This window comes from Convolutriloba macropyga, chromosome 6 (genome assembly GCF_964194025.1).
Source record: "Convolutriloba macropyga chromosome 6, txConMacr16.3, whole genome shotgun sequence".
Taxonomy (NCBI): domain Eukaryota; kingdom Metazoa; phylum Xenacoelomorpha; order Acoela; family Convolutidae; genus Convolutriloba; species Convolutriloba macropyga.
In genome coordinates, this window is record NC_134473.1 from 42260312 (window position 1) to 42404490 (window position 144179).

At 33.5% G+C, this 144179-nt stretch overlaps 3 protein-coding genes across 4 annotated transcripts in view; all 3 read right to left on the reverse strand.

Annotated features, from left to right (window-relative positions):
* Positions 1–10734, reverse strand: part of LOC142341325 (aromatic-L-amino-acid decarboxylase-like) — a 101394-nt gene extending 90660 nt beyond the window's left edge. Inside the window, exon 1 of the mRNA XM_075392249.1 lies at positions 10443–10734. Coding sequence (XP_075248364.1) covers positions 10443–10470 — 28 coding nt within the window. The 5' untranslated portion in view covers positions 10471–10734. The remainder of the gene's footprint in view (positions 1–10442) is intronic.
* A 20586-nt stretch (positions 10735–31320) lies between these two features.
* On the reverse strand, positions 31321–115047 carry LOC142340993 (hippocalcin-like protein 4). 2 transcript variants are annotated; one of them, XM_075391800.1, is made up of 5 exons: positions 114823–115047; positions 108305–108468; positions 82515–82675; positions 33252–33385; positions 31321–31706 (listed from the first exon to the last, which is right to left on the reverse strand). In XM_075391800.1, the coding sequence occupies exons 1-5, from the start codon at positions 114823–114825 to the stop codon at positions 31395–31397; spliced, it is 774 nt and encodes a 257-aa protein (XP_075247915.1). In that variant the 5' UTR covers positions 114826–115047; the 3' UTR covers positions 31321–31394. The 2 variants fall into 2 exon arrangements, with proteins under 2 accessions (XP_075247915.1, XP_075247916.1); XM_075391801.1 differs by lacking the exons at positions 108305–108468; positions 114823–115047 and adding an exon at positions 83322–83400.
* Positions 115048–144084: 29037 nt separating this feature from the next.
* Positions 144085–144179, reverse strand: part of LOC142340994 (uncharacterized) — a 20651-nt gene continuing 20556 nt past the window's right edge. The window contains exon 4 of the mRNA XM_075391802.1: positions 144085–144179. This exon is cut by the window's right edge and continues 918 nt beyond it. The gene's annotated coding sequence lies outside the window, so the exon portion shown is untranslated.

The following is a 144179-nucleotide window of genomic DNA, read 5'->3' on the forward strand; positions in this document are numbered from 1 at the left end:
AATTCCGAAATGTTCGCCAGGCTTCATAACCCAATATGTTATAGAGACTCTGTCGCTTTAAATTTCAAATTCCTTTGGATGTTACTCTTTCCGATGCTCTATCAAATATCGTTACGGTGATGTTATTTTAAAACGTCGACAGAACAATAAGTAATCCAAAATTTTAACACAGGGTTACTGAATGCACAGAAAATTTGATTCAAGAAAGAACAATAATGAACTCATTCGACTTTTATTGGCTTGAGGTGCTCTGATATTTTACTTCCAGTGTTTAATAGTTTAGTATATGTATATTCAGTATGCTAGAACCATTTACTGAAGAAGCGATTCGCTTTTGTTTAAGATTTCAGTCAAAGCACGCATTATCCGTTAGTGTTATTCCTAATACGCAAACAAGACTTATTCGCTATCAAAAACTTGTTGTCGTCTTCGTTTGTGACATTTTGCTTGCCAATGCTTAATGGGACAGAGTTTAGCTACGCTGAAGGTCAAAATCCGTGTGCAAGATATAATATTATTGGATCGTGGAGACAAATAACAACATTCTTCATGGCAATTAAATTGCCCTCCAGGAACTTATCTCCCCCCTCTCGCTATTTCTCTCCCTCTCTCTATCTCTCTCTCTCTCATCGGATTGAAAACATATAAATACATAAATACATAAACACATTCAGACATATATACATACATTTCACTGTATAGATATAGAAAAACATACACACATAAAACCAAGAACGTCTTGACACATACACACATTTACAATTTCTACCCACAGACATACACTTCAGCTTATACTCATAGAAACATATTACAAAACTTAAGCACAGTTATATTTACTTATAAACAGATATACACTTTCATATATACTTTCATTATACACATGAATACGCATAATTATATAAATAAAACTCCCATTCTTTCGTTTCTTTCAATTGTTCATTCCTACATAAACATTACAATTTTGAACACATGTAAGCAAATATACGTGCTTGTTTTGATAGAAATATACATAGTTACACATGTATATAAAAAAAATAAAGCCAAGCTTTCCACATCACACTGTACATTTGCAGAAGTATTGTCAACAAAAACTGCTTCTGACTGCTCTTTGACTTCTTTCAGACTACTTCAAAAACTGAATTTTTCATGTCCTATTTGGTTGAACAAAATGAAATCCACAAACATCATTTTTGAAAGCTCCTTCATTGCGAAAAATCCATTTCATGCCATTTTAGGGCTTCAAAAAACTTTTGAAATATTTTTTCAGAAAATAACGAAATTTTTGTATGTTTCGACCCCCCATACTTCATAGGTGAATAAAGTGAAGTCAACAAAAAATCACTTTTGAGTGCTCTTTTATAGCGCAAAATCCATTTCAGACCATTTTAGGACTTTGAAAAATTTTGAAAATTTTTTTCAAAAATTTCGAAATTTTGATATGTTTGACCCCTATACTACTTAAGTGAAAAAAGTGAAGTCAACAAAAAATCACTTTTGAGTGCTCTTTCATAGCGCAAAATCCATTTCAGACCATTTTAGGACTCCAAAAAATTTTGGAAATTTTTTTCAAAAAATTTGAAAATTTGAAATTTTTATATGTTTCGACCCCTATACTACTTAGGTGAAAAATGTGAAGTCAACAAAAAATCACTTTTGAGTGCTCTTTCATAGCGCAAAATCCATTTCAGACCATTTTAGGACTTTGAATTTTCAGACCATTTTAGGTTCTTTGAAAAAAACTTGATTTCACTGAGAGAAAATCAGTTTTTCGGTGGTTAAGTTCTTTGCAGGGGGGTCCGGACCCCCCCCCCCCCCTCCAGTCATATAGCAGATGAGCATACTACTGACAACAGACCACAAAAATGACCTGATCGGAACTGTTAAAATGAAATGTCTCGATTCATTAATAGAACTTCCCACGACTTTAAACAGGAACCTTGACTCTGTCAGTCAATAGAACCTAAGTCTTCCATAAGTTGAGCATTGACTGCGCACGTTTTTCTCATTTTCAGAGCTGAAAGAAGAAAGTTTTGTAAATTGCAGATATAAAATACCAATTAAGATGCAAATTCGCAAAAAAAACGAGAATTTCCATCTGTGGTAGAAAAAAGATGTCTGATCAACACTTGTCACTACCTAAATACACGCCTTCGGAAAAAAATTTTTGTTTTCTTGACAGAGTCAGTTAATCGCATAAGTTGAAATATCCAATCTCACTTTATCAAAAAATGATGCTGACAAAAAGGCTTGGTTCTATGGAAAGATTCGAAAGCTCATTATCCCTAAGTTAAACTGTGGCACTGTTTTCTTTATTTTGCTTGATTTTGCTCATTCTCGCTAATGTCTGGTAAATTTTTGCGTTTTTACAGATAATAAAAGCTGCCGACAAACTTTAATAAATACATACGCAAACGGGTGGATTATTTTTCACTATGTTCATCAGAAGTTATTATGAGACACAAACTATTTTGAAGATAACTCTGGAATTCTGGAACCAATATCAAAAATCGTAGTAGATTTTATCTGGAAAAGTGTCAATTTTGAATGGACCGAATAGAAGCAAGAAGAAACTGAAAGAATTTAAACTATATTTCAATGCATAAGCATTTGAATACAGTTGCAGATACCCCTCACTAGAGCCATTTTAACACTTTTGAATTCTCGTAAAATTTAACCGTAAAAAATGCTTATTGGTTCTATCGTATTTTAAAATACCAGGAAATTTTTTTAACGTGGGATGTGAATTACTATTTTGTGTCTTTTTGATATAAAATTTATTTGTCATCAATTGAAAACACTTTGTTACTGCCACCTAATAGTTAATACTCTCCTTTACTGGCTTTTCTGAGAAAGAAAAATAAAAAAAAATTGATTAACAAATATTACTGAAGTTTGAAAAAGTCTGAATCTTTAACAAGATAGCTATTTCTTCGAAATCGCCCAAATTTTGTGTACTGAAATTGGTCACTCAGAAGAAACAAGATAGTTATTTCATCGAAATCGCCCAAATGTTGTGTACCAAATTTGGTCACTCAGAAAAAAACCGGTAAGAGAAGAAAAAATTTTTTTGTGCCCCCCCCCAAGCTTAAAGGGTGCATGTTATTTGCAGCCCCGGTGCACGTGCATGCATAATAAATAACCATGTAATGACACGTGTTGTGTAATTGCGGGGTGCAAAACGTACGGGGGGCACAAATTGGAAAAGATCCGAGACGTCGTCTGCCATCTATGCTCGTTTCACCTTTTTGATTGTGTTCTTTGAAATTCTTGCACCAGTTTAACGGATGACGGAAGTAGAAAAAGATTAAGTTTTTCAATTTAAGTATTTGAGTTTTTTCAGACTATTATTTGAATTAAAAGGAGACAAACTTTGTTTGAAAGTAGACAATTGTCTACTTTCAAACAAAATTTGTCTCCTTTTAAACCAAAAAATAGTCTAAAAAACTCACCCAAAACATACTGGAGAATCTCAAAAAGTTGTTCGTTAGTTCAACTGTAGATTTTTTCCGACAGTATTTAACCTATTTCATACTTTTGCTCGTAATGATCAGAATTTAGCTCGTTAATGATCAGAATTTAGCTCGTTAATGATCAGAACTTAGCTCGTTAATGATCAGACTTTAGCTCGTTAATGATCAGACTTTAGCTCGTTATTGATCAGAATTTAACTCGTTAATGGTGAGAATTTAGCTCGTTTATGATCAGACTTCAGCTCGTTAATGATCAGAAATTAGCTCATTAATGGTCAGAATTTAGCTCGTTAATGACCAGACTTTAGCTCGTTAATGATCAGACTTTAGCTCGTTAATGATCAGAATTTAGCTCGTTAATGATCAGACTTTAGCTCGTTAATGATCAGAAATAAGCTCGTTAATGGTCAGAATTTAGCTCGTTAATGATCAGACTTTCGCTCGTTAAGGATCAGAAATTAGCCCGTTAATGGTCAGAATTTAGCTCGTTAATGGTCAGACTTTAGCTCGTTAATGGTCAGAATTTAGCTCGTTAGTGATTAGACATTAGCTCGTTAATGATCAGAGATTAGCTCGTTAATGATCAGAATTTAGCTCGTTAATGATCAGGCTTTAGCTCGTTAATGATCAGAAATTAGCTCGTTAATGGTCAGAATTTAGCTCGTTAATGATCAGACTTTAGCTCGTTAATGATCAGAAATTAGCTCGTTAATGGTCAGAATTTAGCTCGTTAATGGTCAGACTTTAGCTCGTTAATGATCAGAAGTTAGCTCGTTAATGGTCAGAATTTAGCTCGTTAATGATCAGACTTTAGCTCGTTAAAGATCAGAAATTACCTCGTTAATGGTCAGACATTAGCTCGTTAATGATCAGAAACTGTCTCGATAATGGTCAGTATTTAGCTCATTAATGATCAGACTTTCGCTTGTTAATGATCAAAAATTAGCTCGTTAATGGTCAGAATTTAGCTCGTTAATGGTCAGACTTTAGCTCGTTAATGGTCAGAATTTAGCTCGTTAGTGATTAGACATTAGCTCGTTAATGATCAGAGATTAGCTCGTTAATGATCAGAATTTAGCTCGTTAATGATCAGGCTTTAGCTCGTTAATGATCAGAAATTAGCTCGTTAATGGTCAGAATTTAGCTCGTTAATGATCAGACTTTAGCTCGTTAATGATCAGAAATTAGCTCGTTAATGGTCAGAATTTAGCTCGTTAATGGTCAGACTTTAGCTCGTTAATGATCAGAAGTTAGCTCGTTAATGGTCAGAATTTAGCTCGTTAATGATCAGACTTTAGCTCGTTAAAGATCAGAAATTACCTCGTTAATGGTCAGACATTAGCTCGTTAATGATCAGACTTTAGTTCGTTAATGATCAGACTTTAGCTCGTTAATGATCAAATGATCAGAATTGAGCTCGTTAATGATCAGACTTTAGCTCGTTAATGATCAGAAATTAGCTCGTTAATGGTCAGAATTTAGCTCGTTAATGATCAGACTTTCGCTCGTTAATGATCAGAAACTAGCTCGTTAATGGTCAGAAATTAGCTCGTTTATGATCAGAATTTAGCTCGTTAATAATCAGACTTTAGCTCGTTAATGATCAGAATTCAGCTCGTTAATGATCAGACTTTAGCTCGTTAATGATCAGACTTTAGCTCGTTAAAGATCAGAAATTACCTCGTTAATGGTCAGACTTTAGCTCGTTAATGGTCAGACTTTAGCTCGTTAATGATCAGACTTTAGCTCGTTAATGATCAAATGATCAGAATTGAGCTCGTTAATGATCAGACTTTAGCTCGTTAATGATCAGCAATTAGCTCGTTAATGGTCAGAATTTAGCTCGTTAATGATCAGACTTTCGCTCGTTAATGATCAGAAATTAGCTCGTTAATGGTCAGAATTTAGCTCGTTTATGATCAGAATTTAGCTCGTTAATAATCAGACTTTAGCTCGTTAATGATCAGAATTCAGCTCGTTAATGATCAGACTTTAGCTCGTTATTGGTCAAAATTTAGCTCGTTAATGATCAGACTTTAGCTCGCTAATGATCAGACTTTAGCTCGTTAATGATCAGGATTTAGCTCGTTAATGATCAGACTTTAGCTCGTTAATGATCAGAAACTATCTCGATAATGGTCAGAATTTAGCTCGTTAATGATCAGACTTTCGCTTGTTAATGATCAGAAATTAGCTCGTTAATGGTCAGAATTTAGCTCGTTAATGGTCAGACTTTAGCTCGTTAATGGTCAGAACTTAGCTCGTTAGTGATCAGACATTAGCTCGTTAATGATCAGACTTTAGCTCGTTAATGATCAGAATGTAGCTCGTTAATGATCAGACTTTAGCTCGTTAATGATCAGAATTCAGCTCGTTAATGATCAGACTTTAGCTCGTTATTGGTCAAAATTTAGCTCGTTAATGATCAGACTTTAGCTCGTTAATGATCAGACTTTAGCTCGTTAATGATCAGGATTTAGCTCGTTAATGATCAGACTTTAGCTCGTTAATGATCAGAAACTATCTCGATAATGGTCAGAATTTAGCTCGTTAATGATCAGACTTTCGCTTGTTAATGATCAGAAATTAGCTCGTTAATGGTCAGAATTTAGCTCGTTAATGGTCAGACTTTAGCTCGTTAATGGTCAGAACTTAGCTCGTTAGTGATCAGACATTAGCTCGTTAATGATCAGAATTTAGCTCGTTAATGATCAGGATTTAGCTCGTTAATGATCAGACTTTAGCTCGTTAATGATCAGAAACTATCTCGATAATGGTCAGAATTTAGCTCGTTAAAGATCAGACTTTCGCTTGTTAATAATCAGAAATTAGCTCGTTAATGGTCAGAATTTAGCTCGTTAATGGTCAGACTTTAGCTCGTTAATGGTCAGAACTTAGCTCGTTAGTGATCAGACATTAGCTCGTTAATGATCAGACTTTAGCTCGTTAATGATCAGAATTTAGCTCGTTAATGATCAGACTTTAGCTCGTTAATGATCAGAAATTAGCTCGTTAACGGTCAGAATTTAGCTCGTTAATGATCAGACTTTAGCTCGTTAATGATCAGAATTTAGCTCGTTATTGATCAGACTTTAGCTCGTTAATGATCAGACTTAAGCTTGTTAATGATCAGAATTTAGCTCATTAATGATCAGAATTTAGCTTGTTAATGATCAGAATTCAGCTCGATAATGATGAGAGTTTAGCTTGTTAATGATCAGACTTTTGCTTGTTAATGATCAGAATTTAGCTCGTTAATGATCAAATTTTAGCTCGTTAATGATCAGAAATTAGCTCGTTAATGGTCAGAATTTAGCTCGTTAATGATCAGACTTTAGCTCGTTAATGATCAGACTTTAGCTCGTTAATGATCAGAAATTAGCTCGCTAATGGTCAGAATTTAGCTCGTTAATGATCAGACTTTAGCTCGTTAATGATCAGACTTACGCTTGTTAATGATCAGAATTTAGCTCGTTAATGATCAGACTTTAGCTTGTTAATGATCAGAATTCAGCTCGATAATGATCAGACTTTAGCTTGTTAATGATCAGACTTTTGCTCGTTAATGATCAGAATTTAGCTCGTTAATGATCAAATTTTAGCTCGTTAATGATCAGAAATTAGCTCGTTAATGGTCAGAATTTAGCTCGTTAATGATCAGACTTTAGCTCGTTAATGATCAGACTTTAGCTCGTTAATGATCAGAAATTAGCTCGCTAATGGTCAGAATTTAGCTCGTTAATGATCAGACTTTAGCTCGTTAATGAACACACTTTAGCTCGTTAATGATCAGAATTTAGCTCGTTAATGATCAGACTTTAGATCGTTAATGATCAGAATTTAGCGCGTTAATGATCAGACTTTAGCTCGTTAATGATCAGACTTTAGCTCGTTAAAGATCAGAATTTAGCTCGTTAAGGATCAGACTTTAGCTCGTTAATGATCAGACATTAGCTCGTTAATGGTCAGAATTTAGCTCGTTGATGATCAGACGTTAGCTCGTTAATGATCAGAATTTAGCTCGTTAATGATCAGACTTTAGCTCGTTAATGATCAAAATTTAGCTTGTTAATGATCAGACTTTAGCTCGTTAATAATCAGACTTTAGCTCGTTAATGATCAGAATTTACCTCGTTAATGATCAGATTTTAGCTCGTTAATGATCAGAAATTAGCTCGTTAATGGTCAGAATTTAGCTCGTTAATGATCAGATTTTCGCTCGTTAATGATCAGAAATTAGTTCGTTAATGGTCAGAATTTAGCTCCTTAATGATCAGACTTTAGCTCGATAATGATCAGAAATTAGCTCGTTAATGGTCAGAATTTAGCTCGTTAATGATCAGACTTTAGCTCGATAATGATCAGAATTTAGCTCGTTAATGATCAGACTTAAGCTCGTTAATGATCAGAAATTAGCTCGTTAATGGTCAGAATTTAGCTCGTTAATGATCAGACTTAAGCTCGTTAATGATCAGAAATTAGCTCGTTAATGGTCAGAATTTAGCTCGTTAATGATCAGACTTCAGCTTGTTAATGATCAGAATTCAGCTCGATAATGATCAGACTTTAGCTTGTTAATGATCAGACTTTTGCTCGTTAATGATCAGAATTCAGCTCGTTAATGATCAAATTTTAGCTCGTTAATGATCAGAAATTAGCTCGTTAATGGTCAGAATTTAGCTCGTTAATGATCAGACTTTAGCTCGTTAATGATCAGACTTTAGCTCGTTAATGATCAGAAATTAGCTCGCTAATGGTCAGAATTTAGCTCGTTAATGATCAGACTTTAGCTCGTTAATGAACAGACTTTAGCTCGTTAATGATCAGAATTTAGCTCGTTAATGATCAGACTTTAGCTCGTTAATGATCAGAATTTAGCGCGTTAATGATCAGACTTTAGCTCGTTAATGATCAGACTTTAGCTCGTTAAAGATCAGAATTTAGCTCGTTAAGGATCAGACTTTAGCTCGTTAATGATCAGACATTAGCTCGTTAATGGTCAGAATTTAGCTCGTTGATGATCAGACGTTAGCTCGTTAATGATCAGAATTTAGCTCGTTAATGATCAGACTTTAGCTCGTTAATGATCAAAATTTAGCTTGTTAATGATCAGACTTTAGCTCGTTAATAATCAGACTTTAGCTCGTTAATGATCAGAATTTAGCTCGTTAATGATCACATTTTAGCTCGTTAATGATCAGAAATTAGCTCGTTAATGGTCAGAATTTAGCTCGTTAATGATCAGATTTTCGCTCGTTAATGATCAGAAATTAGTTCGTTAATGGTCAGAATTTAGCTCCTTAATGATCAGACTTTAGCTCGATAATGATCAGAATTTAGCTCGTTAATGATCAGACTTAAGCTCGTTAATGATCAGAAATTAGCTCGTTAATGGTCAGAATTTAGCTCGTTAATGATCAGACTTTAGCTCGTTAATGATCAGAAATTAGCTCGTTAATGGTCAGAATTTAGGTCGTTAATGATCAGACATTAGCTCGTTAATTATCAGAATTTAGCTCGTTAATGATCAGACTTTAGCTCGTTAATGATCAGACTTTAGCTGGTTAATGATTAGAATTTAGCTCGTTAATGATCAGACTTTAGCTCGTTATTGATCAGACTTTAGCTCGTTAATGATCAGAATTTAGCTCGTTAATGATCAGACTTTAGCTCGTTAATGATCAGAATTTAGCCCGTTAATGATCAGAATTTAGGCAGACTTTGACTAGGAAGCTCGTTCATGTAGGCAAACTTTTTTATGGCGCTCGTCCATGTAATCAAAAACGCACTTTACCCCCCCCCCCCCCTGTGCGTTTTTAATTGTCTGATCATTAACGCACACCTTGACCTGGGAAACAATATTAAATGCATAGAGCGGTAAACGTTAAATTTAAATTAACTATAAGAATGGATTCAATTTGTTGCGTTCAGTTGGTCAAAAAGCTCTTCTGCCATTTTAGAGAATAACAGGAGGATAATGTTTGGGTCTCTGTTTGCAAGATGAACAGTTTATTTTAAGCACATTTTATGAAGAAACAAACAGTTGAGCAAATCTTTGTATTACCTGATGCAGTACCCTTCTAAACTGAAACCTGCATACTGCGGCTGCAAGGCTTCATTTATTTTTTTATGAAGTCATCTTTGGCACTATCATTGAGTGTTTAGGTCATAGCATAATTCAACATAGCCCCTCATCAGAAAGTTTCATAGTAGGTGTGATCCCCCATTTTTTGGAAGGTTCTCAGAAATTAGACGCTTGATCATCTCTGCAGACACACTACTCAATAATTTTTTATGGCAGTTCCTTTTTTTGCTATCTTGATATACAACCCATAACAGTAACTTAGGCACAGACTCATGTCTGACGCTGCGATTTATTACATTATAATGCCTAAGTTCCACAATTTTGTTGTCTCCAATTGAACATTTTGAAGCTAAGATAAAATTTTGTTAGAAACAAATTTGACATAAATTTGGACAATTTGTGATTTTCTCTAAGCAGTGAATGTTTGATTCCTCTTGTCAGAATTTTTTTTGCAGCTTAAAACGAATGCAGCTATGATTCTTTATCTGCATGAATAGAAAATACTTTTTTCCAAAAACCTCCTGCTTTGTTGAAACTGAAAGATGTCGAGCAGGTCGGCTGCAATTTTTCATAACTGAAATGAAAAATTGAAAAACGGTTTTTTTCGCTATCAAATAGTTTTTCCTTGAAAAAAGCACGAAGCAAATTCTTTTCATAGCTCAACAATATGAAAAAAATAGGAGATTTTTTTGTTTGGCAACAAATCCGATTTTGTGCAAAAATATTGTTTCTAATGTTCCGTTAATCAGTTCTAGAAATGCAGTGATCAATTCTGAATGCCGCATATTCTAATATGGAAATAGCTTAAGCTGAGCAACATCAGATAGAAAACTGAAAATTGGTTGGAGGTGAAATTTTTCCCTGAATTTAACTGTGGCCCTACCTACCATGTTTCCTGTATTCGTCAGCGTCCATTTCTCACTCGGCAAATTTCAATTGTCTCTTTCGTTTCTTCTTCTTCTTCTTCTTCTTCTTCTTCTTCTCAGTTCCGCTGCTCAAATTGAAAGATAAAAAATATATGATTTGTTGTTGACAAACACAGAAAGGTTTGTTCAAACAATACCAAAAATAGTCCACTTTCAATACACTATACCACTATAGGTGTCATTTTATCCCGCTGCTCTGCCATCACCCGAGAGTGAACAAAACCCGGTTAGAATTGCTGGAAAAAAATCAATGCCATACTCTGATTGGTCAATATTTCTTTGATTACCCTCTCCCCTAATATTGATCTTTACTTCCAAGATGGCTAGCTCAACATTTGAGTATTGAACAATCTTTTCACCATTTATTGTTTGTTCACATCTGGGGAAAGTTTTCCGGGACGATAGGAAATGTTATAGGAAGTCTGTTGATAAACAAAGTGAAAATAGTAGATGTGGTTTATGAACACACTCAGTACCATCGTATAAAATGGTGCTTTATTTCAGTAGAGTTATTGAACCCTTTTGAGAAAAGAATTCGTAATAATTTGCTGCACAGTTAGTGAATTGGCCAAAATCAACATAGGTACAAAACTTATATTATGACTAATTACAACAATGTACAGCAATGTAACCCCTCACATCTCCAAGTCCACTCTTTCCTTCTAAACTTTTTTCCAAATGCTACTTTTGAGGAGAAATTCCAGTGAACAATGGAAAAAACAGATGGTTGCGCCCCAACTTAAGTGCTCAGGGAATTTCTGCACAGGTTGAGATCGCCCTAGTCGAAACCGAATGGTTATGTTGTGGAAATCTGGGAGAAACCGTCAGAAAAAAACTAATCCTCTATTTTCTGGCAGCAAAATGATTAACTTGCCTGATTCTGGGAGAAATTTTTTAGTCTTATCGGAATCAGCCACCCCTTCTAGATAATCATTTGATCTCGACTATGGTTTTGATCAGGCTGTCCAAAATTCAATGATGAAGGCGTGAAAAAGATGGCGATTAAAAAATCTATCACATAGACGATAGTACTAGTCACAACCGTTTTATCATTAAAAATTTAACATTTTATGTCAAACTATATTTTTCTTTTTTATTTCCAAGACTGTCATAAATTCTTCAAAAGTTGCTCATCTGTATAACTGGTTCACAGTAGCGCAACCAAAAATTAGCTATTCGCAATAATCGCAATTTCCGAATGAGAACCTAACCTTTTTCGTAGGCAAGCTATACCAAAAACAACTCTCAGAATTTGCTTGCACAGGTGTTGGATTTGTTTCAGATTCTTATGAATTGTGTTACTCAGTTCATTCTTTGCTCATTCACTAGAAAGAAAACCTTTTTGACTGGTTCTGAACACAACATTCCTAAATTCTAGAATACCTCAGGAATCAGATAACAAAGTAAGATCTCTTTTTTATTTTTGAGAACTTTTCCGATATCTAATTTATTTGGTAGATATTTAAGTCAAGCGGGATTGGTTCTTTGCGTTGGAACGCACAATACAGAGCCTCCTTATGTTTTCAGTATTCAAAATACATGTATAATTATGTATATGTGTGTATCTGTGTGTATTTGTGGGAGTCTGTAGGTGTGTGTGTAGGTAGGTGCGTAAAAGCATATGAGCTTGTGTGCTTGTGTGTGCGTGTGTTTGTGTGCGTGTGTGTTTGTGTGTGTGTGTGTGTGTGTGTGTTTGTGTGAGTGTTGGCTTATGTATAAGCAACCATTTTTGCGTTTGTGTGCGTGTATGTGTGTGTGTGGGGGGGGGGGGTAGCAGTGATTGTGTGTGTATTTGCAAATTGTAACGGTTGCCCTCCTGCATCATCAAAAACAACGAAAGCTTTACACCGCCCATTTCTTTTTAGCGGTTTCAAATCTGTCCGGATATTATATTTTGCAGTTAACTTTCGCGAACTGTATTATCTGCTATACTGTAGATTACCGCTAAGTTGCTTGATAGATCACTAAAATGACTTACAGATTCATTACTCAAGAATCGTGCCTCAATACCGACTGTATGTCAGCTTAATAGCACCATAATTTAGTAAGTTCAAACTGATTTTTAGTAGTTTTTCAAGCTCTATTTAAGCTGCTTTTTAAGTAAAAATTGCATCTTTGATTGGTTGTAGATAACTTTTTTTCTGAATACTCTGATTTCGGCGTTCGGGATACCGTATAAGGTGCACCGCACTCTCTGCAATGGTAGGAATATCGCCAAATTCACTGAAATTGGCATATCAAAATCGATACCTCTTCCTGTTTGGGAAAATTTTTGTGTGAATTTGAACCCAAGAATATCTGGCAAAAACAGCGTATTTTGAGTTCGAGTTTCAGTTTCACTTCATGTATGATGATTACTTACTAATATTAGTTACCGAAAATAAATGTTGAATAAGGTGAACAAACCAATGTGGCTACCATAGATTAAAACTCGCTTGTCAATTATATTACTTTTACTGCTTGATTTGACCTTTAACTAATGTGTGTGGTAGATAAGAACATAGAAACATTGCTGGTCTCGTTTTCGATCGCGACAGGATTGCTTCCTGGTAGTACGGGAGTGAGCTTTACTTCGGGAGTGAGCTGTACGGGAGTTTCGTTTAAACCCCGTCGTAATTTTGAATTTTTGCTGATCGAAAACATCGTCAGGCCCACCGATGGTCTCCGTAAATGAACACAGTGCGTAATAACCTCGCTTGTCACTTTCTTTGATCCACCAAACAAAATCGCCTTCCTTAAGGTTTTTGTTCACCATAGATTGCCTTTTTTGCCAGTTATTCAAAGTTGGCATGTACTCCTTACGAAGTCTGTCCCATATGAAAGTTGCATAGGCTTGTGGTTGTTGAAAGAGTTTTCTATGATTCGCAAACTCCTCCGCGCGTGTTAGATAGGGTAAGCAAACATTCTTTTCCCCCATCAAGAAATGATTGGGATTCAATGCCTATAGGTTATTGAGGTCTGAGCTGACTGGAGTCAACGGTCTTGGGTTTAATATCTGCTAAACAATACAATTTGTTGTTGAATGAACATCTTCGGTGACTAATCTGCTCCCCAACAAAACATGCCTTGCTTTCTTGCAATTTCTGGTCAACTGTTCCCACAGTCCTCCGGGCTTGCGGTCCTCCGGGAGTGAGGTTCCCACAGTCCTCCGGGAGTGAGGTCATGCGGGCGGGTTGAACGTCCAACTTACTACCTGCTGAATTATATGTTCTTCGATCCCTTCACTGTTCCATGCCACAATGTACTCTCCGAATTCTCTTTCAGCTCCAAAAAAAATTTCCCGTTGTCATTGATTAGTATGTTTGGTTTTTCTCTTGATGCAATAAATCTCATGACTGGGTTGAGACAATTATCTGTGTCTAAAGTGGATTCCATTTCTATATGAACAGTTCTCACTGTTAGTCATGTAAATAGACTACACCATCGCTTCTCGATCCTTCGCCCAAGTTTCACAGTGAAAGGACCAAAGTAGCCAACTCCAAAGTTTTTAAAGGCTGTTGAAGCTTCTAGCAGCTCTTGGGTTAAATCGGTCATTACTTGTGCTATTGATTGTGCTGGTAACACAATTTCTTGTGATTGATCGTAGCGGATTTTTTTTCGCAGGATCCACATTTTTGGCTAAACAATGTTTATTTGACGCTGAGTTCCTTCAAGCTGATTGTTCTTGTGCTCGTTTCGCAAGAATAGTTCAACCGCATGATGTTTCCAATGTAGCAATATCGGATGCCTTGCGTTGAAGTCTAATTTATGTTTGCCGATTCTGCTTTGGCCCAAACAAGTTTTTGTTTCATCGAGAAAAGACGAGAAATATGGAACTTTGCTGCGTTTTGGGATTTTCGTTTCAATTTCACAACACTCCATTTCTTCGCCGAACTGTTCTCGTTGTAGAAGCTTGAAGACGGTTGCTCTTGCCTCATTCTTTCTTCGACGCTTACTACAATTCTTGCTGAATTTTGTTCGCTCAATGCTTGCTGTACCCATGCAAACGAGATCACTAGTCTCTTTAAGTTATTGAATGGTTCCCACCGAATGACAGCTTTCATGTTTTTAACCTGTTTCATGAATTTTGACCGGGTATGTTCTCTTCTAATGAGGCAAAGACTAGGTTCACTTGCTCTGGCCATTCGCAGTTTAGTTGCTTCAACCAGGCCGGCCCATTGAGGGCCGTTGCTTCAACCTCACTTCTCTTGAGTTCTTCAATGTTGATTGCTCTCGTGCCAATGTCAGCTGGGTTGTTGACACCGCTCACATGCTTCCACTGTGAAACTTTAGACGTATCCAGTATATTAGAAGCACCATTGGCCACGAAAACGTGTTGCTTAGGATGGGAGTTGTGTATCCACTTCAATACTGTAGTTCCGTTGGACTATAAAACTGCAACAAAAAATCTATATTTAATGTTCCTTGACTATCTTTTCTCTCAAACTCAGTGCCATGAGTTCTGCCTACAATTCTAAACATTGTATTGAAGTATGGCTTATTGAGAAACACCGAAACTTCCAATTAAAAATGCTAAGTCAGCCGAGTATTCTATAGATTGAGCGTAGATAGGCCATCGCCCACATCATGTCATCAGATGAATCAGCAATCACATGAAGTTCAGTTTAGTCCCCCAGTTTTTTCGCTGAAGTACATTCTATGGAAGCTGGTTTCAGCTACAAATAGAAGTTGTTCTTTCCACTTCAAGAACTCTGCTGCTCCACCAGGCTCCACTTCGTTGACTCAAAGCTACCCATTCATAGTCCAAATTCATTTTAAGAGCCGTCTAATGTGAACACTGACCGAATCAAACAATCCGATTGGGTCAAATACTGAAGATACTAGTGAAAAGTTTTCCATTGAGTTAACAGTGACACAACTTCTTTTTTGTTCCTCTGCACACTGGAAGACTATCATCAGTGATCCTACAATGTAATCCAAGCACTGAAGATCCTTCCGTTTAGTATTTAACTTCGACTCGCTTACTGGTGCTGATTGAATTCAAGGCTTCTTGGATCGCTGCGGTAACTTCTTCGTTGTTGTTTATTCACTTTTTTTAGTTCAAATCCTTTATGTGAGAGAAAAAGGTGTAACTGATTGAACACTTTAACTGCTTCTTCTGAGGTTTCTACCTACTTAATGAAATCGTCCATGTAGAAGTTGCTTCGCACTGCTTTTGCAGCCGTTGGATACTTTTCGCCATTGTCGAGTCCGAATGGCTTGAGAGCATGATATGAGCAATTTGTGGAAATCTTCGCAGCAAATACATTGCGCTGATATTCGGATATTTGAACAGGCTCGTTGACCTTGGAAGATATATAAACCGCTCTTTTGTCTCGCTCGTGTACTTGCACTTGCAGAAACATTGATTCGATATCTGCTGTCAACGCAACTGGTCCTTTCTGAAAATTGAATATCGTTCCAATCAACCAATTCAGTGGATCAGTACCTGCTAGTCTGACGTCATGTATTTTGATGCGGGATTGCGAACATGCCTCACTTTGCCACACTCGTTTGGATTTAGCACGGGATGGTGTGGCAAAAACCATTCTTTCCCAAACGTGCTTTGCACTTCCGATCCGTTCAATATCTTTACGAATACCGTCACTTCTTCTGTAGCTGTTGATTGCTGATACAGCGCCTTCAAGTTCGTCTCCCTTTGGAATATTCGCTCCAACAAGTAAACTGACCCATGGTTGAGTTGTAGTTGTTTGGTAGGTTTGGCGCTGGTTCACATTTTTCGCAATTCGTACCACTGGCCTGTAATTTTCATCATTCTCTCTAGCATCTTTTGTGCCTGCATTTTCTTCTTTGACTGACTGGTGGCGTTGATTTTTTAAGCATACATTCCTATGTCCCACGAATTGGATAGTCTCGGCCACCTTCACATCTTCTGTGAAGAAAAAAAGACAAACATTTTGTCTTCTTTTGCCCGTCATTGGTCCACTGACTACCCATTCTATTTCTATTAAAACGGTGAAAGGTTCACTTCGTGTTCTTATTTTATAATCTAAAGGGCGTTGTAGGTTTGGACGAAGCCAACTTCCATCAAGTTGAATCTTTTGTTGGGCAGAACACTCAAAAAATTGAATTTTTGATTCAGGTTTTTGTAGTTGCAGATTGTGATACTCAATGAAATTGACAGCTGTGCAAATTCTTTAATTGGATGCACCCTTAAATCTTTAAGAAAACTACGAAAAAAAAGATTCTTTAAAATTTTGAATCTTCGTAGATATCGGACTCATTGACTTTACAATCTTTGATTGCACTTCCTTTACCTAGACATCCGTAGCATAATCGTTGCTTCCTCACTGCTGCGTACCGGTAATTGACACTCATTTTTCAGAATTATGGACAGTGCCAAATTTTATGAGTGCCATCAGCTAGCGGATAGTGCTCGTTTTGCATTTGAACCGTCTTTTTCACATTCGAACGAGCACAGAATTTCGATGTATTTGTGAACCATTTGTCTCTCACCGTCCTTTTTCGGTTCTCTTCTTTTCACTTTCACTTAAAGGCTGAAACTTTGCATTCACGAACGCCATCCTGGATATCCATTTTTCAAACATGATCAAATCAGGCCAGTTTTTATCTCCAAAACAGAACTACCAATTCTACATGAGAACTTGAGGTAGTTTATCTACTGCCATATACAAGGTTGACCCTGATTGCAGATCACCAATAGTCTTGTACTACTTGATCAGTTCACAAAGTTTGAATCAATAACTGAGAGACTGATCAGACCTGTGGAGTCAAGAGGTTTCATCTGACTAGCATTGCAAAGACTCTCCAGCTGTACATCAATGATCAACGTGAGTCCTTCCAAAATTTTTTCCCAGAATGTTTCAAGTAGCACCATATATTTGTCCAGAATACCCATTCCTGAGGTTGCTCACTTTGCCTGTAAGTAGCGTCTTCAGATTACTCTTGCTGTTGAGGTATGTAATCGAGTCACGAATGCTCTGTAGATTATTTGAATTGGATTCGAGGCGCGAATCCAATGTATTACTAAACTGTCGGAATAATTTTTAGTTTTATTCTGCTCTAGTGCTTCAAATGTAGTTCTAGTGAGGCGATGTGGAATTCCTTTTCGAATCCAGATAGGATTATTCTGACTGCAAAACTGAGAAGATTAAGAACATCTGAATTATGAGAAATAAGTTTATCGAATGAATAATAACAAAAGTGGGAAGTTTGAACAACTGAAAACCTGACTTATTAGTCGGCGGTAAAATAAGCTTAATTGAAATATGATTAGAGATGAATTTTACTGAGGCAAGGAAAAACTTAATATAATTTAGTACAAATCAACTGATTATGGTACAACCGAGTCACGAATGCTCGAGTCACAAATGCTCTGTAGATTATTTGAATTGAATTCGAGGCGCGAATCCAATGTATTTCTAAATTGTCGGAATACTACTTTTAGTTTTTTTCTGTACTAATGCTACAAATGTATCTCTAATGAGGCGACGTGGAATTCCTTCTCGAATCCAGATAGGATTATTCTGACCTCAAAACTGAGAAGATTAAAAACAACTGAATTATGAGAAGTAAGTTTAGCGAATGAATAATAACAAAAGTGGGAAGTGTGAACAACTGAAAACCCGACTTATTAGTCGGCGGTAAAATAATCTTAAGTGAAATATGATTAGAGATGACTTTTACTAAGGCCAGGACAAACTTAATATAATTTAGTACAAATCAACTGATTATGGTACAACCGAGTCACGAATGCTCTGTAGATTATTTGAATTGGATTCGAGGCGCGAATCCAATGTATTACTAAATTGTCGGAATACTACTATTAGTTTTTTCTGCTCTAATGCTACAAATGTAGTTCTAATGAGGCGACGTGGAATTCCTTCTCGAATCTATATATGATTATTCTGACCGCAAAATTGAAAAGATTAAGAACAACTGAATTTTGAGAAATAAGTTTAGCGAAAGAATAATAACAAAAGTGGGAAGTGTGAACAACTGAAAACCTGACTTATTAGTCGGCGGTAAAAAGAGCTTAAGTGAAATATGATTAGAGATGATTTTTACTAAGGCAAGGACAAACTTAATATAATTTAGTAGAAATCAACTCATTATGATACGACCGAGTCACGAATGCTCGAGTCACGAATGCTCTGTAGATTATTTGAATTGAATTCGAGGCGGGAATCCAATGTATTACTAAATTGTCGGAATACTACTTTTAGTTTTTTTCTGCACTAATGCTACAAATGTAGTTCTAATAAAGCGACGTGGAATTCCTTCTCAAACCCAGATAGGATTATTCTGACCTCAAAACTGAGAAGATTAAAAACAACTGAATTATGAGAAATAAGTTTAGCGAATGAATAATAACAAAAGTGGGAAGTGTGAACAACTGAAAATCTGACTTATTAGTCGGCGGTAAAATAATCTTAAGTGAAATATGATTAGAGATGACTTTTACTAAGGCAAGGACAAACTTAATATAATTTAGTACAAATCAACTGATTATGGTACAAACGAGTCACGAATGCTCTGTAGATTATTTGAATTGGATTCGAGGCGCGAATCCAATGTATTACTAAATTGTCGGAATACTACTTTTAGTTTTTTTCTGCACTAATGCTACAAATGTAGTTCTAATGATGGGACGTGGAATTCCTTCTCGAATCCAGATAGGATTATTCTGACAGCAAAACTGAGAAGATTAAGAACAACTGAATTATGAGAAATAAGTTTAGCGAATGAATAATAACAAAAGTGGGAAGTGTGAACAACTGAAAACCTGACTTATTAGTCGGCGGTAAAATATGCTTAAGTGAAATCTTATTAGAGATGACTTTTACTAAGGCAAGGACAAACTTAATATAATTTAGTACAAATCAACTGATTATGGTACAACCGAGTCACGAATGCTCTGTAGATTATTTGAATTGAATTCGAGGCGCGAATCCAATGTATTACTAAATTGTCGGAAAACTACTATTAGTTTTTTCTGCTCTAATGCTACAAATGTAGTTCTAATGAGGCGACGTGGAATTCCTTCTCGGATCCAGATAGGATTAATCTGACCGCTAAACTGAGAAGATTAGGAACAACTGAATTATGAGAAATAAGTTTAGCGAATGAATAATACCAAAAGTGGGAAGTGTGAACAACTGAAAACCTGACTAATTAGTTGGCGGTAAAATAAGCTTAAGTGAAATATGATTAGAGATGACTTTTACTAAGGCAAGGACAAACTTAATATAATTTAGTGCAAATCAACTGAATATGGTACAACCGCACCACATGTCCTCGCATTCAACAAATTTTAGTTTGCATAATCGTAAAATTTATGATAATAATAACATATGTACTGGTTATTATAAATAGTAGATAAGTTGGAACAATAACAATCCAACAGATTAAATGCACGGGAGGTGAGGCGATTAAACAAGAGAAAATTAAAATTAATGTAAATCCCTTGCGTTTACATTGAAAAGTACGCGTGAAACATAAAATATTGCGCAATTGAGGTGCGAATCCAACTAAAAGTTTTAGCAACTGTAAACCGATCACGTTTACAAATAAATAACGACCATAACAGAAAAGATCGTGCAATTATGGCACAATTCCAGTATTATATTAAATAAATGACAAGAGATGAACAATATAAATTAAATTAAATGATTGCAAGAAATTATTCAGTCAAAAGCGGCATAGTTTTTTGCATAGTTTAAATTTGATTCTCGGCATCAAAGAGGCTCATGCTGATCTCTCTTGCATAATCGTCGTATTCATACTCTTCCGGTGATCAAGTTCAGATCGGTGGAGTTGGGGGGAGGACTGAATACTGGCAGCTCAAAAAACGTATCGGGTGCAGGTGGTTGAAGCGCCACTTCTTGGATTACCGTCTCGATAACGGGATTGGTTGATTTGTGCCGCTTTGGCACAGGAGCAGAGTCGTCGCTAACCGAACATACCGAGCTTTCGAAGCCGAAATAATCTGGGGCCTTTCTGGTTCGTTTCTATTTAGACGTGGAAGCTGAGGCGGTTGACGAGGTGACTAATGATGCAGCAACTGATGAGGCAATAGAGGTGTTCAATGTAGTGGAAGATTGACGTGATCTAGTTCTCCCCGCTTGAGGTTTTTTAGGCTTGCGTGAGGACATTGCTTTTGATATGTGGCTGTTTGCTGACGAGACTCCCGAAGCAGCATCAGACTGAGTAGGTCGGTGTCTGATCTTGATTTCCCCCCGATATTTCTTCAGATCTCTTGTGTGCAGAGCGATCTTTTCCTCAGTTGTCTTATCGTAGGGGAGAGGACGTCGTTGGGCATACTGCCAAAGGTCAGTGTTGCGCTCGGAACGACTCCCGAACTTGGCAATGTCCTTGTTCCTGACTCTAACTTCAGGAACTCCGGGTTCCTTTATTACAGTTGTCTTGGGTGAAGTTCTGACTACAGTACTATCTAGGGCCAATGTCTCCCATAGTCCTCGGAGATCCCTCTTGGACCGTTTTCATACTTTCCGGGCCAATTTTACTTCTAAAGATCGCTCTGACCGCAGTATCGGGTTATTCAATTTGGGATGCATAATGAATCGGGATATAGATATATTTTTGTCCCCATTATACCTCCGCCCTGCGTCCTCTTGAGCTTTTTGCATCGCCTCCTCTATAAGAATATCACTGCGATCACCAGTCAGCCAGCCATTGTCATCTAGATAGTCCTCCACGGGAACTGTGTCTGCGTCTAAATAGTGGTGAAGGATGTTTTCATATGATAAATTTGACAACTTTGGTATTGTACTAATATTAATTAGTGGTGTGTCTTGATTTCTTCCAAAATGTGCTTGGAAAGGTGTTATATATGTAGTCTTTTGTTAACAATACAAATATACGTAATTGATATACTATTGACTTTATTGCTTATTTAATTGTGAATGTGTTATTTCTGTTGTCTAATTTCATGCAGCTTAGACGCCTTTTAATTGTTTGTATCAAACGCTCCACTAATCCAATTGCTCTGTGATCGTTAGCAGGAGCAGTGATAATGTTAATATTATGTTGCTTGCAGAAGTTCTTTGCTTTATATCCTATTAAACAACGTGCTTGATCTAACCTAATATATCGGGGAACACCATGTATTTGAATATATTCATCTAAAAATTTAATTACATGAGGCCCGTTAGCTTTATCAAAAACTTCTACTGTAGAGTATTTAGAAAAACGGTCAATACATGCAAGAAAATGTATATCTCGATCTTTTTCGTTTGTAACAGGACCGCCGAAGTCAATTTGTATTTTTTCATTAGGTTCTGAACAATTTAATAACGGCTTCCATTTCGACGCCGGAACGATGGGTTTGAGGATCTTACCAATATCAAGACAAGGCCTGCACTGGGCCGCCTTATTGAGGATCTCGCGTTGCATGTATGGCCAGAACGCATACTGCCCAAGGGTAATCATACCCCAGCTGCCGGGGTGAGTGAGGTGGAGGCTTTTGAGAACAGCGTCCTGAATTGAGTGTGGTATTGCCACACGTTCGTCTAGGCAGACGCAGCCTGTCCTCACATGTAGGTCCCTCCAGTAGGAGAAGAGATAACGGTTCACCTCTTTGCATCGTTGAGCGTCGTTTTGAAGGATACAGTCTCGCAGTTCTTTGAACACTGCATCCTTGCTCGTTAAAACAGCTAGGAACCCTTTTGTGAACAGTTGCGTGAGGTTGTTCTCGAAGACCTCTTCTTCGGAGAGTTCAACGTTCGGTGACGTTTGGCCGTCAGTAGATGAACGCGTTGAATTGACTGCCGAATTCGGCGTTGACTGGAAGGTTACCCTACTGTGGGTAGGAGGAGTTTGAGGGTTTGACTTCGGGCTACTAATTATTGCGTTAGAATTTGAGTGTATTTGTGTTGTATTTGTTGGCAAATTAGAATGAAGTTGGAATTGAGTTGTGTTTGTAAGCAGGTTAGAATTGAAGCGGTTTTATGCTGCGTTTAGAGAGTTATTAAGGAGCAACTGAGTTGTATTACGATCAATGGCAGAAAGCAAATTGGAATAGTTTGTTGAGTGAGAATGTGAGGCACGTGTGGAATGTGTGTGATTGACGCTGCTAAAGTGCTGTGATTGGCAGTTTTGCTGGGTTGTATTTACATAAATAGCTGCAATAGCGTCACGAATGCGGGTAATTGTTGCTACCGCAAGTTCCTCATCATATTTGTTTGTAACATTTGCTTCCTGATTTGGTTGGCGAGAAATTTAATCTACCAGCCCCATTTTTGCGCCTGGTATATGTTCAATATTGAAGTCAAAGCGTAAAAGGTCTACCCAACGGGTTACACGACTATTATATGATTTGTTAGATCGATGTTTTTTCATAATAGAAAGTAGTGCTTGATGGTCTGTGATGATTGTGAATGATTTGCCAAATAAATAATATTTAAAATATTCTATGGACCACACAACCCCTAATAATTCTAGTTCATTGATGCTGTAGCGTTCCTAATTTCAATTCAGGAAACGAGACGCGAATGCAACCGTATGCCAACCTGTCGGTGAACGTTGTTCTAATGCTGCTCCTAATCCAGCTCTAGATGCACCGCATTTGATCCAGGTTTCCAAGTGTGGATTATAATGTGTTTTCTGTTACATTTGCGTTTTTATTTTTATTTGCCTGGAAAAGAGTTTCAAGTTCATCATTCCAACCAATTTTTGCGTTCGTTTTAAGCAATGGTCGAAGTGTATGGCATAATTGAGACAATTTAGGGATGAATTTACCTAGGCAATGAACTGAACCTAAAAATGATAGTAATTGTTTTAAATTTTTAGGCACTGTTAAATTTAGAATTGCTGCTGTTTTAGTTTGAAGAGGTGCAATTCCTGATTGAGTAAATTTATGACCTAACCACTCTATTTCAGTTTTAGCGAAATGACATTTAGGTAAAATTATTCTCAAATTATCATCGTCGAAGTTTTTTCAACATTTGTAGACTAACTTTAAGTGATCTTCTTTTGAGCCGCGGCTGACTATTATAATATTATCTAAGAGAAAATGAGTATTATTTAGTCCGACTAGTGTATTATCCATTACTTTTTGGAATGCCGCTGGCATGTCAGTTAATCCGTAAAATCTTGAAATGAAGCGGCATGTACCAGTACCCTCACCACTAATAATATTGAATTTGCAATGCCTATCCGTTTCCGGGTCTAAATTAAGTTGACTGTATGCGTATATTCAAATCCAGTGTTGAAAAGTATGCTGTTTCATGTGACACGTTTGTGTTTAGATTTTGTTGGAATGTGTCAATTAAGTTGTCTATATTAGGCGTTTGATATTTATTTTTATGAATGGATTTATTCAAGATTTTTGAGTCTAAGGCTAGTTTAACTGTTTTATCTCTTTTTACCGTGATAACAATAGGTGAAATGAAATTTTTATCTGAACAACTGTTTAATTTTATAACTTGTTTTTCGGCAAGAAGTTTTTTAAGTTCGTCATTAACTAAGAGCTGTAGGTTAATTGGGACCCTACGGCCTTTTTGATGTGTAGGTGTAAAATTGTTATGAAAAATAGATTTAACTGAGTGTTTTAACGATTTACCGATTCTTGAGATTAAGCCTGGGAAAAAAATGCTATCTGTTTCTTGATTAAACACTGATTTTGATCAACATTTGGAACTTGTTTTGTTTGAGTAGGCGAAAGACCAAGTTCTGAGAAGAGATCTCGTCCGATTTTAGGTCTATGGCCATCTTCAACTACTGTCACATTAACACCCGTAGCTATCCAATCATTAAATTTGATTGAAGTCCTGATCACTCCGATATTTTTGATTAGATCCTTAGAGAAAGTTTTGAGTTCGTGCATCTCTGGTTGTTGTACCCATTAGCTATCTTTACAATCCGACACTACTGTTGTTGCGAGGCTTTTATTAATTATAGTGCAAACGCTTCCTGACTCCACTAAAGCTTTTGTTCTGGTATTCCCGACGGAATTTAAGTTCACGACGCTATTTAAGTTCACTGGTTCCACTTCTATAGTGTTGTTATTGATCGAGATTGTAGCAACACAAATGTCATCATAATCGTCGTATTCTGAATCTTAATTTGCATCGTAGATACTATGTTTTTGGAACAATCTATCGATATGGTTAACTTGCTCTCCGACCGTTGCTGAGGTACCCACCGTTGCTGCCTCGGAAATGGAATCATCAACATTGTTTACTCTAAGTTTCGGCTTGAATGGATGTTTAGGTTTTCTACACATTTTCGCAAAGTGATTGACCATTCCGCAGGTTTTTCAAGCCTTCCCACGGGCAGGACAGTTTTGTCGATGAGCGGCTTACCACACATAGCCACAGTTTGGACAAGTTGTAGGTTTCACCAAATGACTCGTTCAAGGTCGCGATCTGTTCCAAGAACCTTGTATGTAGTTTATAGATGTAGTCGTGATTTCATTTGTAGCCTGATGAATGGCTGTTCCAGATGTCTTCAGCTGGTTCTGTATACCCATCTCAACGTTCATGGCCACTTCTAATGCCTTTTTAGCCGTTCTCGCTTCTTTTTGCAGTTCTGCCTGAATCTCACCGTATTGCATGTTCGCTATGAAAACATCCCGAATGATGTTTTCTTCGTGACTTCTTAGATCGCAGTTCAAAGACAGTTCCTGGAGACAACCATATAAATTTTCCACAGGTTCTCCTTTTAATTGTTTCCTGGTTAGGAAGGTATAACGATCGAAAGTTATGTTTCGTTGCTTTGTAAATACCTGATCTAGGCTTTCCCAAAGATCCTCTGTAGAGACCCAATCAATCTGGATTTTTGGTTCCTGGGAACCAAATATTCGACGTCCTTCCATCCCGAGACTGAGATAAGTCAGAGAAACAGCTTTGTTGTCGCAAAATTTCCAGGGCTTGTCGCCGCACATTATCCCTGTGAGTTCTATTTTCTGTCATCTATTCAGCCATGCATTGTTGAGTTGCTCGTTCCTAGTTTTTCGATCCCTCTCACTCTGAGTTGTACTATTTTCTACATTATTTTCGTAGATGGATTCGGGAGGAAAAGTGACTTTGTCTGGAGGATCTTTGCGAAGAGTATCGATCGAAATAACCTCTTTTGCCAGGATAGCCAGTTTCAACATTATCTGCCAGCGATCCCATCTTAAGGGTGGTTCTAGAGTTGGTTTCTCCCAAAACGGTTCGATTCCAAGGAGTGCACGTTCTTTGACTGCTGACTGCGCAATGTGATTACTCTTGCTGTTGAGGTATGTAATCGAGTCACGAATGCTCTGTAGATTATTTGAATTGGATTCGAGGCGCGAATCCAATGTATTACTAAACTGTCGGAATAATTTTTAGTTTTATTCTGCTCTAGTGCTTCAAATGTAGTTCTAGTGAGGCGATGTGGAATTCCTTTTCGAATCCAGATGGGATTATTCTGACTGCAAAACTGAGAAGATTAAGAGCATCTGAATTATGAGAAATAAGTTTATCGAATGAATAATAACAAAAGTGGGAAGTGTGAACAACTGAAAACCTGACTTATTAGTCGGCGGTAAAATAAGCTTAAGTGAAATATGATTAGAGATGAATTTTACTGAGGCAAGGAAAAACTTAATATAATTTAGTACAAATCAACTGATTATGGTACAACCGAGTCACGAATGCTCGAGTCACAAATGCTCTGTAGATTATTTGAATTGAATTCGAGGCGCGAATCCAATGTATTTCTAAATTGTCGGAATACTACTTTTAGTTTTTTTCTGCACTAATGCTACAAATGTAGTTCTAATGATGCGACGTGGAATTCCTTCTCGAATCCAGATAGGATTATTCTGACAGCAAAACTGAGAAGATTAAGAACAACTGAATTATGAGAAATAAGTTTAGCGAATGAATAATAACAAAAGTGGGAAGTGTGAACAACTGAAAACCTGACTTATTAGTCTGCCGTAACGTAAGCATAAGTGAAATATGATTAGAAATGACTTTTACTAAGGCAAGGACAAACTTAATATAATTTAGTACAAATCAACTGAATATGGTACAACCGTACCACACAATGCATTTCTTTTCCCTTGGAGTCCAAATGAGGGGTGATTTATCTCGAGAATTAATTCATTGGGATCAAAAATCATCATTTTCTATTTCTGTTGTCTTCATTTCAAACGCTAGCTCACGCACTTCCTCCAGCAGTTGTTGCTTGATTTCGAGTTCCTTCATTTCATTTCCAGCAAAATCCTCCCTGTCAGGCCGGCTCTTATTTCATTTTCAAACGGTGCCTGCTGTAGTCGCAAGTTGGTTTGCATATTTTGATATCAATTTTTTCTATTCGTTCTGCACGCATTCGTTTTGTTGAAGATGTTTCCTGAAGACGTTTCCTTCCCTATCCTGAGAGCTTGGTGTGGTCATTTTGTACTGTTTGTTCAACCGATTTGTCAGTTGATTAATTGTGGCTACTCCGGCTTTCTTTTCGCTGCTTGAGTTGTGTTGTTTTGCTCTACATTCATTTCTTGTTGCGTGTCGTTTGCTTAAACAAGCAAGCCAATAAATCTCCTGATTTGCTTTGCACTCCTTTGCTTGGTTTATCTGTTCGTCGATAACGTTCGCTGAGTGCAAGCTTGTTACGACGCTGCAATTGCTTGGTGATTTATTCCTCTAGCAGACGAATAGTCTGTTGATATAGAGCCTGCATCCGTTTCTTGGGTCGATTTGAACCTTCAATTATTTTTTAGCCAAGAATTCTTTTAATGTTAAACTTCCTCATTAAATCTTCATACTTCTTGTCGTATTTGTGAGCTGTAGACTGAAGCTTTTCTATGTTGATTGTGCTTAAACTACTTTGCTGCTGTTCGGTTTGCTTTGTTTATTATTTTTAACCAGGGTTCGCACTTCAATAACGTTATTGAATTGCAACTTTCTTTTTGGCTCACTGGCTTTCAGCTGTTGATTCGTTTGATTTTCATTGGTTGGGCACCCTCTTTCCCTCTTTATCAGATTGGAAAGCAGTTTACCTTCCACTGTCCGTGTCCGCGGACCAACTGTAACGGCTGCTCTAGCATAAAAGACAGGGAAATCATTACATCGCCGAGTTCGTTTCAGCGGTTTCAAACTGTCCGGATTTGATGTTTTTGCAGTTATATGTTGTGAGCTGTATTATCGGCTTTACTGTAGGTTACCGTTGCATTACGTGATAGATCGCTAAGAAGCAAAACACGAAATTGGATAGTTTAGCGCTCAAGAATCGTGCTTCAATACGCAAGGTATGCCGGTTTAATAACACCAAAATTGTGAGTTTCAGCTGATTCTTAACTGTTTTTCAAGCTCCATTTATACTGTTTGACGTATCGAATTTGCAGCACTGATTGGTTTTAGATGATTGGGTTGTAACATTCTCTTTCTGAATACCTTAAAATCGGCGTTCGGTATACCGTATAAGGCGCCCCGCACTCTCTGAATTAGTAAGAATATCGCAAAATTCACTGAAGTTGGCATACCAAATTCGGTATCTCTTCCTCCGTTTGAGAACTATTCTGTGTGATTGTGGCTACGTAGATAAGTGGCAGTATTAAAGTAGTTTGAGTTGGAGTCTCACTTTGATTTCAGTTATAATGGTTACGTACTAAGAGTAGTTACTATATTTAATTGTTGAACGAAGTGAACAAACCTTTTTGGCTCCGATAGAATGTAGCTTTAAATTTCGCTTGTCATGCTATTCTAACTTCACTGCTTGATTTGACCTTCAATTATTATGCGTAATAGTTAAGTGCGGAAAGCAGTGGACGAAGCTTTTTATTGATAACAGACCTCAGTACTGCTTCTTTTTACTTTTTACTCAGTGAAAGTGCTCATGTTGTCGTATTCATGCCGACGATAGATTTATCAATTTATGATTGCTCTCTAAGATATAGAGCAAAGATAAAAACCCGCCCATGCTACACTCTCCCTTATTTTGTCAGGATCCCCTACCCCAATGACACCGCTTTTCGTGTCCCTGTGTCAAAATTATGGGTTGTTATGAAGCAACATTCGCGAAAAACAGCACGTGCTCGCGAAAAGAGTAGAATTTTTAAGTAAACTATGTTTCCAAATTAGGTCAACCATAAAATAAGTCGTTCGGATAGCAGATAGAACAAAAACATGCGTCGCTGGAATTTACTAAAACAAAGATTAGAATTGAGCAAAAATCGATTTGGTAGCCATATAGGAATGTTTTGCATTAAAGAATCTATTCTGCCCCCCCCCCACACATCTTAGTGAGCATATAACTTTCACGGCCTTCCATTTGCAGCTGCTTTTTTATATACAAATTGCTTACCTGGTGAAAAAGAAAATGTTTCCAAATGTCGAAACTGCTACAAGAGGAAGAATTCATTGTCAATAAGTGGATACAAAATAATTCAAAAGTTTTGCCGCATAATTGCATGCAATTGATATAATTGTCTAAAGCGTTCTGTCGAAATTCGATAATCATCTCCGCTTCATTTTTACAGATTAATTGATTCCAGGTTTTAGACTAACGGAGCACGTAACTAATTTACACAAAAAATGCTACAAAACAGAGAAATGTTACTCAAAACATTACAGTAGGCTGGTCTGCAGGCTTTTAAATGAACAAAAGGCTCAAGATATTTTTGAAATAGCAATATAAATATAAGATCTGTTACTTTCATCAAATATTTATATATTCTGACACAACACAGAGGCCTTTATCATACCAGAACATAGCCAGACATTTGACAAAAATCGACATTCCTAACAGCCTGCATCGATCTATGGAAGTCGCATCATAGATGAAATTAAAAGGATGGATTCATTTATCATCTCGAAACAAAATATGATGGTTATCTTGCAAGGTCTTGCAAGATTCTTTCAGAAATACTTCGTTCGCAGCTTAGCCTTTTAACATCGGGTTGCGATCTATCTGATTTGTCAAAACAAAAAACTATTTAACAAGAGAAATTGAAAAGCTCTTTGAACGCTAAAAGTTTTGAGTACCAATAGCAAAAAAACTGCCATTGTTTTCAAGCAACAAAACTACTCGAAATCAATCACTGTGATAATATGCATAAATTTGTACAGCTGTACTCAAAGAAACAAGATTCAGATTCGGGAAGCACCAAGATATGTTTACTAAACCATATCATAATAACGATGAACTCGGAAATTTGAGCTGAGTTAATTTACGTCATTTTTTCTGTATTTATTAAATTTTATTGATTAAGATTATTGATTAAGTTTCATGCATATTCTTTCAAAATAATTAATTTGGGAGTTTAATCGATGGTTTAAATGAACACACACACACACACACACACACACACACACACACACACACACACACACACACACACACACACACACACACACACACACACACACACACACACACAAACACACACACACACACGCACACACACACACAAACACACACACACACACGCACACACACACACACACACACACACACACGCACACATACACATAGACACTCACACTCACACACACACCCACCCACCCACCCACCCACACACACACACACACACACACACACACACACACACACACACGCACGCACGCACGCTCACACACACACATGTCATTTCACCCCAACTTTAATATTTAAATTCATGGCTCATAATTGAGAAAGGATATGAAAACCGTGTCATTTCAGGAACCGTGTCGGACCGGCATTTTGATATACACGATACGTTTATGTTCCCGAAGGTTCTAAGTTTCGGCTTGCGGACGGAACATTTAAATTATCTCCTAAAAGCTTCTACCACATTTACATATTTCATGTATATATTCTCGGTCTTGCTCTTGCTTGTCTTTGTGTCATCTTTCCCAACAAAACGCATAAACCGTACAGCCGATTACATGATGCCATTACTTGATTACTTAATGCTATAGGGTTGCTATTTCAACTTAACCCAAAATTTGACTAGGAATATTGGAGAACTTGGATTGAAAAAGCTGGTTTCAGAACACCAGGAAGTGGCCCTGGCACTTAAAATGATCCCTGCACTAGCTTTCGAAAGAACTGAGAAAATAGAAAAATCTTCTGAGTTATTTGTCGAAGAAGTAACTAAAGTGGCGGATCAACAGCATTTAGATAACTTCGTCATTGGAAAAATAGACGAATTTGGTTAATGTTCAACCGTTCTCCTTTAAGCCCCACACAAGTCTGGAGTCAAACACGGAGTTACGTTGAAGCGTCATTTCGTCACTCATTAGAGAATGTGACTCCTGGCGTTAACCCTATGATGGGACCCTCATTGGGAACAAAGTTTTGCAACATTTAGATATGAAGAAATAAAATTTGCACAGCATAGCTGCTATCAAAATTATCAATCTGGATTTCATTGAAAATTCTGTTAAACATACGGTTAAATTTTGTCCCATTTGCTGATTAATGTCTGCTTAGAAAGTAGGTTTTAAAAATTAGCTTACAATATTTCATTTGAAAAGTACCTGTTCTTCCGTCTTCTAGACTAGGATACGTTGTGAACTTTTTTGATTCAAAACAAAGTGCAACATGAAAGAGGTCAGATTTGTCAAGTGTTCTTTTTTGATCAAAGGCATTGCCCTGAAAAGCCGTCTTCTTTTTATTCTTCGATTTCAAACAAACGCAAAGTGTTCAATGTCGCACTCTTGAAGGTCATTAGTTTGAGTGTTATTTAAGTCCTTTGAACTTTAGCTTTGCTAATCGTTCTTTTGAACGCCAAAATAGATAAAAGATTTCGGCGTTGAACCGATTTCGGGCTGAATAAATTGCGGGGTTAAATGACTGAGGTGTGATTTTATACTGGGTTAAATTATAGGGGGTTGAATAAATCTTGGTGAAAAGAGGTAGAACCAAAATTATGAAACTTTGTTTATCTATTATGCTCCATTTGAAATCTGGTTAAAAATTTCAATTCAAATCTACTTAAGAAATCTAAGCAATTAAATACTAGTAACAGAGAGCTTGAATTCAGTTAACAAAATCGGAGCAAATCATCTCAGGACTTGCAAAGTTTGTAATCAAAACAGCCAGGTTTGGATTCCGTTCCACCCCTTCACAGAACTCTTCGAAGGTCACTTCGTTGTCATTGTCAAGGTCAAATTCTTTCATCATTTTCAGCGCGTGGTTCATAGGAGTGTCCTCTTCGACTACAGAGAATCGAGAAACTGTAACTCCCACTAGTTTATGCAGCGCATTCATCAATTCTGTCATTTCGTTCAAATCTATAGTGCCAGAGCTGTCCGTATCCGCCATGTTGAACGCCAATTTTAGTTTGTCTTCCTGCAAAATTGCATTCCATTCAAATATTCAACTGATATCCATTTATCCAGTTTATATTGAGTGCACGCGAGCTTAACCAAGATTCGCTGACCTTAGAGAAGTTAAGAATCTGGAAAACCCCAATATTCAGAGAAAGCAGTGTGCAATTTTTTTTAAATACACGCATCACTGGTTTCAGAATTGACCAAGCAGCGCAGTCAATATCCCTATAGGTACATGACTGCAACGTGAGTACAAAAGCTGAAGACTACACCCCTAGAAATCATGACTTCGAAAATAGTTACAACCATCTACCCAATGCGGCTCAACCACACCCAGGTTGACCAGACTTGGAAAACTTACTAAGGCCTTACTACGGCACCGTATAAGTCTTAGAAAAAAACTTACTAAGTCTTGTCAAGTTTCCTACGGCACCGTACTACGGCCGTACTAAGATTTATAAGGTGCCGTGCTAATGCCATATCAAGACTAATAAGGTGCCGTAGCAAGGCCGTAGCAAGATTAATAAGGTTTTTAAGGTAAAATAATAGCTGGAAAATTGTCGGAAGAGGCTCTAGTCAAGTTGAATAACCCGACTTTTGAGACTTTTCCAGTATGTTCTGGGTGTGCATTAATTCGCTTTGATTTTTTCGTATTTTGTACGGTATTTTGTACATATATTATAACGATACTTAAAGTCTCGTGCGTGTTTAATTGTAGTCTCCGATCAGAGGTCACTTCGGTCGGGAAAGTCTGATCAGAGGTCAGTTCGCTCTGAAAGGTCTGATCATAGTCTGTTTATAGTCTGGACAATGGTCTGAATTTGAGTCAGGACCATAGTCTGGGTACCGTCTGATCAGAAGTTATCTTGCTCTGGAAAGTCTGATCAGACATAATTATGGCCTGGAAAGCCTGATCAGAGGTCATTTCAGTCTAGATAGTCTGATCATAGCTCAATTTGGGTCTGGACCTCAACCTGGGAGGTACTTTTAACGTTTTCTTAAATAAGCTCGGAAGAATACCAATCAATTGCACGAGGAAAATTAGCCAAGTACGCCTATGTTTTTATAGCCGTCTCGTAATCAAAACTTGAAAAAATAACCCATTATCACATTTGTGCCGCGGAAATTCCAAATTTATAAATCAAAAGTATGAATACGTAACACAGAACTTGAAAGTTTGAAATAATTGCACATGAGGTTATTTAGACATTCATGTTCAACATTTTTCTGAATGCGTTCTAAAGTGCGTTCTTACAAAACCAGTGATAAAGTGAAAAGAGTGACGTTCGTGTGCTTGACTTTATTTGGAAACATTAAATCCATTGCAAACTTTAACTTTCGGAATCTCATGAGATCATACAGAAACAACATCTAAATTCTTTCATTTTTGTTTTCAAATAAAATAACATAAGTCAATTAATAGCCATCTTCAGAACCATAAATCAACTAAGCCTCAAATAACATCTAGGTGCACTTCTGATCGCATTACAAATACAAATCGACGCTATTAAGGTGAGCGGGGTGAGGGGTAAAAAGCTCCGTAATTTATAAATGAACAACTCACCCGCGATCCCTTTCGTGCAACTGAGAGAGCAGTCACGAGTTCGTAGAAGTCTAAGTAGCCATTGTGGTCCTGGTCAAAGATCTGCATAACACGAACAGCAGCCTGTTCGGGGTCACCGTCTGGAAATCTAGAAGCTGAAATAAACAGCAGAAGTTGATCAACAGAAATGAAATTTATTTCACTCAAGTTTAACACAATTATTCAGATTTTCGTGCGCTCTAAGTTTTTACATCGACGATGTCTATTGATTTTGAGATTTGTTGGGAGACTTTGCTTGGCGTTTCCTCCAAAAATTTGCATACAAACACACACGACGACAATATCTATTTGGTTCAAACTTTGTTCGAAAGCAATTAAACAATTTTGCAAGTCGAGCGAAATGTTGCAAGATGAGCTGTGATTGCCATAGTCAAAACCGAAAGGCTATCTAGCACGATTGTTGCATAAAGACATCTTGTAAACAGACATCTTGTAAAAAGAAATCTTGTAAAAAGACATCTTGTAAAAAGACATCTTGTAAAAAGACATCTTTTAAAAAGACATCTTGCAAAAAGACATCTTGTGAAAAGACATATTATAAAAATACATCTTGTGAAAAACATCTTGTTAAAGGATATCTTGTAAAAAGACATCTTGTGAAGAGACATCTTGTAAAAAGGCATCTTGTAAAAAGACATCTTGTAAAAAGTCATCGTGTAAAAAGACATCTTGTAACAAGACATATTGTAAAAAGACATCTTGTAAAAAGACATCTTTTAAAAAGACATTTTGTAAAAAGACATCTTGTAAAAAGACATCTTGTAAAAATACATCTTGAAAAAAGACATCTTTTAAAAAGACATTTTGTAAAAAGACATCTTGTGAAAAGACGTCTTGTAAAAAGACATCTTGTAAAAATACATCGTGTAAAAGGGTATCTTGTAAAAAGACATCTTGTAAAAAAACATCTTTTAAAAAGACATCTTGCAAAAAGACATCTTGTAAAAAGACATCTTGTAAAAAGACATCTTGTGAAAAACATCTTGTAAAAGGATATCTTGTAAAAAGACATCTTGTAAAAAGACATCTTGTAAAAAGACATCTTGTAAAAAGACATCTTGTAAAAAGACGTCTTGTAAAAGACGTCTTGTAAAAAGACATCTTGTAAAAAGACATCTTGTAAAAAGACATCTTGTAAAAAGACATCTTGTAAAAAGACATCTTTTGAAAAGACATTTTGTAAAAAGACATCTTTTAAAAATACATCTTGTAAAAGGATATCTTGTAAAAAGACATCTTGTAAAAAGACATCTTGTAAAAAGACATCTTGTAAAAAAGACGTCTTGTAAAAAGACGTCTTGTAAAAAGACATCTTGTAAAAAGACATCTTTGCAAAAAGACATCTTGTAAAAAGACATCTTGTTTAAAGACATCTTGTGAAAAACATCCTGAAAAAGGATATCTTGCAAAAAAGACACCTTGTAAAAAGACATCTTGTAAAAAGACATCTTGTGAAAAACATCTTGTAAAAGGATATCTTGTAAAAAGTCATCTTGTAAAAAGACATCTTGTAAAAAGACATCTTGTAAAAAGACATCTTGTAAAAAGACGTCTTGTAAAAAGACTTCTTGTAAAAAGATATCTTGTAAAAAGACATCTTGTAAAAAGACATCTTGTAAAAAGACATCTTGTAAAAAGACATCTTTTAAAAAGACATTTTGTAAAAAGACATCTTGTGAAAAACATCTTGTAAAAGGATATCTTGTAACAAGACATCTTGTGAAAAAGGCATCTTGTAAAAAGACATCTTGTAACAAGACATCTTGTAAAAAGACGTCTTGTAAAAAGAGGTCGTGTAAAAAGACATCTTGTAAAAATATATCTTGTAAAAGGATATCTTGTAAAAAGACATCTTGTAAAAATACATCTTGTAAAAGGATATCTTGTAAAAAGACATCTTGTAAAAAGACATCTTGTAAAAAGACATCTTGTAAAAAGACATCTTGTAAAAAAACGTCTTGTAAAAAGACGTCTTGTAAAAAGACATCTTGTAAAAAGACATCTTTGCAAAAAGACATCTTGTAAAAAGACATCTTGTTTAAAGACATCTTGTGAAAAACATCTTGAAAAAGGATATCTTGTAAAAAGACATCTTGTAAAAAGACATCTTTTAAAAAGACATCCTGTAAAAGGATATCTTGTAAAAAGACATCTTGTAAAAAGACATCTTGTAAAAAGACATCTTGTAAAAAGACATCTTGTAAAAAAACGTCTTGTAAAAAGACGTCTTGTAAAAAGACATCTTGTAAAAAGACATCTTTGCAAAAAGACATCTTGTAAAAAGACATCTTGTTTAAAGACATCTTGTGAAAAACATCTTGTAAAATGATATCTTGTAAAAAGACATCTTGTAAAAATACATCTTGTAAAAGGATATCTGGTAAAAAGACATCTTTTAAAAAGACATCTTGCAAAAAGACATCTTGTAAAAAGACATCTTATAAAAATACACCTTGTGAAAAACATCTTGTAAAAGGATATCTTGTAAAAAGACATCTTGTGAAAAGACATCTTGTAAAAAGGCATCTTGTAAAAAGACATCTTGTAAAAAGACATCTTGTAAAAAGACATCTTGTAAAAAGACATCTTTGCAAAAAGACATCTTGTAAAAAGACATCTTGTTTAAAGACATCTTGTGAAAAACATCCTGAAAAAGGATATCTTGCAAAAAGACACCTTGTAAAAAGACATCTTGTGAAAAACATCTTGTAAAAGGATATCTTGTAAAAAGTCATCTTGTAAAAAGACATCTTGTAAAAAGACATCTTGTAAAAAGACATCTTGTAAAAAGACGTCTTGTAAATAAAGGATATCTTGTAACAAGACATCTTGTGAAAAAGACATCTTGTAAAAAGACAGCTTGTAAAAAGACATCTTGTAAAAAGACGTCTTGTAAAAAGACATCTTGTAAAAAGACATCTTTGCAAAAAGACATCTTGTAAAAAGACATCTTGTTTAAAGACATCTTGTGAAAAACATCTTGAAAAAGGATATCTTGTAAAAAGACATCTTGTAAAAAGACATCTTTTAAAAAGACATCCTGTAAAAAGACATCTTGTAAAAAGTCATTGTGTAAAAAGACGTCTTGTAACAAGACATCTCGTAAAAAGGCATCTTGTAAAAAGACATCTTGTAAAAAGACATCTTGTAAAAAGACATCTCTTAAAAAGACATCTTGTAAAAAGACATCTTGCAAAAAGACATCTTGTAAAAAGACATCTAAAAAAACACCTTGTGAAAAACATCTTGTAAAAGGATATCTTGTAAAAAGACATCTTGTGAAAAGACATCTTGTAAAAAGGCATCTTGTAAAAAGACATCTTGTAAAAAGACATCTTTTAAAAAGACATCTTGTAAAAAGACATCTTTGCAAAAAGACATCTTGTAAAAAGACATCTTGTGAAAAACATCCTGAAAAAGGATATCTTGCAAAAAGACACCTTGTAAAAAGACATCTTGTAAAAAGACATCTTGTAAAAAGACATCTTGTAAAAAGACGTCTTGTAAATAAAGGATATCTTGTAACAAGACATCTTGTGAAAAAGGCATCTTGTAAAAAGACAGCTTGTAAAAAGACATCTTGTAAATAGACGTCTTGTAAAAAGACGTCGTGTAAAAAGACATCTTGTAAAAATACATCTTGGAAAAGGATATCTTGTAAAAAGAGATCTTGTAAAAATACATCTTGTAAAAGGATATCTTGTGAAAAGACATCTTGTGAAAAGGCATCTTGTAAAAAGACATCTTGTAAAAAGACATCTTGTAAAAAAACGTCTTGTAAAAAGACGTCTTGTAAAAAGACATCTTGTAAAAAGACATCTTTGCAAAAAGACATCTTGTAAAAAGACATCTTGTTTAAAGACATCTTGTGAAAAACATCGTGAAAAAGGATATCTTGCAAAAAGACACCTTGTAAAAAGACATCTTGTGAAAAACATCTTGTAAAAGGATATCTTGTAAAAAGTCATCTTGTAAAACGACATCTTGTAAAAAGACATCTTGTAAAAAGACATCTTGTAAAAAGACGTCTTGTAAAAAGACGTCTTGTAAAAGGACATCTTGTAAAAAGGCATCTTTTAAAAAGACATTTTGTAAAAAGACATCTTGTGAAAAACATCTTGTAAAAGGATATCTTGTAACAAGACATCTTGTGAAAAAGGCATCTTGTAAAAAGACAGCTTGTAAAAAGACATCTTGTAAAAAGACGTCTTGTAAAAAGACGTCGTGTAAAAAGACATCTTGTAAAAATACATCTTGGAAAAGGATATCTTGTAAAAAGACATCTTGTAAAAATACATCTTGTAAAAGGATATCTTGTAAAAAGACATCTTGTAAAAAGACATCTTGTAAAAAGACATCTTGTAAAAAGACATCTTGTAAAAAAAAGTCTTGTAAAAAGACGTCTTGTAAAAAGACATCTTGTAAAAAGACATCTTTGCAAAAAGACATCTTGTAAAAAGACATCTTGTTTAAAGACATCTTGTGAAAAACATCTTGAAAAAGGATATCTTGTAAAACGACATCCTGTAAAAAGACATCTTGTAAAAAGACATTTTGTAAAAAGACATCTTGTGAAAAACATCATGTAAAATGATATCTTGTAAAAAGACATCTTGTAAAAATACATCTTGTAAAAGGATATCTTGCAAAAAGACACCTTGTAAAAAGACATCTTGTGAAAAACATCTTGTAAAAGGATATCTTGTAAAAAGTCATCTTGTAAAAAGACATCTTGTAAAAAGACATCTTGTAAAAAGACATCTTGTAAAAAGACGTCTTGTAAAAAGACGTCTTGTAAAAGGACATCTTGTAAAAAGGCATCTTTTAAAAAGACATTTTGTAAAAAGACATCTTGTGAAAAACATCTTGTAAAAGGATATCTTGTAACAAGACATCTTGTGAAAAAGGCATCTTGTAAAAAGACAGCTTGTAAAAAGACATCTTGTAAAAAGACGTCTTGTAAAAAGACGTCGTGTAAAAAGACATCTTGTAAAAATACATCTTGGAAAAGGATATCTTGTAAAAAGACATCTTGTAAAAATACATCTTGTAGAAGGATATCTTGTAAAAAGACATCTTGTAAAAAGACATCTTGTAAAAAGACATCTTGTAAAAAAAAGTCTTGTAAAAAGACGTCTTGTAAAAAGACATCTTGTAAAAAGACATCTTTGCAAAAAGACATCTTGTAAAAAGACATCTTGTTTAAAGACATCTTGTGAAAAACATCTTGAAAAAGGATATCTTGTAAAAAGACATCCTGTAAAAAGACATCTTGTAAAAAGACATTTTGTAAAGAGACATCTTGTGAAAAACATCATGTAAAATGATATCTTGTAAAAAGACATCTTGTAAAAATACATCTTGTAAAAGGATATCTTGCAAAAAGACACCTTGTAAAAAGACATCTTGTGAAAAACATCTTGTAAAAGGATATCTTGTAAAAAGTCATCTTGTAAAAAGACATCTTGTAAAAAGACATCTTGTAAAAAGACATCTTGTAAAAAGACGTCTTGTAAAAAGACGTCTTGTAAAAGGACATCTTGTAAAAAGGCATCTTTTAAAAAGACATTTTGTAAAAAGACATCTTGTGAAAAACATCTTGTAAAAGGATATCTTGTAACAAGACATCTTGTGAAAAAGGCATCTTGTAAAAAGACAGCTTGTAAAAAGACATCTTGTAAAAAGACGTCTTGTAAAAAGACGTCGTGTAAAAAGACATCTTGTAAAAATACATCTTGGAAAAGGATATCTTGTAAAAAGACATCTTGTAAAAATACATCTTGTAAAAGGATATCTTGTAAAAAGACATCTTGTAAAAAGACATCTTGTAAAAAGACATCTTGTAAAAAGACATCTTGTAAAAAAAAGTCTTGTAAAAAGACGTCTTGTAAAAAGACATCTTGTAAAAAGACATCTTTGCAAAAAGACATCTTGTAAAAAGACATCTTGTTTAAAGACATCTTGTGAAAAACATCTTGAAAAAGGATATCTTGTAAAAAGACATCCTGTAAAAAGACATCTTGTAAAAAGACATTTTGTAAAAAGACATCTTGTGAAAAACATCATGTAAAATGATATCTTGTAAAAAGACATCTTGTAAAAATACATCTTGTAAAAGGATATCTTGTAAAAAGACTCTTTTAAAAGGATATCTTGTAAAAAGAAATCTTATAAAAATACAAATTGTGAAAAACATCTTGTAAAAGGATATCTTGTAAAAAGACATCTTGTGAAAAACATCTTGTAAAATGATATCTGTAAAAAGACATCTTGTAAAAATACATCTTGTAAAAAGACATCTTTTAAAAAGACATCTTATAAAAATACAAATTGTGAAAAACATCTTGTAAAAGGATATCTTGTAAAAAGACATCTTGTGAAAAGACATCTTGTAAAAAGGCATCTTGTAAAAAGACATCTTGTAAAAAGTCATCGTGTAAAAAGACATCTTGTAACAAGACATCTTGTAAAAAGGCATCTTGTAAAAAGACATCTTGTAAAAAGACATCTTGTAAAAAGACATCTTTTAAAAAGACATCTTGTAAACAGACATCTTGTAAAAAAAGACATCTTGTAAAAAGACATCTTATAAAAAACACCTTGTGAAAAACATCTTGTAAAAGGATATCTTGTAGAAAGACATCTTGTAAAAAGTCATCATGTAAAAAGACATCTTGTAACAAGACATCTTGTAAAAAGGCATCTTGTAACAAGACATCTTGTAAAAAGACATCTTGTAAAAAGACATCTTTTAAAAAGACATCTTGTAAAAAGACATCTTGTAAAAAGACATCTTGTAAAAAGACATCTCGTAAAAAGACATCTTTTAAAAAGACATCTTGCAAAAAGACATCTTGTAAAAAACATCTTGTAAAAAGATATCTTGTAAAAAGACATCTTGTAAAAAGACATCTTGAAAAAAGACATCTTGTAAAAAGACATCTTGTAAAAAGACATCTTGTGAAAAGATATCTTGTAAAAAGAAATCTTGTAAAAAGACATCTTTTAAAAAGACATCTTGTAAAAAGACATCTAGCAAAAAGACATCTTGTAAAAAGACGTCTTGTAAAAAGACATCTTGTAAAAATACATCTTGTAAAAAGACATCTTGTAATAAGACATCTTTTAAAAAGACATCTTGCAAAAAGACATCTTGTAAAAAGACATCTTGTAAAAAGACATCTTGTGAAAAACATCTTGTAAAAGGATATCTTGTAAAAAGACATTTGGCAAAAAGACATCTTGTAAAAGGATATCTTGTAAAAAGACATCTTTTAAAAAGACATCTTGCTAAAAGACATCTTGTAAAAAGACATCTTATTAAAATACACCTTGTGAAAAACATCTTGTAAAAGGATACCTTGTAAAAAGACATCTTGTGAAAAACATCTTGTAAAAGGATATCTTGTAAAAAGACATTTTGTAAAAAGACATCTTGTAATAAGACATCTTTTAAAAAGACATCTTGCAAAAAGACATCTTGTAAAAAGACATCTTGTAAAAAGACATCTTGTGAAAAACATCTTGTAAAATGATATCTTGTAAAAAGACATCTTGTAAAAATACATCTTGTAAAAGGATATCTTGTAAAAAGACATCTTTTAAAAAGACATCTTGCTAAAAGACATCTTGTAAAAAGACATCTTATTAAAATACACCTTGTGAAAAACATCTTGTAAAAGGATACCTTGTAAAAAGACATCTTGTGAAAAACATCTTGTAAAAGGATATCTTGTAAAAAGACATTTTGTAAAAAGACATCTTGTGAAAAACATCTTGTAAAATGATATCTTGTAAAAAGACATCTTGTAAAAATACATCTTGTAAAAGGACATCTTGTGAAAAGACATCTTGTAAAAAGGCATCTTGTAAAAAGACATCTTGTAAAAAGTCATCGTGTAAAAAGAAATCTTGTAGCAAGACATCTTGTAAAAAGGCATCTTGTAAAAAGACATCTTGTAAAAAGACATCTTTTAAAAAGACATCTTGTAAAAAGACATCTTGCAAAAAGACATCTTGTAAAAAGACGTCTTATAAAAATACACCTTGTGAAAAACATCTTGTAAAAGGATATCTTGTAAAAAGACATCTTGTGAAAAGACATCTTGTAAAAAGGCATCTTGTAAAAAGACATCTTGTAAAAAGTCATCGTGTAAAAAGACATCTTGTAACAAGACATCTTGTAAAAAGGCATCTTGTAAAAGGACATCTTGTAAAAAGACATCTTGTAAAAAGACATCTTGTAAAAAGACATCTTTTAAAAAGACATCTTGTAAAAAGACATCTTGCAAAAAGACATCTTGTAAAAAGACATCTTATAAAAATACACCTTGTGAAAAACATCTTGTAAAAGAATATCTTGTAAAAAGACATCTTGTGAAAAGACATCTTGTAAAAAGGCATCTTGTAAAAAGACATCTTGTAAAAAGTCATCGTGTAAAAAGACATCTTGTAACAAGACATCTTGTAAAAAGGCATCTTGTAAAAGGACATCTTGCAAAAAGACATCTTGTAAAAAGACATCTTATAAAAATACACCTTGTAAAAAGGCATTTTGTAAAAAGACATCTTGTAAAAAGACATCTTTTAAAAAGACATCTTGTAAAAAGACATCTTGCAAAAAGACATCTTGTAAAAAGACATCTTATAAAAATACACCTTGTGAAAAACATCTTGTAAAAGGATATCTTGTAAAAAGACATCTTGTGAAAAGACATCTTGTAAAAAGGCATCTTGTAAAAAGACATCATGTAAAAAGTCATCGTGTAAAAAGACATCTTGTAAAAAGACATCTTTTAAAAAGACATCTTGCAAAAAGACATCTTGTAAAAAACATCTTGTAAAAGGATATCTTGTAAAAAGACATCTTGTAAAAAGACATCTTGAAAAAAGACATTTTGTAAAAAGACATCTTGTAAAAAGACATCTTGTGAAAAGATATCTTATAAAAAGATATCTTGTAGAAAGACATCTTTTAAAAAGACATCTTGTAAAAAGACGTCTTGTAAAAAGACATCTTGTAAAAATACGTCTTGTAAAAAGACATCTTGTAATAAGACATCTTTTAAAAAGACATCTTGCAAAAAGACATCTTGTAAAAAGACATCTTGTGAAAAACATCTTGTAAAAAGACATCTTGTAAAAAGACATCTTGTGAAAAACATCTTTTAAAAAGACATCTTGTAAAAAGACATCTTGCAAAAAGACATCTTGTAAAAAGACATCTTATAAAAATACACCTTGTGAAAAACATCTTGTGAAAGAATATCTTGTAAAAAGACATCTTGTGAAAAGACATCTTGTAAAAAGGCATCTTGTAAAAAGACATCTTGTAAAAAGTCATCGTGTAAAAAGACATCTTGTAACAAGACATCTTGTAAAAAGGCATCTTGTAAAAGGACATCTTGTAAAAAGACATCTTGTAAAAAGACATCTTGTAAAAAGACATCTTTTAAAAAGACATCTTGTAAAAAGACATCTTGCAAAAAGACATCTTGTAAAAAGACATCTTATAAAAATACACCTCGTAAAAAGGCATTTTGTAAAAAGACATTTTGTAAAAAGACATCTTTTAAAAAGACATCTTGTAAAAAGACATCTTGCAAAAAGACATCTTGTAAAAAGACATCTTATAAAAATACACCTTGTGAAAAACATCTTGTAAAAGAATATCTTGTAAAAAGACATCTTGTGAAAAGACATCTTGTAAAAAGGCATCTTGTAAAAAGACATCTTGTAAAAAGTCATCGTGTAAAAAGACATCTTGTAACAAGACATCTTGTAAAAAGGCATCTTGTAAAAGGACATCTTGTAAAAAGACATCTTGTAAAAAGACATCTTGTAAAAAGACATCTTTTAAAAAGACATCTTGTAAAAAGACATCTTGCAAAAAGACATCTTGTAAAAAGACATCTTATAAAAATACACCTTGTAAAAAGGCATTTTGTAAAAAGACATTTTGTAAAAAGACATCTTTTAAAAAGACATCTTGTAAAAAGACATCTTGCAAAAAGACATCTTGTAAAAAGACATCTTATAAAAATACACCTTGTGAAAAACATCTTGTAAAAGGATATCTTGTAAAAAGACATCTTGTGAAAAGACATCTTGTAAAAAGGCATCTTGTAAAAAGACATCTTGTAAAAAGTCATCGTGTAAAAAGACATCTTGTAAAAAGACATCTTTTAAAAAGACATCTTGCAAAAAGACATCTTGTAAAAAACATCTTGTAAAAGGATATCTTGTAAAAAGACATCTTGTAAAAAGACATCTTGAAAAAAGACATTTTGTAAAAAGACATCTTGTAAAAAGACATCTTGTGAAAAGATATCTTATAAAAAGATATCTTGTAGAAAGACATCTTTTAAAAAGACATCTTGTAAAAAGACGTCTTGTAAAAAGACATCTTGTAAAAATACGTCTTGTAAAAAGACATCTTGTAATAAGACAACTTTTAAAAAGACATCTTGCAAAAAGACATCTTGTAAAAAGACATCTTGTAAAAAGACATCTTGTGAAAAACATCTTGTAAAAGGATATCTTGTAAAAAGACATCTTGTAAAAAGACATCTTTTAAAAAGACATCCTGAAAAAGACATCTTGTAAAAGGATATCTTGTAAAAAGACACGTGTAAAAATACATCTTGTAAAAGGATATCTTGTAAAAAGACATCTTGTAAAAATACATCTTGTAAAATACATCTTGTAAAAAGACATCTTGTAAAAAAACATCTTGTAAAAAGACATCTTAAAAAAAGACATCTTTTAAAAAGACTACTTGTAAAAAGACATCTTGTAAAAAGACATCTTTTAAAAAGACATCTTGCAAACAGACATCTTGTAAAAAGACATCTTGTAAAAAGAAATCTTGTAAAAAGACATCTTGTGAAAAGACATCTTGTAAAAAGACATCTTGTAAAAAGACATCTTGTGAAAAACATCTTGTAAAAGGATATCTTGTAAAAAGACATCTTGTAAAAATACGTCTTGTAAAAGGATATCTTGTAAAAAGACATCTTGTAAAAAGACATCTTTTAAAAGGACATCTTGCAAAAAGACATCTTGTAAAAAGACATCTTGTAAAAAGACATTTTGTGAAAAACATCTTGTAAAAGGATATCTTGTAAAAAGACATCTTTTAAAAAGACATCTTGTAAAACGACATCTTGTAATAAGACATCTTGTAAAAAGAAATCTTGCAAACAGACATCTTGTAAAAAGACATCTTGTACAAAGACATCTTGTGAAAAGACATCTTGTAAAAAGACATCTTGTAAAAAGACATCTTGTGAAAAACATCTTGTAAAAGGATATCTTGTAAAAAAACATCTTGTAAAAATACATCTTGTAAAAGCATATCTTGTAAAAAGACATCTTGTAAAAAGACATCTTTCAAAAAGACATCTTGCAAAAAGTCATCTTGTAAAAAGACATCTTGTAAAAAGACATTTTGTGAAAAACATCTTGTAAAAGGATATCTTGTAAAAAGACATTGTGTAAAAATAAATCTTGTAAAAGGATATCTTGTAAAAAGACATCTTATAAAAATACATCTTGTAAAATACATCTTGTAAAAAGACATCTTGTAATAAAACATCTTGTAAAAAGACATCTTGTAAAAAGACATCTTTTAAAAAGACAACTTGTAAAAAGACATCTTGTAAAAAGACATCTTGTAAAAAGACATCTTTTAAAAAGACATCTTGCAAAAAGACATCTTGTAAAAAGACATCTTGTAAAAAGACATCTTCTAAAAAGACATCTTGTAAAAAGACATCTTGTAAAAAGACATCTTGTAAAAAGACATCTTTTAAAAAGACATCTTGAAAAAGACATCTTGTAAAAAGACATCTTGTAAAAAGAGATTTTGTGAAAAACATCTTGTAAAAGGATATCTTGTAAAAAGACACGTGTAAAAATACATCTTGTAAAAGGATATCTTGTAAAAAGACATCTTGTAAAAATACATCTTGTAAAATACATCTTGTAAAAAGACATCTTGTAAAAAAACATCTTGTAAAAAGACATCTTAAAAAAAGACATCTTTTAAAAAGACTACTTGTAAAGATACATCTTGTAAAAGGATATCTTTTAAAAAGACATCTTGTAAAAAGACATCTTTTAAAAGGACATCTTGCAAAAAGACATCTTGTAAAAAGACATCTTGTGAAAAACATCTTGTAAAAGGATATCTTGTAAAAAAACATCTTGTAAAAATACATCTTGTAAAAGCATATCTTGTAAAAAGACATCTTGTAAAAAGACATCTTTTAAAAAGACATCTTGCAAAAAGTCATCTTGTAAAAAGACATCTTGTAAAAAGACATTTTGTGAAAAACATCTTGTAAAAGGATATCTTGTAAAAAGACATCTTTTAAAAAGACATCTTGTAAAACGACATCTTGTAAAAAGACATCTTGTAAAAAGAAATCTTGCAAACAGACATCTTTTAAAAAGACATCTTGTAAAAAGACATCTTGTAAAAAGACATCTTGTGAAAAACATCTTGTAAAAGGATATCTTGTAAAAAAACATCTTGTAAAAATACATCTTGTAAAAGCATATCTTGTAAAAAGACATCTTGTAAAAAGACATCTTTTAAAAAGACATCTTGCAAAAAGTCATCTTGTAAAAAGACATCTTGTAAAAAGACATTTTGTGAAAAACATCTTGTAAAAGGATATCTTGTAAAAAGACATTGTGTAAAAATAAATCTTGTAAAAGGATATCTTGTAAAAAGACATCTTATAAAAATACATCTTGTAAAATACATCTTGTAAAAAGACATCTTGTAATAAAACATCTTGTAAAAATACATCTTGTAAAAAGACATCTTTTAAAAAGACAACTTGTAAAAAGACATCTTGCAAAAAGACATCTTGTAAAAGGACATCTTTTAAAAAGACATCTTGCAAAAAGACATCTTGTAAAAAGACATCTTGTAAAAAGACATCTTCTAAAAAGACATCTTGTAAAAAGACATCTTGTAAAAAGACATCTTGTAAAAAGACATCTTTTAAAAAGACATCTTGAAAAAGACATCTTGTAAAAAGACATCTTGTAAAAAGAGATTTTGTGAAAAACATCTTGTAAAAGGATATCTTGTAAAAAGACACGTGTAAAAATACATCTTGTAAAAGGATATCTTGTAAAAAGACATCTTGTAAAAATACATCTTGTAAAATACATCTTGTAAAAAGACATCTTGTAAAAAAACATCTTGTAAGAAGACATCTTAAAAAAAGACATCTTTTAAAAAGACTACTTGTAAAAAGACATCTTGTAAAAAGACATCTTTTAAAAAGGCATCTTGCAAACAGACATCTTGTAAAAAGACATCTTGTAAAAAGACATCTTGTAAAAAGACATCTTGTGAAAAGACATCTTGTAAAAAGACATCTTGTAAAAAGACATCTTGTGAAAAACATCTTGTAAAAGGATATCTTGTAGAAAGACATCTTGTAAAAATACATCTTGTAAAAATACATCTTGTAAAAGCATATCTTGTAAAAAGACATCTTGTAAAAAGACATCTTTTAAAAAGACATCTTGCAAAAAGTCATCTTGTAAAAAGACATCGTGTAAAAAGACATTTTGTGAAAAACATCTTGTAAAAGGATATCTTGTAAAAAGACATTGTGTAAAAATAAATCTTGTAAAAGGATATCTTGTAAAAAGACATCTTATAAAAATACATCTTGTAAAATACATCTTGTAAAAAGACATCTTGTAATAAAACATCTTGTTAAAAGACATCTTGTAAAAAGACATCTTTTAAAAAGACAACTTGTAAAAAGACATCTTGTAAAAAGACATCTTGTAAAAAGACATCTTTTAAAAAGACATCTTGCAAAAAGACATCTTGTAAAAAGACATCTTGTAAAAAGACATCTTCTAAAAAGACATCTTGTGAAAAGACATCTTGTAAAAAGACATCTTGTAAAAAGACATCTTTTAAAAAGACATCTTGAAAAAGGCATCTTGTAAAAAGACATCTTGTAAAAAGAGATTTTGTGAAAAACATCTTGTAAAAGGATATCTTGTAAAAAGACACGTGTAAAAATACATCTTGTAAAAGGATATCTTGTAAAAAGACATCTTGTAAAAATACATCTTGTAAAATACATCTTGTAAAAAGACATCTTGTAAAAGCACATCTTGTAAAAAGACATCTTAAAAAAAGACATCTTTTAAAAAGACTACTTGTAAAAAGACATCTTGTAAAAAGACATCTTTTAAAAAGACATCTTGCAAACAGACATCTTGTAAAAAGACATCTTGTAAAAAGACATCTTGTAAAAAGACATCTTGTGAAAAGACATCTTGTAAAAAGACATCTTGTAAAAAGACATCTTGTGAAAAACATCTTGTAAAAGGATATCTTGTAGAAAGACATCTTGTAAAAATACATCTTGCAAAAGGATATCTTGTAAAAAGACATCTTGTAAAAAGACATCTTTTAAAAAGACATCTTGCAAAAAGACATCTTGTAAAAAGACATCTTGTAAAAAGACATTTTGTGAAAAACATCTTGTAAAAGGATATCTTGTAAAAAGACATCTTTTAAAAAGACATCTTGTAAAACGACATCTTGTAAAAAGACATCTTGTAAAAAGACATCCTGCAAACAGACATCTTGTAAAAAGACATCTTGTAAAAAGATATCTTGTGAAAAGACATCTTGTAAAAATACATCTTGTAAAAAGACATCTTGTGAAAAACATCTTGTAAAAGGATATCTTGTAAAAAAACATCTTGTAAAAATACATCTTGTAAAAGCATATCTTGTAAAAAGACATCTTGTAAAAAGACATCTTTTAAAAAGACATCTTGTAAAAAGACATCTTGTTTAAAGACATCTTGTGAAAAACATCCTGAAAAAAGATATCTTGCAAAAAGACACCTTGTAAAAAGACATCTTGTGAAAAACATCTTGTAAAAGGATATCTTGTAAAAAGTCATCTTGTAAAAAGACATCTTGTAAAAAGACATCTTGTAAAAAGACATCTTGTAAAAAGACGTCTTGTAAATAAAGGATATCTTGTAACAAGACATCTTGTGAAAAGACATCTTTTAAAAAGACATCTTGCAAACAGACATCTTGTAAAAAGACATCTTGTAAAAAGACATCTTGTAAAAAGACATCTTGTGAAAAGACATCTTGTAAAAAGACATCTTGTAAAAAGACATCTTGTGAAAAACATCTTGTAAAAGGATATCTTGTAGAAAGACATCTTGTAAAAATACATCTTGTAAAAGGATATCTTGTAAAAAGACATCTTGTAAAAAGACATCTTTTAAAAAGACATCTTGCAAAAAGACATCTTGTAAAAAGACATCTTGTAAATAGACATTTTGTGAAAAACATCTTGTAAAAGGATATCTTGTAAAAAGACATCTTTTAAAAAGACATCTTGTAAAACGACATCTTGTAAAAATACATCTTGTAAAAGGATATCTTGTAAAAAGACATCTTGTAAAAAGACATCTTTTAAAAAGACATCTTGCAAAAAGACATCTTGTAAAAAGACATCTTGTAAAAAGACATCTTGTGAAAAACATCTTGTAAAAGGATATCTTGTAGAAAGACATCTTGTAAAAATACATCTTGTAAAAGGATATCTTGTAAAAAGACATCTTGTAAAAAGACGTCTTTTAAAAAGACATCTTGCAAAAAGACATCTTGTAAAAAGACATCTTGTAAAAAGACATTTTGTGAAAAACATCTTGTAAAAGGATATCTTGTAAAAAGACATCTTTTAAAAAGACATCTTGTAAAACGACATCTTGTAAAAAGACATCTTGTAAAAAGACATCTTGCAAACAGACATCTTGTAAAAAGACATCTTGTAAAAAGACATCTTGTGAAAAGACATCTTGTAAAAAGACATCTTGTAAAAAGACATCTTGTGAAAAACATCTTGTAAAAGGATATCTTGTAAAAAAACTTCTTGTAAAAATACATCTTGTAAAAGCATATCTTGTAAAAAGACATCTTGTAAAAAGACATCTTTTAAAAAGACATCTTGCAAAAAGTCAACTTGTAAAAAGACATCTTGTAAAAAGACATTTTGTGAAAACATCTTGTAAAAGGATATCTTGTAAAAAGACATCGTGTAAAAATACATCTTGTAAAAGGATATCTTGTAAAAAGACATCTTATAAAAAAAAACATCTTGTAAAATACATCTTGTAAAAAGACATCTTGTAATAAATCATCTTGTAAAAAGACATCTTGTAAAAAGACATCTTTTAAAAAGACAACTTGTAAAAAGACATCTTGTAAAAAGACATCTTGTAAAAAGACATCTTTTAAAAAGACATCTTGCAAAAAGACATCTTGTAAAAGGACATCTTGTAAAAAGACATCTTGTAAAAAGACTTCTTGTAAAAAGACATCTTGTAAAAAGACATCTTGTAAAAAGACATCTTGTAAAAAGACATCTTGTAAAAAGACATCTTGTGAAAAACACCTTGTAAAAGGATATCTTGTAAAAAAAACATCTTGTAAAAAAACATCTTGTAAAAGCATATCTTGTAAAAAGACATCTTGTAAAAAGACATCTTGTAAAAAGACATCTTGTAAAAAGACATCTTGTGAAATACATCTTGTAAAAGGATATCTTGTAAAAAGACATCTTTTAAAAAGACATCTTGTAAAACGACATCTTGTAAAAAGACATCTTGTAAAAAGACATCTTGCAAACAGACATCTTGTAAAAAGACATCTTGTAAAAAGACATCTTGTGAAAAGACATCTTGTAAAAAGACATCTTGTAAAAAGACATCCTGTGAAAAACATCTTGTAAAAGGATATCTTGTAAAAAAACATCTTGTAAAAAGACATCTTGTAAAAAGACATCTTGTAAAAAGACATCTTGTGAAATACATCTTGTAAAAGGATATTTTGTAAAAAGACATCTTTTAAAAAGACATCTTGTAAAACGACATCTTGTAAAAAGACATCTTGTGAAAAGACATCTTGTAAAAAGACATCTTGTAAAAAGACATCTTGTAAAAAGACATCTTGTAAAAAGACATCTTGTAAAAAGACATCTTGTAAAAAGACATCTTGTGAAAAAGATCTTGTAAAAGGATATCTTGTAAAAAAACATCTTGTAAAAAAACATCTTGTAAAATCATATCTTGTAAAAAGACATCTTGTAAAAAGACATCTTGTAAAAAGACATCTTGTAAAAAGACATCTTGTAAAAAGACATCTTGTGAAATACATCTTGTAAAAGGATATCTTGTAAAAAGACATCTTTTAAAAAGACATCTTGTAAAACGACATCTTGTAAAAAGACATCTTGTAAAAAGACATCTTGCAAACAGACATCTTGTAAAAAGACATCTTGTAAAAAGACATCTTGTGAAAAGACATCTTTTAAAAAGACATCTTGTAAAAAGACATCTTGTGAAAAACATCTTGTAAAAGGATATCTTGTAAAAAAACATCTTGCAAACAGACATCTTGTAAAAAGACATCTTGTAAAAAGACATCTTGTGAAAAGACATCTTGTAAAAAGACATCTTGTAAAAAGACATCTTTTGAAAAACATCTTGTAAAAGGATATCTTGTAAAAAAAACATCTTGTAAAAAGACATCTTGTAAAAAGACATCTTGTGAAATACATCTTGTAAAAGGATATCTTGTAAAAAGACATCTTGCAAACAGACATCTTGTAAAAAGACATCTTGTAAAAAGACATCTTGTGAAAAGACATCTTTTAAAAAGACATCTTGTAAAAAAACATCTTGTAAAAAGACATCTTGTAAAAAGACATCTTGTGAAATACATCTTGTAAAAGGATATCTTGTAAAAAGACATCTTTTAAAAAGACATCTTGTAAAACGACATCTTGTAAAAAGACATCTTGTAAAAAGACATCTTGCAAACAGACATCTTGTAAAAAGACATCTTGTAAAAAGACATCTTGTGAAAAGACATCTTTTAAAAAGACATCTTGTAAAAAGACATCTTGTGAAAAACATCTTGTAAAAGGATATCTTGTAAAAAAACATCTTGCAAACAGACATCTTGTAAAAAGACATCTTGTAAAAAGACATCTTGTGAAAAGACATCTTGTAAAAAGACATCTTGTAAAAAGACATCTTGTGAAAAGACATCTTGTAAAAAGACATCTTGTAAAAAGACATCTTTTGAAAAACATCTTGTAAAAGGATATCTTGTAAAAAAACATCTTGTAAAAAGACATCTTGTAAAAAGACATCTTGTGAAATACATCTTGTAAAAGGATATCTTGTAAAAAGACATCTTGCAAACAGACATCTTGTAAAAAGACATCTTGTAAAAAGACATCTTTTGAAAAACATCTTGTAAAAGGATATCTTGTAAAAAAACATCTTGTAAAAAGACATCTTGTAAAAAGACATCTTGTGAAATACATCTTGTAAAAGGATATCTTGTAAAAAGACATCTTTTAAAAAGACATCTTGTAAAACGACATCTTGCTAAAAGACATCTTGTAAAAAGACATCTTGCAAACAGACATCTTGTAAAAAGACATCTTGTAAAAAGACATCTTGTGAAAAGACATCTTGTAAAAAGACATCTTGTGAAAAGACATCTTGTAAAAAGACATCTTGTAAAAAGACATCTTGTACAAAGACATCTTGTAAAAAGACATCTTGTAAAAAGACATCTTGTAAAAAGACATCTTGTGAAAAACATCTTGTAAAAGGATATCTTGTAAAAAAACATCTTGTAAAAAAACATCTTGTAAAAGCATATCTTGTAAAAAGACATCTTGTAAAAAGACATCTTGTAAAAAGACATCTTGTAAAAAGACATCTTGTGAAATACATCTTGTAAAAGGATATCTTGTAAAAAGACATCTTTTAAAAAGACATCTTGGAAAACGACATCTTGTAAAAAGACATCTTGTAAAAAGACATCTTGTGAAAAGACATCTTGTAAAAAGACATCTTGTAAAAAGACATCTTGTGAAAAACATCTTGTAAAAGGATATCTTGTAAAAAAAACATCTTGTAAAAAGACATCTTGTAAAAGGACATCTTGTAAAAAGACATCTTGTGAAATACATCTTGTAAAAGGATATCTTGTAAAAAGACATCTTTTAAAAAGACATCTTGTAAAACGACATCTTGTAAAAAGACATCTTGTAAAAAGACATCTTGCAAACAGACATCTTGTAAAAAGACATCTTGTAAAAAGACATCTTGTGAAAAGACATCTTGTAAAAAGACATCTTGTAAGAAGACATCTTGTAAAAAGACATCTTGTAAAAAGACATCTTGTAAAAAGACATCTTGTAAAAAGACATCTTGTGAAAAACATCTTGTAAAAGGATATCTTGTAAAAAAAACATCTTGTAAAAAAACATCTTGTAAAAGCATATCTTGTAAAAAGACATCTTGTAAAAAGACATCTTGTAAAGAGACATCTTGTAAAAAGACATCTTGTGAAATACATCTTGTAAAAGGATATCTTGTAAAAAGACATCTTTTAAAAAGACATCTTGTAAAACGACATCTTGTAAAAAGACATCTTGTAAAAAGACATCTTGCAAACAGACATCTTGTAAAAAGACATCTTGTAAAAAGACATCTTGTGAAAAGACATCTTGTAAAAAGACATCTTGTAAAAAGACATCTTGTGAAAAACATCTTGTAAAAGGATATCTTGTAAAAAAACATCTTGTGAAAAACATTTTGTAAAAGATATCTTGTAAAAAGACATCTTGTAAAAAGACATCTTGTAAAAAGACATCTTGTGAAAAACATCTTGTAAAAGGATATCTTGTAAAAAGACATCTTTTAAAAAGACATCTTGTAAAACGACATCTTGTTAAAAGACATCTTGTAAAAAGACATCTTGCAAACAGACATCTTGTAAAAAGACATCTTGTAAAAAGACATCTTGTGAAAAGACATCTTGTAAAAAGACATCTTGTAAAAAGACATCTTTTGAAAAACATCTTGTAAAAGGATATCTTGTAAAAAAACATCTTGCAAACAGACATCTTGTAAAAAGACATCTTGTAAAAAGACATCTTGTGAAAAGACATCTTGTAAAAAGACATCTTGTAAAAAGACATCTTTTGAAAAACATCTTGTAAAAGGATATCTTGTAAAAAAAACATCTTGTAAAAAGACATCTTGTAAAAAGACATCTTGTGAAATACATCTTGTAAAAGGATATCTTGTAAAAAGACATCTTTTAAAAAGACATCTTGTAAAACGACATCTTGTTAAAAGACATCTTGTAAAAAGACATCTTGCAAACAGACATCTTGTAAAAAGACATCTTGTAAAAAGACATCTTGTGAAAACACATCTTGTAAAAAGACATCTTGTGAAAAGACATCTTGTAAAAAGACATCTTGTAAAAAGATATCTTGTACAAAGACATCTTGTAAAAAGACATCTTGTAAAAAGACATCTTGTAAAAAGACATCTTGTGAAAAACATCTTGTAAAAGGATATCTTGTAAAAAAACATCTTGTAAAAAAACATCTTGTAAAAGCATATCTTGTAAAAAGACATCTTGTAAAAAGACATCTTGTAAAAAGACATCTTGTAAAAAGACATCTTGTGAAATACATCTTGTAAAAGGATATCTTGTAAAAAGACATCTTTTAAAAAGACATCTTGCAAAACGACATCTTGTAAAAAGACATCTTGTAAAAAGACATCTTGCAAACAGACATCTTGTAAAAAGACATCTTGTAAAAAGACATCTTGTGAAAAGACATCTTGTAAAAAGACATCTTGTAAAAAGACATCTTGTGAAAAACATCTTGTAAAAGGATATCTTGTAAAAAAACATCTTGCAAACAGACATCATGTAAAAAGACATCTTGTAAAAAGACATCTTGTGAAAAGACATCTTGTAAAAAGACATCTTGTAAAAAGACATCTTGTGAAAAACATCATGTAAAAGGATATCTTGTAAAAAAACATCTTGTAAAAAGACATCTTGTAAAAAGACATCTTGTAAAAAGACATCTTGTGAAATACATCTTGTAAAAGGATATCTTGTAAAAAGACATCTTTTAAAAAGACATCTTGTAAAACGACATCTTGTAAAAAGACATCTTGTAAAAAGACATCTTGCAAACAGACATCTTGCAAAAAGACATCTTGTAAAAAGACATCTTGTGAAAAGACATCTTGTAAAAAGACATCTTGTAAGAAGACATCTTGTAAAAAGACATCTTGTAAAAAGACATCTTGTAAAAAGACATCTTGTAAAAAGACATCTTGTGAAAAACATCTTGTAAAAGGATGTCTTGTAAAAAAAAACATCTTGTAAAAAAACATCTTGTAAAAGCATATCTTGTAAAGAGACATCTTGTAAAAAGACATCTTGTGAAATACATCTTGTAAAAGGATATCTTGTAAAAAGACATCTTTTAAAAAGACATCTTGTAAAACGACATCTTGTAAAAAGACATCTTGTAAAAAGACATCTTGCAAACAGACATCTTGTAAAAAGACATCTTGTAAAAAGACATCTTGTGAAAAGACATCTTGTAAAAAGACATCGTGTAAAAAGACATCTTGTGAAAAACATCTTGTAAAAGGATATCTTGTAAAAAAACATCTTGTGAAAAACATTTTGTAAAAGATATCTTGTAAAAAGACATCTTGTAAAAAGACATCTTGTAAAAAGACATCTTGTGAAAAACATCTTGTAAAAGGATATCTTGTAAAAAAAACATCTTGTAAAAAAACATCTTGTAAAAGCATATCTTGTAAAAAGACATCTTGTAAAAAGACATCTTGTAAAAAGACATCTTGTAAAAAGACATCTTGTGAAATACATCTTGTAAAAGGATATCTTGTAAAAAGACATCTTTTAAAAAGACATCTTGTAGAACGACATCTTGTAAAAAGACATCTTGTAAAAAAACATCTTGCAAACAGACATCTTGTAAAAAGACATCTTGTAAAAAGACATCTTGTGAAAAGACATCTTGTAAAAAGACATCTTGTAAAAAGACATCTTGTGAAAAATATCTTGTAAAAGGATATCTTGTAAAAAAAACATCGTGTAAAAAGACATCTTGTAAAAAGACATCTTGTAAAAAGACATCTTGTGAAATACATCTTGTAAAAGGATATCTTGTAAAAAGACATCTTTTAAAAAGACATCTTGTAAAACGACATCTTGTAAAAAGACATCTTGTAAAAAGACATCTTGCAAACAGACATCTTGTAAAAAGACATCTTGTAAAAAGACATCTTGTGAAAAGACATCTTGTAAAAAGACATCTTGTGAAAAACATCTTGTAAAAGGATATCTTGTAAAAAAACAAAAAACATCTTGTAAAAATACATCTTGTAAAAGCATATCTTGTAAAAAGACATCTTGTAAAAAGACATCTTTTAAAAAGACATCTTGCAAAAAGTCATCTTGTAAAAAAACATCTTGTAAAAAGACATTTTGTGAAAAACATCCTGTAAAAGGATATCTTGTAAAAAGACATCGTGTAAAAATACATCTTGTAAAAGGATATCTTGTAAAAAGACATCTTATAAAAATACATCTTGTAAAATACATCTTGTAAAAAGACATCTTTTAATAAAACATCTTGTAAAAAGACATCTTGTAAAAAGACATCATTTAAAAAGACAACTTGTAAAAAGACATCTTGTAAAAAGACATCTTTTAAAAAGACATCTTGCAAAAAGACATCTTGTAAAAAGACATCTTGTAAAAAGACATCTTGTAAAAAGACATCTTGTAAAAAGACATCTTGTAAAAAGACATCTTGTAAAAAGACATCTTGTAAAAAGACATCTTGTAAAGGGACATCTTGTGAAAAACATCTTGTAAAAGGATATCTTGTAAAAAAAACATCTTGTAAAAAAACATCTTGTAAAAGCATATCTTGTAAAAAGACATCTTGTAAAAAGACATCTTGTAAAAAGACATCTTTTAGAAAGACAACTTGTAAAAAGACATCTTGTAAAAAGACATCTTGCAAAAAGACATCTTTTAAAAAGACATCTTGCAAAAAGACATCTTGTAAAAAGACATCTTGTAAAAAGACATCTTGCAAACAGACATCTTGTAAAAAGACATCTTGTAAAAAGACATCTTGTGAAAAGACATCTTTTAAAAAGACATCTTGTAAGAAGACATCTTGTAAAAAGACATCTTGTAAAAAGACATCTTGTAAAAAGACATCTTGTAAAAAGACATCTTGTAAAAAGACATCTTGTAAAGGGACATCTTGTGAAAAACATCTTGTAAAAGGATATCTTGTAAAAAAAACATCTTGTAAAAAAACATCTTGTAAAAGCATATCTTGTAAAAAGACATCTTGTAAAAAGACATCTTGTAAAAAGACATCTTTTAGAAAGACAACTTGTAAAAAGACATCTTGTAAAAAGACATCTTGCAAAAAGACATCTTTTAAAAAGACATCTTGCAAAAAGACATCTTGTAAAAAGACATCTTGTAAAAAGACATCTTGTAAAAAGACATCTTGTAAAAAGACATCTTGTAAAAAGACGTCTTGTAAAAAGACATCTTGTATAAAGACATCTTGTGAAAAACATCTTGTAAAAGGATATCTTGTAAAAAAAACATCTTGTAAAAAAACATCTTGTAAAAGCATATCTTGTAAAAAGACATCTTGTAAAAAGACATCTTTTAAAAAGACATCTTGCAAAAAGACATCTTGTAAAAAGACATCCTGTAAAAAGACATTTTGTGAAAAACATCTTGTAAAACGATATCTTGTAAAAAAGACACCGTGTAAAAATACATCTTGTAAAAGGATATCTTGTAAAAAGACATCCTATAAAAATACATCTTGTAAAATACATCTTGTAAAAAGACATCTTGTAATAAAACATCTTGTAAAAAGACATCTTGTAAAAAGACATCTTTTAGAAAGACAACTTGTAAAAAGACATCTTGTAGAAAGACATCTTGCAAAAAGACATCTTTTAAAAAGACATCTTGCAAAAAGACATCTTGTAAAAAGACATCTTGTAAAAAGACATCTTGTAAAAAGACATCTTGTAAAAAGACATCTTGTAAAAAGACGTCTTGTAAAAAGACATCTTGTAAAAAGACATCTTGTGAAAAACATCTTGTAAAAGGATATCTTGTAAAAAAGACATCGTGTAAAAATACATCTTGTAAAAGGATATCTTGTAAAAAGACATCCTATAAAAATACATCTTGTAAAATACATCTTGTAAAAAGACATCTTGTAATAAAACATCTTGTAAAAAGACATCTTGTAAAAAGACATCTTGTAAAAAGACATCTTGTAAAAAGACATCTTGTAAAAAGACGTCTTGTAAAAAGACATCTTGTAAAAAGACATCTTGTGAAAAACATCTTGTAAAAGGATATCTTGTAAAAAAGACATCGTGTAAAAATACATCTTGTAAAAGGATATCTTGTAAAAAGACATCCTATAAAAATACATCTTGTAAAATACATCTTGTAAAAAGACATCTTGTAATAAAACATCTTGTAAAAAGACATCTTGTAAAAAGACATCTTTTAGAAAGACAACTTGTAAAAAGACATCTTGTAAAAAGACATCTTGCAAAAAGACATCTTTTAAAAAGACATCTTGCAAAAAGACATCTTGTAAAAAGACATCTTGTAAAAAGACATCTTGTAAAAAGACGTCTTGTAAAAAGACATCTTTTAAAAAGACAACTTGTAAAAACACATCTTGTAAAAAGACATCTTGTAAAAAGACATCTTTTAAAAAGACATCTTGCAAAAAGACATCTTGTAAAAAGACATCTTGTGAAAAGACATCTTGTAAAAAGACATCTTGTAAAAAGACGTCTTGTAGAAAGATATCTTGTAAAAAGACATCTTGTGAAAAACATCTTGTAAAAGATATCGGATATCTTGTAAAAAGACATCTTGTAAAAATACATCTTGTAAAAGGATATCTTGTAAAAATACATCTTGTAAAAATACATCTTGTAAAATACAATTTGTAAAAAGAGATCTTGTAAAAAAACATCTTGTAAAAAGACATCTTGTAAAAAGACATCTTTTAAAAAGACATCTTGCAAAAAGACATCTTGCAAAAAGACATCTTGTAAAAAGACATCTTGTAAACAGACATCTTGCAAAAAGACATCTTTTAAAAAGACATCTTGCAAAAAGACATCTTGTAAAAAGACATCTTGTAAAAAGACATCTTGTAAAAAGACGTCTTGTAAAAAGACATCTTTTAAAAAGACAACTTGTAAAAACACATCTTGTAAAAAGACATCTTGTAAAAAGACATCTTTTAAAAAGACATCTTGCAAAAAGACATCTTGTAAAAAGACATCTTGTGAAAAGACATCTTGTAAAAAGACATCTTGTAAAAAGACGTCTTGTAGAAAGACATCTTGTAAAAAGACATCTTGTGAAAAACATCTTGTAAAAGATATCGGATATCTTGTAAAAAGACATCTTGTAAAAATACATCTTGTAAAAGGATATCTTGTAAAAATACATCTTGTAAAAATACATCTTGTAAAATACAATTTGTAAAAAGACATCTTGTAAAAAAACATCTTGTAAAAAGACATCTTGTAAAAAGACATCTTTTAAAAAGACATCTTGCAAAAAGACATCTTGTAAAAAGACATCTTGTAAAAGGACATCTTGTACAAAGACATCTTTTAAAAAGACATCTTGCAAAAAGACATCTTGTAAAAAGACATCTTGTAAAAAGACATCTTGTAAAAAGACATCTTGTGCAAAACATCTTGTGAAAGGATATCTTGTAAAAAGACATCTTGTAAAAATACATCTTGTCAAAAGCATCTGGTAAAAGGATATCTTGTAAAAATACATCTTGTAAAAAGACATCTTTTAAAAAGACATCTTGCAAAAAGACATCTTGTAAAAAGACATCTTGTGAAAAACATCTTGTGAAAGGATATCTTGTAAAAAGACATCTTGTAAAAAGACATCTTGTAAAAAGACATCTTGTGCAAAACATCTTGTGAAAGGATATCTTGTTAAAAGACATCTTGTAAAAATACATCTTGTCAAAAGCATCTTGTAAAAGGATATCTTGTAAAAATACATCTTGTAAAAAGACATCTTTTAAAAAGACATCTTGCAAAAAGACATCTTGTAAAAAGACATCTTGTAAAAATACATCTTGTAAAAAGACATCTTGTGAAAAACGTCTTGTGAAAGGATATCTTGTAAAAAGACATCTTGTAAAAATACATCTTGTAAAAGGATATCTTGCAAAAAGACATCTTGTAAAAATACATCTTGTAAAAGGATATCTTGTAAAAAGACATCTTGTAAAAAAACATCTTGTAAAAAGACATCTTTTAAAAAGACATCTTGTAAAAAGACATCTTGTAAAAAGACATCTTGTAAAAAGACATCTTTTAAAAAGACATCTTGCAAAAAGACATCTTGTAAAAAGACATCTTGTAAAAAGACATCTTGTAAAAAGACATCTTTTAAAAAGACATCTTGCAAAAATACATCTTGTAAAAGGATGTCTTGTAAAAAGACATCTTGTAAAAGGACATCTTTTAAAAAGACATCTTGCAAAAAGACATCTTGTAAAAAGACATCTTGTAAAAAAATATTTTGTGAAAAACATCTTGTAAAAGGATATCTTGTAAAAAGACATCGTGTAAAAATACATCTTGTGATAGGATATCTTGTAAAAAGACATCTTATAAAAATACATCTTGTAAAATACATCTTGTAAAAAGACATCTTGTAATAAAACATCTTGTAAAAAGACATCTTGTAAATAGACATCTTTTGAAAAGACAACTTGTAAAAAGACTTCTTGTAAAAAGACATCTTGTAAAAAGACATCTTTTAAAAAGACATCTTGCAAAAAGACATCTTGTAAAAAGTCATCTCGTAAAAAGACATCTTGTAAAAATACATCTTGTAGAAAGACGTCCTGTAAAAAGACATCTTGTAAAAAGACATCTTGTAAAAATACATCTTGTAAAAGGATATCTTGTAAAAATACATCTTGTAAAAATACATCTTGTAAAATACATTTTGTAAAAAGACATCTTGTAAAAAAACATCTTGTAAAAAGACATCTTGTAAAAAGACATCTTTTAAAAGACATCTTGTAAAAAGACATCTTGTAAAAAGACATCTTGTAAAAAGACATCTTTTAAAAAGACATCTTGCAAAAAGACATCTTGTAAAAAGACATCTTGTAAAAGGACATCTTGTACAAAGACATCTTTTAAAAAGACATCTTGCAAAAAGACATCTTGTAAAAAGACATCTTGTAAAAAGACATCTTGTAAAAAGACATCTTGTGCAAAACATCTTGTGAAAGGATATCTTGTAAAAAGACATCTTGTAAAAATACATCTTGTCAAAAGCATCTGGTAAAAGGATATCTTGTAAAAATACATCTTGTAAAAAGACATCTTTTAAAAAGACATCTTGCAAAAAGACATCTTGTAAAAAGACATCTTGTGAAAAACATCTTGTGAAAGGATATCTTGTAAAAAGACATCTTGTAAAAAGACATCTTGTAAAAAGACATCTTGTGCAAAACATCTTGTGAAAGGATATCTTGTTAAAAGACATCTTGTAAAAATACATCTTGTCAAAAGCATCTTGTAAAAGGATATCTTGTAAAAATACATCTTGTAAAAAGACATCTTTTAAAAAGACATCTTGCAAAAAGACATCTTGTAAAAAGACATCTTGTAAAAATACATCTTGTAAAAAGACATCTTGTGAAAAACGTCTTGTGAAAGGATATCTTGTAAAAAGACATCTTGTAAAAATACATCTTGTAAAAGGATATCTTGCAAAAAGACATCTTGTAAAAATACATCTTGTAAAAGGATATCTTGTAAAAAGACATCTTGTAAAAAAACATCTTGTAAAAAGACATCTTTTAAAAAGACATCTTGTAAAAAGACATCTTGTAAAAAGACATCTTGTAAAAAGACATCTTTTAAAAAGACATCTTGCAAAAAGACATCTTGTAAAAAGACATCTTGTAAAAAGACATCTTGTAAAAAGACATCTTTTAAAAAGACATCTTGCAAAAATACATCTTGTAAAAGGATGTCTTGTAAAAAGACATCTTGTAAAAGGACATCTTTTAAAAAGACATCTTGCAAAAAGACATCTTGTAAAAAGACATCTTGAAAAAAAATATTTTGTGAAAAACATCTTGTAAAAGGATATCTTGTAAAAAGACATCGTGTAAAAATACATCTTGTGAAAGGATATCTTGTAAAAAGACATCTTATAAAAATACATCTTGTAAAATACATCTTGTAAAAAGACATCTTGTAATAAAACATCTTGTAAAAAGACATCTTGTAAATAGACATCTTTTGAAAAGACAACTTGTAAAAAGACTTCTTGTAAAAAGACATCTTGTAAAAAGACATCTTTTAAAAAGACATCTTGCAAAAAGACATCTTGTAAAAAGTCATCTCGTAAAAAGACATCTTGTAAAAATACATCTTGTAGAAAGACGTCCTGTAAAAAGACATCTTGTAAAAAGACATCTTGTAAAAATACATCTTGTAAAAGGATATCTTGTAAAAATACATCTTGTAAAAATACATCTTGTAAAATACATTTTGTAAAAAGACATCTTGTAAAAAAACATCTTGTAAAAAGACATCTTGTAAAAAGACATCTTTTAAAAGACATCTTGTAAAAAGACATCTTGTAAAAAGACATCTTGTAAAAAGACATCTTTTAAAAAGACATCTTGCAAAAAGACATCTTGTAAAAATGACATCTTGTAAAAGGACATCTTGTACAAAGACAGCTTTCAAAAAGACATCTTGCAAAAAGACATCTTGACATCTTGTAAAAAGACATCTTGTGAAAAACATCTTGTAAAAGGATATCTTGTAAAAATACATCTTGTAAAAAGACATCTTTTAAAAAGACATCTTGCAAAAAGACATCTTGCAAAAAGACATCTTGTAAAAAGACATCTTGTAAAAAGACATCTTGTAAAAACACATCTTGTGAAAAACATCTTGTGAAAGGATATCTTGTAAAAAGACATCTTGTAAAAATACATCTTTTAAAAGGATATCTTGTAAAAAGACATCTTGTAAAAATACATCTTGTAAAATACATCTTGTAAAATAAATCTTGTAAAAAGACATCTTGTAAAAAAACATCTTGTAAAAAGACATCTTTTAAAAAGACATCTTTTAAAAAGACATCTTGCAAAAAGACATCTTGTAAAAAGACATCTTGTAAAAAGAAATCTTGTGAAAAAGATCTTGTGAAAGGATAGCTTGTAAAAAGACATATGGTAAAAAGGCATCTTTTAAAAAGACATCTTGCAAAAAGACACCTTGTAAAAAGACATCTTGTAAAAAGACATCTTGTGAAAAATATCTTGTAAAAGGATATCTTGTAAAAAGACATCTTGTAAAAAGACATCTTGTAAAATAACATCTTGTAAAAAACATCTTGTAAAAAGACATCTTGTAAAAAAACATCTTGTAGAAAGACATCTTGTAACAAGTCATCTTGTAAAAGACATCTTGTAAAAAAACATCTTGTAAAAAGACATCTTGTAAAAAGACATCTTTTAAAAAGACATCTTGCAAAAAGACATCTTGTAAAAAGACATCTTGTAAACAGACATCTTGTGAAAAACATCTTGTAAAAGGATATCTTGTAAAAAGACATCTTGTAAAAAGAAATCTTGTAAAAAGACATCTTGTAAAAAGACTTCTTGTAAAAAGACATCTTGTAAAAAGACATCTTTTAAAAAGACATCTTTTAAAAAGACATCTTGCAGAAAGACATCTTGTAAAAAGACATCTTGTAAAAAGACATCTTGTGAAAAACATCTTGTGAAAGGATATCTTGTAAAAAGACATATGGTAAAAAGGCATCTTTTAAAAAGACATCTTGCAAAAAGACACCTTGTAAAAAGACATCTTGTAAAAAGACATCTTGTGAAAAACATCTTGCAAAAGGATATCTTGTAAAAAGACATCTTGTAAAAAGACATCTTGTAAAATAACATCTTGTAAAATACATCTTGTAAAAAGACATCTTGTAAAGAAACATCTTGTAAAAAGACATCTTGTAACAAGACATCTTGTAAAAGACATCTTGTAAAAAGACATCTTGTAAAAAGACATCTTGTAAAAAGACATCTTTTAAAAAGACATCTTGCAAAAAGACATCTTGTAAAAAGACATCTTGTAAACAGACATCTTGTGAAAAACATCTTGTAAAAGGATATCTTGTAAAAAGACATCTTGTAAAAAGACATCTTGTAAAATAACATCTTGTAAAAAACATCTTCTAAAAAGACATCTTGTAAAAAAACATCTTGTAAAAAGACATCTTGTAACAAGACATCTTGTAAAAGACATCTTGTAAAAAGACATCTTGTAAAAAGACATCTTGTAAAAAGACATCTTTTAAAAAGACATCTTGCAAAAAGACATCTTGTAAAAAGACATCTTGTAAACAGACATCTTGTGAAAAACATCTTGTAAAAGGATATCTTGTAAAAAGACATCTTGTAAAAAGACATCTCGTAAAAAGACATCTTGTAAAAAGACTTCTTGTAAAAAGACATCTTGTAAAAAGACATCTTGTAAACAGACATCTTGTGAAAAACATCTTGTAAAAGGATATCTTGTAAAAAGACATCTTGTAAAAAGACATCTCGTAAAAAGACATCTTGCAAAAAGACATCTTGTAAAAAGACATCTTGTAAATAGACATCTTGTGAAAAACATCTTGTGAAAGGATATCTTGTAAAAAGACATATGGTAAAAAGGCATCTTTTAAAAAGACATCTTGCAAAAAGACACCTTGTAAAAAGACATCTTGTAAAAAGACATCTTGTGAAAAACATCTTGTAAAAGGATATCTTGTAAAAAGACATCTTGTAAAAAGACATCTTGTAAAATAACATCTTGTAAAATACATCTTGTAAAAAGACATCTTGTAAAAAACATCTTGTAAAAAGACATCTTGTAACAAGACATCTTGTAAAAGACATCTTGTAAAAAGACATCTTGTAAAAAGACATCCTGTGAAAAACATCTTTTAAAAAGACATCTTGCAAAAAGACATCTTGTAAAAAGACATCTTGTAAACAGACATCTTGTGAAAAACATCTTGTAAAAGGATATCTTGTAAAAAGACATCTTGTAAAAAGACATCTTGTAAAAAGACATCTTGTAAAAAGACATCTTGTAAAAAGGCATCTTGTAAAAAGACGTCTTGTAAAAAGACATCTTGTAAAAAGACATCTTGTAAAAAGACATCTTGTAAAAAGACTTCTTGTAAAAAGACATCTTGTAAAAAGTCATCTTTTAAAAAGACAAATTTAAAGAGACATCTTGCAAAAAGACATCTTGTAAAAAGACATCTTGTAAAAAGACATCTTGTGAAAAACATCTTGTGAAAGGATATCTTGTAAAAAGACATATGGTAAAAAGGCATCTTTTAAAAAGACATCTTGCAAAAAGACACCTTGTAAAAAGACATCTATTAAAAAGACATCTTGTGAAAAACATCTTGTAAAAGGATATCTTGTAAAAAGACATCTTGTAAAAAGACATCTTGTAAAATAACATCTTGTAAAATACATCTTGTAAAAGGATATCTTGTAAAAAGACATCTTGTAAAAAGACATCTTGTAAAAAGACATCTTGTAAAAAGACTTCTTGTAAAAAGACATCTTGTAAAAAGACATCTTTTAAAAAGACATCCTTTAAAAAGACATCTTGCAAAAAGACATCTTGTAAAAAGACATCTTGTAAAAAGACATCTTGTGAAAAACATCTTGTGAAAGGATATCTTGTAAAAAGACATATGGTAAAAAGGCATCTTTTAAAAAGACATCTTGCAAAAAGACACCTTGTAAAAAGACATCTTGTAAAAAGACATCTTGTGAAAAACATCTTGTAAAAGGATATCTTGTAAAAAGACATCTTGTAAAAAGACATCTTGTAAAATAACATCTTGTAAAATACATCTTGTAAAAAGACATCTTGTAAAAAACATCTTGTAAAAAGACATCTTGTAACAAGACATCTTGTAAAAGACATCTTGTAAAAAGACATCTTTTAAAAAGACATCTTGCAAAAAGACATCTTGTAAAAAGACATCTTGTAAAAAGGCATCTTGTAAAAAGACGTCTTGTAAAAAGACATCTTGTAAAAAGACATCTTGTAAAAAGACATCTTGTAAAAAGACTTCTTGTAAAAAGACATCTTGTAAAAAGTCATCTTTTAAAAAGACAAATTTAAAAAGACATCTTGCAAAAAGACATCTTGTAAAAAGACATCTTGTAAAAAGACATCTTGTGAAAAACATCTTGTGAAAGGATATCTTGTAAAAAGACATATGGTAAAAAGGCATCTTTTAAAAAGACATCTTGCAAAAAGACACCTTGTAAAAAGACATCTATTAAAAAGACATCTTGTGAAAAACATCTTGTAAAAGGATATCTTGTAAAAAGACATCTTGTAAAAAGACATCTTGTAAAATAACATCTTGTAAAATACATCTTGTAAAAGGATATCTTGTAAAAAGACATCTTGTAAAAAGACATCTTGTAAAAAGACATCTTGTAAAAAGACTTCTTGTAAAAAAGACATCTTGTAAAAAGACATCTTTTAAAAAGACATCCTTTAAAAAGACATCTTGCAAAAAGACATCTTGTAAAAAGACATCTTGTAAAAAGACATCTTGTGAAAAACATCTTGTGAAAGGATATCTTGTAAAAAGACATATGGTAAAAAGGCATCTTTTAAAAAGACATCTTGCAAAAAGACACCTTGTAAAAAGACATCTTGTAAAAAGACATCTTGTGAAAAACATCTTGTAAAAGGATATCTTGTAAAAAGACATCTTGTAAAAAGACATCTTGTAAAATAACATCTTGTAAAATACATCTTGTAAAAAGACATCTTGTAAAAAACATCTTGTAAAAAGACATCTTGTAACAAGACATCTTGTAAAAGACATCTTGTAAAAAGACATCTTGTAAAAAGACATCTTGTAAAAAACATCTTTTAAAAAGACATCTTGCAAAAAGACATCTTGTAAAAAGACATCTTGTAAACAGACATCTTGTGAAAAACATCTTGTAAAAGGATATCTTGTAAAAAGACATCTTGTAAAAAGACATCTTGTAAAAAGACATCTTGTAAAAAGACATCTTGTAAAAAGGCATCTTGTAAAAAGACGTCTTGTAAAAAGACATCTTGTAAAAAGACATCTTGTAAAAAGACATCTTGTAAAAAGACTTCTTGTAAAAAGACATCTTGTAAAAAGTCATCTTTTAAAAAGACAAATTTAAAAAGACATCTTGCAAAAAGACATCTTGTAAAAAGACATCTTGTAAAAAGACATCTTGTGAAAAACATCTTGTGAAAGGATATCTTGTAAAAAGACATATGGTAAAAAGGCATCTTTTAAAAAGACATCTTGCAAAAAGACACCTTGTAAAAAGACATCTATTAAAAAGACATCTTGTGAAAAACATCTTGTAAAAGGATATCTTGTAAAAAGACATCTTGTAAAAAGACATCTTGTAAAATAACATCTTGTAAAATACATCTTGTAAAAAGACATCTTGTAAAAAAACGTCCTGTAAAAAGACATCTTGTAACAAGACATCTTGTAAAAGACATCTTGTAAAAAGACATCTTGTAAAAAGACATCTTGTAAAAAGACATCTTTTAAAAAGACATCTTGCAAAAAGACATCTTGTAAAAAGACATCTTGTAAAAAGACATCTTGTAAAAAGACATCTTGTAAAAAGGCATCTTGTAAAAAGACGTCTTGTAAAAAGACATCTTGTAAAAAGACATCTTGTAAAAAGACATCTTGTAAAAAGACTTCTTGTAAAAAGACATCTTTTAAAAAGACATCTTGCAAAAAGACATCTTGTAAAAAGACATCTTGTAAAAAGACATCTTGTGAAAAACATCTTGTGAAAGGATATCTTGTAAAAAGACATATGGTAAAAAGGCATCTTTTAAAAAGACATCTTGCAAAAAGACACCTTGTAAAAAGACATCTAGTAAAAAGACATCTTGTGAAAAACATCTTGTAAAAGGATATCTTGTAAAAAGACATCTTGTAAAAAGACATCTTGTAAAATAACATCTTGTAAAATACATCTTGTAAAAAGACATCTTGTAAAAAAACATCCTGTAAAAAGACATCTTGTAACAAGACATCTTGTAAAAGACATCTTGTAAAAAGACATCTTGTAAAAAGACATCTTGTAAAAAGACATCTTTTAAAAAGACATCTTGCAAAAAGACATCTTGTAAAAAGACATCTTGTAAAAAGACATCTTGTAAAAAGACATCTTGTAAAAAGACATCTTGTAACAAGACATCTTGTAAAAGACATCTTGTAAAAAGACATCTTGTAAAAAGACATCTTGTAAAAAACATCTTTTAAAAAGACATCTTGCAAAAAGACATCTTGTAAAAAGACATCTTGTAAACAGACATCTTGTGAAAAACATCTTGTAAAAGGATATCTTGTAAAAAGACATCTTGTAAAAAGACATCTTGTAAAAAGACATCTTGTAAAAAGACATCTTGTAAAAAGGCATCTTGTAAAAAGACGTCTTGTAAAAAGACATCTTGTAAAAAGACATCTTGTAAAAAGACATCTTGTAAAAAGACTTCTTGTAAAAAGACATCTTGTAAAAAGTCATCTTTTAAAAAGACAAATTTAAAAAGACATCTTGCAAAAAGACATCTTGTAAAAAGACATCTTGTAAAAAGACATCTTGTGAAAAACATCTTGTGAAAGGATATCTTGTAAAAAGACATATGGTAAAAAGGCATCTTTTAAAAAGACATCTTGCAAAAAGACACCTTGTAAAAAGACATCTATTAAAAAGACATCTTGTGAAAAACATCTTGTAAAAGGATATCTTGTAAAAAGACATCTTGTAAAAAGACATCTTGTAAAATAACATCTTGTAAAATACATCTTGTAAAAAGACATCTTGTAAAAAAACGTCCTGTAAAAAGACATCTTGTAACAAGACATCTTGTAAAAGACATCTTGTAAAAAGACATCTTGTAAAAAGACATCTTGTAAAAAGACATCTTTTAAAAAGACATCTTGCAAAAAGACATCTTGTAAAAAGACATCTTGTAAAAAGACATCTTGTAAAAAGACATCTTGTAAAAAGGCATCTTGTAAAAAGACGTCTTGTAAAAAGACATCTTGTAAAAAGACATCTTGTAAAAAGACATCTTGTAAAAAGACTTCTTGTAAAAAGACATCTTTTAAAAAGACATCTTGCAAAAAGACATCTTGTAAAAAGACATCTTGTAAAAAGACATCTTGTGAAAAACATCTTGTGAAAGGATATCTTGTAAAAAGACATATGGTAAAAAGGCATCTTTTAAAAAGACATCTTGCAAAAAGACACCTTGTAAAAAGACATCTAGTAAAAAGACATCTTGTGAAAAACATCTTGTAAAAGGATATCTTGTAAAAAGACATCTTGTAAAAAGACATCTTGTAAAATAACATCTTGTAAAATACATCTTGTAAAAAGACATCTTGTAAAAAAACATCCTGTAAAAAGACATCTTGTAACAAGACATCTTGTAAAAGACATCTTGTAAAAAGACATCTTGTAAAAAGACATCTTGTAAAAAGACATCTTTTAAAAAGACATCTTGCAAAAAGACATCTTGTAAAAAGACATCTTGTAAAAAGACATCTTGTAAAAAGACATCTTGTAAAAAGGCATCTTGTAAAAAGACGTCTTGTAAAAAGACATCTTGTAAAAAGACATCTTGTAAAAAGACATCTTGTAAAAAGACTTCTTGTAAAAAGACATCTTTTAAAAAGACATCTTGCAAAAAGACATCTTGTAAAAAGACATCTTGTAAAAAGACATCTTGTGAAAAACATTTTGTAAAAGATATCTTGTAAAAAGACATCTTGTAAAAAGACATCTTGTAAAAAGACATCTTGTAAAATAACATCTTGTAAAATACATCTTGTAAAAAGACATCTTGTAAAAAAACATCTTGTAAAAAGACATCTTGTAAAAAGACATCTTGTAAAAAGGCATCTTGTAAAAAGACGTCTTGTAAAAAGACATCTTGTAAAAAGACATCTTGTAAAAAGACATCTTGTAAAAAGACTTCTTGTAAAAAGACATCTTTTAAAAAGACATCTTGCAAAAAGACATCTTGTAAAAAGACATCTTGTAAAAAGACATCTTGTGAAAAACATCTTGTAAAAGGATATCTTGTAAAAAGACATCTTGTAAAAAGACATCTTGTAAAATAACATCTTGTAAAATACATCTTGTAAAAAGACATCTTGTAAAAAAACATCCTGTAAAAAGACATCTTGTAACAAGACATCTTGTAAAAGACATCTTGTAAAAAGACATCTTGTAAAAAGACATCTTGTAAAAAGACATCTTTTAAAAAGACATCTTGCAAAAAGACATCTTGTAAAAAGACATCTTGTAAACAGACATCTTGTGAAAAACATCTTGTAAAAGGATATCTTGTAAAAAGACATCTTGTAAAAAGACATCTTGTAAAAAGACATCTTGTAAAAAGACATCTTGTAAAAAGGCATCTTGTAAAAAGACGTCTTGTAAAAAGACATCTTGTAAAAAGACATCTTGTAAAAAGACATTTTGTAAAAAGACTTCTTGTAAAAAGACATCTCTTAAAAAGACATCTTGCAAAAAGACATCTTGTAAAAAGACATCTTGTAAAAAGACATCTTGTGAAAAACATTTTGTAAAAGATATCTTGTAAAAAGACATCTTGTAAAAAGACATCTTGCAAAAAAACATCTTGTAAAAAGACATCTTGTAAAAAGACATTTTGTAAAATAACATCTTGTAAAATACATCTTGTAAAAAGACATCTTGTAAAAAAACATCTTGTAAAAAGACATCTTGTAAAAAGACATCTTGTAACAGGACATCTTGTAAAAGACATCTTGTAAAAAGACATCTTGTAAAAAGACATCCTGTAAAAAGACTTCTTGTAAAAAGACGTCTTGTAAAAAGACATCTTGTAAAAAGACATCTTGTAAAAAGACATCTTGTAAAAAGACTTCTTGTAAAAAGACATCTTGTAACAAGACATCTTGTAAAAAGACATCTTGTAAAAAGACATCTTGTAAAAAGACATCTTGTAAAATAACATCTTGTAAAATACATCTTGTAAAAAGACATCTTGTAAAAAAACATCTTGTAAAAAGACATCTTGTAACAAGACATCTTGTAAAAGACATCTTGTAAAAAAACATCTTCTAAAAAGACATCTTGTAACAAGACATCTTGTAAAAGACATCTTGTAAAAAAACATCTTCTAAAAATACATCTTGTAAAAAGACATCTTGTAAAAAGACATCTTGTAAAAAGACTTCTTGTAAAAAGACATCTTTTAAAAAGACGTCTTGCAAAAAAGCATCTTGTAAAAAGACATCTTGTAAAAAGACATCTTGTGAAAAACATTTTGTAAAAGATATCATGTAAAAAGACATCTTGTACGACATCTTGCAAAAAGACATCTTGTAAAAAGACATCTTGTAAAAAGACATCTCGTAAAAAAACATTTTGTAAAATACATCTTGTAAAAAGACATCTTTTAAAAAAACATCCTGTAAAAAGACATCTTGTAACAAGACATATTGTAACAAGACATCTTGTAAAAGACATCTTGCAAAAAGACATCTTGTAAAAAGACATCTTGTAAACAGACATCTTGGGAAAAACATCATGTAAAAGGATATCTTGTAAAAAGACATATTGTAAAAAGAAATCTTGTAAAAAGACTTCTTGTAAAAAGACATCTTTTAAAAAGACATCTTGCAAAAAAACATCTTGTAAAAAGACATCTTGTAAAAAGACATCTTGTGAAAAACATTTTGTAAAAGATATCTTGTAAAAAGACATCTTGTACGACATCTTGCAAAAAGACATCTTGTAAAAAAGACATCTTGTAAAAAGACATCTCGTAAAAAAACATCTTGTAAAATACATCTTGTAAAAAGACATCTTTTAAAAAAACATCTTGTAAAAAGACATCTTTTAACAAGACATATTGTAACAAGACATCTTGTAAAAGACATCTTGTAAAAAGACTTCTTGTAAAAAGACATCTTGTAACAAGACATCTTGTAAAAAGACATCTTGTAAAAAGACATCTTGTAAAAAGACATCTTGTAAAATAACATCTTGTAAAATACATCTTGTAAAAAGACATCTTGTAAAAAAACATCTTGTAAAAAGACATCTTGTAACAAGACATCTTGTAAAAGACATCTTGTAAAAAAACATCTTGTAAAAAGACATCTTGTAACAAGACATCTTGTAAAAGACATCTTTTAAAATAACATCTTGTAAAATACATCTTGTAAAAAGACATCTTGTAAAAAGACATCTTGTAAAAAGACTTCTTGTAAAAAGACATCTTTTAAAAAGACATCTTGCAAAAAAACATCTTGTAAAAAGACATCTTGTAAAAAGACATCTTGTGAAAAACATTTTGTAAAAGATATCTTGTAAAAAGACATCTTGTACGACATCCTGCAAAAAGACATCTTGTAAAAAGACATCTTGTAAGAAGACATCTCGTAAAAAAACATCTTGTAAAATACATCTTATAAAAAGACATCTTTTAAAAAAACATCTTGTAAAAAGACATCTTGTAACAAGACATATTGTAACAAGACATCTTGTAAAAGACATCTTGTAAAAAGACATCTTGCAAAAAGACATCTTGTAAAAAGACATCTTGTAAACAGACATCTTGTGAAAAACATCATGTAAAAGGATATCTTGTAAAAAGACATATTGTAAAAAGAAATCTTGTAAAAAGACATCTTGTAAAAAGACATCTTGTAAAAAGACATCTTGTAAAAAGACGTCTTGTAAAAAGACATCTCGTAAAAAGACATCTTGTAAAAAGACATCTTGTAAAAAGAGATCTTGTAAAAAGACATCTTGTAAAAAGACTTCTTGTAAAAAGACATCTTTTAAAAAGACATCTTGTAAAAAGACATCTTGTAAAAAGACATCTTGTAAAAAGACTTCTTGTAAAAAGACATCCTTTAAAAAGACATCTTGTAAAAAGACATCTTGTGAAAAACATTTTGTAAAAGATATCTTGTAAAAAGACATCTTGTAAAAAGAGATCTTGTAAAAAGGCATCTTGTAAAAAGACTTCTTGTAAAAAGACATCTTTTAAAAAGACATCTTGTAAAAAGACATCTTGTAAAAAGACATCTTGTAAAAAGACATCTTGTAAAAAGACTTCTTGTAAAAAGACATCTTTTAAAAAGACATCTTGTAAAAAGACATCTTGTAAAAAGACATCTTGTAAAAAGACATCTTGCAAAAAGACATCTTGTAAAAAGACATCTTGTAAAAAGACATCTTGTGAAAAACATATCGTAAAAGGATATCTTCTAAAAAGACATCTTGTAAAAATACATCTTGTAAAATACTTCTTGTAAAAAGACATCTTGTAAAAAGACATCTTGTAAAAAGACTTCTTTTAAAAAGACATCTTGCAAAAAGACATCTTGTGAAAAACAATTTGTAAAAGATATCTTGTAAAAAGACATCTTGTAAAAAGACATCTTGCAAAAAGACATCTTGTGAAAAACATTTTGTAAAAGATATCTTGTAAAAAGACATCTTGTAAAAAGACATCTTGCAAGAAGACATCTTGTAAAAAGACATCTTGTAAAAAGACATCTTGTAAAAAGACATCTTGTAAAAAGACTTCTTGTAAAAAGACATCTTTTAAAAAGACATCTTGTAAAAAGACATCTTGTGAAAAACATTTTGTAAAAGATATCTTGTAAAAAGACATCTTGTAAAAAGACATCTTGCAAAAAGACATCTTGTAAAAAGACATCTTGTAAAAAGACATCTTGTGAAGAACATATCGTAAAAGGATATCTTCTAAAAAAGACATCTTGTAAAAATACATCTTGTAAAATACATCTGTAAAAAGACATCTTGTAAAAAGACATCTTGTAAAAAGACTTCTTTTAAAAAGACATCTTGCAAAAAGACATCTTGTAAAAAGACATCTTTTGAAAAACATCTTGTAAAAGGATATCTTGTAAAAAGAAATCTTGTAAAATACATCTTGTAAAAAGACATCTTGTAAAAAAACATCTTGTAAAAAGACATCTTGTAAAAAGACATCTTTTAAAAAGACATCTTGTAAAAAGACATTTTGTAAAAAGACATCTTGTAAAAAGACAACCCTTAAAAAGACATCTTGCAAAAAGACATCTTGTAAAAAGACATCTTATAAAAATACATTTTGTGAAAAACATCTTGTAAAAGGATATCTTGTAAAAAGACATCTTGTAAAAAGACATCTTGCAAAAAGACATCTTGTAAAAAGACATCTTGTAAAAAGACATCATGTAAAAAGACATCCTTTAAAAAGACATCTTTTAAAAAGACATCTTGCAAAAAGACATCTTGTGAAAAACATCTTGTAAAAGGATATCTTGTAAAAAGACATCTTGTAAAAAGGCATCTTTTAAAAAGACATCTTGCAAAAGGACATCTTGTAAACAGACATCTTGTAAAAAGACATCTTGTGAAAAACATCTTGTAAAAGGATATCTTGTAAAAAGACATCTTGTGAAAATACATCTTGTAAAAGGATGTCTTTTAAAAAGACATCTTGCAAAAAGACATCTTGTAAAAAGACATCTTGTAAAAAGACATCTTGTGAAAAACATCTTGTAAAGGGATATCTTGTAAAAAGACATCTTGTAAAAATACATCTTGTAAAAGGATATCTTGTAAAAAGACATCTTGTAAAAAAAATGTAAAAAGACATCTTGTAACAAGACATCTTGTAAAAGACACCTTGTAAAAAGACATCTTTCAAAAAGACATCTTGCAAAAAGACATCTTGTAAAAAGACATCTTGTAAACAGACATCTTGTGAAAAACATCTTGTAAAAGGATGTCTTGTAAAAAGACATCTTGTAAAAAGACATCTTGTAAAAAGACATCTTGTAAAAAGACATATTGTAAAAATACATCTTGTAAAAAGACATCTTGTAAAAAGACATCTTGTAAAAAGACATCTTGTGAAAAACATATTGTAAAAGGATATCTTGTAAAAAAGACATCTTGTAAAAATACATCTTGTAAAATACATCTTGTAAAAAGACATCTTGTAAAAAGACATCTTGTAAAAAGACTTCTTTTAAAAAGACATCTTGCAAAAAGACATCTTGTAAAAAGACATCTTGTAAAAAGACATCTTGTGAAAAACATTTTGTAAAAGATATCTTGTAAAAAGACATCTTGTAAAAAGACATATTGCAAAAAGACATCTTGTAAAAAGACATCTTGTAAAAAGACATCTTGTAAAAAGACATCTTGTAAAAAGACATCTTGTAAAAAGACATCTTGTAAAAAGACTTCTTGTAAAAAGACATCTTTTAAAAAGACATCTTGTAAAAAGACATCTTGTGAAAAACATTTTGTAAAAGATATCTTGTAAAAAGACATCTTGTAAAAAGACATCTTGCAAAAAGACATCTTGTAAAAAGACATCTTGTAAAAAGACATCTTGTGAAGAACATATCGTAAAAGGATATCTTCTAAAAAAGACATCTTGTAAAAATACATCTTGTAAAATACATCTGTAAAAAGACATCTTGTAAAAAGACATCTTGTAAAAAGACTTCTTTTAAAAAGACATCTTGCAAAAAGACATCTTGTAAAAAGACATCTTTTGAAAAACATCTTGTAAAAGGATATCTTGTAAAAAGAAATCTTGTAAAATACATCTTGTAAAAAGACATCTTGTAAAAAAACATCTTGTAAAAAGACATCTTGTAAAAAGACATCTTTTAAAAAGACATCTTGTAAAAAGACATTTTGTAAAAAGACATCTTGTAAAAAGACAACCCTTAAAAAGACATCTTGCAAAAAGACATCTTGTAAAAAGACATCTTATAAAAATACATCTTGTGAAAAACATCTTGTAAAAGGATATCTTGTAAAAAGACATCTTGTAAAAAGACATCTTGCAAAAAGACATCTTGTAAAAAGACATCTTGTAAAAAGACATCATGTAAAAAGACATCCTTTAAAACGACATCTTTTAAAAAGACATCTTGCAAAAAGACATCTTGTGAAAAACATCTTGTAAAAGGATATCTTGTAAAAAGACATCTTGTAAAAAGGCATCTTTTAAAAAGACATCTTGCAAAAGGACATCTTGTAAACAGACATCTTGTAAAAAGACATCTTGTGAAAAACATCTTGTAAAAGGATATCTTGTAAAAAGACATCTTGTGAAAATACATCTTGTAAAAGGATGTCTTTTAAAAAGACATCTTGCAAAAAGACATCTTGTAAAAAGACATCTTGTAAAAAGACATCTTGTGAAAAACATCTTGTAAAGGGATATCTTGTAAAAAGACATCTTGTAAAAATACATCTTGTAAAAGGATATCTTGTAAAAAGACATCTTGTAAAAAAAATGTAAAAAGACATCTTGTAACAAGACATCTTGTAAAAGACACCTTGTAAAAAGACATCTTTCAAAAAGACATCTTGCAAAAAGACATCTTGTAAAAAGACATCTTGTAAACAGACATCTTGTGAAAAACATCTTGTAAAGGGATGTCTTGTAAAAAGACATCTTGTAAAAAGACGTCTTGTAAAAAGACATCTTGTAAAAAGACATATTGTAAAAATACATCTTGTAAAAAGACATCTTGTAAAAAGACATCTTGTAAAAAGACATCTTGTGAAAAACATATTGTAAAAGGATATCTTGTAAAAAAGACATCTTGTAAAAATACATCTTGTAAAATACATCTTGTAAAAAGACATCTTGTAAAAAGACATCTTGTAAAAAGACTTCTTTTAAAAAGACATCTTGCAAAAAGACATCTTGTAAAAAGACATCTTGTAAAAAGACATCTTGTGAAAAACATTTTGTAAAAGATATCTTGTAAAAAGACATCTTGTAAAAAGACATATTGCAAAAAGACATCTTGTAAAAAGACATCTTGTAAAAAGACATCTTGTAAAAAGACATCTTGTAAAAATACATCTTGTAAAAGGATGTCTTTTAAAAAGACATCTTGCAAAAAGACATCTTGTAAAAAGACATTTTGTAAAAAGACATCTTGTGAAAAACATCTTGTAAAAGGATATCTTGTAAAAAGACATCTTGTAAAAATACATCTTGTAAAAGGATATCTTGTAAAAAGACATCTTGTAAAAAAACATCTTTTAAAAAGACATCTTGTAAAAAGACATCTTGTAAAAAGACATCATGTAAAAAGACATCCTTTAAAAAGACATCTTTTAAAAAGACATCTTGCAAAAAGACATCTTGTGAAAAACATCTTGTAAAAGGATATCTTGTAAAAAGACATCTTGTAAAAAGGCATCTTTTAAAAAGACATCTTGCAAAAAGACATCTTGTAAAAAGACATCTTGTAAAAAGACATCTTGTAAAAAGACATCTTGTGAAAAAACATCTTGTAAAAGGATATCCTGTAAAAAGACATCTTGTAAAAATACATCTTGTAAAAGGATGTCTTTTAAAAAGACATCTTGCAAAAAGACATCTTGTAAAAAGACATCTTGTAAAAAGACATCTTGTGAAAATTATCTTGTAAAAGGATATCTTGTAAAAAGACATCTTGTAAAAAAAATGTAAAAAGACATCTTGTAAAAGGATATCTTGTAAAAAGACATCTTGTAAAAAAAAATGTAAAAAGACATCTTGTAACAAGACATCTTGTAAAAGACATCTTGTAAAAAGACATCTTTCAAAAAGACATCTTGCAAAAAGACATCTTGTAAAAAGACATCTTGTAAACAGACATCTTGTGAAAAACATCTTGTAAAAGGATGTCTTGTAAAAAGACATCTTGTAAAAAGACATCTTGTAAAAAGACATCTTGTAAAAAGACATATTGTAAAAATACATCTTGTAAAAAGACATCTTGTAAAAAGACATCTTGTAAAAAGACATCTTGTGAAAAACATATTGTAAAAGGATATCTTGTAAAAAAGACATCTTGTAAAAATACATCTTGTAAAATACATCTTGTAAAAAGACATCTTGTAAAAAGACATCTTGTAAAAAGACTTCTTTTAAAAAGACATCTTGCAAAAAGATATCTTGTAAAAAGACATCTTGTAAAAAGACATCTTGTGAAAAACATTTTGTAAAAGATATCTTGTAAAAAGACATCTTGTAAAAAGACATCTTGCAAAAAGACATCTTGTAAAAAGACATCTTGTAAAAAGACATCTTGTAAAAAGACATCTTGTAAAAATACATCTTGTAAAAGGATGTCTTTTAAAAAGACATCTTGCAAAAAGCCATCTTGTAAAAAGACATCTTGTAAAAAGACATCTTGTGAAAAACATCTTGTAAAAGGATATCTTGTAAAAAGACATCTTTTAAAAATACATCTTGTAAAAGGATATCTTGTAAAAAGACATCTTGTAAAAAAACATCTTGTAAAAAGACATCTTGTAACAAGACATCTTGTAAAAGACATCTTGTAAAAAGACATCTTTTAAAAAGACATCTTGCAAAAAGACATCTTGTAAAAAGACATCTTGTAAACAGACATCTTGTGAAAAACATCTTGTAAAACGATGTCTTGTAAAAAGACATCTTGTAAAAAGAAATCTTGTAAAAACACATCTTGTAAAAAGACATATTGTAAAAAGACATCTTGTAAAAAGACATCTTGTAAAAAGACATCTTGTGAAAAACATATTGTAAAAGGATATCTTGTAAAAAGACATCTTGTAAAAATACATCTTGTAAAATAAATCTTGTAAAAAGACATCTTGTAAAAAGACATCTTGTAAAATGACTTCTTTTAAAAAGACATCTTGCAAAAAGACATCTTGTAAAAAGACATCTTGTAAAAAGAAATCTTGTGAAAAACATTTTGTAAAAGATATCTTGTAAAAAGACATCTTGTAAAAAGACATCTTGCAAAAAGACATCTTGTAAAAAGACATCTTGTAAAAAGACATCTTGTGAGAAACATATTGTAAAAGGATATCTTGTAAAAAGACATCTTGTAAAAATACATCTTGTAAAATACATCTTGTAAAAAGACATCTTGTACAAAGACATCTTGTAAAAAGACTTCTTTTAAAAAGACATCTTGCAAAAAGACATCTTGTAAAAAGACATCTTGTAAAAAGACATCTTGTGAAAAACATCTTGTAAAAGGATATCTTGTAAAAAGACATCTTGTAAAATACATCTTGTAAAAAGACATCTTGTAAAAAAACATCTTGTAAAAAGACATCTTGTAAAAAGACATCTTCTAAAAAGACATCTTGTAAAAAGACATCCTTTAAAAAGACATCTTGCAAAAAGACATCTTGTAAAAAGACATCTTATAAAAATACATCTTGTGAAAAACATCTTGTAAAAGGATATCTTGCAAAAAGACATCTTGTAAAAAGACATCTTTTAAAAAGACATCTTGTAAAAAGACATCTTGTAAAAAGACATCATGTAAAAAGAAATCCTTTTAAAAGACATCTTTTAAAAAGACATCTTGCAAAAAGACATCTTGTAAAAAGACATCTTGTAAAAAGACATCCTTTAAAAAGACATCTTGCAAAAAGACATCTTGTAAAAAGACATCTTATAAAAATACATCTTGTGAAAAACATCTTGTAAAAGGATATCTTGTAAAAAGACATCTTGTAAAAAGGCATCTTTTAAAAAGACATCTTGCAAAAAGACATCTTGTAAAAAGACATCTTGTAAAAAGACATCTTGTGGAAAACATCTTGTGAAAGGATATCTTGTAAAAAGACATCTTGTAAAAATACATCTTGTAAAAGTATATCTTTTAAAAAGACATCTTGCAAAAAGACATCTTGTAAAAAGACATCTTGTAAAAAGACATCTTGTGAAAAACATCTTGTAAAATGATATCTTGTAAAAAGACATCTTGTAAAAATACATCTTGTAAAAGGATATCTTGTAAAAAGACATCTTGTAAAAAAACATCTTGTAAAAAGACATCTTGTAACAAGACATCTTGTAAAAGACATCTTGTAAAAAGACATCTCGTAAAAAGACATCTCGTAAAAAGACATCTTTTAAAAAGACATCTTGCAAAAAGACATCTTGTAAAAAGACATCTTGTAAACAGACATCTTGTGAAAAACATCTTGTAAAAGGATGTCTTGTAAAAAGACATCTTGTAAAAAGACATCTTGTAAAAAGACATCTTGTAAAATGACATATTGTAAAAAGACATCTTTTAAAAAGACATCTTGCGAAAAGACGTCTTGTAAAAAGACATCTTGTAAAAAGACATCTTGTGAAAAACATTTTGTAAAAGATATATTGTAAAAAGACATCTTGTAAAAGACATCTTGTGAATAACATATTGTAGAAGGATATCTTGTAAAAAGACATCTTGTAAAAATACATCTTGTAAAATACATCTTGTAAAAAGACATCTTGTAAAAAGACTTCTTTTAAAAAGACATCTCACAAAAAGACATCTTGTAAAAAGACATCTTGTAAAAAGACATCTTGTGAAAAACATCTTGTAAAAGGATATCTTGCAAAAAGACATCTTGTAAAAAGAGGTCTTTTAAAATGACATCTTGCAAAAAGACATCTTGTAAAAAGACATCTTGTAAACAGACATCTTGTAAAAAACATCTTGTAAAAGGATGTCTTGTAAAAAGAAATCTTGTAAAAAGACATCTTGTAAAAAGACATCTTGTAAAAAGACATCTTGTAAAAAGACATCCTGTAAAAAGACATCTTGTAAAAAAAGACTTGTAAAAAGACATCTTGTAAAAAGACATCTTGTAAAACGACATCTTGTAAAAAGACATCTTGTAAAAAGACATCTTGTGAAAAACATTTTGTAAAAGATATCTTGTAAAAAGACATCTTGTAAAAAGACATCTTGTAAAAAAACATCTTGTAAAAAGACGTCTTGTAAAAAGACATCTTGTAAAAAAACATCTTGTAAAAAGACATCTTGTAAAAATACATCTTGTTAAAAGACATCTTGTAAAAAGACATCTTGTGAAAAACATTTTGTAAAAGATATCTTGTAAAAAGACATCTTGTAAAAAGACATCTTGCAAAAAGACATCTTGTAAAAAGACATCTTGTAAAAAGACATCTTGTGAATAACATAATTGTAGAAGGATATCTTGTAAAAAGACATCTTGTAAAAATACATCTTGTAAAATACATCTTGTAAAAAGACATCTTGTAAAAAGACTTCTTTTAAAAAGACATCTCGCAAAAAGACATCTTGTAAAAAGACATCTTGTAAAAAGACATCTTGTGAAAAACATCTTGTAAAAGGATATCTTGTAAAAAGACATCTTGTAAAAGGATGTCTTGTAAAAAGAAATCTTGTAAACAGACATCTTGTAAAAAGACATCTTGCAAAAAGACATCTTGCAAAATGACATCTTGTAAAAAGACATCTTGTAAACAGACATCTTGTAAAAAACATCTTGTAAAAGGATGTCTTGTAAAAAGAAATCTTGTAAACAGACATCTTGTAAAAAGACATCTTGCAAAAAGACATCTTGCAAAATGACATCTTGTAAAAAGACATCTTGTAAAAAGACATCTTGTGAAAAACAAATTGTAGAAGGATATCTTATAAAAAGACATCTTGTATAAATACATCTTGTAAAATACATCTTGTAAAAAGACATCTTGTAAAAAGACATCTTGTAAAAAGATTTCTTTTAAAAAGACATCTTGCAAAAAGACATCTTGCAAAAAGACATCTTGTAAAGAGACATCTTGTGAAAAACATCTTGTAAAAGGATATCTTGCAAAAAGACATCTTGTAAAATACATCTTGTAAAAAGACATCTAGTAAAAAAACATCTTGTAAGAAGACATCTTGTAAAAAGAAATCTTGTAAACAGACATCTTGTAAAAAGACATCTTGTAAAAAGACATCTTGTAAAAAGACATTTTGTAAAAAGACATCTTGTAAAAAGACGTCTTGTAAAAAGACATCTTGTAAAAAGACATCTTGTAAAAAGACATCTTGTAAAAAGACTTCTTGTAAAAAGACATCTTTTAAAAAGACATCTTGCAAAAAGACATCTTGTAAAAAGACATCTTGTAAAAAGACATCTTGTGAAAAACACTTTGTAAAAGATATCTTGTAAAAAGACATCTTGTAAAAAGACATCTTGCAAAAGGACATCTTGTAAAAAGACATCTTGTAAAAAGACATCTTGTGAAAAACAAATTGTAGAAGGATATCTTATAAAAAGACATCTTGTAAAAATACATCTTGTAAAATACATCTTGTAAAAAGACATCTTGTAAAAAGACATCTTGTAAAAAGATTTCTTTTAAAAAGACATCTTGCAAAAAGACATCTTGCAAAAAGACATCTTGTAAAGAGACATCTTGTGAAAAACATCTTGTAAAAGGATATCTTGTAAAAAGACATCTTGTAAAATACATCTTGTAAAAAGACATCTAGTAAAAAAACATCTTGTAAGAAGACATCTTGTAAAAAGACATCTTTTAAAAAGACATCTTGTAAAAAGACATCTTGTAAAAAGACATCTTGTAAAAAGACATCCTTTAAAAAGACATCTTGCAAAAAGACATCTTGTAAAAAGACATCTTATAAAAATACATCTTGTGAAAAACATCTTGTAAAAGGATATCTTGTAAAAAGACAACTTGTAAAAATACATCTTGTAAAAAGTCATCTTGTAAAAAGACATCTTGTAAAAAGACATCTGGTAAAAAGACATCTTTTAAAAAGACATCTTGTAGAAAGACGTATGCATATCTGGCAATGTTTTCAAAGATCTCACGAGACGCTCATAACATTCTGCCATAATCATGCACGATAAACCTTTAGCTTCAATGGAAGTGGCCGCAGAGATGAGGGTGAGTCATATAACTGATGTAAATATTAACATCAGTGGTCTCAACAGATCATGAAGTGAAAATAATTATCAGATCTTATAAGATAACAATTCAGCAAAATGGTATCATTATCTTAGAAGATGTGATAAGTATCTTATCAGATCTTACATGATTAAAGATCACGGAGGGCAAACTTTTTTTATCGTGTAAGATCGTTAAATAAGATCTTACACAATAAAGATTTTTGATCAGCATCTTATCAGATCTTACGCGATAAAAATTGCAGAATCACTGGGGTTTGGACAAACATACCTAATATTTCTTTGATCTCTTTACATGTAACTTTCCCAGACGGGTTCTCTCTCTTGAACTTCTTGTGCCATTTCTTCAGCTCTTCCAGGGAAAACTCCGTGTTCTGCAGCAGCTCTGAGATCTTCTCAGCCTTCGACGGCTTTCTCTCCCTCTCCTGACCTCTGAAGTAAACTGCCTTGGGTAAAGATAGCCTTCGCATTGGATTCAATAACAGAAACAATAAATAATGTTCAAGGTGAAATGCCGGCTGGATTTATTGAGTAATAAAAATTTTTAAGTATATAAAACTGGTCTGGTCTAGTGAACTGATGTAACTGTATTTGGGATTTTTCATTCACAAACCTTCAAAAAGCAGTCAAGCTTATCTTCAATATAATCACATGTAGACTCGCGGACGCACCACTGTGTTTCGCATCAATTCGCGTCACTGCAAATTGGCCGACTCTTCAAAATTTTCAAAAGATTTTTGCTACTTTGAAAAAAAAGTTTAACCTTATTCCACTCAAATAGATCACGATATGTCAAAATAGCTCTCAACAAACACCACAAAATTGCAACGGTATGAAAACAATCAAAATGATACTTTCATATATGTTTGAAAAGTTTTGTCTGAAAAACGAAGTGTTCTCAATTTACGGTGAAGAATAATTTTGAAGCTGGTTACGTCGATTCATAGCGAGAATTTGAAATGCCAGCAATCAGAAGACTGCGGGTCAATGTCCCCCTATTTTAAACTCTTTCACAGTGCCATATTCAACTGGATTCAAATGACGATATCAAGCGAGATATAGTTGAGCTCATACTTACTTGACATTCACTAGCGACGACATTAATTCAATTATAACAAACATAATGTGAAACTTTTCCTTTCTTATATCACTTCACAATGGTCTCTTCTCACATCGTTTTACAAACTAAACAAGGGCAGCGCAACTTTACATGAATAATAACATATGGCGGAGTTTAGATAAACAGTACATGTCATTAAAAACAGAAGTGTACCATGAACACCGAAAACGATCAGCAAACAGTAGTATCACCGTGTAACCTCTTTCGATCGGGGGGAGGGGGAAAAGTGCTCTTATCCTTGTAAACGACATTTAAAAAGGCCTTAAAAACTCATTTTTGCATATGTACAATCTTGCATGATAGCAGAGTCTTGTATGATCAGAATCTGACATGATCTTGCACGATATTCAAGCAGACTTTCACAAGTTTGAGCAAAATAGGCAATTCCTACAAAATAGGCAATCTTGCAATAATGATAGGCAGTTTAAAAATAAACTAGCGATCTGTCAAATTCTAGACAACAGCTTTCTAATATTTCTCAAATTTCCTTTGCCCATTCAATGTCGGATGGGCTCAATGCGTAGAGAACGCATTACTAGTAACAAAAAATGATATAAAGTGATACTGTCTCTTTTATTGGAGAATTACTGTTTTAACACGTCTTATATGGACACAGTCAAAATCCCACTCTTTTGTCGGTAACAGTTTCAATTTTAATAATATTGGCTTCGGTCCTCTTGAATGATTGCATCATCAACAGGCTCAGGGGAGAAGAAAACCATAAAATATAGCAAAGAGGGGTCGAATGATGCCACCATTAGACCGGAGGGTAGCTCGCGTTGACCTGCGTTCCATGAAAAAAAGTGATCGAAAAAGGAAAAATCGGCAAAAACACGTGCGAGACGGGTAACGTGGCGGACGTACATACCGTGAACCGTTTTTGCCTTGACAACGCTTACAGGTCCATCCTTTACAGGGAATTTTTGCACAATTCGTCAAAAAAGCCATATCCCACGCAGTGTGACGTCTTTAAGTATCCAAGCCAAGTTATAGACTTTCACAGCATCACTATGTTTGAAACACTTGCTTCGCTTTGTCAAAGTGGGAAGTAACTCTTTAACTAGACGTCTCCACATGTGGTACATAAGTTGCTGTACAATTTTCCACGACAAGAAAAGTTTGGGGTAATCGGTTCCTCTTGTCTGATACGTCAACCAAATTCGTAAGTGGCCGAGAGTTCATCTGATGTGAGTCTCTACTTCTCATAATGATCAAAATGCTGATTTGACTATTTTGGACCAACCGCTCCTCGTACCTCCGAAAATCGGTACGTATGGCGGGTTAGACCTCCAAAATATGTTCTTCGTCAGCAGTTCAGAGGAAATGCTTTAATTTTCGGGACTACAAATGTTTCGTTCCAAGTCCTCTTTTTCTCCAAAGAGGTTTTGGCGTTGTCACTCATGGTAAGTTTAGGTCGACATTTTTGTGATGAGAAACGTCGAAAGTCGTTGAGAAACGTGTCTGTTTAAATTAGGGCACGACACGAGATGAGCTGCACTTGTAACCATGCATGTAAAATGAGATCGTAGTATTTTCTGAGGAAGCTTTTTGTGTCTTCGATATAGAGTGTCCGAAAAAATTGCTTCCTATAACAGCAAATGACAATTGCGAGTGAGTTTCAGGTTATCCTAAGAATGATTACAACGCACCACTGTTGAACAAAAGCTTTGGCCGCTTTGGTACCTTGGTGTATGTAGATTTGACGCGCATGGTCAACATTTAGGCGAGTTTTTGCGTATTTGCCATGAAGAATTACTGTTAAATTAGCAAATTGCTACTCCTCAAGATAAAATTTCAGTCGACTTTGTGATCACAAGTTTCTTTTTTGTCTAAGATCAGGTTTAAAGATAGTATCTTGCATTTAGAATCTAACTTACGTCCCCTTCCTAGTGAATGAAAAATTAGAATTTTTCATGAAGGATGTGGTACATTATTCTGTTTGTTGTTCCGTTCCTTATTATTCCTGAAGATAAGGTCTTAAACAGTTGCTGGAAACAAGAACAGTTTTGTCCATGATCGGGAACGCGCTGGGTTAAGTATTGGTTCACTTGAATTTGATGGACGCGTCGTTGCGTGAACTGAAAATTGTTTAACATGATAGTTCTCATCAAATTTATGTTTCTGTATGTGCTCGAGAGAGTTCATTTGTGCAAGAGCCGAAAAAACTTATATTTTTTGAAGTGGTTTGTAAAAATTCTCGGGTAACGGTGTGAACTGTTGGAGACCCCATTGCCACCTACTACTCATGTGAAATATTTTGGGATAGCTAATGGGAAAGCTTTCTTTGTTGTTTCCTGCACATTGATTTAGGACAAAAGCAGCCATTTAGGGCGGGCAGGTTGTCCCAACAATCCAGCAAGTGAACTGATATTGGATGATGAAGTCGTTGTTTGACCAAAGAAAGCGAAGTGCTGATTTACATTCGTAAGTAACCGAGAGTTCAGTATGCTTTCACACTATGATGGTGTGAAAAACATCTGATGTGAGTCTCCTACTTCTCATTATGGTCAAAAAGCTGATTTGATCATTTTCGATCAACCGTTCCCCGTACCTCCAAAAAGCGGTCCGCATGGGGGTAAAACCTCCAAAATATGCTCTTCGTCAGCAGTTCAGAGGAAATGCATTAATTTTCGGGACTACAAATGTATCGTTCTAACTCCTCTTTTTCTCCAAAAGAGGTTTTGGGGTTGTCACTCATGGTAAGTTTAGGTCAACATTTTTGTGATGGGAAACGTCGAAAGTCGTTAAGAAACGTGTCTGTTTAAATTAGGGCATGAAACGAGATGAGCAGCACTTGTAACCATGCAACTGAAAATGAGGTCGCTGTAAATTCTGAGGGTCTTTTTTTGTCTTCGATATAGAAGTTCCAACAAAAATCGGTTTCTATAACAGCAAATGACAATTGCGGGTGAGATTCAGTTAATCTGCACAGTGCTACTTTGAAAACTTTGAACGCAAAAACCGACGGCAGAACAGCATTGATATCGGATGCTTGATATTGTTATCCTAAGAATGATTACAACGCACCGCTGTTGAACAAAAGCTTAGGCCTCTTCAGTACCTTGGTTAATGTAGATTTCTTTTCTTAAATCACTTCACAATGGTCTCTTGTCACATCGTTTTACAAACTAAACAAGGGCAGCGCAACTTTACATGAATAATAACATATGGCGGAGTTTAGATAAACAGTACATGTCATTAAAAACAGAACTTTACCATGAACACCGAAAACGATCAGCAAACAGTAGTATCACCGTGTAACCTCTTTCGATCGGGGGGAGGGGGAAAAGTGCTCTTATCCTTGTAAACGACATTTAAAAAGGCCTTAAAAACTCATTTTTGCATATGAACAATCTTGCATGATAGCAGAGTCTTGTATGATCAGAATCTGACATGATCTTGCACGATATTCAAGCAGACTTTCACAAGTTTGAGCAAAATAGGCAATTCCTACAAAATAGGCAATCTTGCAATAATGATAGGCAGTTTAAAAATAAACTAGCGATCTGTCAAATTCTAGACAACAGCTTTCTAATATTTCTCAAATTTTCTTTGCCCATTCAATGTCAGATGTGATCAATGCGTAGAGAACGCATTACTAGTAAAAAAAATCAATGATTTAAAGTGATACTGTCCCTTTTATTGGAGAATTAATGTTTTCACACGTTTTATATTGACACAGTCGAATTCCCACTCTTTTGTCGGAACAGTTTCAATTTAATAATATTGGCTTCGGTCCTGTTGAATGATTGCATCATCAACAACAGGCTCAGGGGAGAAGAAAAACATAAAAGGTAGCAAAAAGGGGTCGAATGATGCCAGCATTAGACCGGAGGGTAGCTCGCGTTGACCTGCGTTCCATGAAAAAAAGTGATCGAAAATGGCTAATCGACAAAAACACATGCGAGACGGGTAACGTGGCGGACGTACATACCGTGAGCCGTTTTTACCTTGACAACGCGTACAGGACCATCCTTTACAGTAACTTTTTGCACAATTTGTCAAAAAGACCATATCCCACGCAGTGTGACGTCTTTAAGTATCCACGCCAAGTTATAGACTTTCACAGCATCACTATGTTTGGAACACTTGCTTCGCTTTTTCAAAGTGGGAAGTAACTCTTTAACTAGGCGTCTCCACATGTGGTCCATAAGTTGCTGTACAATTTTCTACGACTTGCAGGATGCTGGCACGGTTGATGAAAAGTGTCAGGGTGTCAGTGAATCGCATGGTCTTTTTACAAAAGAAAAGTTTAGGGTAATCGGTTCTTCTTGTCTGATACGTCACCTACATTTGTAAGTGGCCATGAGTTCAGTATGCTGTCGGTCTCAACCATGATGATGTGAAAAACATCTGATGTGAGTCTCTACTTCTCGTATTTACTAAAATGCTGGTTTGAGCATTTTGGATCAACCGTTCCCCGTAACTCCAAAAAGCGGTTCGTATGGTGGGTTAGACCTCCAAAAATGTTCATCGCCAGCAGCTCAGAGGAAATGCATTAAATTTGGGCACTACAAACGTATCGTTCAAGCTCTCTTTTTCTATAAAAAAGGTTTTGTCGTTGTCACTCATGGTAAATTTAGGTCAACATTTTTGTGATGAGAAACGTCGGAAGTTGTTGAGAAACATGTTTGTTTAAATTAGCGCGTGACAGGAGATGAGCTGCACTTGTAGCCATGCGTGTGAAAATGAGGTCGTAGTATTTCCTGAGGGTGTTTTTGTGTCTTCGATAGTGTCCGGAAAAAACGGTTCCTATGGCGGCAAATGACAATTGCGAGTGAGTTTCAGGTTATCCTAAGAATGATTACAACGAGCCGCTGTTGAACAAAAGCTTTGTCCGCTTCGCTATCTTGGCGTTTGTAGATTTGACGCGCATGGTCAACATGTAGGCGGGTTTTTGCGTATTTGGCATGATTTTTCTTTTTTACGTCCCCTTCTTACCAGTCTAACTTACGTCCCCTTCCAAGTGCATGAAAAAGTGGAATTTTTCATGAAGGATGTGGTACTTTGTACTGTTTGTTGTTCCGTTCCTTATTATTCCTGAAGATAAGGTCTTAAACAGTTGCGGGCATCAACTGCAGTTTTTTCCATGATCGGAAACGCGCTGGGTTAAGTATTGGTTCACTTGAATTTGATGGACGCGTCGTTGCCTGAACTGAAAATTGTTTAACATTATAGTTCTCATCAAATTTATGTTTCTGTATGTGCTCGAGAGAGTTCATTTGTGCAAGAGCCAAAAAAAATTGTATTTTTCGAAGTGGTTTGTAAAAATTCTCGGGTAACGGTGTGAACTGTTGGAGACCCAGTTGCCACCTACTACTCAAGTGAAATATTTTGGGATAGCTAATGGGAAACCTTTCTTTGTTTTTTTTTCAGCACATTGATTTAGGACAAAAATGGCCATTGAGGGCGTGCAGGTTGCCCCAACAATCCAGCAAGTGAATTGATATTGAATGATGAAATCGTTGTTTGACCAAAGAAAGCGAAGGTGCTGATTGACATTCGTAAGTCGACGAGAGTTCAGTATGCTTTCGGTCTCAACCACGATGGTCTGAAAACATCTGATGTCAGTCTCCTACTTCTCATAAAGATCAAAATGCTGATTTGACTATTTTGGATCAACCGCTCCTCGTACCTCCAAAAATCGGTACGTTTGGCGGGTTAGACCTCCAAAATATGTTCTTCGTCAGCAGTTCAGAGGAAATGCTTTAATTTTCGGGACTACAAATGTTTCGTTCTAAGTCCTCTTTTTCTCCAAAGAGGTTTTGGCGTTGTCACTCATGGTAAGTTTAGGTCGACATTTTTGTGATGAGAAACGTCGAAAGTCGTTGAGAAACGTGTCTGTTTAAATTAGGGCACGACACGAGATGAGCTGCACTTGTAACCATGCATCTGAAAATGAGGTCATTGTAATTTCTGAGGGTCTTTTTTGTGTCTTGCGAGTGGGATTCAGGTAATCGGCACAGTGGCAAATTTAAAGATTTTGAACTTAAAACCGACGGCAGCAGGGCATTGATATCGGACGCCTGATATCGTTATCCTAGGAATGATTACAACGCATCGCTGTTGAACAAAAGCTTTGGCCGCTTCAGTACCCTGGTGTACGTAGATTCGACGCAAATGCTCAACATATAGGCGGGTTTTTGCGTATTTGGCATAAAGAATTACTGTTAAATTAGCTAACTGCTACTCCTCAAGATCAAATTTCAGTCAACTTTGTGATCACAGCTTTCGTTTTTGTCTAAGTTTAGGTTTAAAGATAGTATCTTGTATTTAGAGTCTAATTTTGGTCCTCTTCCTAGTGCATGAAAAGTGGTTTTTCAAGACGGATGTGGGCTATTGTACTGTCTGTTGTTCCATTCCTTCTTATTCCTAAAGATAAGGTTCTAAACAGTTGCGAGTATTAAGAGCAGTTTCGTCCATGATCAAAAATGGGCTGGGTCAGGTATTGGTTAGCTTGAATTTGATGGACCCGTCGTTGCATGAACTGAAAATTGTTTAACAAGAGCTCAGTTCTCATCAAATTTATGTTTCTGTAGGAGTTAGGGAGCCAATAACGATTTATAACATACTTCTGGCTCTATTGCGTAAGCGGGTTTTTGCCTATTTGGCATGGAGAATTACTATTAAATTAGCTAATTGCTACTCCTCAAAATCAAATTGCAGTTAACTTTGAGATCACAAGTTTCGCTTTTGTCTAAGTTTAGGTTTAAATATAGTATCTTGCATTTAGAGTCTAATTTAGGTCCTCTTCCTAGTGCATGAAAAGTGCAATTTTTTGACGGATATGGTCCATCGTATTGTTTATTGTTCCATTCTTTATTATTCCAGATTATAAGGTTTCAAGCAGTTGCGAGGATCAAGAGCAGTTTTGTCCATGATCAAAAACGTGGTGGGTCAAGTATTGGTTCGCTTGAATTTGATGGACTCGTCGTTGCATGAACTAAAAATTGTTTTCCAAAAGAGCTTAGTTTTCATCACATTTGTGTTTCTGTAGGAATTAGGGAGCCAATAACGATTTATACATACTTCTGGCTCTACGCAGCGTCTTCCATAGTCTGCAGGATTTAAGTTTGTTTAAAAAAAAATGTCACCGGTTAGGTTGGGTAGATGCGCGTATTTCTGTGAGCCGATTGCGAAAAACCTTTTCTCTTTCTTCTAAGAATCAATGCAATCGAGAACATCTCTCTTATCTGTCAGAAAATCTGTCTCGGTAGCTATAATCGTTGTCTTTTTTCAACTGATTCGAGTAGACGTTGCCCAGTTATTGCTGCCTCCAGTTCATTTTTTGAAACGCCCAACGCAATCAGAGGAGTTGCTTTGCTTTTGCTGATTATGGAGTTAGTTTCTATTTTTTGTTTATTTCTGTCTCGCACCTCAAATTATTGCTGCCATTTGAAATGAAGAAGCAATAACGAATACATGCAAATGATGTTCAATTTCATGTGATTTTGCGAGCAAATTGAGTGTCCAAGAGAGTTTTTTTTGCGCAAGAGCCGAAAAAAATTATATATTTTGTAGTGAGTGGTTTGTGTAATTTCTCGGGTAACGATGTGTCCTGTTTGAGACCCAGTTGCCATATTTGCTACGTGACCACCTTGAAGCAAACAGTTACTGGTAACGCAATCCCTATCGGGTCAAAAATTGAGGCTACAAGACTGAAAAAAATTGGGTGCAGAGTGCTGCATTTTTTTGAAAATTCATCCAAAGGTTTTATGAAAAGCTTATCATTAGCAAGCGATTTACACTCTAATACTCAAGTGAAATATTCTGGGATAGCTAATGGGAACTCTTTTGGCGTTGTTTTTAAAACATTGATTCAGGACAAAAATGGCCATCGAGAGCGTGCAAGTTTCCCCAACAATCCAGCAAGTGAACTGATATTGTATTATGAAGTCGCTGTTTGACCAAAGAAAACAAAATGCTGATTGACATTGTTTGACAGCAATTTGCATGAACATACTTTTAAAATCGAGTATTGCATTTGGTTGTTCACAAAAACGTAAAACTATGACAAGTAAGCTGTTCAAGAGATCTGAACTTGTTATTAGATTGCCGTTCAATAACTCTCCTCGGTACTTCGAAGAGGCATCTGGCAGCAGTCGCACTTTTCTGCTTTCAAATCGACTGGTTTTATATAACTATTGATTAAGTCTACTGAAAACGTTTCATCATATTTTTTCATCAAGGGACCCTTTTTGAGTCTTCTGAGTTTTTTCCCCAGAGAGCTTTAGTTTTGCCACAAGTAAAATGAAGGAAATGATTATTGGGGAGTTTATTAAAGGTGTCACACACTTGATTCAAATAAATCTGTTGGCTGATATAACGTTCATTGCTGGCGTGACGTATGCACGAGATATATCAAAGCTTTAATTCAATGACTTATATAGAGTGATAATGACTGGCGTCCTTATCTTTGAGAGTGGCGTGTCGTTCTGGGGATTTCCGTATGGAAGTGCAGTTGTTTGCACTTCTCGAGGAAGTGCCAGAAAGCTAGTTATGTTATCAAGTAAGAAGTTAAACTTAATGCCATGATCTATGAGTGCATAGGTATCAGAAGCTTTGTGGCCCTTGACAAAATACACTGGCATGATCTTGATTTGTTCAAACAAATCTTGCGCGAGAGACAACTTTTGATGTACGTTGAAGCTCTGATTGGTCAAATGAGAATCGAGGTCACTACACTGAGTATGATCTTTTTCGTTTTATTAAGAGATTGTCCATATCAAAAGTGCTGTTGCTTGTTTAGGCTTCTTGATGCTTTAATGAAAAACGCCGCTGCATAGTCTCAATGGAAGAGATGCAGTTGAGAACGTTGCTGGAGAGTAAAACGTCAACTATGGTTACCAAGCTGTCAGTCATATTAAACTTTTTATTTTTCGGACCTCTTCTATTCATGAGAAGCCACAGACAAAATTGAACAGAATTCAAGAGTCATACTTTTTGCCATCCCAGTGATAAACAAAAAATTGTATTATTTCAAAACACCAAGCATTACGAATCAACTAAATGATTTTTCACTTTACAGTACATCAGCAAAAATTCAAACTACCTCTGTTACCGCTTCATTACCTCTGTTAAACTCTGGATTTGAATAGAAGTATCCGAGTAGTATCACAACAGTACCCATAAATGGACGGCACATCCCTCCATGCAAACGGCTGGAAAAAAGTGTCTCCAATTATTGCAGCGAAACTACAACCACGACAAAGATAATTTCGTCAAGATGAGCAAATAATTGAAGTATATGTGAAAGAAAACGCCGACTTTGAAAACTATTTTCACTCAGTACAAGGATCATGACTGAAATTGTTTGCTAATAATGAGAGAAAAATTTCAAAATTCAATTAACGTGAGTGTTCCCAATGACCTTGGGAACTCAAGAAAAGCATGACATTTGCTGATGATTAAAACCACCGCCAAAAACCTGAGAGTCACTCTTTCCCAAAAACATCTGACAAGAAGTCGCAACCAAATATGAGCAACCAAAAGTCTAGAATATATGTTTGATTAGATAAATTGGAGACCTACCTCCATGATTAAGAAACATTGACTACCTTCTGAAACGGAATTTTTTTTATGAGCAAAGAGGGTAACATCACCCCCCCCAACCAAAGTCAAAGAAACCGTACCAAGATTGTGCCTCATCAAGATTGTACCCAACTAAAAGGCCTAACTGACTACATAGCTACCATATCACTGAAATGAAAACTACCACTGACCCAGCAAGAAGGGCAGAGTCACCAAAAAGTTCAGGAAGAAGAGATTAGATTCGTCTTCAAATCAGCATCAAGAAAAGCCCCCAAGACGATTTTTTTCGGTCTCAGACGTCACCAAAGACGAGGAGATTTTTTTTTCAAGGGTTGCAGACGTCTTCTGATCAAGAAGGCCTGACGTTTTTTTGGTTGCAGACGTCACCAAGAGATGATAGCCCGAGGTCCCAGACGTCACCTCAGAAGTCCCTTTCCTGGTTAGACGTATCCAAAAAAAACTTGAATTTTTTTGCGACAAAAATCTCAAAAACATAAAAATTGTCCCCCAACGAGCTTTTGTCGATGCTTTATGAAAAAAAAGCCATGAGAAACCACATGTCAGCATTAAACAGCAAAAAACACACAGATTGTACGAAAAAACGATATAGCGTTTTTTGCATCAGAAAAATTCAAAAACATTTTTCTGAATTTGTCGCAAAAAATCTACATAACAGTAAAATTAGTAGTTGAATAGAACACCTCAGTTGGACCTTAAATTGACTTTTTTTAAAGTCTAGTTGTTTATGTAAAATTTTTGCACAAAAAACGAAAAATTTGCAAAAGTGCTTTTTTGAGCGCCAAAAATCAAAAAACGTTATTCCAAGCTTTTAATGAAAACTTTTTAATAAACCCAAGAAAATCTATTGATTGGGCCCCCTCAGTTTGTTATTATACCAGTTTTAAAGTTAGTTTATGGATTTTGCATTTTAACAAAGAGGCAACTAGAATTTGCCAAAAATTGCATCATTGACTTTAAAAATTCAAAAAACGTTTTCTTGACGTTATGATATAAACAATTAGTACATCCAAGACGACCTATTGATTTGGCCCCTTGGTTTACTATAATACAAGTTTTGAAGTTAGTTTATGGGTATTGCATTTTAACAAAGAGGCAACTAGAATTTGGCAAAAATTGCATCTTTGACTTTAAAAATTCAAAAAACGTTTTCTTTTCGTTATGATATAAACAATTAGTAGATCCAAGAAGACCTATTGATTTGGCCCCTTGGTTTACTATAATACAAGTTTTAAAGTTAGTTTATGGGTATTGCATTTTAACAAAGAGGCAACTAGATTTTGGCAAAATTCCATCTTTGACTTTAAAAATTCAAAAAACGTTTTCTTGACGTTATGATATAAACAATTAGTACATCCAAGACGACCTATTGATTTGGCCCCTTGGTTTACTATAATACAAGTTTTAAAGTTAGTTTATGGGTATTGCATTTTAACAAAGAGGCAACTAGAATTTGGCAAAATTCCATCTTTGACTTTAAAAATTCAAAAAACGTTTTCTTGACGTTATGATATAAACAATTAGTACATCCAAGACGATCTATTGATTTGGCCCCTTGGTTTACTATAATACAAGTTTTAAAGTTAGTTTATGGGTATTGCATTTTAACAAAGAGGCAACTAGATTTTGGCAAAATTCCATCTTTGACTTTAAAAATTCAAAAAACGTTTTCTTGACGTTATGATATAAACAATTAGTACATCCAAGACGACCTATTGATTTGGCCCCTTGGTTTACTATAATACAAGTTGTAAAGTTAGTTTATGGGTATTGCATTTTAACAAAGAGGCAACTAGAATTTGGCAAAATTCCATCTTTGACTTTAAAAATTCAAAAAACGTTTTCTTGACGTTATGATATAAACAATTAGTACATCCAAGACGACCTATTGATTTGGCCCCTTGGTTTACTATAATACAAGCTTTAAAAATAGTTTATGGGTATTGCATTTTAACAAAGAGGCAACTAGATTTTGGCAAAATTTGCATCATTGACTTTAAAAACTCAAAAAACGTTTTCTTGACTTTATGATATAAACATTTAGTAGATCCAAGAAGACCTATTGATTTGGCCCCCTCACTTTGCTCTAATACAGGTTTTAAAGTTAGTTTATGGATTTTGCTTTTTAACAAAGAGGCAACTAGAATTTAACAAAATTGCATCTTTGACTTTAAAAATTCAAAAAAAAATGTTTTTCTGACGTTTTGAAATAAACAATTAGTAGATCTTAGAAAACCTATTCATTTTTCTAAGATCTACTAATTCAGGGGGCTCCTACTCAGGAGCCCCCTGAGGTTGGTTTAAAACAAGCTTCAATTTTAGTATTTCGATTTTGCATTTAGTAAAGAGGCAACAGAACATTTGAAAGAGGCAACAGAACATTTGCGAAATTGCTTCTTTCACCTAAAAAAAATTGCATACTACTAGCCGCGAGCCTAGTTAATTGGGTAGTATGTATTCCTAAGAGACCAGACAATCACATTTTTTGTTTTCAAGTTGTGCATATTACTAGCCGCGCGCCTAGTTAATGGGGTAGTTTGCACTGAAAACAACTTCAAAAAAAGGGGAAAACTTAAGAACTCTCTTTTGTTTAGCTCAAAAGCAAGAAAATCAAAAACTCGAAATAATTCCCCACTCAAATTTGCTCACTCAAATAATCCCTTTGAGTTGAAAATCTTAAACGTCTCTTCCTTTCGGTCGGCGGTCTCAGAAGTTGCCGAAAGAAGTCCCCTAGCCCCTTTTCGGTCTCAGTAGTCACCAGATAGAAGAAGAGAGCTTTTTGGGTGTCAGTAGTTACCCCTGTAGATGATCTTCAAAACTCAGTGTCAGCACTTGCAACAGCGGATGGAATTTTTAAAGTAAAGATTTCAAAAGTTTTGAAAAGAAAACAAGAAGCAAGCAGTTCAAATTAAAGAGAAGGAATTTCAAATGAGCTTCAGCACAAATCGAGTTGTCTTGTCTGCTTGCCTGTAGTTCACGTTGCCTATTCGCACCGCATTAAAAAAAACGTTTTGATCTTTTTCAACACAGGGTCTAAGCAGTAGAAATCTCTAAGCAATTTTTTTTCCCTTTCAAAAAAAAGTGTAATAAGTTTGTATAAGTTTGTAATAAAAACCATTCAAAAGCCATACACTTATTCTAATGAAGAGAACATTTTAATTTTCTTGAGTTTAGCAATTATTTGGTCGTGTTTATTGTAACAACGAAACAAGCGCGCGCAAAGGGTTTTTTCTCTTTTTTGGAGATAAATTTAGCTAGATTTAGCACAACAAAAAACACATGGATTTTATTTTTTTTTCAGAAAAGTTGCGTCGTAATTTTCAACAACAAAAAAACCTGGAGCTGATTAGCCTCACAGCGTCATAGACATGTTGTTCCGAAACCGTTTTTACCTGTTAGTACGAAAAAGACCAACAAGAGAAAGATGACAAAGAAGAACAGTCAAAGTTGTCAGTACGCGTTAAACAAATTCAAAATTGCAGAGCTGAGTTTGAAAAGCAAGCTAGACCTCTTACAAACTGCAATAGATCAGAGAAAGAGTTTCAGATCACTCACCCTGCTCATCAATAAAGCAAAAGCAAATGTTGACGAGCTGAAAACAACACTTGATGCCGTGTTAAAGGAAAGTCCGAACTCCAGCAGCACTTCATCTGTCATGGAACGATATTCAAACCTTCTGTCACGTCTAGAGAAATTTGAACACGAAATTGACAGTTTAGATGACGATGGACTACTCAGCTAATCTTCAATTAGGATACGCGATGTAACAACTCATACGACTGCCAGATATCCAACCTCACGGAGATGCTCACCATCAATGAACGAGATTCCAGAAGCAAGCAACCCAGAACGTTCATCATTCTCCAACAAAACACCACCTTTACCACCGAGACCGGAGAAGCCATCACTGTTTTTGTCTGAATGCCACACGACCAAACCAATGTTGTCAAAGTTTTTAAATGGTAACAATGAGAATCCGCTTTCTATGGGAATGAGTACAGCAAGTTTATTCAGATCAATTAACATCGATAACACATTGGAATCCAAAACAGAAGTAAAACACTCGGATAAAAATTTTGCGAAACCTGAGACGACCGTCGCAAAAACTCTCGATCGTTTTGCTCTCAGTGATACAACGTTATCTGCTGTTGATAATTTTGCAGTCAACCAGCAGCAGCTTAAAGCAGACAATGATTCAGTCTAGCTGCTTAGTTCTGTAAATACGCAAAATAAACTTCAAAACAATTTTCCTCAGGAAAACTTTAATAATCAATTTCAGTCAAAAAACATGCTATCTGAATTTTCTCGAGATATCGCCGAGGAACGGTTTCAGACGCAAACGTTTGAACCAAAGAGCATGGGTTGTTCCAAATACCAAGGAACACATATTCTCCGATTGATGAATCCCAGTTCTGTCAAATATTGCAGTCAAGAAAACGCATAGAATCTAGATTTTGATCCGCAACAGACAAAACAACCAATTGAACTGAGTAACACAATGACAAACTTTAATCAGTTCTCTGAAAATTCCTGCCAAAACGCAAACAATTTTCAAACTTCTAACATATTTTCTTTACCATTGCATAATGTACAGAAAACGCAGAGAATAACATTTTACCAGGAAACTTTACTCAATTTCAGCCACAGTCACAATTCAAAACCGTAGGCATTGAGCCTCTCAACCCATTTGCTGTTCAACAAACCGCCTGTTCAAAAACAATAACTGAAAGTGTTCCCATTGCTCATTCAATATCAACGTTTCCCCCACAAGCACTGCCTTCTGTGATCAAAATCCCGAGTCACAATTACCACATTCACATCAATTTTCCAGCGTATTACATCCAATATCAAATGAAAGGTTCAGACACCCTTCATTTGAAATCAATTCTTTACCGTGGACCTCAAACACAGCTCCATATTGACAGAATCCAACGAGTAAACACTCAATAAATTTACCACCTCTTACAATTCAAAACTTTAATGGCAACCCATTGAAGTACCACGATTGGATAAATAACTTTTTTGCCTCGTACATAACAACACCAGTATTACTGACACACATCGTATCACCTACCTGCAAAATGCAGTTACTGGAAAAGCAAAAGATGTCATCCAAGCGTATTCGTGTGATCCTGCTTATTATAGCACAGCTTTAAACGAACTCATGTCATATTTTGGTGATCCTACAATAGTGGTGAATGCCTTCATAAATCAGTTGGAAAACTGGAAATCACCTAATGACCATAACAAGCAAAACTTTGTAGCCTTTACTTTGTTCTTCAGACGTTTAGTGCAAGCTTTCCAATACCTGGGATACACAACTGACCTACAGAGCTCAACACTTATGAAGAAAGCTAAAGAAAAAGTCCCGCATAACATCCTCCTCAAATGGACAGATTACACCGTTACATCAATCGAAACACCAGCTACTTTAGTTGAATTTCAGAAATGGTTAGAAGTTCAAGCACATGTGTACGATAAGATAAACCGCGAAACATTCCAGCAAAATAACCATCGTAGAAGCAACTTTAATAGCTCTGGAAACATGAACAACAGCGAAAGTCACGAAAGAAATTTGAGTACCCAAAGTTCAGGCTTTCCAGCACAGCCGACTAATCGAAATCAGTCAACAACAATAAGCAGTAGCGGTACTCCGAAACCGCCTAGCGCCCCTCCATTTCCACCCCTAAACAACGCAAATCAAGCAAAGCGTTCTTGCGAAAAATGTTGAGGAAACCATATACTAGCGACCTGTCCCGATTACCAAAAATGCAGCCCAAGCCAGCGATTTGACATTGTTAGCAAAAGCAATCTTTGCTCGAACTGTTTGAGCAATAAACACAAGAAGCAAAATTGCCCATCAACAAAACGCTGCCAAACATGCAGCGGATACCACCACACAACACTGCATGACCCCGCTAAAATTATCACGCGTCCGCCAGATGCTTTTGCCACCAGCAATTCCACAGGTAGAAATGTTACCAACCAAGAAAATCAGCCAGTCAAACAGCAATGTGAACCAGGAAGTAAAAACAACGCAAGCGTCTCATCCAAATCACAAAAGAGCCGCTACGGACAGTCTTTTGCAAACAAAAATCAGAATAAATTTCAGCGCGCTAATTTGAACAATTCCAACCAAAATTTTAGCGTGAATCATCTAAAGTCTACACCAAAAGTATCTTTTCTAAACGGCAAGAAAGCTTTCGATACGTACGCTCTGATCAATCCCGGAAGCCAATTTATTTCAAACTTGACAAAATCCTTGCCCTTCCATGCGAAGATCAAGAAGCCACTACGCTTCAGTATCTTAACACAGAGCATGATATGCCACTTTCAAAAATTTCAGAACAAGTGACAGTTGCACCCTACAAAAAATTTGGATCAAAAGTTTCAAATTAAAACAACTTATAGCACTCCTTGTTTAAATGTAGCACCAGCTAATACATTTGAACTCAACCAGCTTTGCGATGCATTCAAAAAATTGCGTCACATTAACTTCCCAGAAATAGCTGAAGGCAAAATTGGTGCACTTTTGGGAATAAACACTTTTGCTTTCACACATCCAGTTGAAGTCATCCCGGCAACTAAAAACCAGCCTTTCGGCGTAAAGACGAGGCTTGGATGGACCCTATCTGGAGAGTATGAAAGAGTGCAAAAGCAACCCAAACAACGATCTCACCAGCAGAAACAGTACGTGTACCACGTATCACGAAGAAGCTCCGACGATCAGCCTCTTGATGAATTGCTTGAGCAATTCTGGAAAATTGAAGCCGAAGGAACTCAACCCGAGCCTGAATCTAAAAATCCCGTTGACAAGGAAGCCCTTGAAATATTGAACAAAACAATCAGCTACAATGGTGAAAGGTACGAAATTGGACTGCCTTGGAAAAAACCATTGATAATTGAAAATAATTATTTTGCAGCTCTCGGCCAGCTGAAAAGTCTTCAGAAGCGACTCAGTAATGACCTCCAATTGAAAGCGTTGTTTGAGCAAACTCTCACAACAGATCTTCAAAAATTTTATGTCAAGCCAGTTGAAATGCAGCAGCCAGAACCCGAGAAAATTTGGTATTTGCCTCATCACCCGGTGGTTAATCCAAACAAGCCCCGAAAAGTGCGCAGAGTAGCAAATGCTGCGGCCAAGTTTAGAGGACAATCTTTGAACTCCAATTTGATCAGAGGACAAAAATTGCTGATCAACTTGGTAGGAATTCTTCTGAGATTTCGTGAAAACCCAGTTGCCATTCTCTGATATCGAAGGCATGTTCATGCAGATAGCAATAAGGCATGAGGACCAATCTGCATTTCGCTTTCTCTGGCCCAATGAAGAGATGGTTAACCAATACCAGTTCACCAGATTAATTTTTGGAGCAACCTGCTCCCCATTTTGTGCAATTTTTGTTCTGAACCATTGCGCAGAAGATAATGCAATTGAATTTCCAAAAGCAGTTAATGCAATAAAGAACCATTTTTATATGGACGACTATATCCATTCTTTGCCGTCTATAGAAGAAGCAATTGAAACCATTAACCAGACTAAAGATAGCCTTCATAAAGGTGGCTTTCGCTTGACAAAATTTGTGTCAAACAAACATGAAGCCCTAAGGTTCATTGAGCAAGAAGATCGAGATGAACTGAAAGAGATCAGTAGAGTCCTCGTTCAGAAATGGAATACCAGAACTGACTGTTTTCAAATAAAGACAGTAGAAAAATTTCCCCGAAATGCAAGTGAGTATACACAAAGGAAAATGTTCAGCTTAGTACCAACAATTTTCGATCCCCTAGGAATTTTGTCCCCGCTCACAATTAGAATCAAAATGCTTTTACAACCAGTCTGGAAGCTAGGCAAGAAGTGGGATGAACCACTTCCCGCAGAACTTCATTCTAGCCTACAAAAAGTGCTCGATAGTTACTTTGCAATGGTTGATATCGAAATCCCCAAATGGTTGAACTCCTCAACGAATCAGGAAAATAATCACCAGCTCCATGTCTTTGTTGACGCCTCAACCGTTGCATTGTCAGCAGTTGCTTACATTCGCACCCAAAAACAGGACGAAATCTTTCAAACATCTTTTCTGCTTGGAAAATGCAAAGTTGCAGGCAAACGCCTCCACACATTGATAGAAACCGAAATGACATTAAAATTTGAAAAAATCTACTTGTGTCTATAGAAGAAGCAATTGAAACCATTAACCAGACTAAAGATAGTCTTCATAAAGGTGGCTTTCGCTTGACAAAATTTGTGTCAAACAAACATGAAGCCCTAAGGTTCATTGAGCAAGAAGATCGAGATGAACTGAAAGAGATCAGTAGAGTCCTCGGTCAGAAATGGAATACCAGAACTGACTGTTTTCAAATAAAGACAGTAGAAAAATTTCCCCGAAATGCAAGTGAGTATACACAAAGGAAAATGTTCAGCTTAGTACCAACAATTTTCGATCCCCTAGGAATTTTGTCCCCGCTCACAATTAGAATCAAAATGCTTTTACAACCAGTCTGGAAGCTAGGCAAGAAGTGGGATGAACCACTTCCCGCAGAACTTCATTCTAGCCTACAAAAAGTGCTCGACAGTTACTTTGCAATGGTTGATATCGAAATCCCCAAATGGTTGAACTCCTCAACGAATCAGGAAAATAATCACCAGCTCCATGTCTTTGTTGACGCCTCAACCGTTGCATTGTCAGCAGTTGCTTACATTCGCACCCAAAAACAGGACGAAATCTTTCAAACATCTTTTCTGCTTGGAAAATGCAAAGTTGCAGGCAAACGCCTCCACACATTGATAGAAACCGAAATGACATTAAAATTTGAAAAAATCTACTTGTGTCTATAGAAGAAGCAATTGAAACCATTAACCAGACTAAAGATAGCCTTCATAAAGGTGGCTTTCGCTTGACAAAATTTGTGTCAAACAAACATAAAGCCCTAAGGTTCATTGAGCAAGAAGATCGAGATGAACTGAAAGAGATCAGTAGAGTCCTCGGTCAGAAATGGAATACCAGAACTGACTGTTTTCAAATAAAGACAGTAGAAAAATTTCCCCGAAATGCAAGTGAGTATACACAAAGGAAAATGTTCAGCTTAGTACCAACAATTTTCGATCCCCTAGGAATTTTGTCCCCGCTCACAATTAGAATCAAAATGCTTTTACAACCAGTCTGGAAGCTAGGCAAGAAGTGGGATGAACCACTTCCCGCAGAACTTCATTCTAGCCTACAAAAAGTGCTCGATAGTTACTTTGCAATGGTTGATATCGAAATCCCCAAATGGTTGAACTCCTCAACGAATCAGGAAAATAATCACCAGCTCCATGTCTTTGTTGACGCCTCAACCGTTGCATTGTCAGCAGTTGCTTACATTCGCACCCAAAAACAGGACGAAATCTTTCAAACATCTTTTCTGCTTGGAAAATGCAAAGTTGCAGGCAAACGCCTCCACACATTGATAGAAACCGAAATGACATTAAAATTTGAAAAAATCTACTTGTGGACTGATAGTCGTGTTGTCTTAGATTGGATCAGTTCAACTAAGAAACAAAACGTTTTCGTCTCAAATCGACTCGAAGAAATTAAGAAAACAACTAAAACTGATGAGTGGAATCATGTCCCAACTAATTTTAATCCAGCCGACCATGGAACGCGTGGCCTTGAGCCATCAGAAATCCCCCCGAAATGGCTTACAGCACCACAATTTTTGCAAAACACTGAAAGTTCTTGGAAAGATATGAAAAAGATTTCAACCGTAGGTGCCGTAACCAGAAATACAAAAAACACCAATCAATTCTGTTCTAGACCCAAACCGCTTTTCAACATGGAATAAGCTACTTTTAACCCTCGCAACTGTCTTCAATTTAATTTACAGAGCTGAGAAGAATCGTTCCGACAAAAGCCAATACACAAAAGATGATGTTTGTTTATCTCAAAATTTTCCGCTAAAGTTGTCTCAAAACAATGCTTTCTCCTCGACAATTAACGCATTAAAAAGAACACAAAAGTTAGACGCCAAGAGCAAATTGAGAAACATAAATCCAATAATTGACCAAAACGGACTCCTACGATCTAGTGGCCGTCTCCTATTTGCTCCAACAGAATTGGAGATCGAAAAATGTCCAATAATCTTGGACGCAAAGGAAAAGATTGCGAGACTATACCTTGAACATGCGCACGGAATTTGTGCTCATCAAGCAACAGAAACGGTCAAAGCATTCGTACAACAACGCGACTACGTCATTGGACTTCGAAAAACACTACTTTCAATAAAATACCGATGTTTTCTGTGTCGCCGTTTTGACACTCAAAATATACAACCAATAATGGCCCCACTTCCTGCATTCCGCTTCCCCACAGAAGAAACCAAATTTCCGTTTGCCAACACAGGACTGGACTTTTTTGGCCCGTTTTATATTGAGGACAAACAAGGCAAAATCGAGAAACATTATGGACTTATTTTTACATGGCTCGTTACGCGAGCAGTCCATTTAGAAACATGTCCAGATTTAAAAACAGACACCTTCCTCAATGCATATCGAAGATTCACCTACCGAAGATTCCAACCTATTTTATTGTACAGCGATAACGGAAAAACGTTTGTCGGCGCCTCCGAAGAGCTGAAGAAGTCGGTTAAGGCTTTAGACAAAGACAAGATTTATAAGTCGAAACCACATGGAGATTTAACCCACCATACGGCCCTCATTTTGGTGGCGTGTGGGAGCGATTGATTCAGAGCGCCAAGAGGACACTCTTAATCATTCTAGGATCTAAGCGTCTCTCCTTCGACATCTTTGAGACAATAATGGTTGAAGTCGAAGCAATCCTGAATTCCAGACCCTTGGCAAACGTTGCTGATCAGCCTGAAAACGAAGAACCACTCACTCCTAACCATTTCCTCGTTCAACGCCCTTACAGTTCCCTGCCACCCGGAAACCTTGGAGACCAACAGCCAGCTAGTTTCAAGAACTGGAAGCACGTGCAGCAGTTGATGAACCACGTTTGGCGGCGTTTGATTAAGGAGTACCTGCCGACATTACTCAAGAGACGTAAATGGACAGACAACAACCAGCCTCCTCTGAAAGTTCGAGATGTTGTGAGGGTACTCAAGGACTTGACGCCGCGAGGAATCTGGCCCCTTGGAAGAGTTGTGGAAACACCCCCTGGACAAGACGGTGAAGTACGAGTTGCCAAAGTAAAAACGGCTTACGGCTCGTTCGTGCGTCCGGTCGCCGGCCTCGCACGGGTTTTTTCTCCGTAGTGTTTTAACTCGACTTATTCGCTCCGGCTTTAGGCAACATGAGCTACATCCACCCCCTTTGATGTTGTTACCCTTACAGTATTTACATTTCCAATTATATAGGTTCAGGATATCGGATCAAACGACAATCAAGATGATCTTCAACCCCTGCCCTCCTTCTTGGAGCATGTTCCCAATGACCTTGGGAACTCAAGAAAAGCATGACATTTGCTCATGATTAAAACTACCGCCAAAAACCTGAGAGTCACTCTTTCCCAAAAACATCTGACAAGAAGTCGCAACCAAATATGAGCAACCAAAAGTCTAGAATATATGTTTCATTACAGTGAGAATTCCGGGATTTACGTTTGCCATCAAAATTTATTTGACGCATTCCTTCAATTTTCTAAAATTTTAATGTCGAAGCAGTCATTAAAACACTTATGATTTAAAAAAAAACATTTGCTCATGCTCAACGAACGGGCAAATAAATTTTCTGCGGACAACTAAGAATACGCAAACAATATTGGTTATTCATTAATTTCTAAATCAATGTGTAATGCACTTACTTTTTGAAGTTGTATCAATTTAAAAAAACTTGTGAAAAAATTTGAGAAGACGCTAGTTCAGCTGTCAAACAGAAAAAAAAATAATCCAACGAGAGTTCAAAAAAAATCAAACCCAAAAGTCCGTCTTGTTACATTCCTTGCATTACACGAGTACTGTCGCTAGAGAATAAGCACAGCAAAGAGTTTCTGCTAATATCTAGTAGTATACTAAGAAAAACCACACGTTTTTAAACTTAAATTCAACCAAATTGTTTGATATGAAAATTAAACAGGTATAACTTTTTCACGGGAAGGAGTGTCAATCAAAAACATTGATTATCCACAACTGGACATAGAACAGCAAACAAGTATTCCAGATGATGTCCAATAAAGTAGAACTTTCATTTATAAGTGACGTTTGAGTTTTCGTTTCTGAATCTCTACGCATTTCGCAACAACTCAAATCTGAAGTTCCGCTCAAACACAATATTATTACATTTCTAATTAATTAGTTCACAGCTATCTTTTAACACGTACGCCCAAGATTTTTGTCCTTATCAGAGGAAGAAAAGGCAAAACATTTTGAGGATGAGCCAGATAACGAAGAATCATGAGCCCGAATAAAAGAGGATAAAAGCTTCTGCAAACAATAAAGGCAGCTTAAAAGATGCAAAAGATTCAATCTAACCACAGACCTATTGTGCAAACTTCTTCTTTTTTTAAAAAACAACCAAGAAAATTATACAAGAAAAATATTGCAGAGTTTCATCTCAATACTTACCAGCTCAAGCAATGAGAACTTTTTAGACGGAAGAGATGACGTCGAAGGATATAAAACTACGATCAAGAAGAAACAACACGAGAAAATTTGGACTAACAAAGGATCAGAGTTCAAAGGTGAACTCTACAAGTTTCGTAACAGGAAACAAAATCACTTAAGTACAATAGAAAACAAATTTAAGTGGGCTGTTCCTGAGAGGGTTATTTGATCACTTAAAATAACCATATACAAATGATTGGAGGAAAAGTGGCTTGGACTTAAGATTAAAGACTAAAATTGGACATTGAAAATTGCCCGAAGATGTAAAAGCCCTATTTTCAATCACAATCAACACAAAATAAATACAAACCAAAACACGAAGACCTTATTCAGATTACAAAGCGAGAGGAAACACCGTTGCAAATAAGAGTACTCAGATTGAAAGACTAGACGAAAGACGGTTGCTTCTGAAACCCGTTTAATGTTGCTACTGAGAGTCCTGCCATATAAAACATCGTAGATGCAAACGACGTTGTAATTGAAGGTGAACTTTATGCACCAGAATTAGTCCCTGAACGTCTTTTCTGTTGCAGGCTAAACATGATGACAGATGGAGGTCACAAGACTTGACAGGAATACTTAGATAAATATTTATTACTGAAAACACCACGCCATTAGTTAGAAAAGAGTCTTTTGTGGATTGCCCTAGCGAAGCAATTCGACTAGGATCTCGACGTAACAAAAAGGTTTGTTTTACAAATTGCATCCAACAAAGGTTCGTCATTTTAAGACCAAGAGGCCCCAAGTATTCTTGTCTTCAGAAGAAAAAAAGAAAATTCGCATCCTAGGTACATTCACATGGGCCACAAGTCAAAAACCAAAGCTCGTCGAATAAACACACAGGTGACTTCCCAGCCGACATCACTTAGTGACGTTTGAGTTTTCGTTTCTGAATCTCTATGCTTTTCGCAACAGCTCAAATCTGAAGTTTCGCTCAAACACAATATTATTACATTTCTAATTAATTAGTTCACAACTAACTTTTAACACGTACGCCCAAGATTTTTTGTCCTTATCGGAGGAAGAAAAGGCAAAACATTTTGAGGATGAGCCAGATAGCGAAGAATCATGAGCCCCAATAAAAAAGGATAAAAGCTTCTGCAAACAATAAAGGCAGCTTAAAAGATGCAAAAGATTCAATCTAACCACAGACCTATTGTGCAAACTTCTTCTTTTTTTAAAAAACAACCAAGAAAATTATACAAGAAAAATATTGCAGAGTTTCATCTCAAAACTTACCAGGTCAAGCAATGAGAACCTTTTAGATGGAAAAGATGACGTCGAAGGATACAAAACTACGATCAAGAAGAAACAACACGAGAAAATTTGGACTAACAAAGGATCAGAGTTCAAAGGTGAACTTTACAAGTTTCGTAACAGGAAACGAAATCACTTAAGTACAATAGAAAACAAATTTAAGTGAGCTTTTCCTGAGAGGGTTATTTGATCACTTAAAATAACCATATACAAATGATTGGAGGAAAAGTGGCTTGGACTTAAGATTAAAGGCTAAAATTGGACATTGAAAATTGCCCGAAGTTGTAAAAGCCCTATTTTCAATCATAATCAACACAAAAAAAATACAAACCAAAACACGAAGACCTTATTCAGATTACAAAGCGAGAGGAAACACCGTTGCAAATAAGAGTACTCAGATTGAAAGACTAGACGACAGACCGTTGCTTCTGAAACCCGTTTAATGTTGCTACTGAGAGTCCAGCCACATAAACCATCGTAGATGCAAACGACGTTGTAATTGAAGGTGAATTTTATGCACCAGAATTAGTCCCTGAACGTCTTTTCTGTTGCAGGCTAAACATGATGACAGATAGAGGTGACAAGACTTGACAGGAATACTTCGATAAATATTTATTACTGAAAACACCATGCCTTTAGTTAGAAAAGAGTCTTTTGAAAAACCTATTTTGGATTGCCCTAGCGAAGCAATTCGACTATGATCTCGACGTAACAAAAAGGTTAGTTTTACAATTTGGATCCAACAAAGGTTCGTCATTTGAAGACCAAGAGGCCCCAAGTATTCTTGTCTTCAGAGGAAAAAGAGAAAATTCGCATCATGGGTACATTCACATGGGCCACAAGTCAAAAACCAAAGCTCGTCGCATAAACACACAGGCGACTTCCAGCCGACATCACTTGGTGATCACTACTAACGTTCGTATACATTGACATGAATATCAAAATGCGCAGCGCATTTATCAGTCTCAGAGGCTGTCTCAAGCACAGCACAATTTTTCGTCTCAGAGGCTGCCGTGCTTCGAAACGTGTAACTTAGGTAGATAATACCTGTAATATGGTGCGGAAGGGAAGGGAAGGCTTGACACCTAATTATTGTAGTTCTAATTAAAGTCTTTGACGCGGCTAGTAGAGCCCAGCATATATTGCTGTAACTTTAAATACAATCAATTTTTTGGTTGTTAACCTATATAAGCTGCTGCGTTGTTTCACAGTGTTGTTCAGTCCAATGGGTTGATCCCCTTTTCAATTTTCTGCTTGCGTGATTCAACTTGGATCTACTTGCATGTCTCAGGACCCCAAATGGGTGTTATACGATAGTTTCCGGGCACATCTATTTAGGAAACATTGCCCGAATATGTTGCCTACTGATAAAGAAGCCTAAACACCTATAGATAATCCACATTTTCTTTAATTTATTTCTAGGATTATTAAGGTTCATTCAAGTCCTCACAATAAAGTTGTTTTGAAATAGTGCGATAAATATCATAGTTGCAACAACCGCTACTTGTTATTCATGGGACTAAGGGTCCGATTGCACTAACTTTTTCTCGGAGTGAACCAATTGAACAGTTGACTTGGATAGGACACCCCCCTCAGTCTTTGATAAACTTGATGACGATGAACTTGTTTTACATGAACAGGTGCAGCAGCACCAGCACAAATTGAAACAACACGCCACACGATGCAACTGAATGACGAACCAAATCTAAACAACATCACAGTTCTTTCACCCAAGTTGAGATCTAACTTAACGTCAGAAAAGTCATGGTTTTATAGATGACTCATAGCAAAGAATGGTAAACAATAGTTTATTACGCAGGCTACGAGTAAAACAAGTAATCAAGTATTTTCACAGAAAAGAATGTATAAGCAGCACCACTCAAGTTCAAAATTAAGTCAAAAAGCCAAATGCTATTCAGACTTCTTATACGACGATAATTATTGATAGTTCAGTACACATTTTGTTGGCTAATGCAAAAGAATTGAAGCATTTTGGCACAAATAATTTTAATAGCTGTTAACTGCGAAGCGTGAAATAAATGCGAGAAGAACTATTAACAAAATGAAATGAATAGTCAGCGCATGACTAATGCCGACGCTCGAAACAACCATGCATAAAAACTCAAAGGAAACGAACATGATAAGATGAAGAGTACATATGTATACTATTCAATCTTATTTGAACTTTTTATTGCAGAAGGATCTCCAACACCACTCCGAATTGCAGATTACAAAATTGAAAAGAGTACACTTGTCTCAATTTCGATACCAGCTTAATGTCTTACTCTCTAAAAACGAAGACCCACCCAGTGAATAAAGGTAGCTTGGTAATATGATTTCGAGAGAATCAATTTAGTCTGAAAGTAGCTTAGATTCTTTTAGACAAAATTTTTCAGAGCGCTCGAAGTAATTTTTTTTTTCAATTTTCTTGTTGGCGCACTCTAAAAAACGTGCAGGTAATTTTACCTAAAGATTCAGGTAAATTTACCTGAACTGTGCATGTGTTTTGGCGTTCCTGCACACTACCTGCACGGTACCTGTAGGTACCTGCAAATGCAGGTAATTTTACCTGAAATATGCATTTGAAAAAAATGAGAAAATTGGTGAACAATGAATATAATTTTGTTGACTAAACTGAGAAAATTTCCTTTTGCACTCTTCAAAAACGCCTAAATCCCCCGTGTCTTAGCAGTTTTCGGGTCTCTGTTTTTTTCCTTGGCTGATAGAGTCAGTTGAACTCCTTCTGGAGATCAATGCACCGTCTCTCTTAGTCAGGGAAGCTCTTAGTCAGAGAAGGTAGTCCCCCTGCACATTTTACCTGCAATTTACCTGAACAGTCTAAATTTTAGGTAATTTTACCTGCACAGTTTACCTTAAACAGTGAGTGTACTGTAAAGGTAAATTACCGGCAAATTTAAGGTAAACTGTGCAGGTAAAATTACCTAAAATTTGGACTGTTCAGGTAAATTGCAGGTAAAATGTGCAGGGGGACTACCTTCCCTGACTAAGAGCTTCCCTGACTAAGAGAGACGGTGCATTGATCTCCAGAAGGAGTTCAACTGACTCTATCAGCCAAGGAAAAAAGCAGAGACCCGAAAACTGCTAAGACACGGGGGATTTAGGCGTTTTTGAAGAGTGCAAAAGGAAATTTTCTCAGTTTAGTCAACAAAATTATATTCATTGTTCACCAATTTTCTCATTTTTTTTCAAAAAAAACTTCCGGTCCAAAAAAACTTCCAGAGAAATTTACGAAACCTTGAAAATATTATAAAAGTAATTTAATGATAAATATTTTTAATTTTTGGTTCACTTCTTTCCAGCTTTGGAAAAATCATAGGGAAGCTTCATGGATCGTGTTTCCTGTCTGAAAAGACAAGCTACGATTTTTTTTTCAAACTCAGTTTTCCTGTAAAAACTTTGCTTAAATTTGATACATTAAAATCACACAAAAAATTGCAGGGTAAATTACCTGAATAATGCGCAGGTAAGCAATTCTGGGAAAAGTTGTGCAGGTAAATTTTACCTGCACTTGGCCTTACCTACACACTGTTCAGGCAAATTTACCTATACATTATTTAGAGTGCAGGCCAGCACCACAATTTGATAGAAAATTGTTATGAACAAAACATAGCTGGGATTGCCAGAAAAAGGGTCTAGATGTATGAAACTGATTTAGAATTATGTAACGCTGTACTCAAACAGCCTTCAATTACATTATGCTATGCTCAACTGACCTCAACACCTCCAATTAAAGTAAGCAGAATCAAATAGAGAGAGAGAGAGGAAACGTCATTTTGAGACTGAGGTAATACGCGTTTGACTATAAAAATATTCACTCGAATGAGCCATTCCAATATGCGTGGAAGTGATGACAGGCACGCAATTCAGTCGAAAAAATGCATGAATGAACAACGAAAAACTGACTTGACATGGGCGTGAAGTCATAGGGTTGTAAAAAAATATTGACTACAAATTAAAAACTAAGAGAAGGCCAATAATAGCTCCGCTGATCCGTGTGGCTATTGAAAAAAAATCACTTAGCTGCAAAAATCACTTAACTGGACCTTAATCCGGACTTCGAATTAAAAATTGGACAAAATACAATGATGTAAGCTCTGTATTTTCTCATAAAAGCAAAACAGTTAAGCATAGCTGGCATATCGCCAGGAAATAGCTTTATTAGCTTCGCAGATCTGCAGTCTCAAAAAGATAGTGAAAGAAGCAAAGGAAAAAATAAATTACTTTTGTTGAATGCTGACATGTTATACTTTGGTTATGAATCTGTATAATTTATTGCTGCTTCTAATAGATGCTTTCAAATAACCTTCAATTAGAGTGACACACATTCACTTGATCTTATCTCTTTGAATTAAAGTTAAGAAAAGTCAGTTTCAGAGTTATCAAGTCATTTTAAGAGTGAAGTAAGTGACGTATGACCAAAAAAACTTTATAAGGCGAAAAAAAACTGGTTCAACTGAGAATGAAAAAGGACGTCATGCACGTAATGCAGTCGAAATTGCATGATCAGATGAACCAAAAAGCAGATTTGAAGTGTTTGTGACGTCATATAGCCGCAAGAAAAATCTTGACAACGACAATAAAAAATTTCAGGACGCGTCCTGACCGACAATTCAAAGTTTTTTCACTGTCTAAACAAAAAAAAATCGACATAGAATGAACTTAGAATGGATTGAGATAACCATTTAGAACAAAATCCCAGCGAAAAAGAAAAAAAAACAGAAAACGTCAGGGTGAAAATGCCGCATGTGAACAAAAAATCACTAGCGAGAAAAAGAATTCTTGTTCGTATACCGTTTTCTCACTCTACTTAAAAATTAGAATGAAAAAAATTTTCACGCCGCAAAACCACTCGCTTTTTCGCCCCACTTCCTATTTTGGCGTGACCAAAATTACAATTCCAATTACGAAAGTCTGTGAACACATCTCAAAAAGACAGCCCAAAACAATTCAAACTCTTTGAGTTGTAAAAACATGTAATCCAATAGAATTTAAAAAAATATCACGCACGCAATTCAGTTAAAAATGCATGAACGAATAATCGAACAGCAGATTTGAAGTGGTTCTGAAGTCATGTGGTTGTTACAAAAATCTTGATTGAATAAAAGCCAAGGGAAGGCCAATAATAGCCCCAGCTATTGAAGAGCGACTATTAATAATAATAACAAATTGATAAATTTTTTTGTGGAAGACAAGAAACAAATTAGCGTGACTGAAACTTACTTTAAAGTAACCCTTTTGCAATCTTAGCAAATTAAAAAAGCAAACTATATCTACGAAAGAGTGACGGAAAACCAAAAACAAACAAAACAGAGAAGAAGCAGTCAAAATTGTACCAATATAACATGGAGCGGTTCACACTGAGATAACTAGCGAAATTTTCCAGGACATCACAACCTTAATTGATAGGAGCGATTCCATTAGTTTTTGTAAGCGCAGATCCCTTAACTTACCCACAGTCCAGACAAATGTAGAAAAAAAACTCCATCGAGAAATCAACAGTTCACAAAACGAAGTCATCACTTTGAGGAAAAGATGAATATCTTGTCTAGTTGACATCTGTGTTGATGCACTTGAGAGGGATTAGGGTCGTACACTCGCACTCAATTGCAAATTACTTAGTGGCAGATATCTTTTAAAACAACTTATAGAGCTATTTGAACAACATAACAAACAAGATAAGAAACAAACCAAGATAAGAGTCAAAATTCCAAGAAGCTACTTCACGAAACATTTTTGATGTTTTCAGTAAAAAAAAAATTAGTACTTGGCAGACTTAGAAAAGTGACACGGCAAACGTTTGTGCACAAACGGAAAAGATTCAAAATTAGAAAAGCTGCCCAATTACCATAAAATTATCCAGGATAATCATAGCTAAGGGGCGTAGGATATTAGGCAAAAAATCGTTTAGGTAAACACAATTAGTGTATCCATTAGGCGGAAATTTTGTACTACAGTATTGTGGACATTAAGCAATTACCAAATAAAGCACATAAAGACGGTACTCCAAAATCCACTCAGCGCTTTGCAGCACATAAGTGTCGCTAGCAATTGTGTCTACATGATAATAGCTGACAAAAACAGTTACATCATAAGAAATACATTAAGAGCTGTGCATCATGTCAGTTTAGGTCAAAATAACAACTTTAGCAACTTTTTTCTCGGATATTTTTATAGCTCTGACCTATTTACAAGAGATCTGTGAAGTTTTTTGTGATGTTCTCTACATTTTCCCCGTATTTTTTGCAAATAATTTTTCCCGAATTCTACCGGGGGCTGTACGAATGATGTATAAATTTGAAAATGAATATTACATTTTAAGTATGCTTTGTTAAATAATTATTTGTAATGACATTCGGGATCTTTTCAACAATTGCCCACCTCCCACCCCCCCTTTGATACCTGGTAGAGAATCGCACCCCTTCTGTCCTATGTTTTACCGCAATATTACTTGGCCTACAGATTAGATAGACGAATATCAGTTTAGGCGCAATAGCGGACCGGTGTTCACGGCCATGCCTCTCATGCACTGCGGGGGGATGTAATCCGGCAATCGCGGGTCGGTTATTGCGGCGAAGCCTCGACGCGCGCGAAGTGCGCCCACCGACCCGCCAGTAAGAAATTCTTTTCACTTTGTATTCGGCTAATTAGGATAGCGTGGCGTATTTTATTCTATTCAGTTGAACATAGTATGCACATGCGTGGAAAGTTATTAGTCGTTTCTGATTGTTTAATAAATTGCTCGCTTAATTTCTATTCAAGAATAGCCCCCCTTTTGCAAAAGGGGGCAATTATTGAAAAGATCCGACAATTGTTATGAAGACTTGATAACTTTATGGCGCCGGGTGGATTTTGGAGTACCATCTTATGTGTTTTATTTGGTACTCGCCTACTGTCTGCAAAACTCTAGTTCAAAACTTTTGCCTAGTGACTACGAAAATTGTGTTTGCCTACTCAAGTTTTCGCCTAATATCCCATCCCCCCATAGCTAATCGTTTGATGGACGTGATATGAAACCAACAACTGAACGGTAAGTCAAATGCATAAGATCGACCAAGAAGTGGGAGGTAATTGCAATCGCTGTTGGGTTTAATCGGAATGTTGTTCGTTGCGACCAAAAGGAATCATTTTCTTATTAGTTGTTATGCTATTGTTATTTTCGCTAATTGGGTATTTCCGTGAAGAGTAAAACTTCATTCACCCAGTTCCAATTAATTCAAAATTGTGAATGCAACCAAGTTTGAACAACGCAAACCTCTGTTAGTCCCTTGTCAACAAAGTTAAACAAGAAGTTCAATCAGTCAAAAAAAGAAAAGATCACTTGAAATTAATAATAGATAGAAACTGCATTCGAGGAGAGTTAAACAATGATAATATATGTTAGAAGCTGGGCAACAACCCAGATTCTAGGGCTAACAAACATTTTTTTATCAAAAATCTAATTCAACTGTGAAATTAATTTGAAACTGATTCGATGTCAGATTAATCTAAGAACACAACCGAGCAAAGAACACAACCTAAGCAACCGACTAATTGCTCTACAGCGACTGGCAACTTCCTGAGGGGGATGGGGGGATAGGGGGCGGGGGGGGGGGGGGGGTGGTATAAATCCACTAAAACTTCCCGTCGTGAAATGAATTTCTGCCTTCGCTGAATCGTTTATTTAGAACTGACTAAAGCTTTAATAGAGCAGAACAGGGACTTAAATCCCACGGCCGTTACCATTTACCAGTTATTTATCCTGTTTTTGAGGGCGAAAAGTCGAATAAGAAGAAGGCCCGGACCCAAATAATTGCTGCTAACTTTGTGGAGAGCAATTCCAAATGCATGAATATTGTGCTTAAAAGCTGGTTCTTGCTGTCAAAAGTGGCTAAAATGTTAAAATGAAATAAGCTGTCAAAAGTTAAAATGAAAAAAAGTTAGGTTGCTCTTATAATTGGGGATGTGACAAAAATTATAGGGGTAAAAAAATCTGTTAAGTGACATTAAACACTTTTAAAAGACCTTTTCAAAAACTGATATTAATATTTTATAAACTTACCATTTTTGAAGTGCAAGATGGTCGCCGTCTAGAAGTTGACTGTTTTCACAAACGTCTTATTGTCAGACTAAAAATCTTCCAAATGAAAGCACGAATTATTTTTTATTGCAAAGTTGAGATGTAAAAATATTCAACCGATTACTTTAAATTTCAAACTGTGAATACCAAGTCGAACTTTCAAAAAAAGTATACTACACAAGTATTATTATAAAAAGATGAAAGCAGTTTCTTTTACTTGAGCAAAGTCAGAATTACTTTAAATAGAAAATAATTTTATACTTCTTTGCAGCTTAACGACAAAATCACCGAACTGTGAAAAGCCATGCGCGAGCAAAAGTTATTAATCATGACCGCTGTTAAGCCACAAAGAATATTTGATTGATGAGAAAAATCAATTATATCTAAGAGATAAATACAGCATGTAACCAATTTATGAAGACAAAAGAAGCTGGTATGACAAGCTGTTTGATTAAATGACGGCAAATTGATTCAAAACTTGAGTTTTTTTGGGTACTATGTGCCAAGTTATGTTAAAGATAAACCACAAGCAACTATCAGTCTTGAGGCAAAAAGTCACAGGATATAAGCTCTTTCTAGCAGTTTTAACTGAGCTAGTTAGATGACCTTCTATAATTTATTAAACTAAGATTGAATTGAGAAGCTTGACCTAAAAACCTGGTAGCAAGGTATATCAAGTATGCTCAGCCCACCCCTATACATAAATCAAAATCTTGAGTAATTAACGGCACAGAGAAAATAGATCTTGGAATTGGATATATATTTTTCTAAAGTTTAAGAAACCCATCTTTTGTGGACTATTTTTCACTCAAAGCTCATAAAAACTTGGTAAAGTTAATATTTTACTTCATTACCGCTATTTCAGAAACATATATGAGCTTAAACTGTTTGGTCGTCTTCGTTACAACCGGACTAGTTGCTAAATGAACATTTCTCAGCGTTCCTCGTTTGTTTGCAAAAACATCAACCTTAACAAGCAAGTTCAATTAGGGAAAACTAAAAAAAAAATCAATTTGCTCAGAACATAACCAGAATAGGTCGGAAGCAAACAAATTAGAGCCAAACAAAAAGACCAAATAAAAGTGTTCAACCAAAAACTAAACATAAAAAAAACTATTTACAATTTACAAAACTCTTTTCAGAGTGCGAGCTATTTTGATTGGATTGCTTAGTCAAACATACTGCTGTTTCTTAATGAGAGGATACAGGGAGGATCAATATCAAAACGAATAAACTGTAGACCTGGTAACTGATTGACTATATGTAAAATAATTCTATCCTTACTATAAGTGTATAAGTGAAGTGAAATAATCATAGATACGAATTTTGTCAAATATAACAAAAACTTTTAGTTTGAGGGTGGTAGAAATCATCAAAACGCGTACCAATACATTCAAATTCTTTCAGGTATTTCTACAAAGCATTTAAAAAATGTTTTTTTTAAAAAAAAAAATCCACACTACGGGAGAAAGTAAAGAAAAATAATAATCAATGCAGGCAACAATGGAAACTCCACAAAATTGTCAGCTCAAAACTGAAACCACACGAGAGCCAGAGTTGTTCCTCCTTAGAAAGCAGGATATACCTGTAATTATCGAAACAAAAATGAGACAGACGGTAACTAGAAGAACAAAAAATAGGAGCAAAACTCAAAATTTCACCTATCTCCACAGCTTCATCAGATTTTAAGGCAATAACCTCACAAAAGTTTTTCATTTGCAATAGAGGGTGGAGGAAACTATCAGTTCAACCCATGCAATCACCCATGCAATCACACTCGTTTCCTTCTTGGGAAAATTGTTTGAGGTAAAATCTCCTGTTCTGGGCAATCACATTTCACCCGCCACTGAGTTACAGCTAGTATAAAAATACATTAAATTTTGAGCTCCCCTCTCATTGGGTGAGTCAAAAACATATCAGTATACATTGTCCCCGCTCATGGATGACACACTATTCAAGGCCAATTCGCCTCTTAACTTCTGCAACAAGGATTCAAAGATTTGCTCCCGTTTCATATGTGTCTATAATCTCGCATCCCTTGCAGGGAGCATGATTGCAGACCCGCGAGTTGCTGTAACAGAGACTGATTGAGATAACCTACTGAAGGCTACCGACAACCCCGCCGGCTGCAAATTTCTGTTATCAGCCAGAGTAACGATTCGTTTGAGGGTCTTACGAACTGACTCTGAACTCTGAAAATCCTCCAAACGTTTCGAAAGCCAGAGGAATAAATTGAAGTCCGACTTCACTACAATTCTGGGCGTACTGTTCGTACTTCTTGTCCTCACCAGCTGACAGTGCGAAATCACTCTTCTCCGACGCATTTATAATGAGGCTTGACTGCAAGGGAGAAGTGACTGTAACGTCTAAAGCTGCTGGTTGACCGGCATTCCATACAGGTAACAAAAAATCGCCCGGTCTCGAAACTTTTCTGTTCACAGATGGGAGACCAAAGAGCTCCCGAGCAAGCTGATATAATTTTGTTTCGTATACGATTATGACGAGAGATCACATTACCGCGACCATGGCATGACACAGCATGGTAGCCCATTACATCTAGAGTCCCAGATTTACAAAAAGGACATTTTCTCCGTTCTCGTACAATTTTACACCCAGTGGATATTTGAGAGAAACACGGAACTCATTGGAAGATAGGTGTAGTCCCAGAGCTGTGGAATGGGGGCTGCGGATAACCAGGCACCAGACTGCGGAAGAGAAAGAGATTGTAAGCGAGCTTTTTCTCTTATGGAACTTTGTTTTCCTAACAAATTGTCGAAGGCTGAGTTATCAAGTTCCTCCTGGATTTTTCTTTGAGAGGAATATTTCATCGCAATTTCACTTAATTCTACAACTGCCTTAACAAATGAGATGTCTTCAGTTGGGTTATGACCTGTAAATTTTTCTAAAAGAACAGAGGATTGAAAACAGATCCAACGTATTCAGCCTGAACTTGATTTGCTGATCGTCTTATTCCTACACCGGTTTTATTGATTGGAAGGCATGCTTGGTCCCAAGAAGTGTCTGACAACAAAACTCCAAGAATACCTTCAAAGGTAGCACGCTGAACCGAATCAAATTTTCGAAGGATTTTATTTGATTCTTCCGAAGGAGAAATACATTGCAACGAGTAGACCATTTTGGGAGCACCAAGGCAGAAACGCAAAAGACCAAGAGCACATTGAGGATCGTCTACATATGCTAAATTGTCTAGAAGTTCCTCTAATTTTTCAACGCGTTTGAGTAAACAAGAGGAAACAAAAGCGTCAGATCCTATAGCAGCTCCTAAAACTTCAATTCCATCTACACAGTACCTCTTGATCAAACTGTCAACTTTCGTCATGCCTTGGATTGAGCATAGCTCGCACTTATCCTGCCTAAGTTCTAATCCAAAATGTTCTCCTGATTCTGAGAGAATTTTTAACGCTTTACAAAGTTCGATCTCACTTCCTGCAAAAATTCCTTCATTAAGATACCAGCATTGTTGCGAGAGATTTGGTAATTTGCATTCGATTTCGTCAATAAGAAGCCAGATGGCCAATGAAAACAAATGTGGACCTAGTGGATCACCTTGTTGCACTCCTGTCTGACTGTCAACAGTTGAGCTATTGAAGAACAAATCACTATGCTTCGAGTAACAAAAGGATGCAAATGACATTATAATAGGCATCAAAACTTTTGTTGAGCCGAGATGACTGCGCTTCACTGAATTAAATGCGTTTCTGAAATCAATTTGGAGTATGCCCCCCGTTTTTACTTTCTTCAATCTTCCGAAGGTTAATTTTGTGGCATGCACTATGCTCTCGGCACCTCCCCTGAGAGCAACTCCCAACTGCTTTGCACCAAACAACTCAACCGCCTCGATGGCTGCTTCTTTTGCAATGCACTTGGCGATAAGGCACCGAATAACTTCACCCGCAGCAATTGGTCTAATGCCGGTTTTCTTTTTATTCAATGCTGTTAATGTAGCACTACAAAAAGCTGGAGCCACGAAGCTTAGGAGCGGGCCCCTGCTGGCCAAGTTCTTTAAATTGGTTAGGTAATTCATTGCCCGCTTGGAATGATCGGAAATTGAACAATTGATTGCGTGGAGAAGATGCTCTGGGTACATTTTGGCCGGCCCAGCTGCTGTGAAATTCGAAAGAGACTGGAGCTGCAAAAGGACCTTTCCTTCATCAAATTGATAAGCTTCGCAGCTGTAGTCTTCAATCGGCTCAAGAATTTCGTTTTCCTCTGCATGCAGTTTTTTGAGTTCAATGAGGGTTTTTCTGCTGTCGGTTGCTATTCCTCCGATGAAAAAATCTTTGCTTCACGACCAAACTGAAGACAAAATGTTTTCGCTCGGGAGGCAAGCGCTTCCGTTGTGCTTTTGCTTTTATTTTTTGCTTGCTTCATTGAAGCCGCTTCGTACCAAAGGGCAGCATACTCACCCGATCTCCATCGCTCGTATATATTCATCATTGAGTTTTCCTGCTGCTGCTGCTTATGTTTTTACCCCTTAGGTTTGAAGCACGCAAAACACAATTGCTAACTGCAAAAAACTTCTTCCAGTTATCAACACAGTCAGGATTTGAGATGCAATCCTCTAAGATTGACATAATAATCCCGGACCATGGCATACGAAACTTCACGGGGATATAGCGGATCGTTGGAATATTTTTACTGCAAATAGTTTTCAAATCTGGTAATTCGCTTGGATTGTCACTGGGGCCTGATGAACAACATCCCAGTGTTGCAGATTGAACCAACTCGTCTATGCGGGCAGATAGATCTTTCGGTATCGTTTTCACTATTGACAAAAATTGAGTGAATTGTGAATACGCCCAAATTGATTTCGATAACACCCTTTCATCGTAGTTTGAACCCTCCTGCAAGTACCTCACCTTGGACCTAGACCAAGATGGAAACTTTATATAGTTTATCTTTTCTGTCGGGATAAAAAAGGATAGTTCCAACTGGAATCAGGCAACGAGATATGTCGTCGTTTATTGTCAGTTCACTTATCTGCTGTGTTAAAACAGTTGAGGGGTCTGATATAAGTTTTTTTACTGAACTGAGTGGTTTGTTCCAGTGAGTAACTTTTGACGGGAGACATAGAAACTGGCTCTTTTTCGATGATATTCGAAGAACATTGAGCAGGGGGATGTATTGTTGATTATATCGTGGTTTGCTTCAGACTGGACCAGATCTTTAGCTCTTAGGTTTTATTTCATGGTCAAAACGCGATAACGATTCAACAAGCAAACCGCTCCATAAATCGTATGTTTCGATTACCTGAAGGGCGACATGGAGGAGGGGGGCTTAGGGTGGGCTGTAAAGTTTGGATCCAACCGGTTGTGACGACCTTCCTCGGCCTCAACCCGATAGTCTGGATAATCTCCCTTTACACATCCACCCCACAATGTAATTTCGAAGAAAAAAAGGAAGGGGTTTTAAGATGGCTCCTAGAGTTGCAGAATGTACAAAATTTGTTTCTAAAGATGGTCTATTTAAAAAGTTGTCGATAAATTCAGAGCAAGTGCTACAACATTGTTCGGCACCACGAACTCAACCTGTTGAGACAGTATGGTCTCTCGATTTTTGAATTCTAACTTCTCGGATGCTTAATTCTTATTTATCTAAACTTTCCGGATCTCTACTCTAATAAATATTTAAAATCAATTGTGGTGGCTCAGAAGACGCAGTGTAGCAGCAATAGGTCAACATCGGCCTGTTCTCAGCTGTTTATTTTCTTATTACTCCCACTTTTCAGACCTCTTTTTTGCGTGCTGCATTGCTCTTTTCTACTGATTTCTTTTTTCACGTGGTACTACAATTGTATCCGACGTTGGTCAGGCTGTGGTCCACATGGAACTACGGTTAAAATAAAGCTCATACTCATTCTCACAGAGAACATTTCACAGAGACAATGGATTGAATCATCAATCAATTCCTTCAATCAATCTAAGATAACCGACCAATGTTGGCCAAATTGCTCTTAAACGACAGACGAGCGGTTACCCTTGGTAGTATCCAGGTTAGGCTCCGGGGTGAAAAAGGGGGAGATCTATTGCAGCAAGGGGAGCGGAGTGGGGCTTCAGTGCGGGGATATGGGTGGAATCAAAAAGGTCTGGAAGAGGGGGGGGGGGGTTCGAATGAATGGAGAGGTTTGGCTGAGTGACGAGGTCTAAACAACAAACATAGCTAGCTGGCAGATTGCCAGAAAATAGCCGCAATAGCTTCGTAGATCTGCAGTCTCAAAAAACAGTAAAAAAACAGACCAAAAAAATTAGTCTTTTCATTGAAGTCTGATATGTTATATTTTGATTAAAAATCTGTATAAGTCTTTGCTGCCTCTATTAGCTGCTCTCAAATAACCTTCATTTAGAGTGATATATAAAACCGTTTGAATTTATCTCTTTGAATAGAAGTAAATAAAATCAATTTCAAAGTGAGGAAGTCATTTTTGAGAGTGGGAAAAGTCAAGTGTGACCAAAAATGTCATCACGCGAATGAACCAAAAAACTCACTCCCCTAAGAGCAAAAAATGATGTCACACACGCAATTCAGTTGAAATTGCATGAACGAAAGAAAAAAAGCAGATTTGAAGTGGTTGTGACGTCATATGGTCGTAACAAAAGTCTTGAGGACGACATAAAGAACATAGCAGGACAAGTCCTGACCCAAAATTCAATGAACTTTCATTGACTAAAGAAAAAAAACTAGACCTAAAATAGACTATGAGTTAAATGGGAAAACCATTTCCAATAAAAACAGATCAAAAACAAATAAAAAAACATAATCAATGTCAAAATGCCGCATGTGAACAAAAAACCAGTAGTGAGAAGTGCACATTGGGTCCAAACAAAAAACTAGGCCTAGAACGGACTATGAATGCATTGGGAAAACCATTTAGAAAAAAATCCAATCCAAAAAATTGAAAAACAGTAAAAATCAGAGAGAAATTGCCGCATGTGAACAAAAAACCATAAGCGAGAAAGCGAATTTTTGTTCAACCACCGTTTTCTCACTCTACTTTAAATTTAGAGCGAAAAAGTTCACGCCGCTAAGCCACTCGCTTTCGCTCCACTTCCTGTTTCGGCATGACCAAAATCAATAATCCAATTTCACTTCAAAAATCATGAAAATATGTGAACAGATCTTAAAAAAAGACAGTGCCCCAATACAATTCAAATTCTTTGAATTGTAAAAAAAAAACATAGAAGGACAAGTCCTGACGTACAATTCAAAGAATTTTCTTTGACAAAACAAAAAAACTAGACCTAGAACGGACTATGAATGAATTTGGAAAACCATTTCTATAAAAATCAGATCCAAAAAAATTAAAAAACAGTAAAAATCAAAATGAAATTGCCGCATGTGAACAAAAAACCACTAGCGAGAAATGAAAATCTGCTTCAAACAAAAAGCTAGGCCTAGCAGGAACTATGAATGAATTGGGAAAAACATTTACAAAAAAATTTCGATCCAAAAAATCGAAAAAACAGTAAAAATCAAAGTAAAACTGCCGCATGTGAACAAAACCACTAGCGAGAAATCGAATTTTTGTTCAAACACTTCTCACTCTACTAAATAAAATTAGAGCGAAAAAAGTTGACGCCGCAAAACCACTCGCTTATTCGCTCCACTTCCTGTTTTCTACTGCAATTTGACTTCAAAAATCATGAAAATGTGTGAACAGATCTTTAAAAAAAGACAGCCCCCCCAAAACAATTCAAATTCTCTGAATTGTAAAAAAAACCAAGAGAAGGCCTATAATAGCCCCAGCTATCGCTCAGCGGCTATTAAAAAGGCCATTCATATCATAATTTGTTGAAAAAATGTACAGAGACTAGTAGCTCTCAAATAAAGAGTAAACTATAATAAAAAGTCGACAAGACCTTTCAATTGCCATAAATTTTGTTTGTGAACAACTGAAAATTTCACCGCTTTTTATTTTCAGTGCTGAACTGCTGTGAACTATTTGATGCTGCTTTATTTTCAGATGTCAAGAATGGAACAAATCATTTAAAGAGTTCACATAAAAAATACGACGAAACGGGTAGTAAGTACGAATGTTTTTTACAATTAAAAGAATTTTAATTGTATTGGGGCGCTGTCTTTTTACGACTCGAAGAGGAGTATTGGAGAAGTCCTTTTTTTAAATCAATTTTATTGGAGTGAATTTTGAAGCGGGAAATGAAACGCGTGAAAAAATTTGGTATGATTTTGGTGCTGAACAAAAGTGGAGAGAGGAGCGAAAAGAGAGTGGTTTTTGTTCATGCCGCTGTTTTTGACAGAGCGAGAAATTGATGTGTGAAAAAATTTTCTCTAAGCGAGCGAAATTTTTTTGTTCACGTGCGGCATTTTAAAGCAGTTTTTTTTTCATTTATTTTGTTTGTTTGGTTATGATTTTGTTTTAATTTTAGACTGGTTTCGGTAGTGCTTTGAAGGTTTTTTGAAATTCATGTAAATTTTATGATAATTCGGAGGTTTTTAATGAATTTCGCTGATTTTCGGGCTAATTTTTGCGTTTTTTTGACGATTATGTTGTTTTACGGGCTCAAACGTGTATTGAAGAAACCCCTTCTAATTGAGCAAATTTATGGTAACAGTTGGCTACAATTTTCTGGGTAAAAATCATTTTTGTTGAGAAATATGACAAATAAATGGCGAAAATTGGAACTATTTTTCTTAATTTTTTGCAGTTTTTCGTTTTTTTTTCTGTTTTTAGCTAAGTTTCTTAGCCTATTATGACTTGCCTATTGTTTTGCAAGCAACTGGATACCCTATTGGCTGATGAGAATTTTTCTTTGGATTTATATGTTTTTGAAATTTTAAAAAAAATTGATAACTTTTTTCAGTTTTTCAGTGAAAGTTGTTTTTAAGAGCTTTCTTTTCATAATTTGGCCTAAAGTATTTTTTCAAAATTCACATAAGTGGTTTTACTAAGTACTAGTTGTTTTGATGAAGTTATTTTGCAGAGATAGTTTTTTCGGGATCTCAATTTATTACAAAATTCAGATTTTTTATCAGATTTTTTATCATATTTGAACAGATTTGATTTTACTGTCTTTACTTTTTTGTTTCATGGTTTTGTTTGAAGATAATCATAAATTAGTGAAGGCACGTTTTGTTTGATGATCAGTTGGATGGCGTTTAATTGGATTTTCACTTCGAGTCGGTTCGGAATTCTTCCGGCTATGTTTTTTTTAAGATCTGTTCACACATTTTCATGATTTTTGAAGTCAAATTGGAGTAGTGATTTTGGTCACGCCGAAACAGGAAATGGAGTGAAAAAGCGAGAGGTTTTGCGGCGTGAATTTTTTTCGCTCTAATTTTAAAGTAGAGTGAGAAAACGGTGTTTGAACAAAAATTCGGTTTCTCGGTAGTGGTTTTTTGTTCACATGCGGCAATTTCACTCTGATTTTTTACTATTTTTTCGATTTTTTGGATCGGATTTTTATCTAAATGGTTTTACCAATCCATTCACAGCTCATTCTAGGCCTAGTTTTTTGTTTGAATTGAATTTTTATTTCTCGCTAGTGGTTTTTTTGTTCACATGCGGCATTTTGACATTGATTTTCTGTTTTTTTTTCTTACTTTTTGATCTTTTTTTAAATGGTTTTCTCAATTCACTCATAGTCCATTCTTGATCTAGTTTTTCTGTTTAGTCAATGAAAATTCTTTGAATTGTACGTCAGGACTTGTCCTGCTATGTTTTTTTATTTATATAGGTGCTCCAAATTTTGTTTGAGAGAGATTAATTGCACCTGGAAGTAAAAGACAAAACAGTCGAAACGTTCAAGCAAAAATTTTGCATGGAAACGCATGACTGAAAAACTTGCTTCAAATTGCGTACCGAAGCAGTTAAACACAATGAGCAATGAGCAGACCAATGCATAAAAATGACATCTCGAACGAAATTTAAAAAATTAAGTAGCTGAGCGTTGGAAATTCCCAGAAAAGAAACTTCTTTGGAGCCTTTGAACATCAGTGCGCAATTTTTGAACCCGTCCATTATTAGAGCCATAGCCAACAGATCGCCGGAATAGCTGCGAATAGACTTGCATGCCATATGACACAGTGACTCGGAATTTTCGACGTGGCTCAGAAAGCCATGTAAAAACTTTTATCGATAAATAAATAAGACTCGTTAGGACAGAAGCTTGAAAGGGGCCTTCATTACACATAGGAGTTTCTTTGAGCCTAAACTAATTTAAAAAAAGCGTAAACTTAAGGTGCTAAAGTCACGAATGATCAAAAATCTAATCACGCAAATGACATAAAATTTTACATAGAGTGTGCGAAAAATGTCGTAAGTGAGAGGAAGAAATCGGAACTTCTCCCAGCTTAGTGTGCGCATATTATTTGCAGAACCCAGACGCACGTGCCGTAACTTTACATAATAATTTACTATGTAGTGGCACCTGAACTGTAACGGGGGGCGCATAACGTACTGGGGGATCCAAGAAATCACTAAGAAAATCGGCCTTTTCAGCTTTTGCCATGGGAGCAAATATAAAACAAAAAAGAGCGTCAGACGACGAAACGAAAAAAATGTACATGAAAGAACTCCGGGAGCGATTTGAAGCTTCGGACAATCCATACTATAACTGTAATTGCAACCAACACCACCATTTTTTGTCTGAAGACAATTACTATTCAACAAAGTTAACCTAAAATGTGGCAAAAATTGAAACTCTAGTCGCATCGGGAAAAATTTATACATTGCAATCGTTGAAGCAAGCAAACAAGAACAATTACGCCGCAATTCAGACACTGAACAAAAAATCGCTCAGATGTAAATCATCAGAACAAAATTTTGCAGTAAAAAATATCTCATGAGCTTGATATCTAAAAATTCAAAGATTGACAAAAACTGATAAACTGATCGGGTTCATAGAAGTCACGAAATAACCGGTCTTAAGAATTTTGACCTGTCTCAACCAAAAGACCCCAGTGGAAAGCATGACGCAGACAGCATTCCTGGAAACTGCTCAAATAATTAAAAGGCATCAGTCAAACAAAACATATTCGTTTTGAGGTCAATTTTTTTCTGAAGAAGTTAAATAATTCCTTTGTATTGCAGACTTCAAAACAAATTCGAACTTCTGCAGAAGTTCATTATATCAAGAAAGACGTAAGAAAGAGATTTAAATACACAAAGGCAAAACATCGATTAAAACCAAAACCTAGCCCCGAGAATTTTTGCGATTTATAATAACTAATTCCAGTTGAAGATATCCTTTGAACAAATGTTATTGTATTTCCGATCAAAGTCACCGAAAAAATTAGAGGAAAAATTCTAAAAAACCTTAGTTTTCTTATCAAAACAAGCAAGGCACAGCAAACAAAACTATTGATTAGTCCTACAACTCAGCGTAGACTTTTACTAAATAGAAATAGAAAGTGCCAGTTGTTAGACTGTGAAGGATGCGGACACACAAAAAAAGGAACAAAAAAGTAGGCATCTTCATTCTTTTGAAAGTTGAAAATCGACTAACCAAATTGAAGTAGAAAAAGAAGTACGCTTTTTATTCGGCGCTCAGTGTTCATACTATAGCCATCCTACTGTCAAACGTAAAGAGCAGACATAACCAACTAACGTTGGGCGACGTGCTTTCAAACGAGGGGCGAGCGGTTGGTTCCTACAGTCGCTAGGTACAGTTTAGGGAAGCTAGCTTTACTAGCTTTAGCTTAGCTTTAGCTTAGGAGGAGGTTAAGTCAAATGGGTCAGACAAAAAAATCGACTAAGCAAAAAATTGTAGAAAGAAAAACTACAGGTTTTTTATCGCTACAAACCTCATTTGAGAGCAATTTAAAAATGAATCCAATTGTCCAAAATTGTGAAAACAGTATTAAAACGCAACCATGAAACAATTGTCATCGATTTGTAAACACATATCGGCAATAAACAAAAGAAATATTCAAAACACGAAATTAAAATGGCGACTGTGCACAGACGGCCTGATTCTAGTAAACCATATAACCGTTCTCTCAGGGATCTTTTTAATGGCAAAAAATCATTCACTTATGGCAGCGCATGAGCAAGCACAGCGCTCTCGCAAAGAAAAAAAATAGTTTACACGGCAATTTTGCTCTCTTTGCTATTATGTCAAAACGCCTACGGAATAAATAGAAAATAGTACTTCCGGTAAAGAAAACTTAAAGAAAACCAAGACTTTTCAGACATAATGATACCCAGCAGATTGCTGGAAAGTAAGCAGCAAATTTTTCCCAAAAAACGAGTGGGATTAAAAGAAAAGAAAAAAATGGAACACAATTTTTGTAGAAAACATTTTTTAATTGCAAAATTTTGATTTTTTTTTTGTTGTTCCACATAGCACAGTGAACAAAGTGAGTGAAAAAAACTACAATCTACAAAAAATATCTCAAGCAAAATGTTGATAGAGAAATGTGTTACGGTAAAGCCAAACAAATTTTTATTCGATGAAGTAAAACAAACCAGAATAAGTCCTGAATTAGTATCCAAAGAAATGACTTGAAAAATGACTTGACATTCAACATTTTTACAGCACAATCTAACTCTGACAGTCAACAAAACCCATGCCCCAGTGTATGAAAATAAACAAAACATCTAAAAACAATAATTTGATGATCTAGTGCTTTAAGAATCACTAAAAATAACAACACATTATAAAAAATTTTTGACTCCACGCATCCTTAGAATGCGTACACAATGCATCAAACTTAAAACAATCAACGACAGACAAAATAAAAATGAGGCGAAAACTAAAGAAACTTGCCGAAAAATCGACCAAGTCAGCGGCGTCAAGATAAGAATTTTTGATAACTACATGTCAAAATCCTTAATCAAAAGATACCATAAGAGTTTAGAGGTTAGAAAACACCTTTTAGTAGTTCTAATTCCTGAAGAAGGAGCAATATAGAAATAAATGCAGATAAGATTCACAAAAAACATATTATTTAAAAATCACATTTCGAAAATAAATGATATCGCAGTGAATGAGAAAGTTAGCTGAAAGTTGGAGTTAGTAAATTGACCAACAAAATGCCGCACTATATTGCCAATGATAACTAACAACTTTGAGTCTCAGATAAGACCAGAAAAAACTCAAAACTAGTCAAAGTAATAGCTTCAGATTTAGCTTTGAATTAAATTAACCGAACCAGTTAAATTAAACTCCAATAGCAACCTATAAGACCTGTACCTAATAAGATTAAATCAAAAAACAACAAAAAACTAGCAAAAATTAGAAACTCTTTAATTATTGAGAACAAATTGTCAAAGTTGTGAAGACCGCTAGCCATGAACTCGCACTATAAATAAGGTTCTATGCATAAATATCAACAAACGAGACCTGTCATTAATGAAAATAACTGATGAGTCAAACGAAAAGTCAAAAATTGAACATTCAAATTTGGACGCAAATAGTGTCAAAAACCAGTACCTGCAACTTTGATTAAATAGGCCAACTACAAATAGGCGCAATTCGAACACATATATATCATAAAAATAATACTTAAGAGAAGAAAAACTGAAAACGTCAGTTGAATTAACATCAACTTCCCTCCCCAAAATTCTAAAAATTCATGCTTCAAAACTGCTACTTTTTTCGATCCTTTACTACTTAAATTCATCACCAATTTTCGTTTTCTCACTCAAAAGCGGAAAGAAACTGAAAAGATCTAGAAAAAATAAAAAAGCACAAATAAAACCAATTTTTTTGTAAAAACATAGCACCAAAAGAATACAAGTTTTCTGGAATAAAAAACAAAGCAAGACCAGTCCTGGCATATAATTCAAAATATTTTGGATAAAATTTTTGAATAAAAAAATAACCAGAAGACTCAAGAACCTACTCCACGTAGGCAATCTTTTAGACCCCAGTCAAGCAATAAAATGAACTTTCTAATTTATTCTACTAATCTTTTTGAAACTAAGAGAACAAATTACATGAGGAAGGCCACAATTGATATCTGAAACAAACATTTGAAAAAAAGTGCTCTATATGTTAATCTTCCAAAACCACTATTGGCAAAAAACAACTTTCAATGCAAATAGTCTTTATTCAATAACTGATTTACAGCTCATATAAAAAGAACAGAAAAGGCACAAACAGACACAATCACGCAATGGAAATTAGAGAAAAAGGTCCTTCAAAGAATTTAAAACGCCTTTTAAGAACTTAAAATTGTTCCATCAGTGAACCAGCCAGAGAAACAAAATAGCAAACAATGAAATTACGTAAAAAAAGTACGTCTTGAAAGAATTTATTTCAGTTAAAACTCCGATGTATAATCTGGAACTGTCATCCCTTAGTACCTATAAAACAACCCAGCTTAAAAAGTGAACAAGAAAAACTATTGCCTAAAGCTTCAATCAAAGGGGCTTAACACTTAAAAAAGACAAAAATGTGCCGAGAAATTGATTAAAATAACCTCATTTTTAACAACTAACTCGCAACCAATTAACGTCGCAAGAATTGCTCTCAAACGACAGACTGGGAGCAATTTAGAGATATAGTTTAAAAGATCTGTATGGGCACAAAAACTCGGACCGCATAGGTATTCGAACCCGAGAGCTCCAGAATAGCCGTCAGACATCTTAACCACTAAGCTTCCAAGGCTTTGTGCTTCAGCCGCTAAAAACTGCTTTTATATTAGCAACAAACTTCATTTCGGATTGAAAGCAAATTAGAACACTTAAAATGAAGTGAAGCGTGAAAAATTCACTGAAATCATAGCGTAACGAAGTATCTAGAAAAGCGAAAACAGTTAGCCAAAAAATTGCATTAAAAAAGACCAAGACAATAACAAAAATTGCTAGAGGGGATTTAAAACATCCAAAGATCACCTAAAACACTAAAACAACGAAATTCAACAAAAAACTCTCCTGTTGCTATAAAAATGTCGTACACAATCAATATTATGTACTTGACCTTGCGATGCGAATCGCTATTTGAATCTTCGTTGAGTGTACTTGTGCGGCGAGTTCACTTAACACAGTTTTGTATTTGAATTTGCTTAGCAAATTGCCTATCTGACACTTGTCTAGATTACTCAGATAGTAAATACGACAGACAAGAAGTAAGTTAAATTGAGCAACTATACTCGAGGTACAAAACGAGGAGAATGAAAAGTTATAACAGTTAGCGATTCAAAAGTCATAACTAAATGTGAACACATAAATCCCAGGGCGGGAATTTGGGTAACAGACAACATATGTGAACTAAAAGTGGTAAATAATGAACTTAAAATGACTTTAAGATACGGCCTTCAAAAATAAATAAAACATTAAATAAGTACCTCGTATAATAATTTTACTGCACCAAATAAAATGAAATAAATTGGTTATGCACAACATTTCTCCCTTTTTAGTGAAAAATAAAATTGCATAAGATGAAATTTTAATAACAATATTTTATTTTATATATTAATATTTATTCACCGGTTAGATAGTTATCAACAATATATTTACTGGTTATCGTAGCTAGTCATAAGTAATAATATATCAAGTTTTGGACATTCAGAGTTTTGTTTACATATCTTCTTCATGAAATATGCCCTCATCTGGAAAACTCTGATCTGCTGGCCGAATGCGGGGCTCAGTAGGTGATACCTCTCCTATGACGGGCGAGGGGAATGGATTTGGAATTGGCTCCACTCGAGTTGCAGTATCCATAATCGTTTGTACCACTGAGGGTTGTACAGATGCCACGTCACCTGCACGGCGTTTATTGGACGATAGTGTAAAATTCGGTGGGCATGAATTAGTCGATTCTCCAGACGAATCGTTATTATTGTACCCGTATTATTTCGGGCTCTTTCGTGTCCTTTTAGTTGAACGTGGAAGGATTTGATGCATTGCTGAAGTAGAGGGTATTAACAATTCCGTATGTTGTCAGGTTGGGGGAGGTGCAATTATTACTTCGGAAGTAATATTTTGTTGTTCGGGTGTGTTGTCTGGCTGAGATGTTGACTCTGGTGGTACAAAGTTTGCCGGCACTTTTTGCATAAGTACTCGCATTGCGCGAGCAATAATTTATTTGTTGGTGGAAACTCCGCTTCCCGTGTCACGTTTTCGGTGTTTCTTTTTTCTGTCTCCTTTCTGAATTCGCGTGAATTCTTTGATACGACTGTAAATTTTGGCCTCCGTGGATTTTTCGTGTACCCGTGGCCCTCTGCTATTTACATAGTCCATCAATTTCGTTTTTCGTTCATCGCGGGTGCCGAATAGCGGGTGCGATGTCGCTATTCCTGACCGTGACTTCTAATTTTCCAGGTTCACGAATTACAGAAATATATTGGTCAGTCTTTTGGACCATGGATCCTGGGGCTAGCACTTCGTAGAGTCCGTCGAGGTTCTTTTTCGATCGTCTATTTGGGTGGTTTCTTACGGGCGATGTTGAGTTGCACTGTGTTTTCCTTGAGGGGAGTGGGACGATGTGCCTTCGTTGTGTGCAGGAAATGTGATTCATTATCTCCTGCCAGTCGTTCGCGGGAATGAGCGTCCTTGGAAGCCTTGCACATGTTCTTTTCAATCTCATCGTCACTACGACTATTCCCCCAATGTTCTTCTGGTAACAACTCAATTGGTGTGACCGTCTCTTTGTCTAAATAATGATTTAAAATTTTCTCATAACTTTAATCAGAAGAATTTGCTTTAGTACTTATGTTGCTAAGCGGGGTATTGGCTTTTCGCCCAAAGTGTGAATCGAATGGCGAAAGCTTAGTTGTTTTATGTGTACATATGCGGATCTGGTAGATGACTGATTTTAATGCTGCTTTCATGGTGAACGAATTTAATTCTTTATTTCCTTCTTTTATACATGCCAAACGTTGTTTAATTGTACTAATTAATCGTTCTACTAGACCTATTGCGCGATGATCGTTTGCTGGGGCTGGTATTAGGGTGATATTTTTTTTCATACAAAAGTTTTTTACTTGATTTTCTATGAGGCAGCGGGCTTGATCTATTCGTAATGAACGAGAAACTCCATGAATATGTATATAATTATCTAAAAATTGGCATTAGAAGCATTTGCATTATCAAAAATTTCAGCAGAAGGATATTTAGAAAATCTATCACTACATGTCAAACTATAAAGTTCATGATCTTTCTCATTATTTATAGGTTTCTGCAAAATCTATTTGTATCTCTTGATTTGGGACTGTACGTGTTTTATGAGCTTGGAATTGCTTTGCAGGAATTATAGATTTTAAATTTTTTACCGATTGCAGTGCAAGGTTTGCACTCTATTGCTCGGACCAAGAGTTCGCGGTTCATGTATAGCCACCAGAAAAGCTGGGCAATATATATCATCCCCCAGCTACCCGGGTGACTTGCGTGAAGGTCTTCGATAAGCGCATCCTTTAGGGTGTTGGGGATGGCCACCTTCTCGTCCATGCACACACAACCATTGCTGACATGCAGGTCCCGCCAGTATCTGTACAGGTAGGGGTTTAAGGCTTCTAAGCGTTCCTCTTCAGAGCGGATGATGCAGTCCCTGACTTCTTTGAGCACTGCATCTTTGCTCGTTAGGTATGCTAGTAATCCTCTATTAAAGAACTTGCCAACTACTTTCTGAAAGGAAAAGATTTGAGGGCTATCAGTGAGCGTGGTACTGATATTTGAATGCGATGAGGATTGGCGTGGCGTGTTTGGAGTAGTATTTTCCGTAAAGGAAACGCGCGGCGAATTTCGGTTTGGACGAGTTGAGGTTGATTTGCCTTTCATTGCGGACACTTGTTGGCTCATTTTTGTTGAGATTGTTGAATTTTCAAGTAAATTAATTGAATAGGAGGAAGACAACTGAATTTCAGATTGAGTTTGGGCAAAAATGGACTTTTTATTGTTTACCAATTGGGCACGTGAGTTTTTTAAGGTATGTGACGTTTTATTGCTAATTAAGGAAGAAATTTGAGGCTTATTTCTGATTGACAAGTTAGAGTGGTTCAATTTGGTGAATTGATGCCGGTTTCGGTAAGCGAGTGACGCCTTTCCGGTATTTTGTGTCTCAGTTAGTGCTATTTGAGGCTCAATTTGTAGTGGTGTAATTATGGTATTTGTATTATGCGACGCGAGATTGGATTGAATTTGCTGTTTACTAGTGTGAGTTGCAAATAAGGCATTTGAGGTATGCGGAATATATGACTGCTTAAATAAAAAAGGATTATGCCCGGCAGGTGTGAATTTATTATGAGTAAAGCGTACTCGCGGATCAAAATCGCAATCGGGAATATGATTGAGTGTAATTGTTTTTGAAGTATGAAATTCCGGGGCAAGTGCTAATTGATTTTGAGTTAAGTGTACTCGGGCGCGAGTGTGCTATCGAGTTTTGTTCAATTAACATGGTTGAAAATTTGATTCGGCTTTTGCTTGGCAAGTATTGAACTATTTTGTGTTAAGCGTACGCGCATTACGTGTTCACTATCTGAAATAGCAGAGTTAGAAGGGGGCAGATTAGAATGATACCTTCGCGTCGCGAGTGCTGAATTATTGTCTGTTAAACGTACTCGCGTTAAGGAATCATTATTAAAATTAGGATTGTGTCTCAAAGATACTTTTGAACTAGAATTTTGAGGAGCAGGTGACATGTTGTCTTTTGTTGCTAATTTAGGTTTAGCGAGATTTATATTCAATACATGTGTTGTATGTTGTGTACTAGAATTTTGTAAATCAGATTCATTATCGTGATAAAATTTATTGAGTGTAACTGCGGAAATATGTTTTTCTTGATTAAGTAATATTGCATCAGTATTTATACGTGATAATGTCGCGACTAAAAATTCTTCGTCATATTTAGAAATACTTTTTGACGGTTGATAAGAATTGCGGGATGTTTAATCAACAAGTCCCATCTTTGCGCCTGGCAAATGTTCTATTTAAAATTGATCGGGTAAAAGTCGATCAACCCATCGTGATAAACGACTGTTGTAGCTTTTGTTTGATCTGTGTTCTTTTAAAATTGAAAGAAGGGCTCTGTGATCAGTTATAATAGAAAATTCTTCGCCGTAAAGGTAATTTTTAAAATAATCTATGGACCAAACTACTCCAAGCAGTTCAAGTTCATTTACGCTATAACGTTCTTCATTACTATTTAAGAATCTAGATGCAAAAGAAATTGGTTTCCAACCATCAACTGTTATTTGTTCTAATGCTGCTCCAAGGCCGGAGCGAGAAACATCACATTCTATACGTGTTTCGAGTTGCGGATTATAATGAAAGTTTTCTGTGTGATTCGCGATTCGTGTTTTTATAGCAATAAAATGTAAAGTGTGTTCGTCAGTCCAGATGTATTTTGTTTTTCGAAGAAGGAGTCTTAAAGGATGGCAAAGTTGAGCCAAATTTGGAATAAATTTACTAATGTAATGAACTGAACCAAGAAATGAACGTTACTTTTAAAGTGTGTTAGGTGGTTTTTAGAGGTTGTTGTTTCTAGAGGCGATGTCCCTGACTGGGTAATATTATATCCTAACCATGAAATTTCTTGCTTCGCGAAATGACATTTAGGAAGATTGATTCGAAAGTTATCCGCGTGCAGTTTTTTAATGCAATTTACAACAAGAATAAAATGATCTTCTTCAGAACCTTTACTTACAATTAATATGTCGTCCAAAAAACAAAATGTGTTGTTAAGACCGATTATTGTACAATCAATCGCCTTCTGAAAATCGGCAGGCATCTCTGTAAGTCCCCAAAACCCTGTTTTAAATCAATATGTGCCTGTCATATCACCACTAACGATATTAGAATTACAATGTTTGGCTGTTTCAGGGTGAAGATTCAGTTGGCTATACGCATACTTGAGTTCTATTGTAAAAAACAAATTTTTCCGCTGGTTCTGTTTTGCAATCTGTTATTAATTGTGACATGGAGTCCATAAGTGTTTCAATATTCGGCATTTGGTATTTACTTTTATGTATAGATTTGTTAGGAATTTTAGAATCCAAGGCTAATTTTATTGTTTGGTCTCTTTTAACTGTAATTACTATAGGAGATATAAAATATTGATCAGAACAATTATTAAATTTTTCTATGTGGCCTTCTTCGAGAAGTTTTTTAATTTCACTGTCAACTCGATCTTGTAAATTAATGGGTATTCTTCTACCCTTTTGATGTTTCGGTTGGAAATTTTTGTGAAATTTAGATTTAACAATGTGAACTTTTGATCTGCCAATGAGTAAGATAAGTTGAGGAAATTGATTTGCTATGCGTGTTTTGGATGGTCATTGAGTTTTGATAGTGTTCACCATACTACCTTCATCCGAACAAAGAGTTTGAGTGATTGCAATACCTAAGACTTCAAGTAAGTCTATGCCAATCAGTGGTTTCAGGCCGTCTTTAACAACCACAAATTCAGCGTCTTCGATCCGCTACCCATTGTTTTCTATTGGTGCTTGCATCATTCCAATGACAGGTATTGGTTCATTAGCAAAGGTCTTGAGTTCTTGAGCAGGTGCTGTTGTCAACCATCTTGCAAGGGCAAAACTGTTTACTACTTCAAGAGCGAGAGATTCGTTCAAAATGCTACACACGCTACCGGAGTCAATGAGTAGTCCAACTTAAGTATTTCCGATCTGTACAGCTGTATTTTTCGGTTCGATTTGAATTGTGTTACTTGCAATGCTAGCTACCATATTATCATCTGAACGATCATAGTCGGATTCACATTGGGGGTTGTAATTTGTATTTTGAATCTCATTGATTAGTGGGTGAAGACTTCGGCTTACGGCATACTCGTGAAATGGTTCTGTAAACTACAATTATTGCACGTCTTGCCTTCCGCAATACATTTGTCCCTGTGATTTGCTGAACAGGTCAAGCCACAATTACGGCATAGTTGGTTTGGCTGTCGAGTAGAATTAGGGCTATTTGATCGTTGATTTGATTGGCAAAAAGGCCGTTGGGGAGTTATGGCAATGACATGCGCTGCGGGTTGTGTGTTTCAAATCTGTAACTGATTCCGCTGTCCTATTTCCATGTTTATGGCCAAAAGTAAAGCTTGGGGTGGTTCGAGAGTTTCTCGAAGTAACTCTCTTTGAATTTCAGGATTTTGCATATTTGCAATAAAAAGGTTTCTGATTAGTGCATCTTCTTGACTTCCAAGCTCGCAATTCTTGGAAAATTCCCTCTATTTGCCAATGAAATGTTCATTGGATTCTCTCTTTGACTGTTTGGTGGTGAGGAGCACATACCTATCAAAGGTAATGTTTCGCTGACGAACGAACGTGGATTCCATGATATTCCAGAGCTCCACCGTTGTCAGTATGTCCATCTTGAGATGCGGGTTTCTGCTACATATGATGCGTCTTCCTTCGGTGCCCAAACTCAGATATAGAACTGATGATGTCTTGCGGTCTGACTGAGTCCATGGTTTGTCTCCGCACATGATCCCAATCTCCATCTGTTTCTCACATCGGTTTTCCCAGTTCATTTTTAATTGCGCATTTCTTGCTAGTCGTTCTCGTTCCGATTGGGCTGAGGAGCCTGTTATTGTATTCTCATAGATCGGTTCTAACGGTAGTTGAACTTTTTTAGGCTTTGGTGCCAGCAAAATGTCTAATACAATGTTTTCCTTCGCAAAAAGCGCCAGTTTTGCCTGCATCTGCCATTTCTCCCACTTCAGCGGGGGGTCTGCACTCGGTTTTTCCCAGAAAGGCTCTATGCCATGTGGGATTCGTTTTTGCGTTGCGGGCTGCGCCATGTCGCGAGCTGCGCAATTCACTGAAATCATAGCGTAACGAAGTATTTAGAAAAGCGAAAACAGTTAGCCAAAAAAATTGCATTAAAAAAAGACCCAGACAATAAGAAAAATTGCTTAACACATCGCTAGAGGGGATTTAAAACATCCAAAGATCACCTAAAACACTAAAACAACGAAATTCAACAAAAAACTCTCCTGTTGCTATAAAAATTTCGTACACAACGAATATTGTGTACTTGACCTTGCGATGCGAATCGCTATTTGAATCTTCGTTGAGTGTACTTGTGCGGCGAGTGCACTTAACACAGTTTTGTATTTGAATTTGCCTAGCAAATCGCCTATCTGACACTTGTCTAGATTACTCAGATAGTAAATACGACTGACAAGAGATAAGTTAAATTGAGCAACTATAGTCGAGGTCCAAAACGAAGAAAATGAGAAGTTATATCATTTAGCGATCCAAAAGTCATAAATGTGAACACATAATTCCCAGGGCGGGAATTTGGGTAACACACAAAATATGTGAACTAAAAGTGGTAAATACTGAACTTAAAATGACTTTAAGATACGGCCTTCAGAATTAGGTACAACATTAAATAAGTACATCGTATAATAATTTTACTGCACTAAATAAAATGAAATAAATTGATTATGTACATTTAAAAAATGGAAGATTACAAAAACTGCTGAAAACCATCCAGGAGGCCAAAATTGCAAAAGTAGCACAAAACTGCGCTCAAAATTCTAATAATTATGTCATCTGATCAAAGAGGCCCCCAAGCGAACTAATACTAGTTTAGTTAATGAAAAATTTTATCCAAACAAGTTGAGTTAAAGCTAAAAAAGCGCAGTACGTCATCAAAAATGTGCTGTCGTTATTACACATAATTTTTTTGCTCTCTTTCTCTCTCACTCAACAAAATGAAGAGCAAAAACAAAAAACTCTAAATTCTCGCTGCTTTTGACTTTTGTTCAGCAGATTGACCTGAACAATTAATTTCACATACAGTATTTTGGTTCCTCTAAAACATCCTCTGATACAAAAGTCACCCATTAAAAAACATAAACGAACGTCAGATGAAATGCTCTCAAAAAATTGGCAGGCGGTTGGCTTCAACAGTCGCTGGGTACGGTTTAGTGAGATTAGTTTTACTATCCTTAGCCTAATTGCCGGGAGGAACGAAGTGGATGGGGGAGTCGAGAGGGTTGAATTGTTGTGGTCAAAATCTAAGAACCTCCCTTCACACATTTAATTTATGTCTTCAAAACAGTTGAATTGCATATTTAGAATATAGTAAGAAGAGAGGCTCTAAGAAAGACTTAGAGCCTAGTGAGCCGTACGGCTCTCTTAACTTTATGCTCTCCTTAACAAATCAGCATTAATCCTCTTCACGTCCTAAAAACTAAACATAACACAGATTGCCGGAATAGCTGCGAAAATATAGCCATGCGTGTCGTATTGTATAGAAACAGATACAGATATAAGTTGGAAAAGTTATCGACGCCGCTCAAAAAGCTATGAACAAAAATTAAACGATAAATTAATAAATCTTGTTAAAATTCGTTGCGCTGAAGCCTTTTCATTAGGGACCTTTATTACACATATGAGTTCCTTTGACCTTAAGCTAATTCAAAAATAAATTTAAATTTTAAAGTGCAAAAGTCATTTTATTGAGTGAGGTGAGTCTCTTAGAATCAAAACCTAATCACGCAAAAAACTTTTGCTAGAGGGAGTGAGAAATGACGTCAAGGGCGCAAAAGCAGCTAGTGAGAGGAAGAAGTCATTCAGACAGTTTGAGCGTCAGTTGACGAAACAAAAAACATAGTCGGAAGAATTCCGGAAGCGATTCGAAGCGTAAAAATTTCACAAAAAACCGCAACAGCAGCTGGAACCGTTACCTTTTGAATTAAACCATAAACTCATTAACCTTCCCTCCCCCCTCCCCCCCGGTCTGATCTAAAAATTGGTGAAAGTTAAACCACTGTCACCAAGAGAATCAAAATGCAACACAAATATATATTATTGAAAACGTTTGGTAACGTTAAAAAAAGGATGTTTTTAAAAAACCAACTAATAGGCTGAAAAAGATCACAGGGATATCAATCATCCTCAAATAATTCTTGATTCTAATCTCGAAAGCAAACGGCAGACAATAAAAACTTAGAAACTAAGTTAGATTTTTCAAAAAAATGCTCATATTTAAGAATCGGAAAAATACTACAGTTAGATTTATAATCACTGCAATTAAGACAAAAACAACATATATTTCTTCCTTGTTGTATATATGCTAGAAAACATGATTTCAAACTAATTCAAAAACTGAAATAACCATAGAAATGCAACAGAATAATATTCAGAGGCAAAAATTGTTTAAGAACAACACCAAGGCCGGAAAAAATTACAATAAAAAGAAATAAGACGAAATTTCGGAAAAGGCTTTCCAGCAAACTCTCAGTACTTCTTTATGTTGAATGTACTGCCTTATGTACTGCCTTAATTTAATTGCAAACCAAAGAAAAAGCCGAAATCATTCAATTTTCTAATGACTGAAAAACTAGATATAACCTATAAAAATGAAGATGCCAGGACAGAGCTAGAATTATACAAACTAGAAGGTGAAGAAAAATGACACAATTTAAGGAACACCGTAACAAAGATTATTTCTTGATTTTTGAAAGTTAAAAATCAAATTAAAAAAAAACAAGAAAAACGAATGCATTACATTTTTCAGCATTCGAGACATAGAAAATACAATGAGTCACAGAGACAAGAAGCCATCCTCATGAACAGAACAAAAAAAGAAAAAGCAGAAATCAAACAGGCAAAACTTTGCAAAAAATTTCAAATCAGAAATATTTTGCAAAAAAATGGTCAAAAATTTTTAGGACTTCATTTATAAAACAATTTTAAATGTTTTTCAAAAATTTAACGCTAAAAAAGGATTGGAGTTTTTATTGAAGCAAAACTAAAGCCCTCATAATGCACAAAAAAGACTTTCTAGTAATTAAAACTAAAATACAGAAAAACAGAAAAATTGGAAAAGCTACCAAAATCGGATTAGCATATGTACAATTTTATAAAACAAAATTACATCAAGGCAGAAAGAGGCATTGAGTATATGAATTATCAACTCGAAATGCCATATTGATTGATTTTTGACAAAAAAGACGGCTAAAAGATTCAAAAAGAAAAAATTAATAGAAAAAGCCAACAATTATTTAAAAAATCAAGAAATATGCGCCCATTTTCAACTTGAAACGCGTTTTCAGGCTCTGCAAAACACTGTACTTTTATTTTCTAAGGTTTACATTTCAAAAAAGCATCGAAAAAAATAATTTCTACATAAAACCAAATTACAAGCAAAAAAATTGGGCCTTTTAGACGAAAAAACGGCTAAAAACGGTTATCTATTTGTGCCATTCAGTCAAAAACTACTTTTCAAAGTCAAAATGTCATTCACTAAACGCAGTGCATGATCAAAAAACTTCTCTCGCTCAGAAAAAATTTGTTCACACGGCAATTTTTCTCACTTTCGTTTTTAGGTTTAAACATTGTCTGAACGAATAGAACTTCCGGTTAAAAAAACCTTAAGAGAACCAATACTCCTCTTGGAGTCGTAAAAACATAGCCGGAAGAATTCCGGAAACAACTCAAAGCGTAAAAACTTCACAAAAATTGCAACTGTAGCTGAAGCCATTACATTTTGAACTAAACCATAAACTCATTAACACCCCCCCCCCCCCCCCGGTCTGATCTACCACTGTCACCAAGAGAAACAAAATGCAGCACAAATATACATTATTGAAAACGTTCGGTAACGTTAAAAAATGATGTTTTTCAAAAACGACTAATAGGCTGAAAACGCTCACATCAATCGTCCTCAAATAATTCTTGATTCTAATCTTAAAAAGATCTCGAAAGCAAACGGCAGACAATAAAAACTTAGAAACTAATTTAAGTTTTTCAAAAAAATGCTCATATTTAAGAATCGGAAAAATACTACAGTTAGATTTATAACCACTGCAATTAAGACAAAAACAACATACATTTCTTCCTTGTTGTATATAGGCTAGAAAACATGATTTCAAAATAATTCAAAAATTGAAATAACCATAGAAAAGCAACAGAATAATATTCAAGGCAAAAATCGTTTCAGAGCAACACTAAGGCCGGAAAAATTACAATAAAAAGAAATAAGACGAAATTTCGGAAAAGCATTCCAGCAAACTCTCAGTACTTCTTTATGTTGAATGTACTGCCTTAATTTAATTGCAAACCAAAGAAAAAGCCGAAATCATTCAATTTTCTAATGACTGAAAAAATCGATATAACCTATATAAATGTAGATGCCAGGACAGAACTAGAAAGATACAAATTAGACGGTGAAAAACAATGACAATTTAAGGAACACCGTAACAAATATTATTTTTTGGTTTTTGAAAGTTAAAAATCAAATTAAAAAAAAAACAAGAAAAACGAATGCATTACATTTTTCAGCATTCGAGACATAGAAAAGACAATGAGTCACAGAGACAAGAAGCCATCCTCATGAACAGAACAAAAAAAGAAAAAGCAGAAATCAAACAGGCAAAACTTTGCAAAAAATTTCAAATCAGAAATATATTGCAAAAAAATGGTCAAAAATTTTTAAGACTTCATTTATAAAAAAATTTTAAATGTTTTTTCCAAAAATTTAACGCTAAAAAAGGATTGGAGTTTTTATTGAAACATAATTAAAGCCCTCATAATACACAAAAAAGACTTTCTAGAAATTAAAACTAAAATACAGAAAAACAGAAAAATTGGAAGAGCTACAAAAATCGGATTAGCATATGTACAATTTTATAAAACAAAATTACATCGAGGCAGAAAGAGGCATTGAGTATATGAATTATCAACTCGAAATTCCATATTAATTGATTTTTGACAAAAAGAAGACTAAAAGTCTCAAAAAAGAAAAATTAAAAGAAAAAATCAAGAAATAAGTGCCAATTTTGAACTTGAAACGCGTGTTCAGGCTCTGCGAAACACTGTGGTATTAATTTCTAAGGTTTGCATTTCAATAAAGCATCGAAAAAAAATTTCTAAATAAAACCAAATTACAAGCAATAAAATTGGGCCTTTTAAACGAAAAAACGGCTAAAAACGGTTATCTATATGTGCCATCCAGTCAAAAACTACTTTTCAAAGTCAAAAGGTCATTCACTAAACGCAGTGCATGATCAAAAACCTTCTCTCGCTCAGAAAAAATTTGTTCACACGGCAATTTTTCTCAATTTCGTTTTTGGGGTAAAACATTGTCTGAACGAATACAACTTCCGGTTTAAAAAAACCTTAAGAAAACCAATACTCCTCTTGGAGTCGTAAAAACATAGCCGGAAGATTTCCGGAAACAACTCGAAGCGTAAAAACTTCACAAAAAATCGCAACAGTAGCTGAAGCCATTACATTTTGAATTAAACCATAAACTCATAAACAACCCCCCCCCCCCCCCGGTCTGATCTAAAAATTGGTGAAATTGAAACCACTGTCACCAAGAGAAACAAATATACATTATTGAAAACGTTCGGTAACATTGAAAAAATGATGTTTTTCAAAAACGACTAGTAGGCTGAAAACGCTCACAGGGATATCAACCGTCCTCAAATTATTCTTGATTCTAATCTTAAAAAGATCTCGAAAGCAAACGGCAGACAATAAAAACTTAGAAACTAAGTTAAGTTTTTCAAAAAAATGCTCATATTTAAGAATCGGAAAAAAACTACAGTTCGATTTATAATCACTGCAATTAAGACAAAAACAACATATATTTCTTCCTTGTTGTATATATGCTAGAAAACATGATTTCAAACTAATTCAAAAATTGAAATAACCATAGAAAAGCAACAGAATAAAATTCAAAGGCAAAAATCGTTTAAGAATAACACCAAGGCCGGAAAAAATTACAATAAAAAGAAATCAGACGAAATTTTGGAAAGGGCATTCCAGCAAACTCTCAGTACTTCTTTATGTTGAATGTACTGCCTTATGTACTGCCTTAATTTAATTGCAAACCAAAGAAAAGGCCGAAATCATTCAAATTTCTGATGACTGAAAAACTATATATAACCTATAAAAATGAAGATGCCAGGACAGAGCTAGAATGATACAAACTAGAAGGTGAAGAATAATGACAAAATTTAAGGAACACCGTAACAAAGATTGTTTCATGATTTTTGAAAGTTAAAAATCAAATAAAAAAACAAGAATAACCAATGCATTTCATTTTTCAGCATTCGAGACATAGAAAAGACAATGAGTCACAGAGACAAGAAGCCATCCTCATGAACAGAACAAAAAAAATTAGAAATCAAACATGCAAAACCTTGCAAGTCAGAAATATTTTGCAAAAAAATGGTCAAAAATTTTTAAGACTGCATTTATAAAAATTTTAAATGTTTATCAAAAATTTAACGCTAAAAAAAGGATTGGAGTTTTTATTGAAACCAAATCAAAGCCCTCATAATGCACAAAGACTTTCTAGTAATTAAAACTAAAATACAGAAAAACAAAAAAATTGGAAAAACTACCAAAATCGGATCAGCATATGTACAACTTTATAAAACAAAATTACATCGAAGCAGAAAGAGGCATTGAGTATATGAAATATCAACGTGAAATTGCCATATTAATTGAGATTTGACAAAAAGACGGCTAAAAGATTCAAAAAAAATTAATAGAAAAAAGGCAAAAATTAATTTAGAAATCAAGAAATATGGGCAAATTTTGAACTTGAAACGGGTTTTCAGGCTCTGCCAAACACTGTGGTATTAATTTCTAAGGTTTACATTTCAATATAGCATCGAAAAGAAAAATCATTTCTAAATAAAACTAAATTACAAGCAAAAAATTGGGCCACTTAGACGAAAAAACGGCTAAAAACGGTTATCTATATGTGCCATTCAGTCAAAAACTACTTTTCAAAGTCAAAAGGTCATTCACTAAACGCAGTGCATGATCAAAAAACTTCTCTCGCTCAGAAAAAATTTGTTCACACGGCAATTTTTCTCATTTTCGCTTTTAGGTTAAAACATCGTCTGAACGAATAGTACTTCCGGTAAAAGAAAACCTTAAGAAAACCAATACTCCTCTTCGAGTCGTAAAAACAAAGAGTAATGCATTATAGCTCCGCTCAGCTTACAGCTTCGCCGCTATAAACATAGATATGACCAGGAATGGTCTTGGAAAACCCTTTAGAAAAAAATCGAACTGCCCTTATAGTCGAATTGCCCCATGTGCACAGAAGCCACTAGCGAGAAAGCGAATCTTTTCTTCAAACACCGTTTTCTCACTCTACTTTAAAATTAGAGCGAAAAAATTTCACGCCGCAAAAACCACTCGCTTTTTCGCTCCATTTACTGTTCCGGCGTGACCAAAATCACTACTCCAATATGACTTCAAAAATCTAGAAAATATGTGAACAGATCTTTAAGACAGCACCCCAATCAAAGTAGCCACCTCCGTAGACAGCAGCCCAATAAAACAGGGCCGCTATAGTAGCCGGCTAAGAAGGTGAGGGCGGCTATTAAAAAACAAAGGCTGTTAATATTGAATTAGACGCATAATTTGGAGACCAACATAAGACAAACCATTATTTTCCATTAAACGATGTCAATAGGACCCTATGG

Excerpts from the sequence above, each read along its gene's own strand:
- LOC142340993 (XM_075391800.1), bottom strand. Across the intron at positions 33,386-82,514 it reads AGAGATCAAAGAAATATTAG|CTTCTAGATTTCCAGACGGT; the intron begins GTATGTTTGTCC and ends TGTTTATTTCAG. Across the intron at positions 31,707-33,251 it reads TTGCACGAAAGGGATCGCGG|GAAGACAAACTAAAATTGGC; the intron begins GTGAGTTGTTCA and ends GCAATTTTGCAG.